Here is a 144,179-nt window from a genome sequence, read left to right as displayed (position 1 = left end):
GGAAGATCCCACATGCTGCGGAGCAACTAAGCCCGTGCGCCACAACTACTGAGCCCACGTGCCACAACTACTGAAGCCCACGTGCCTAGAGCCCGTGCTCCGCAACAAGAGAAGCCACCACAATGAGAAGCCCTTGCACTGCAACAAAGAGTAGCCCCCGCTCGCGGTAACTAGAGAAAACCCGCGTGCAGCAACGAAGACCTAACACAGCCAAAACAAATTTTTTTTTTTTTTTGCGGTACGCGGGCCTCTCACTGTTGTGGCCTCTCCCGTTGTGGAGCACAGGCTCCGGACACGCAGGCTCAGCGGCCATGGCTCACGGGCCCAGGCGCTCTGCGGCATGTGGGATCTTCCCGGACTGGGGCACGAACCCGTGTCCCCTGCATCGGCAGGCGGACTCTCAACCACTGCGCCACCAGGGAAGCCCCCCCAAAATTTTTTTAATTAAATAAATAAATTAATTTTAAAAAACTTTGCAGATTTGCATACAGTTTGTCTTGTTATTTAGCTTTAGCGTAGATTATATTAAACACTTGACTTTGTAAATCTCTATAGAGCTGATGCACAAAGGGTTCACAGTTGATCCGCCCGGGTCATTCCATCCAGTAGTCTTCCCATAGTAGCTGAAATTGCTGTGCTTTCAGCCCTACAGATCAAGCTAGAAAGACGGTGCTAAAGTACAAATTGTATTTGCTATTTAAGATAAGCATGAACAAGTTAGCTCAAATTATGGGACAGAATTAAAATATTGTGATAGCCATCTTGATTTCCATTTATTAGAAACACAGTATAATGGAGGTTAACCTGGGGCAGGTGGTAGACTAATGTTAAGCAGTCAGTAAATCTATTCAGAAGTAAATCTAGCTGAAAACCAGAATGTATTTATTGTGATCTGATTGAGTAGGGAGAAATTATACTGTAATTCACCACATTTCCTTTTTTGCATAGTGGAAAATAATCTCTAAAGTTGAAAAGAAGGGGTGCAGTTGAAGAATTAACATGTGTTGAATCCTAAGTGCCAGGCCCTGTTCTAAGCATTTATGTACATTATCTTATTTATATCTCATAAGAAACCTATGAAATAGGCATAGTTGTTTCCCTTTACAGAGGAAGATTCTAAGGCTACTCACTTCATATTTTCAAAGGGTGTTCCACAGATCACCTACACCAAAATCACCTAGCGCTTAACAGAAGTTTAAATTCCTGGACCTCAAATCAACTCCCCTGAATCATAATTTCTGGGACACTTTCAAGAGAACAAAAGAACTAAATTATACAGAAGGCATAAAAATTATGAAGGCTTTTTTGGTGGGTGGGTATTAAAGTCATCAGTTAATCTATCTCTGTTCATGATGAAGTTCCTTAGTGACCAGTATCTGTATCTGTAATTTCATTTCTGTATTATAAATGGTCAATTACTAATTTTTTAATCTGCAAATAAAGTGCCTAATAAAGAGGTAAGAGATCAGCATTCTAGATTTCAGTGTCTACCTAGTCTCTTCCTCAATTGACTGTCAGGAATAGCATCAAAAGCAACTGTTAGTGCCATTCTTATCACTGGTAGTTATTTAAAAAATATATCCTTCTTTTCTTTCTGTTTTGCTTTCCTTATTTCAGTCTCTCTTTAATACTTCCTTATTGTACAGGAATTTTTCTTCTTCCTTTACTGTGCCTTGGTTTTGTCACTAGTTTCTGCTGACTTGATGAGGCATTAAATAATACTCCATTCTCCTTTCCCAGTTCTGAACCAACTAAGATATACACAGAGAAGCAAGACAGATGGAGATTAAAACAAAAAAGCTAGATTGAAAACTAGCCAATCAAGCTTCCTAATACTTCTCACCGTCTAGACCTTGGAATGACCCACTTACCTGGAATCACTGCTTCAAATGTCAAGCCCAGAGAGTGGGAACAGAGACAAGTAGTAGCCACCCAGCCATGTTTCTAGAAGACAGTTTTAAGTTGGGTATGGTTATTAGTACATTTGTATTGAGACATATTTAGAATATATATGAGTATATATTGTCACCATGTAGCAGAGACTTCTGCTTTTTTTTTTTTTTTTTGCTGCCATGTAGCAGAGGGTTCTGGTTGGCAGAGTGTGACACAATCTGTGGCAATGATGACATTAGGGGTGGTAATAGCAACTATGAAACGGTCAATCAGCTTCAAGTGAAGCCTTCTAAAATGGTATACAGAGAGGAATAAGACTGTCCTGCACTCACAGAATTTATAATTTAGTAAATAAAGGATATGGGAACAACTTATTTTAGTAACAGAAATCAGAAGAGTGACAATAGCCAACATTTATCACATGCTTACTATATTCCAGGTGATCATAACACTCAGTTGATCCTTACCAGAGAATCAACTTTTGTAGGTACTAAAATAATTCTTTCTTTATAAACAGATAAACTGAGACTTGGGGTTGGGGGAGGAGTGGGTATTAAATAGTTTGCTCATGGACACAGGAATAGTAGGTCCTTAAGCTAAGATTTAAACTCAGGAAAAATAATGCAAAGTATTATGAATACAAAAACCAGTAGATCAGATCGGAAGAGAGACTTAACTGGGAAGATGCGTGTGCGGTTACTTTTCTCAACAGACCAGCCCCTTGCCTAGAACAGTGTAGCTCCTGTTGAAATTTTTGTGTGTGAATAACCATGATGAGCTTACCATGAGTTTGGGGGAAGGAAGTGGCAGGAGTCATATTTTGTGATTTGTGATTTGAGTCCGTGTTTTCCTCTCTTAGGCTCTTGGTTTGAAGAGAGAGACAGGAAGGAGAAGGGTTTAGCAGGCAAGCTTCAGAACAGACGGAAGCTAAATCTGACAGTGAGAGAAGTGCCAAGAAATCAGGTCCCAGAGATTATGGTGGATTCAGACAGATAGGCAGGGCAATTAGAATATGCAAGTAATTAGCCAGAGCTAATTAGTTAACAAGGGACTTCCAGCCTAAGCATTGACAACACAAAGTTGCAAAGCAGTTGAAACAGCTAAAGTAAGGCTTTAGATGCTGAAACTGTTCCCAAAGTAAAACATACCAACTGAAGCAGCGAACACAATTGTGAACAGGTCCAAAATACCAGAAGTGGGATATTTCTATTTTTCTTAAAGGTAGCAGAGAAAACTAAAGATCAAGGAGTCATAGATATAAGTTAACATTTACTCTGAAAGGAATGTGACTTGTATCTAAAAAGAGGTATTTCTTTAATATCACTTTCTGTATATTTTTTACTTTGTACAATGAGTAGCTAACTAATTTATAGTATTTGCTTAATAAAAGTTTATATATTTACATTAAACATTTACTTCTCCATTTTGCAGAGCTAACTTCTGGAGCTTAAAGGATTGTCATAGATTCCAGCTAGGAGACTGTGCTTCTGAATCCTGGTAGGGCAGCCCGACGCTATCTTATATGAGGAACCATAAGAAATGTCTGATGGATGGGAGATGGAAGGATGCAGAAGGTGACATTGGTTATTAATCTATCCAGTGTGAACCTCAAAGCAGGTTACAGAATTTCCTTTTTTGCTTAGAGGCCCCAGAGCCCTGGGAGAAAGCTTTGCATCTAAGAGCTAGGTCCTTGTGAAAATGAAATTAAGACAAAGGGCAGATGAAATCCCCCCCAGCCTCTGTAGAGGATGGGGGTTGGGATTAATGTGTCAGACAGGGAAACAATTCACCACATAGCAAAAGAGAGGTTCTTCTGGATCTCATCAGGAAGAGGATATTCTTTTCAGTCTATTTTTTTTTTTCTGTCATTCAGGTTCAGTGAATTTTATTTATCCTCAAGTTCACTGCTTCTATCCTGTCATCACTCTACAAGTGAGCCCATCCAGTGATTCGTTTATTTTGGTTATTGTGCTTTTCAATTTTCTATTTTCCATTTGGTTCTTTTTCTTAACTTACATTTCTTTGTTGCAATTTTCTGTCTTCTCATTTGTTTCGAGAGAAATCATAATTACTTGTTGAGGCATTTTTATGGTGCCTCTCTACAATCCATGTCAGATAATTCCAACATCTGATGCATCTTCGTGTCGGTGTTGTTTCATTTTGTCTTTTCTCATTTAGTTGTGATTTTTTTCCTGTCTCTTAGTATTAGAGGCGATTTTCTGTTGTATCCTGGATATTTGGGCTGTTGTGTTAGGAAATTCGAGGTCCTGTTTAAATCTTTTATTTTAGCAGGCAGTCACTCTGCTCAGGTTTAGCATGCAGGACCTGGTGTATTTGTAGCCTGTGGTTTCAATGACAATTTAATATTCAGAGCCTTTGCTGTACTATTTTGGTCTGCTTCTCTCCTCTGGTGCCACTAGGGTTTCCACTGATCCCTGTTGTTGCCACCTGTGGGGCTGAGAGACACTTCCCCAGTGCAAGCCACCTGGCTTCTAGGTGGGAAAAGGAAGTCTTCAGCCCACAGGGATGACAGGTTGTACCCCCGGGCCACTTGTTTTCAGAGGAGCTTCCACTCTGTCCCCCTTGCCAGTGTCACTTGGCCTGTCTGGTGTTGTTGGCAGGACTCTTGTTTGATACAGGGGAGGAATGAGTCTACCTGGGCCATCTCCTGCCACTAGGTTGGGATTTGGAAGACATGGAGTATGAGTTACCTCTTAGTGCTGGGTGGGGAGGATCATAAGATACCCAGCCACTGTGTTGTTTCTCCAGTCTTGGGTCCCTAGTCTATGGTTTCCTCTTTTGTCATTTCCAGGGTTTATAGTTGTTCTTGGTTAGAAAAGTCTATACCATTTTGTCTGGACCAAAAGCCCACCGGAAAGTCTATTTTAAAAGTCAGTGTTGGGCTTCCCTGGTGGCGCAGTGGTTGAGAGTACGCCTGCCGATGCAGGGGACACAGGTTCGTGCCCTGGTCTGGGAAGATCCCACATGCCGCGGAGCGACTGGGCCCATGAGCCATGGCCGCTGAGCCTGCGAGTCCGGAGCCTGTGCTCCGCAACAGGAGAGGCCACAACAGTGAGAGGCCCGCGTACCGCAAAAAAAAAAAAAAAAAATTCTCTAGCCAATCCTTGAGGGACTTAGAACATTCATTGAACAAATAGTATTGAGTACTTACTATGTGCCAGGAAATGCCCTGGAGATATGGAAATGAACAATATAGATTTGGTACCTTCCCTCATAGAGGGGACTGTTCAGTAGAGTGAGGAATTATTTCATAGTAAAAGTTATAATTGGAGGCCAAAAGGGTATCATTTATTTATTTTTAAAATAAATTTATTTATTTTATTTTTTGGCTGTGTTGGGTCTTTGTTGCTGTGCACGGGCTTTCTCTAGTTGCGGCAGGCGGGGGCTACTCTTCGTTGTGGTGCGCGGGCTTATTGCAGTGGCTTCTCTTGTTGCGGAGCACCGGCTCTAGACGCATGGGCTTCAGTAGTTGTGGCATGCGGGCTTAGTTGCTCTGCGGCATGTGGGATTTTCCCAGACCAGGGCTCAAACCCGTGTCCCCTGCATTGGCAGGAGGATTCTTAACCACTGTGCCACCAGGGAAGTCCAAAAGGGTATCATTTAGAAAGAACATTTATCACCTCTCTGTGTTCCACTGTGGGGTCAATAAAACAAAGACCACATTATGGCTGGAGATGCAAAGAAGTGTGCCAACTTCTGGATGATAGTGAAAATGGTAGCCCAGAAAACATTGCCAAGGACTAGAATCCTGCAATGTTTGCCAAAGAAGAACATGAGCTACATAGACTAGTCAAAGGAATGGACTTGGGAATCCCAGTCCTGATAGTAGGTAGAGGCTCAAGCCAATTCTCATCACCTCCCAGAACCACATTGGGCAGAGATGTAGAGGATGGTATGGTTATTCCAAGGGTTGTTTGGACAGTAATAGGAAACATGAACAGGAGGGCTGTGTTTCAACTAATAAGGCTAATAAGAAGCAGAATTGGGACTCAAATATTATCTATGATATTGATTCATAAAACAGTGTTTTTATCTAACAACTCGCTTTGCTATGGTGATGCTCCTATCTTCACAATAAAGCTGTGGGGCAGTTAGCCATAAAATAAACAGTTGATTCAGAGTGGTGTGGAGATGATCAAATTCTTTAGACTCTCAAATTTCTGCAAGGTTCCCTAAGGGCTTGAAACACAGGCATCCCTACTTAGCTGAACAGGTGACTTGGAAGGGGTTTTAATAATAATTATTGTATTATGAGGGAATTGTCTGGTTCAAGTTATAATATCTGTGTGTGTGAGAGAGCGTGTGTAATGTAATCACCATCTCATAGAAACACCTGGGAGGTTGTTTCAAGGGCTTGTGATTGATGCCTGTGGTCTACTAAACTGGAATAGTTTTCATGATAATTGGGAAAATCTGTTAGAGCACATCTATAAATGCGAAAGCAGTTCCAGCATCCTCAAATATTTGAACGTTTCTAAACTCAGTTAATTCAAAAGAGGCTCTAGACCCCGTTTTCTTCAATATTTTCTTCAGATTGATATTTAGATTATATTGAATACAATTTTCGTTGCATTTCAATAAGATTTGTGCCCTTTCTCAGCCTATGTACTTGTTCTAATGTATTTATCTTCATTTGGAAAAATTTTTATTATTGCTGCTTCTTTAATCATTATTCTATCCATTTTTCTACAAAGTATTTTCTTATTATTTACATATAACCATTCTACATGTAAATTTCTAGTACTAAAATTTTATCTGCAATATTAAAGCTGATTAATTTTCTAAACTCTAATCTTAAAGTTACTGAAATGAAACAAGTTTATTGAAAAATTAGAACAGGATAGAGTACATAATGTACCAAGTAGAATCCTCAGAGTAACATTTTGTTATGTACTTTTCCATGGCATCAACAAAGCATTCCTTTACTTGAGATTATGTGTAGTATTATCAGAAGTAAGTCAAGATAAGGTGCCCACTGTACCTCCATTTAAAAAAATTTTTGGCCATGCTGCGTGGCTTGTAGGATCTTAGTTCCCTGATCAGGGATCGAACCTGCACCCCCAGCAGTGAAAACATGGGAGTCCTAACCACTGGACCATCAGGGCATTCCCTGTACCCCCATTTTGAAGATGCAAGACTAAACGCATGGGAGGCAGCAAGAAAAGCAGAGACTAAGCCGCCTGGAGCCCCCTGCAGATGGTCGGTTGTAATAGACCCTGTGGCCCCTAGCTACCACTTTAAAAATTCTCTAACCTGGCTTCTTAATCAGGGCGAGAGGGCTCTGAAGGGTAAGAGAGAGGGGAGTCGATATTAGAAACCAGATTTGCTCAGAGGAACGAAAATGATTAGATGGAAAAGAATAAGTTGACTTGCTCAAAAAAACAAAAAAAGAAAGAAAGAAAAAATCATGGAGTATCACACTAACCTGATTTTTAAATCAAATTCTTTGGGGTTATTGTTTTTTGTTTGTTTGTTTTATTGAAGTATAGTTGATTTACAATGTCCTGTTAGTTTCAGATGTACAGCACAGTGATTCAGTTATACATATTTATGTACATATATATATGTATGTATTCTTTTTCAGATTCTTTTCCCTTATAGGTTATTACAAAATATTGAGTTTAGTTCCCTGTGCTGTACAGTAGGTCCTTGTTGGCTATCTATTTTATATATAGTAGTGTGTATATTTAATCAAATTCTTTGACTCATCCTTTGACCAACACCCAAGGACATTCCACTGAGTAAGAATAATAAAATACTTTTCATACTTTGGCATAACTGGGCAGTGGTAGAGTTTTTAACATAAAGCCCTAACACTGTGGCTTCCTTCAGCCCATGGGCTTTTAACCACCCACCCACCCACTCTTAGGCAACCAGGGGACTGATTATAGGATAAAAAGCATCAAAATGAAACCTCCACCTCATATTCTAAAATAATGATTCAAAGGGTCCCCAAATGAATAAGGAAAGGCATTAAGATGATTCCACCACACTATTTTTTGGCACATAGCAAGAGACACTCCCATGAAACCTGTACAGAAATGCTAGAAGAAAAACAGAATGGACTAGAGGATGTAAATGATAAAGAGTACACTTCAGAAGAACAAAATTTTACATAATTTTTTTGAGTCTCAAGGAGATTAAAGAAAATAAGGGCTCTACAAAACAAGAAAAGAATGTCAACCCTAATTCTATCTCTAATCCTCCATATAATCTTTAATAAAACAAGTAAACAAAAGTTTAAGGGGCTTCCCTGGTGGCGCAGTGGTTGAGAGTCTGTCTGCCGATGCAGGGCACATGGGTTCGTGCCCCGGTCCGGGAGGGTCCCACACGCCACGGAGCGGCTGGGCCCGTGGGCTATGGCCGCTGGACCTGCGCATCTGGAGCCTGTGCTCCGCAACAGGAGAGGCCACAACAGTGAGAGACCCGCATGCCGCAAAAAAAAGATAAATTAAAATAAAAGCAGTTTAAGAATTTTTTTCTTCATCTTTAAAATGTAAATGAAAATATATATTCAAGTTATGTAGGAAAGAACTGTCGATACACATTGAACCCACCTAAACAGAATTAAATTCAAATAACTCTGGTAATTATAGTTAGAAAGTGGAATATAAATCTTATAATCACTGAAAGAAAATTTTAGTGTATTATAATAATTTAACTAATAGTCTGGGACAGAATTCTCAGAGCATGCAAACAAAAATGTGAGGCTGGGGAAAACGGAAAGCAATATTAGAGCTTTATTTTACTTCTCTGTCATAAGGCACGCTCAATAGAAATGTTAATTCTGTGGTGTGATTTTTACCTTGTTTTTATTTTTAAATAAGAAAAAAACATTTTCATATTCTTAAAACTAAGTTCAGGTGGTGGAAGAGACAGGGGCTATTTAATTAGTCTCACGTGTTATGGAACCTTACTTATGGAAGAGATCTCTGAGACTACCTATGAAAATATATCTAATGACCTAACAAATTCTATTGTTTCACTTCAGACTCTGAGCAAAATGATGCCAGTCAGCTGAGCCAACTGTGTACATTCCTCACTCAACCCCAGACAGCTTAATAATAGTTCATTAAGCAGCTAATTAGACTTGCAGTACTTCCAGCCACAGACTCACAGACCCCGCCCAGTCGGCACACCTTTGCCATGCTCCTTTCTCCTGCCGCATCTCACTTTGTTTTGCTGCTCAGAAGTGGCCCAAGAGGGATTTTTATGTTCTAGGAAAAACAAGCAAACAATTTTTGTATTTTAAGCAGCCTGTCAGTGCACTGACCTTGATTTGTTTTGTTGACTATGCTTCAAAAGAGGTGCACAAGGGAACTTAGTGATTCTATGGCCTAAATCTGAAAGGAGAGACTGAAAATAGTTGTTGGGCAGGTGCCAAGAAGCAACACAGGCAGCACGTGTGCAGGACCATAGCTAGTGAGGTTCTTTTGTGAAGAACATCTTGCTCTCATGACCTGAAGGAACTCCCAAATACTTAGATTCAAAGTCCAGTTATTTGGTTCTTGAGATGATAGGGTACTGCTTGTAGAGAATCCTTGCACATGGAATTTTGTCCTGGTCCTGTTTTGGCAAAGTGCCAGTTGGTGAACCTCCAGGGCTTGCAAAATGGTCATTTAAAGTTAGATTTTTATTCTTCTTTTAAGAATTGTCACCATAATTGAGTTTATTATTTTCTAAATATATTATTTTATATATTTCAAGCAAACATTTCATATGTTTTCCAATTATCTTTTCTCATAAATCATAACCTTAAAGAAAAAAAATGAAACTGACATCAGAACCATTGGCAGGATTTCAGTTCATAAGTGCTGACATCTAGTGGTTGTTGCTATTCTTTGATAAAGTATTATCCAGGGAGTCTTTTCTGCAGCTTCTATCAGAATAAGTGATTTTAAAAGTACTTACTTCAAAATGTAGTTAATTTTATTTATCCTTATAAAACTCTATGCATTTCAAATAGTTTGGTTAAGAAAAATCAGTCTGAAACCTTGAAATTAAACAAACTTTCTTCCCCCTGCAAGTATGCCCTTCACAGGTGCGGTGCTTTCCCATCATAACATCCTGCTCTATGCAGTGATTTTCAGGAGGGGCATGGAGGAGAGGTGGAAAGTCCTAGGGTACAGGTAAGGAGTTTCCTACACCTCTTGAAACTTACTAGTTTTAACTTTGTTTTTAATATCTACTTATAAATGTGGATAGCATTGATGGATGGTCATGATGCTTAAATTCATTGGAATTTCCTGGAAGCTTAGATCTGGTATTATTTTGGTGATCAAAAATACCACTTAGAATGAAAACACACTTATTAGGCATGTGCCCAGACTAGCCCTAGGAATGCAACATGAATTATTGTGAAACTTAACGTTGAGAAATCCTAAGATCAGGAAAACAAATGTGTCATGAAATAACTGCAATTTAGTATGAGAGGCAGAACTTCTGACTGTGGTAAAGATTGAAAAGCACAAAGGAGGAAATTGGAGAGGTGAAGAAAAAACTTCACATAGAAGTGACCTCTAAACCAGGTTTTGAAGATTGTTTGTGAATTATCTAGGTGACAAAAAAGAGGAATTCTAAACAGCCACTTATTCATTAGCCATTCCATAAATATTTGTTGAGTACCTACCATATGGTAGGTGCTGCCTGGGGTACAACATGTGCAAAGGCTGGAGATATAAATGGTATTTTAGAGTATGTTATTGCCAAAGCAGAAAATAGCAGAAATTAGGGGAGCAGTAGGAAATGAAGTTGTGTAGTGGAGAAAAACAAATCTGAGTTCAAATCCCATATCCACCACACTTACTTAGTCTATAGACTTAAGCAAGTAACATGAGCTCACTAAATATCAGTTCTCCCATCTGTACAGTGCAAGAAAGACTGTTTCATAGGTTATTGGGAAAGTTAAATGAGCTAATAGATGTGAAAGTTCCTGGCATTGAATAAGGACTAAAATGTTAGTTATTGTATCTATCATCTTTAGCTGTGTAATAAACAACCATGAACATATTTTTGGCCTGCAATAATTAGCATTTATTTTCATGCTCATAGGTCTGCAGTTCAACTGCTAATCAGCTGATCTAAGCAGGGGTTGGCTGGGAAGCTCTGCTTCAGGTTGTGGGTCCAGCCCACATATCTCATTCTGGACTCAGGCTGCAGGGACCAAGGGTCTTAGAGTGATGGCAGAAGCACAAGCCCAACCATGCAAGCTCCTTTTAAGCCCCTGTTCATGTCACATTCCTAACATACCATTGGTCAAAGCAATCACATGGGCAAGTTGAAAGTCAAAGGGTGGGAAATCACCCTGTGCCTCCATGGAGCCATGACAAGGATGTGGCTGTATATTACTAAGGGGAGTAAGATTTGGCAGTGATTTATTTTGTTATATTTCTTTTATTGCAAAGGCCTTGTATATCATCCTAAGGAGTTTGGACTTCATCCTGTAGGCAATGGGAAAACACCTGATCAAACCTGTGACTTTAGAACAGGTTCTCCTGATGCCATGGAGAATAGATTTGAAGAGAAACACGACTAAAAGCAGAAATACCAGTTGCAATAATTTTTAAAAATTTTTTATTTTATTTATTTATTTTTATACAGCAGGTTCTTATTAGTTACCCATTTTATACATATTAGTGTATACATGACAATCCCCATCTCCCAATTCATCCCACCCCCACTTTCCCCCCTTGGTGTCCATACGTTTGTTCTCTACATCTGCGTCTCAGTTTCTGCCTTGCAAACCGGTTCATCTGTACCATTTTTCTAGAGTCCACATATATGTGTTAATAAACGATATTTGTTTTTCTCTTTCTGACTTATTTCACTCTGTATGACAGTCTCTAGGTCCATCCACATCTCTACAAATGACCCAATTTCATTCCTTTTTATGGCTGAGTAATATTTCATTGTATATATGTACCACATCTTCTTTATCCATTTGTCTGTCAATGGGCATTTAGGTTGCTTTCATGACCTGGCTATTGCAAATAGTGCTGCAGTGAACATTGGAGTGCATGTGTCTTTTTGAATTATGGTTTTCTCTGGGTATATGCCCAAGAGTGGGATTGCTGGGTCATGTGGTAGCTCTATTTTTAGTTTTTTAAGGAACCTCCATACAGTTCTCCATAGTGGCTGTATCAATTTACATTCCCACCAACAGTGCAAGAGGGTTCCCTTTTCTCTGCACCCTCTCCAGCATTTGTTGTTTGTAGATTTTGTGATGATGGCCATTCTGACCACTGTGAGGTGATACCTCACTGAAGTTTTGATTTGCATTTCTCTAATGATTAGTGATGTTGAGCATTTTTTCATGTGTTTGTTGGCCATCTGTATGTCTTCTTTGGAGAAATGTCTATTTAGGTCTACTGACCATTTTTTAATTGGGTTGTTTGTTTTTTTGATATTGAGCTACATGAGCTGTTTGTGTATTTTGGAGATTAATCCTTTGTCCATTGCTTCATTTGCAAATATTTTCTCCTATTCTGAGGGTTGTCTTTTCATCCTGTTTATGGTTTCCTTTGCTGTGCAAAAGCTTGTACGTTTCATTAGGTCCCATTTGTTTATTTTTGTTTTTATTCTCATTACTCTAGGAGGTGGGTCAAAAAAGATCTTGATGTGATTTATGTCAAAGAGTGTTCTGCCTGTGTTTTCCTCTAAGAGTCTTATAGTGTCTGGCCTTACATTTCGGTCTTTAATCCATTTTGAGTTTATTTTTGTGTATGGTGATAGGGAGTGTTCTAATTTCATTCTTTCACATGTAGCTGTCCAGTTTTCCCAGCACCACTTATTGAAGAGGCTGTCTTTGGTCCATTGTATGTTCTGACCTCTTTTGACATTGATTCGGTGACCATAGGTGTGTGGGCTTATCTCTGGGCTTTCTATCCTGTTCCATTGATCTATATTTCTATTTTTGTGCCAGTACCATACAGTCTTTAATTTTTTTTTTTTTTTTTTTTTTTTTTTGCGGTACGCGGACCTCTCACTGTTGTGGCCTCTCCCGTTGCGGAGCATGGGCTCCGGACACACAGGCTCAGTGGCCATGGCTCACGGGCCCAGCCGCTCCACGGCATGTGGGATCTTCCGGGACCAGGGATCAAACCCATGTCCCCTGCATCGGCAGGCAGACTCTCAACCACTGCGCCACCAGGGAAGCCCACCATGTGGTCTTGATTACTGTAGCCCTGTAGTATAATCTGAAGCCAGGGAGTCTGATTCCTCCAGCTCTGTTTTTTTTTTTTTTTTCTCAAGATTGCTTTTGCTATTCAAGGTCTTTTGTGTTTCCATACAAACTGTAAAATTTTTTGTTCTAGTTCTGTGAAAAATGCCATTGGTAATTTGATAGGGATTGCATTGAATCTGTAGATTGCTTTGGGTAGTATAGTCATTTTCACAATATTGATTTTTCTAATCCAAGAACATAGTATATCTCTCCATCTGTTTGTGTCCTCTTTGATTTCTTTCATCAGTATCTTATAGTTTTCTGTGTACAGGTCTTTTGCCTCCTTAGGTAGGTTTATTCCTAGGTATTTTATTCTTTTTGTTGCAGTGGCAAATGGGAGTGTTTCCTTAATTTCTCTTTCTGATCTTTCCTTGTTAGTGTATAGGAATGCAAGAGATTTCTGTGTATTAATTTTGTATCCTGCAACTTTGCTAAATTCATTGATAAGCTCTAGTAGTTTTCTGGTGGCCTCTGTAGGAATTTCTATATATAGTATCATGACATCTGCAAACAGTGACAGTTTTACTTCTTCTTTTCCAATTTGTATTCCTTTTATTTCTTTTTCTTCTCTGATTCACATGGCTAGGACTTCCAAAACTATGTTGAATAATAGTGGCTAGAGTGGGCATCCTTCTCTTATTCCTGATTTTAGAGGAAATACTTTCAGTTTTTCTCCATTGAGAGTAATGTTTGCTGTGCATCCGTCATATATGGCCTTTATTATGTTGAGGTAGGTTCCCTTTATGCCTACTTTCTGGAGAGTTTTTATCATAAATGGTGTTGAATTTTGTCAAAAGCTTTTTCTGCATCTATTGAGATGATCATATAGTTTTTATTCTTCAATTTGTTAATATGGTGTATCACGTTGATTGATTTGCATATATTGAAGAATCCTCGCATTCCTGGAATAAACCCCACTTGATCATGGTGTATGATCCTTTTAATGTACTGTTGGATTCTGTTTGCTAGTATTTTGTTGAGGATCAATATTGATCTGTAATTTTCTTTTTTTGTAGTATCTGGTTTCTTTTTGTCTGGTTTTGGTATCAGGGTGATGGTGGCCTCGTAGAATGAGTTTGAGAGTGTTCCTTCCTCTGCAATTTTTTGGAAGAGTTTGAGAAAGATGGGTGTTAGCTCTTCTCTAATGAAGCCATCTGGTCCTGGACTTTAGTTTGTTGGAAGATTTTTAACCACAGTTTCCATTTCAGTGCTTGTGATTGGTCTGTTCATATTTTCTATTTCTTCCTGGTTCAGTCTTGGTCTTGGAAGGTTGTACTTTTCTAAGAATTTGTCCATTTCTTCCAGGTTGTCCATTTTATTGGCATAGAGTTGCTTGTAGTAGTCTCTTATGATGCTTTATATTTCTGCGGTGTCCGTTGTAACTTCTCCTTTTTCATTTCTAATTTTATTGATTTGAGCACTCTCCCTCTTTTTCTTCATTGCGGTGCATTGGCTTCTCATTGCGGTGGCTTCTCTTGTTGTGGAGCATGGGCTGTAGGTGCGTGGGCTTCAGTAGTTGTGGCACGCAGGCTCAGTAGTTGTGGCTTGCAGGTTTAGTTGCTCCAGAGTATGTGGGATCTTCCTGGACCAGGGATCGAACCCATGTCCCCTGCATTGGCAGGCGGATTCTTAACCACTGCACCACCAGGGAAGCCCTGCAATAATTTCTTAATCTAGAGATGACAAAGGCCTGAGCTAGAAATGTGCCTTGGCCTGCATAGAGGCAAGAGACTCCACTGAATAAAGAGAAGAGAGTAATACGGTAAGTTAAATCCTGAGGCTGAATCCTAAAGAATTTATTAATTTTATTTTATTTGCTTCATTTTTTAATTAGAATTTTTAAAATTATTGAATAAATCTCACCAGAACAGTTCTTTAGGCCATGGAATTTTAGACTTGATAACTAGAAGTAATCTTAAATTGAATAAGATAATCTCTTTGTCAGATGGATGTAGAAAGTGAGGCTCAGTGGTGTTCTGGTGGCAGCTTATACTGATTTGTGAAAGCCAATTGCTAAATTTTCAGGAACTTTGTGAGCCAGTTGATTTACACAGTCCTTATTAAAAATTAAATTGCATAAACTTATAATGAAATAAATTATACTAAAAATAAAGGTAATTACGCTGCCTCCAGCCAAGATGGAGTAACAGGAAATGACCTGACTTGTCCACCTGAAAAAGAAGATTTTTAACTTAGACAAAATATATGAAACAACAATTTTCTAGACACTGGACATCTGGTAACAAAAGACAGCAATCCCTGAGAGATGAGAAACAAACAAAAAGAAGCCTGCAAGTGGCCCCAGCTTACTGCCTTGAGAAAGGTTCCAGGCAATGGAGCAAAGAGGGAGCACACAGCCAGAGCCTGGACTCGCTGAGTTGAGATAGAGCTGAGGGTCTAGTGAGACCAAGGCAGCTACAGTTCTCAGGACAACTTAGCAGAGGAGAGAGCTGCAGGGAGAGAGCATCTTAGAGCTTTGGACAGGGTCCCTCTGGAATATTCTGCAGAGTACTAACCAGTACCTGCATGTAACGAAATTACTTGATCCTGGCAAAACAACCATCTGAAAGGATTACCAAAAATAGTATTCTATGCTCACACATGATCTGAAATAGTACCTGTTCCTGCCAGCTGGAAAAACTCATAATTTGGATAAAATACTCAGAAAGGTCTTGCCTCAGTAGTGGGGAACATCTAACTCTAGACTAACTACTGCTCTGTCCTCACCTTAAAAACCCTAAAAATTGAGGCTCAAAAGGAACAAACTGTTTTTAAGTAACTTAACTACATCTCAGAAAAACTCAAGAAAATTTAGAGGAGTACAAAAACATGCAGCACTCAACAAAGTAAAATTCACAATACCTAATGCAAGATTACCAGGATTGCAAAGAAGCAGGAAAAAAGGAGTCATAAAAAGAAAAAGTAATCAATTAAAACCAACTCAGAACAGATGCAGAGGTCACAATTAACAGAAAGACTGTAAAACAATTATTTATTTTAGCTATATTCCATGTGGTCAACATCTAAGTAGAAACACTGAAGATAGAAAAAAAGACCCACATATAATTTCTAGAGATGAAACTACAAGGTTGGAGATGAAAAGATATACTAGAGTGGATTAACAGCTGATTAGACATTGCAGAAAATGGATGAACTTGAATACATAGCTATAGAAGCCATTACAATGAAACTCAAAGAGTAAAAGGAATTTTTTTTTTTTTTTTTGGTTGCACCACATGGCATGCTGGTGTGGGATCTTAGTTCCCTGAGCAAGGATTGAACCCGTTCCCCCTGCAGTGGAAGCATAGAGTCTTAACCACTGGACCACCAAGGAAATCCCAAGAATTTTTTTTAAAAATGAGTGTCACTAAACTTTGAGATAGAAACAACCCAAACATCCATCAGTAGGTAGATGGATAAACAAATTATCATATATTCATCAATGGAATATGCTCAGCAACTAAAAGGATACATTATTGATATATACAACATGGGTGAATCTCAAAATAATTAGTCTGTGAGAGAAGCAAGATAACAGTAGGGTACACACTGTATGATTCTACTCTTATAAAGTCCTAGAAGATCCAAATTATAGTGACAGAAAGCAGATCAGTGGTTGCCTGGGGAATAGAGTGAGGATGGGAGGGGCAAAAGGGAGGGATTACAAAAGGGCACAAGGGAAATTTTGGGGGTGGTGGATATTTTATTGATGGTTTCATGGGTGCATGCATATACCAAAAATTATCAAATTGTACACTTTAAGTAAGTGCTATTTATTTTATGCCAGTTAGACCTTAATTTAAAGAAAAAGTCTGACCCACAGTAGTAATTCAGTAAAATTCAGCTATTTTGAACACACACACACAGGTAAGAAATACTTAGAACTCATCATTTCCTAATTATTTTTCTACATTCTATTGCCATCTATGTTCTTGCGGTTACTGTTTACATCTATTATGTCTGTATGGTAGCAGTACTATGTGATGTGCCACTTTGCATCTCTTCACAACTCCACGTTCAGTGACATCATGCTGGTAGCTTGAAATAGGTCATGGTGGGAACATAGACATCACAGAAATTGGCAAATACTACAAATCATGGCCACTCATCTCCCACCATCCCCCATTCCAAGAACCTGTAGTTAGCTAGTTAGAGATACAGGTCTAAAACCAGGTGTCCTATTCCTAAGTCCAGTGATCCTTTCACCCAGCCATGCCACCCATCTTACCAGCATAACTAGAAACTGCTCAGAGACACACTGGGGAGGGGGGAGACTAAAGCAGAGACTGAAAGGGCCCTTTCCTTCTGCCTTCCAGCCAGAGGAAGACTTCAAGGCACAAGACATTTTCTTCATTGTTTCCTCTCATTTTCACTTCTTTGCTACCCCCGTTACTCTTTTTCCACCTTTTTTTCGTCTGATAAAGGAACAGATCTGCTCTCAGAGATCAGTGCTTAAAAAAAGGAATATATTCTTTGTGGTGGAATTTCAGCAGTCAATGGAAATGATTTTTTTTTCTAGCAAGGGTTCTTCCCAACACCTCTCTGATTATAACATATGAATATGCCAACTATATTTCTGCCCCCAAATGGGCCATATAACTTGAAGATGAAATTTATGCATTTCCATGGTTTATTTGAAATCTGGATTTTTTACCAGAAAATCCACAAATGCTGAATTCCTCAGTCTTTACCAGCCTGTGGGTACAAATGGCGTTAAATAAGAGATCAATCAAATTTCACATTACCGCCCCCACCTACTATCACTGGACTTCCAGGATCCCTCTGAATCTTAAGGAATGATTCACATCAGCTTAGGAAGCCCTCTCATATGCTCTGGGATTCTGGTCACCTGGTTAATGTGAAGGGAAGCCCCTGAAAGTGGTACCTGGCATTGTTGCCCACTTCCAATATAATATTGAATCTATTGAAGGTGCCATCTTTCATTGCTTTCAGAGCTGCCAAATCTGGAGGTGCTGAAGCCGCCCTGCATTTTCTGAAGCTATTGTTGGTGATGCCAAGTCATGTTGTGCTGTGAGAAGACAGGTGGATAATATCCCTGTTCCTCACTATGTCCAGCTGTGTTCCCTTAGCTCCTAGAGTGCCGTGTAATGTGTTCCTTGGAATTTTTTTTTTTTTTTTTTTGGTAACTTCTCTTTCTGGAGGACTCCAATAGGAATAAATGGAACAGAGCCAGGGGACAAGTATCCAAGACACAGAACATACTGTTTTCTCCATCTGTGGCCTCAGGTATGTGGTTGGCGGGAGTGTGCAGGTGTGGGAGACAGCAGAGGAGAAAAGTAGAAAAACAAAACAAAAGTCTGGTCCAGACATGGCTAAATGCTGATGTTGACACAGTACAGCCTCGTTACATCCCATAATGTGAATAACCTTCAATTTTTCCTATGGTGGTAAAAACTGGTCTCTTTTAAACTCTCTGACCCAATTCTCGCCATAGAGGTGAGATGTCTGGGCAGCACATACAGAGATGGTCTTTGGTTAACTAAGGAAATTGACGTGTTACATCAGATCATATTGCCCAGTAGCTTAGCTTTTGTTTTTTTAACCAATGATCCTTCTCGTCCTATCACTTAATCTGGTCTGTTTATTTTTGTGGGATAAAAATTGAGAAGGGTACATTTGAAAGGCAGGGAGAAATGCACAATAAAGAACCCTCTCCTGTTCCTTCTTTCAGATAATGTTAGCATTAACTAAGGTATAGATCCTGGCACGTGAAATCAATTTTATAGAGAAAAATGAGGGACTGAGGTGTTAGATGTCTTAAATTTACAAAGGCCCTTAAGGCAGAAATGAACTGAGAGCCTGTGTCCCTCAACTCCTAGATCAGCTGCCAACCCAATGTGTCGGCAGCTTATCACCATATATTATCTATTCAAATCATAAAGTCCCATCTACTGATAAATGTTATGGAGGAACATCTTTTTGTTATATTTTGATATTTGTTCATGACTGCAGCCCATGCAGTTGCTGAGGATTTTCATGTACAGAGCCTTTATATGATGGGTATTTGGGAAATCATGAAAGCCTTACAGAATGGTAGAGAATCTTTTGACAAATCATAAACCTCTAGGAATGCAGTTTTGTTAGATAGTGTGTTTTTACATCTCCTGTAATTCTCCAGAGGCAGATGACCTGCAAATACATGAAAATCAAAAACTCTGAAGGTTTAAAATCATACTTTAAGTTCTAAAGCTGCAGAAGCAATTGAATGATTTAGTTCAGGCAGGGGGTTTGTAGGGCTTGGTTCTAATATTAGACAAATCAGTTCCCTCATCTCTAGCTGACCTATTTGTTCATCCATCCAAGTCATTACGCTAATCTCTATAGCTCCTGTGTTCTGTACCATAATTAGCACATATGGGATCCATTTGTAGCAGACAGTGCCACCTCCTTGACAGTAAGTTTAATCTAAATTCATACATTTATGAAAAACTTCCTCCCCTAAGAGGAGTGGCAGATTGATTAATTGAAACAGGTAAGGTGTACCTTGGCAATAGCTGTCAGGCAAATGCAGAACTCTCTTCACTCCAGACGTGAGTACTGCTCTATAATGTGACACTGGAGACCTCTTCGCTACATGAGTGGGTATGTCCAGTACCTTATGGAGGTGGGAGGCAATGATTGCACAAAACTAGTTAACTGAATGGCTGTGCAGTGACCATTCCTACTCATCTGATCATATTCTATTAGCTCCTTTATATATCTTTTGAAATTATATATGAAAGCTGTGTTCTGCAAAAGTAGGAACTGTGAACTAGAGAAAATATGTAAATATGTTTATATAATTATATATACACATTTTATATATTCAGTATCATATATGTACATATATATAACATATATTTCATCTGTTTCCTATATCTAAATACACACACCTATCCACATACAGGTTTTCTCCATATAATATAGAAGGAAAGTTTTCTTCTCTCAAGTTATTGCTTAAACAGTTCTGTCATGAAGAAGAAAATCAAGGAGGGTAGTGATATTCCACTTGAGTTTGTCAGCAGTCTTTCTTATTAATTTACTCCTATAAACATTGCTGCTCATAGGGAATGGACACATCATATCCTTTTCCAAAGGACAAATTAATTTTAGCTGTCAGAAAAACCAAAACATAAATAGCATGGCCGTATCATTCCTTTGAAAAAAAGAATGGCACATCTTCTTTAGAAAGTTATTTATATTTCTCTGGTTTTCATTGATAGACCCTCATCCCACTACTTTCTTTAGACCAATTAACTCTAATCTTCTAACTTTTTTCCTGGCAGGAGTTGGCAAATTATGTCCTATGGATCAAATCTGGCTTGTGGTCTAAGAATTTTTTTTAACATTTTTGAATTGTTGCTTAAAATTTTTTTAAATGAAGGAGAATATGTGATGGAGAAGAATATGAGGTCTACAAAGGCCTAAAAATATTTACTATCTGGCCCTTTATAGAAACAGTTAGTTGACACCTATTCTAGGAGTTGGCTCCAAGGCCCTAATCATAGCATGTGCAGAATAAAAATCATTATGGTCCAGGCTTGACCCTTGATATTCCCAGTTATTAGACAAGACCTGAATGTCTTAGGCAGTGGTATAGTTTCCTGTATATCTCTGACAAGAAAATGCCTCTCTTATCTAGAAATTTATCCTGTAACCAACAAAGCACAAATTTGGAAAAAGTACACATGGAGCATTGAAGAATTTTGAGGACATCCATGTAGTCAGTCACATTATACCAAATCCATTGAGGAGGTCAATGAACTTATGTTAATACCACATTACATTTGCATCCATGATAATTATGCTGGTGATGTAGCAAAATAAAGTGGGTATATGGTCTTCTACTACTTCTGCTTGCTTATTTGCTAAACTCTTGAACTTCTAGTTAGAGTTTCTTCCCACTTAGTTGGCCAACACTGTCAGTCTCTGAGAAAAGAGCCTCTGATGTTAACCATCTTACCTCCTGTACTCTTGGTTTGTTTCTTTTAATAAGATTGTCCTTTATTTAAAATATGTAAAAAGAGATTATAAGGATTCTGTTCTTCCCTTAAGTAAGAGGTGATTTTCTTCTTGAATGGAAAAAACTTTTCTCTATATACTCTGCTTACTTGTCTATTTTTCCCAATTGTGTTGGCACCCCTTTATCTATTTTGGATAAAATCAAGACAAAATGTCCTCTCAACTAATATGCACATATACACACACACACATTTGTGGTTTTCTTCCTAAAGCAGATTCATAAAGTCATTTTTTGTCTTGACAGAAAAAGTTAAAATGAAATTCCTAAAATAAAGATGAGAATAATCAGTACTCATCATTTTTCCCCCTTCCCCAATTACCTCATTCTTCTTTTCATTCTGTTTTTTTTTTTAATCTTCTCTGGGTTAGAGCAAAATAATCGGTAGTGAGTTAAGGTATTTGCTTCTAAAATGTCAAGAGCATGAGGGCTCCAGAGGACCTACGTCACAGTTGTAATCAATCGCCTCCATTTAATGCTGTTCTCGCCTGTGAGCAGCGCGAATCTGTTAGCTGTTATCTGTCCACACAGGATTATTGCTTAAAACCATTGTCTCACTATTATTGGCATGCATTGAGTACTTGTGGACTTGAATCAAATTGAATTGAATTGAATCAGATCAAAGGGCAGGAAGACCTTATTCTCTGTGCACTGTTGTTGGCAGCTGCTTGCCTGCTGCTTCACTTGAAAGTGCTGTTTCTAGTTCTCAAGTCTGAATTCCTTCCCTTTCTATTTTATACAGCCTTAGCTTGTACCCCAATCCTTATTTTTGTTCTCAGATTTGACTTTTCCTTTCCCTGAGTGTGACTCCTGGATAACTGATTTTAAGACCTTTACCATGCCTCTGCCTGGGCTCTGTGGATGCCAGATTGGCCTCTGCAGTTGGCCTCTGAACTGTGCCTGTGCTTTCACTCCAGCCACTACTGCATGAAACACAATAAAATATGCTTTTCTATAAAAGCAAACTATACAAAGTAGAGGTGGTACAGCACTATTTACAATAGCCAGGACATGGAAGCAACCTAAGTGACCATCAACAGATGAATGGATAAAGATGTGGCATATATATACAATGGAATATTACTCAGCCATAAAAAGGAACGAAATTGAGTATTTGTAGTGAGGTGGATGGACCTAGAGTCTGTCATACAGAGTGAAGTAAGTCAGAAAGAGAAAAACAAATACTGTATGCTAACACATACACATGGAATCTAAAAAAAATGGTTCTGATGAACCTAGGGGCAGGACAGGAATAAAGACGCAGATGTAGAGAATGGACTTGAGGACACGGGGAGGGGGAAGGGTAAGCTGGGACGAAGTGAGAGGGTAGCATTGACATATATACACTACCAAATGTAAAATAGATAGCTAGTGGGAAGCAGCTGCATAGCACAGGGAGATCACAGCTTTGTGACCACTTAGAGGGGTGGGATAGGGAGGGTGGGAGGGAGACGCAAGAGGGAGGGGATATGGTGATATATGTATACATATAGCTGATGCACTTTGTTATACAGCAGAAACTAACACAACATTGTAAAGCAATTATACTCCAATAAAGATGTTAAAAAAATATACTTTTATGATACAGAAAACACAAAACAGAGGTGGTAAGGGCACGCACATCACTGTCCATGGTCCTGAATTACCACTGTGCTAAAACACCCCGGTGTTGTCTTCTCTGATCTACCTACACTCCATTTATCTTGCTCTTCAGTCTGGTTCACGGTCTTGGCCTCTGAATTCTGTTCTGCCAAGCATTGGACGTGAACACTATTTTAAGTTGCAAAGCACCTCCAGGAAGATGCCATGTGGAGGCCCTGAAATAGTGAACTTGGCCTGCATCTGCCACCTGAGTTTATTTTCATTTGATCAAAAGATGTTTAAAGCCAAAGACCATGGCTTGAAAGAAAATGTTAAGTGTGGGTACAAATCTTAGAACTTTTTTTCCAAGTTATTTTATTTTCTGATCCCTCTATTTTACTCAACTCTTTAAATATCTGTCAGTGCACACTGATAGGTTTATATACATAATTATCATTGTAGTTCTTTGCACAGGATTTTTATATTTTTTGATATTTCATTTTTGTCACAGGGATAGAGAAAAATCTTAGAGGATCTAGATTTTAAATAAGCTTGCCCAGGTAGTTGTGAAACTCTGATAAATGACCTTGTCATTAATGAAAGATGATTTCAAAGCCTAATTAAAACTGTTGAGAATGGTGAGTGGATCAGAATCCAGATATTTATGAAAATCTCTCCTTGGACTTCCCTGGTGGCACAGTGGTTAAGGATCCACCTGCCAATGCAGGGGACATAGGTTCAAGCCCTGGCCCAGGAAGATCCCACATGCCACGGAGCAACTAAGCCCATGCGCCACAACTACTGAGCCTGTGCTCTAGAGCTCACATGCCACAAGTACTTAGCCTGTGTGCCACAACTACTGAAGCCTGTGCACCTAGAGCCTGTGCTCCGCAACAAGAGAAGCCACTGCAGTGAGAAGCCCATGCACTGCAAGGAAGATTAGCCCCTGCTCACTGCAACCAGAGAAAGCCCGTGCACAGCAATGAAGACCCAACAGCCAAAAATTTAAAAATAAGATAAAAAATAAATAAATTTATTTAAAAATCTCTTCTTTAGAGAAAGATGATTACAAAGAGGAAGAAGTTATATGAGTAGAGAAAGTAAAGTTTTCATTTTACTTTGCATAGTAGCTATTTTAGGCAAACATATTTGGCCTTAAATTGATAATCACTGAAGCTGGATTATGGATACTTGGGGGTTACTTGTGAATATTCCCTCTACTTTTGTTTGTGTTTGGCAAACGTAACAAAAAGTTTTTTTAGATAGTTGGGAACAAAATAAGAGACCTATGAATAAAATTATACTACATCTATATAATAAAATACCAGATACATATTAAAATTATTTCTGAATGTTTTATGTAAGTATGCTTATAATATAACTGTGTCATAGTAACAGAGCTATTAGGGGCATGGGAAATTCTATCAAGTCCTTGTCAAATCCTGCTCTACCAGTTCATGTGTTTTTTCTGTTTTGTTTTTTTCAACTGGCAAGATTAATACTTAATACAACTTGGGATTTTTTTGATAAAAACATAAAAAATATAGAGACATTAAAATAAATGCATAAATTCCTGCATGTGGCCTTAGCTTTACTTCTCTCAATATAATGTCCCTCCTCAGAAGTAACACCTTTATCAGGTTCATGGGTATTACCCTTGAAGATTTTTTTAAAAAATGAATTAATATCAATGTGTAAATTTATAAATATATAGTTCTATTATACATATATGTGTTAACAAATTGTGTAATGTTTTTCTGTCAGTTGAATTTTAAACTTAATTGCATTTGAGAGATAATAATAGTCATTAAAAAGGAATTTAGGGACTTCCCTGGTGGTCCAGTGGTAAAGAATCCACCTTACAATGCAGGGGATGTGTGTTGGATCCCCGGTCAGGGAACTAAGATCCCATATGCCGCGGGGAAACTAAGCCCATGTGCCTCAACTAGAGAGCCCATGCGCCATGGAGCTCACGTGCCACGACTAGAGAGAGAAAATACTCATGCCACAACTAGAGAGAAGCCTGCGTGCCACAACGAAGAGCCCACACCACAATGAAAGATCCCGCATGCCACAACTAAGACCTGATGTAGCCCAAAAAAGTTTTTTTAAATAGATTTTTAAAAAAGAATAAAAAATAAAATGAAAAGGAATTTACTCATCTATTTAAAATACCTATTTCATCTTAGAACTGAGTCTGTTGTCTCATTATTCTAACGACAAGCTTCTGAGCCTTCCTGGTATAGAAGAAAAAAAAAAGGATGCAGTTTTAAAGATAAAAGAAAATATTTATCACCTATTATTACCACAGTCCATGTAAGTATGGCTAATTGTTAGCCTGAGCTTATAAAATACCTGGCAGTAATGATTTGGAAATACTTCTCTGGTTTTCCCAGAGTCATGGTACTGAGCCAAAATTAGACTTCCAATCATGGTGGATTCTGCTCTGGTCCATAACTACAGCCTAACATGCAGAGTCTGACAGCTTTGTTCTGGGTCATCCATGTGCTCATGACTGCCTGTCAGTTGTTCTCCATTACTTTTATTGAGCATACAATTACTGCAATTACAGCATCAAAGTGCTGGCAGGGATGTAAACAATTATCTGATTTGCTTAACGGGGGTGATAGCACAAAGCCACCCCGTATTATTGACATGTTAATGTCTTAAAACATTACCTGCTTCCTTAAATCCCAGATATTTTTCCCTCGTGCATTAGCTGTTTTCTTTGTGTGTGTGTGTGTCTGTGCGTGTGTGTGTGTGTGTTTTCCCAGCTCTATTGAGATGTGATTTTGTAAGTTTAAGGTGCACAGTGTATTGATTTGATACATTTATAAATTGCAAAATGATGACAATCTCCATCCTATCACATTGTTACCATTTATTTTTTTGTGGTGAGAACATTTAAGATCTACTCTCTTAGCAACATTCAAGTATATGATACAATATTATTACCTATAATCACCATGCTGTATATTACATCCCCAAACTTGTTAATCTTATAACTGGAAGTTTGTACCCTTTAACCAATATCTCCCCTTTTCCCCCACCCCCATCCCCTGATAACCACCACTCTACACTCTGTTTCTCTGAAGTTTGTCTTTTCTAGATTCCACATATAAGTGATATTATACATTATTTGTCTTTCTCAAAATCCAGATTTTTGCTTTCACGTAAGTAACATTACCTCAAACATCACTGAGGCATATCAGCCAAGGGTGTTATAAGACATTGACTTTTAAATACTTTATGATAGAATTTCTGTGTATATGAAATTGATAAAACCTGGGTAACTTTTCCTGAGGCTATGTAGCCTCTTACCAATGAGACTTGCTGCTGGGGTGATATCTTTTAATATTTTCTACTGAAAATCATGTGTCCCTTCCATATGCAGGAGCATATTTCCAGAATCAAATCTGTAGTGAGATTTTCATAAGAGGCAGTACGTCTTGTAGAAGAGTAGCTATTGTAGGGAGGAACAAGGAGAATATAGAGATAGAAAGACTTCAATGAAATCACTCAGTGAGGGAGCCAGACAGTAAAACAACCTAACACATGGTGATTAAAGTGTAATATATGTGTGTAGAATAAACAATGGGATCCTAGAGGGCAGACCCCTAACTCATCTAGGGAGTGTCATGAGCTGAGTCTTGAAGAAAAAGTAGGAATTAAGCAAGTAAAGGAGGCTGGAGGAACATTCCAAGGAAAGGTAACAGCACATCATCGATGTGATATGTGAGAAAGCACTATACATTTGGAGAACAAATATTTTGTCATGGTTGGAGTGAGGGGTTCATATAGCAGAATATCAAAAGAAGATGAAGCTGAAAATGGAGATTTAGAAGGGCCTTGCATGCCATTCCACTAGTCTGAACTGTGTTCTGAACGTGATAAAGACCACTTGACGGGGAATTCCAGGGCGGTCCAGTGGTTAAGACTCCCCACTTTCATTGCTGAGGGCCTGGGTTCAATCCCTGGTCAGGGAACTAAGATCCCACAAGCCATGCAGCACGGCCAAAAGAAAAAAGGAAAAAAAACAAACAAAACACCACTTTACAGACTTTAAGAAGGGGGATGATATGATCAAATATTTGAAAGACATATGTATAATAGAAGTATGGAAGATTGATTGCAGAGGGTGAGGCCTGACTCAAGTGAACCAAGTAGGATACTAGAGCAAAAAATAGTCTGCTGTGCATCAGACTCTTTCTGCAGAGTGATCCTGATTGTAACCTGGCTGCTGTCCAGATTCCCTTGGATTTGCCTGGTTCCCAAGCCTGGCTGTTTTTTTCCTAGTAACTCCTCTTCAGCTTAAATCAGTCATAAGTTTCTGATGCTTGCGATTAAGTCCTTTGATGGATACTAGCAAATTTGGAGGGTAGAATGGTGTAGGGCTGTAGAGAAAATGTTTTTATGTGTCTACCTAGCTAGGGCTTTCTGAACAAATGTTACTGGAACTTGGTTCTACCAAGCCCTTAAAGGTGACTTACGACTAATTAGATAAGGAGAGTTCTGTAGAGATTTACCTCAGAGAGGCATGTGTTTAGAGTTGCGGAGGGAGGGGGGAAAGCCAGGACCTTGAAGGCATCCCTGGGTTGTAAAGCTGAAGACAATGGTCTTTTCCACGAGAGGTTTATTTACATGAGAATCCAGGATCCTTTCCATCCTACCTCCAAGGAGACTTTCTGTGGGGAAGGGGACAGCTGCTTGATTCTTTTATATAAATGTCCTGATTCCTTTTTGTTGGTGGTGGGGAACGCTTTCCTGCAATACAACCCCTGTATTTGTAGAGTAATATCTGGCTTTTGTTGTATCAAGCCAGGGGAAAGAATAGGGACTTGGGGAACCACAGGGTGTTTACTTGGTTTAAAGTGAATAATAACGATCTGTCTCTAGTCCAGAATTCTCGTGTGTGTGTGTGTGTGTGTGTTCAGTATAATATTAACAAACAAGGAAAGAGAGAGGAAGAAATAGTAATATGTTCATGTATCTTGGAGACATCAGTGGACTGAAGGTAGCAGTTTTCAGGAGGTCACAGAGGAAGGACAAGGGGACTAAATTTGAAATGGTGGCAAAAGATAAGAAATGGATCAAAGTTGCATTAAGAAAAAAGTTGTGATTGTAGAGAACTGATGGAGAGAAACAGGAGGAAAGAACTAAGGGCTAAACACCTGGAGAACTCACATCCTCAGGGACAGGGTCTAATCCATTAGCCAGGGAGTTAGAATAGGAATGCTTACCTTCCAGAACCTCATTCATGCCAACAAGTATTTGTGCTCCTACACTTGCCAAGTACTGTGCTAGGTTCTGAGGATATAGCAATGAACAAAAATTATCAAAGGTCCTACCCTCAAGGAGCATAAAGTCCAGTGCAGGGAGACAAACAACTCTATGTGTTGGGTAGAAATAAATATACTGTAATGAGAAAAAATAAAACAAGATGAAGGAGCTAGAAGATGACAGGAGGGGTCAGATGGATATGTTTAAAGATAAGCTGAGGTATATTAAAATTTTTAAGAGTTTATCTGAGCAAAAATCCATTCAGATTGGGCAGCATCCAACCAGAAGTGGTTAGAAGTGCTCCACTAACAGGAGCTGGGGCAAGACTTTTATAGAGGAGGCATAGAAAAGAAGCAAGGAAATTAGATGATTGGCTATAGTTTAAGTGGTGGCCTTATTTGGGAAAGCCTAGTTGGCTCTTTGTGATTGGCTGTCCTTAGGTTTGTTTTTTGTTTGTTTGTGTTTGTTTTTTGCGGTACACGGGCCTCTCACTGTTGTGGCCTCTCCCGTTGCGGAGCACAGGCTCCGGACGCGCAGGCTCAGTGACCATGGCTCACGGGCCCAGCCGCTCCGCGGCATGTGGGATCTTCCCAGAATGGGGCACGAACCCGTGTCCCCTGCATCAGCAGGTGGACTCTCAACCACTGCGCCACCAGGGGAGCCCTTGTCCTTAGGTTTTGAGTTCTTAGAACTGAGGCATTTAAAGGCTTAGTATCTGGTTAGCTTACATAGACTGCCTCAGTCTAATGGCCTCGTTTAATTAATTTAACAGCATTAATTTATATAAGACAGTGGTCAAAAATACCTCTCTGTCATAGAGACAGAAAGTAGAACAGTGGTTGCCGGGTGTAGAGAAAGAGGGGAAGGGGGAATTATTGTTTCATGGGTACAGAGTTTCAGTTTTGTGAGATGAAAAATGTTCTGGAGATGAATGGATGGTGGTGATGGTTGCAAAACAACGTGAATGTACTTAATTCCACTGAATCATTTAAAAATGGTTGTAATGGTAAATTTTATGTACATTTTACTACAATTTTAAAAAATTACCTTGGCATATGTTATTTTGCACATATTCCAGTATATCTACAAGATAAACTCCAAGTTGAATTGCTAGGTCAAAGATACGTGCAAAGGTTTGTATTTTTTTTTTTTTTTTTTTTTTGCGGTACGTGGGCCTCTCACTGTTGTGGCCTCTCCTGTTGTGGAGCACAGGCTCCGGACGCTCAGGCCCAGCGGCCATGGCTCACGGGCCCAGCCGCTCTGCGGCATGTGGGATCTTCCCGGACCAGGGCACAAACCCGTGTCCCCTGCATCGGCAGGCGGACTCTCAACCACTGCGCCACCAGGGAAGCCCCAAAGGTTTGTATTTTGATAGATAGTACCAAACTGTACTCCAGATGAGTTATACTAATTAACATTACCTCAACGATACAGGAAAGATGTTCAATTTCCCATCAAACCCATTCCAAGCAGGTTATTCCACTGAAACCACACTTGTCAAGGACACAAATGACCTCAAACTGCCAAATTCAATAGTCGATTTTCAGTCTTATTACTCTAACTCTCAAGAGTGCTTTAAACACTTTTTTCACTTGGTTTCTGGTCTACCAAATACCACTGATTGCTCCTTCTTAGCCTGCTGTGCCAGATCTATCTACACTTCCCTATCTGTAAATGTTGGATGGCTTATTACCTCAAATTTCCCTATCTATGGTCATTCCCTAAGGGGTCTCATTCAGTTCCGTTGTTTTATTTTTTACTTATTTATTTTTAAAATTTACTTATTTTGCTGCGCCGGGTCTTAGTTGCGGCATGTGGGATCTTCACTGCTGCATGTGGGATCTTCATTGAGGCATGTGGGATCTTTTTAGTTGCAGCATGCAGGCCCTAGTTTCCTGACCAGGTATCAAACCCAGGCCCCCTGCATTGGGAGCGCAGAGTCTTAACCACTGGACCACCAGGTAAGTCCCAGTTCTGTTGTTATACTACAATCTAATGCTGATGAGATATGTAATATGAGAAATGTATTATATCTAATCCTGACCTCTTTCCTCAATGCCAGACTCATAATCCAGCCTTCAACTTGACATTTCCTCTTAGATGTCTAGTAAGCATAAAAGGACTCTTGATTTCTCCCTTCTCCAACCACCTCCTCCTCCAGTGTCCTCCATATCAATACATGGCCCAATAAGGACTTACAGTATAGCACAGAGAACTATACTCAATATTTTGTAGTAATGTATAAGGGAAAAGAATCTGAAATATATATATATATATATGTATGTATAACTGAATCACTTTGCTGTACACCTGAGACTAACACAACATTGTAAATCAACTACACTTCAATTTAAAAAATTGAGAATGAAAAAAAAATACATGGCAACTCCAGTCACCCAGGAACTCGGGACAAAATCCTGAGGCTCTAAATCTTAGACTCTTGTCTTCCCTCTTTCTCTCAAACTCCTCATTCTATCTACCAGCAAATTCTTGAAAACTATCATATCTCACCACCTTCAGTGAAGTAGTTATCTTAGTTCAAGCCACTACCATCCCTGTACTGAATTGTTCCAATAGCTTCCTAACTGACCGCCTAGTTTGCAATTTTATACTCCTACAGCTTGCTTTCTACTCAGTAGCTAGGGAAATATTTAAAAAATATACATTAGATTACATCACTCCATAGGTTCAGACCATTTGGTGATTCTTCAAACTATGGTCTCTTACCTCATTTCCTTGCACTTTCTCCCAAGCTCCCTGTATTTTAATTACCCTGGGCTTTGTGCTATTCCTTAAACACCCCAAGCTCTTTCCCATTTCATGACCTTTGTACTTCTGGTTCCTTCTGCTTTTTTCCCCTAGCACTTTTAGATAGCTAATATTATATTATTTATTTTTATTTTCATATATTAAGTTTTCTCTACTTGAATGTTAACCCATGAGGACAGGGATATTGTCTGTTTTACTTACAGCTATGTCCCCAGTACCTAGAACAGTGCCTGGAATGGAATAGATACACAATAAATATGTGTTCAGTGAATTAAAACGTGTGTGTCTTGGACTTCCCTGGTGGTCCAGTGGATAAGACTCCGTGCTTCCACTGTGGGGGACACGGGTGTGATCCCTGGTCGGGAAATTAAGATCCCACATGCCACGGGACGCAGCACGGCCAAAACAAAACAAAAAAACCCGCGTGTCTTAATCTGTTTTCTGCCAAGTATTTCACCTCTCCCCCATCTCCACCACCAGCTCTCACTTGCTATTTTCTTAAAGACAAGGACAACACCTTATATTTAATCAGTGTCTCCTTCAGCATGAAGCACAAGGCTCTGCCCTCTTTCCACCTGTTGAACACATGATGAAATAGTGATTTGGAGAAATAAAGAGGTGTCAGAAGGATGAAAGGCTTTCTTTTAGCCTTACAGTCTGATGCTATCTTCCAAAAATGTTTAAAGTTTAATCAACTCAATTATAAAAAGCTGTTCAGAAAAGAATAGCTAGTATAGTAGCTATTCTATAACTGTAATAGAATAGCTATAATAGAATAGTGCCAGCCTAGTGGCACTTCTGTGAGCATCATTGTAAGCGGTTCATAGCCATGTGGGTCCCTCAGTGAGAGTCAGACTCCTTCCCACCCTCAGTGCTCCTGAGAACAGCCCCTTCCAGAAATGAGGTGGTCAGAGCCATCTAATTCTCTAACAGGAAGCTGGGTCTGAGCACAGGAGTACAGATGATCCCCCCAACCCCTGGACAATTTCTCAGACATCAAGTCTAGAGCACCCACTTCCCCTTTCATCTGCCCCAATCCCCACCAAACCTCTCTCCACATGACCCAGGAAGTATAACTGGATCCATTGTGTTGAAATTCAGAGAAAGAAAGAGAAACTAAAGATTCTGTGATTAATCAGGAAGATGAAAAGAAATCATTCCTCACCAACTTAGTGCTCAGCTAAGAAAGTACCATTAAGCATCAAAGATTTGCTATACTCTACTTCTACATCTACATACCTCCATTCCCAGGTATGCACATTTTAGGTAGTTGTGAAGAAAAGATAGATCCATCATTTTTATTGTTTTTTGGCATGAATTTCCATATGAAGTGAAGCCCTGCCTTTGTGAATGCTATAGGTATACTAAGTCATAAATGTAATTTGAAGAACCAGTGCCCAAAATGTTGAAATGTAGGGGTTAAACTGGAGCTGTGGGATTAGGTAGGAAGCAGGTGGGGACACAGAAATCAATGGTTAATAAGGGAGATTTAAGGTTAAATAAGGACTTTGGAGCTGTGGTATGTGTCCAGGTGAAATAAAGCTGTAAGAAAACTGCTCTCTCTCGACAGCATGAAATCCACCACCTCCAAGGCTCAGAGTAAGGAGGCTGACCAAACATTCTCAACCCTGTCCCGAATGGCCAATTTGGGTCAAGAGAGTGGTGAGGAGGCACAGTCTTCCACATGGCTCTTACAGAGGGTAGAGGGGACAGCAAATTCTGCTAGATCAGCTCAGCTTACTTTAAAAACAACAACAACAACAAAAAACAAGTGATAAGATACTCAATTAATCAAGAATTCCTGGGGTGTGGTAGTGCTAAAACTGAAGAAGGATTCAGGAGATAAATGCAAGGCTGGAAGTACGAACAAAAGAAGCAAAAACTTTCCAAGAACATTTTGGAAGAATTGATGTCAAGGATGTGCCAAATAAGGATGCTATTTCCCAGACACAGACTTGTAGGATTGAATAAATAAGTCCACATCCTCTGTATTGGCCAAATTATTTTGCATCTCTCAGCTTCTACCTTTTGGGGAACTACATCTCCCATGTACATGGTTTTTAAGAGAGCAGCCTATTTAAATAGACTGACCCTGCACCTTGATCCAAGAATGAGCCATCAAGAAAAGCTGTAAGATATGATATAATGTGTCCCTCCATGAAAAGAAGAATGAAATAAGTGAAATAAGACAGATACTGTAATTACCCCCATTTTGCAAATGATGAAAATGGAGGTTTCCAGAGGCTAAGGAAGTTTTTTCAAGGCACGTGGTTAGTACAGATAGAGCCAGGAATTCTAATCGTAGCCTGTTTCCCTCTAAGACAAATCCTGGTTGCAGTAAGCACTCAATAAGTGCAGACAATTATTAAAACAGGACTGGAAAGGTTGTTTGAGAACAGATTGTGTCAGGCTTTTAATAGCATGCTTAGGAGGTTAGACTCTAAATTATGGAGAATGGGGACAGCTGCATAGATTCTGAGGGAGGAAGTGAAATGTTTCCAGTTGTTCTTTAAGAAGATAACTCTGAGAAAGAACAGAGAGAGTTCTAATGGTGCCTCCATCCCTTGGGGGTCCTTCAGCCATCCTCTTGTATTAATAAATTTTTTATTTGACATATGCTAGCTGAAGTCACATTCCTGTCACTTGCAACTGGAAAAGTCCTGATTAATAAATTTCATTTTGCTGATGAGGAAACTTGAAACCAGACAGTTGAAATGAATCACAGTTTTCTGGTTTCAGTGTCAGTACTAGGTCTCCAATCTGTAGCCCTAAACCACCCTACCCTGAGAAATTAGACCTTTTACTTTTTTTACTGCACTATTTGTCTTGAAGAAAAGGTGAACAAAATAGTTCTTCTTCAGGGGCAATTGAAAGTGATTTTTAAATATAATTGAAACCCACACCAACACGGATGTGGAAAACCAGCACTCAGAAAACAGGCATTTATTAAATATATCTAGCATAGGATTATCCCATACTCCAGACTCAGCCTTGATAAGGCTGTTCAGATTCTGCAATCTAATGATTTGGAGTTATGCAACAGAATATGCAACTTTTTTTTTTTTTTGAAGATGTTGGGGATAGGAGTTTATTAATTTATTTTTGCTGTGTTGGGTCAGTTTCTGTGCGAGGGCTTTCTCTAGGTGTGGCAAGCGGGGGCCACTCTTCATCGCGGTGCGCGGGCCTCTCACTATCGCGGCCTCTCTTGTTGCGGAGCACAGGCTCCGGATGCGCAGGCCCAGCGGCCATGGCTCACGGGCCCAGCCGCTCCGCGGCATGTGGGATCTTCCCGGACCGGGGCACGAACCCGTGTCCCCTGCATCGGCAGGCGGACTCTCAACCACTGCGCCACCGGGGAAGCCCAAAAGTCTTTTTCTTTATTGTACTTCCACCTTGCATATAAATACTGGTTTGCTTTGAATTTGGGACCAAGTTACTGATGATGGAGTAAACTCACCAACATTTTTTATTTAATCCAAATTGAATGCTTTAAAAAGGCAGTTATTGAAATGGGGAAAAAACTCAATACAAATAAAAATGGTTTCAAATATACACAAGTTCAGTGATACTGGTTTTCTTAGCGCTATTATGTTTTTGGTAGGAGACATTATCTTTCATGTTCTCTCCAGTGATCACTAAGATTGTTAAACTTACTACAAAATTAGGAAAATCCTTTCATAGTAATTTCATGAAATTACTGATTTCATTTCATTTATTACAAAAGTCAGATTTCTACAAATGCATTATTAGTGGTTTAAAATTTTTAAATTCTCAGTATGTCTCATTTTGGATGTTGTCTATCTCTATATATATCCTAATACCTCACTTTGGAAGACATAGCACTGCTCTTAATAGTAGCATGAACCATGAAATTTTTGCAACAGGTATATGAAAATTTGAAACATCAAAATTATTTTAGTCATAGCCAAAAGCCCCTCCCTTACACAATCCCAATTTAAATGATTTATGGAAATCCCATACTTTACATCTCTCCCATGAGCTAATACATTTTTTTTTTTTTTTTTTTTTTTGCGTTACACGGGCCTCTCACTGCCGCGACCTCTCCCGTTGCGGAGCACAGGCTCCAGACGCGCAGGCTCAGCGGCCATGGCTCACGGGCCCAGCCGCTCCGCGGCATGTGGGATCCTCCCAGACCGGGGCACGAACCCGTGTCCCCTGCATCAGCAGGCGGACTCTCAACCACTGCGCCACCAGGGAAGCCTGAGCTAATACATTTTTAATCCTAAACTTCATGTAGGCTTGCAATAATCTACTCCCGATACAGTTCTGGTGGCTTGCAATTCATATCCACAAGGAACAGCGGCTGTTGGCATATACTTCCTTCCCATGGCTGATATGCAGGGAGAACTGGTTTCTATAGTGCTTTGAATACATAGAGTTAGATATGGATTTTTAATATATATCCTCAATATTTGTAGTGTGTTATCTCAGGACACAAGAAAATAGAAAAACTGTATTTTACTGCAGTTAGATTTTTCCAGGGCTAATTCTTTCTCATTTATTAAGCATATATGTTGTCTGGAAAGGAGAACATTTTCCACCCTATCCACAGTTGACTCTGTTTCTATTTTCTGTGATTATGGCCATGAATATATTTGGATTTATTTCTACCATATTATTTTTGTGTTTTGTTTTTAGAATGGTGGTTCTTTTCTCTTGTCCCCCCCTGCTCTCTTCGTGCCTTTTATTGTTTTATTTATTTATTTTTTTGTCTTTTTTTTTTTTCCGTGCCTTTTATTGAATTGATTGTTTTCTTCTTTTAAATGGAGAAACTTAAGCTTGGGTATCTCCAATAAAACCAATTTTCAGGGAGAAGAAAATGCAGAAATAGAAAAAAGAAAGTTAAAACTGGGTCACAGAGATATCTGGATTCTTATAAGTGAAAAGCACTATATTTTTGATAATGGAATTTATGATACAAAATGCCCTTTTAAAGCTTTCATTTGATATTCTTGGTGTTGACTTCCACAGGGCAAGTGAGAATTTTCAGTTCTTCAACTATAACCTATGAGGAGCTATTTCACTTTTTTGTTGTTCTCATGGGCAGCTTCCTTCTTGGTGTGATAAACTGCCCTGTCCAATACGGTGGCCACTAGGCACATGTGACTACTTAAATTAATTAATTAGGCTAATTACATTTAAATAAATATTAAAAATCTAGTTACACTAGCCACATTTCAAGCACTCAGTAACCCCTTTTGCTTAGTGGCTACTATTCTGGACAGTGCAGACTATAGAACATTTCTGTCATTGTAGAAAGTTCTATTGGACAGGCAGTGATAAGCCTATAGTGGTACCACAGCTTCATACACCTTGGAGCAGAGCTATTTGAGAGAGTGCATCACATTGCAGGATTTAGAACTGACAACCCACAGCAGCATTCTGTAACATTCTTCCAGCTTCTTTTACTCCTTTGGTGAACAGTGACCAGCAATGGGGAGAGATGCCCACCATAGAGGTTATTGGGGACTCCTGCTCTGCACATAAACTCCAGGCTTGGTGCCCAGAGGACATCGGAAATGATTTATATGGAGCAACAGCTAAGGGGTGGCAGTGATAGCAGAGGCTGAGATGCTAACTTCTGTATAGCAGTGGGGATCTTGACTTTCTGAATGGTATGGGGAAGCCAAGAAAGGCAGGACCATTTCCAGTTGAAGCTAGGTTGCAAAGGGTTGGACATGGCCTGGCCCATAGTGTTTGGCATTCCTTCGAAGCTCTGATGTCTCCACCTTGTTGTTGGACTGGTTTAGGTCTCATCTGAACCAACTGGTTAGAACGTCTACCCTGAGCCTGTTGCATCACTGGCACAAATAACCGATAGCAGCAGGTTGGAACTGATTCAGGATGGCATTGGCAGGGAACACCCATGCCAGCCACCATCTGCCCCTGCACATCCCGGAAGGGCAGGTGAGATTCTCTTTCTCCTTCTGGGCTAGCTAATATATATCACCAACATACATGTGCCCATTCATTGCAGGAACAGCTTTGCCTCTTTGAGGAAGGAGAAGCTGGGAAAGACCAAGCTCTTTGGTTCTCTCTTAACTCCAGCATCATCTTGGCACTGGTTATGTCCAAGAAGACAAAATTCCTCTTTTCATTGTCAGTGGTGTTAGGTAGGCTCATATTCACCTGGATTGGATTAATTCTTTCATGTTTCAGCTGCTTCAAATTTGTTTTTATCCTGGCTTGTGCTCTACTTCTGTGTAGAGCTGACAAATATGATTTTTCCCCACTGATTTCCTTTTAATTAATTTCATCCACACTTGTTGGTATTGTCAAGTTTTTTTGCAACTCACGAAATCAGTCTTTGGATTTCCCACTGGGATCTGTCATCATCTTGACACTTCAGCATTGTTCCCAAATAAACTAAAATTTTCTTTTAGGATGTCATCATCCATATCTTTCCCAAAGTTTCAACTTTGTGTCAGGTGCCGTGGTGAGTACGGGAATACAAGGCACAAGATAAAGGGACGGCTTTGCCCTCACGAAATCGCCCAGCAGGGGAGACAAATAATTAAGCTACTGTTACGTTACTTGCAACGAAGGAAAAAGTGTATTCTGCGTTTGCATTTGTTTGACTTTATCATTCTTTAACATATGAAAATGTAATATTTCAACAGTTCATGTATCTGGAAAACAAATGTACCAAAACTGGGATGATTGACGATGGATTTAACGTGCAAATCCCCAATCGGCTATATAGGGGGGAGTGATAGAATTGAAGGGAGCTGCTCTCGTACAGCTTTGCGGTGCAGGAGAAGGGGCTCGTGGGAACACCCAATAAGTCCCTCCGCAGGCTTGCACACAGCTTCCCGCACACACCGCCCTACCCAGGCGTCTGCGTGGCAGGGGCGCGGAGCCACGGGCGCACCCAGCGTGGCTCCGCCCCGGGCGCGAGGCTCGGAACTACCGCTCCCAGAAGGCTGTGCGAGGCCGGGAGGGAAGAGGCGGTGGCGGCGGCAGGAAGGCCCCGAGCGGCGTCTCCGGCGGCGGGTGTCCACTCGGTGGTCTGTCCGACGGCCCCCGGACGGAGGACGCGGTCCTAAACGGCCCCCGTAGCCCCGGGCGCTAGCCCGGGCGAACCGCCGCCTCCGCCCGCGGGACGGGCGCGGGGCGGGATGTAGGGCGCTGGGCGCGGAGGCCGCGGGCGCGGCAGGGTTAGCGCCTAGGGCGCGCCGAGGATGGAGAGAGCGATGGAGCAGCTCAATCGCCTGACGCGCTCGCTGCGCCGCGCGCGCACCGTAGAGCTGCCGGACGGTGAGCTGGCCGCGGGCTAGGGGCGCCGGGGGCGGGGCTCGGGGCGCGGGGAGGCCCGGCGGGGAAAACTAACCAAAAGCTGAACAAACGCCCACATTTACTTTCCTTGGCAGGGGCCGGGCTGGGACCCGCTGCTACCCCTCGCCCGCCGCTCCCGCCCGGGGCAGGTGGGAGTTTGGGGGAGGGGTCCGGGCTCTGAGGGTCCTGCTGCTAGAAGAAGCAGGACAGACCCAAGTCTCTCCAGACTATCAATTAGGGGTTTTGGCGAAGGAGCAGAAATATCACCCGGAGGGCGGAGATCCGGATTCAGAAAACATCACAGTTGTGGGCCATTTTACAGTCGCTGCCTGCTGGGGCTAGAGAGATGCTCCCCAAGTAGTATTGTTTACTTTAAGCTGCTGAGGGGAATTAAGTAGTCTTTTCTTTTTCTAAATGTAGAGCACTGTTGTATTTTGACAATAAATAAAAAGGATGTCAAATATCAAACATGTACTTGAAGTACTGTGTGTGTTTACATATATATACACTTTCCTTTAATATGCATGTCTGCCTTCATTTATTCATCAGACGGAGGGGGCTGGGGCGCTTCTGCAGAGAGGAGTAAGGCATGAGCCCTGTCGTTTAGGAATTTTAGTTCAGTGGGCCAGGATTTCTTCAGAATAGGTAAAACACTAGTAATAAAAGATGAGAAAGAAAGCCGTTTTGTTTGCAGCCTCATGAATTCGGATGGTTTAGTGGTAGTGGGACAGGGCAGTGCTGTCTCTAAGAGGATTGATTCTGTATGCCCAACTGAGAGAAAGGGCAGGAGTTAAGTCTGGTGATTTTTTAAAAAAATGCATTGCATTAGTTTATCTTTTATCTTTTTTTAAAATTTCTTTGAATTGCTGCTGGAGAGGTGATCTGTAAGGTTAGTGAAGGGGAACTTGGGTGAGAGCCATAAAAGAAATGGGAGACTGGAGACCTGGGGATAATTTTTCTGAAAAAAATTTTCCCTAGTCTCTACTTATGATTCAGAACAGGATGATTTGTGGCGACCGTTTCTCAAAAGATAATTTTGTACTTGGTATCTTGCTAGTGTAAAGTAATAGACTGAAAATGATCCTGATTTTAGGAACAAGACTTCTGGCTTCAACGTTTTCTTTCTCTGTTTTCTTTCCACCTTCCACCTTTGAGTCCATTTCTTAAGTGCTGATCTCACTCATATTCCGCAAATTATTGGTATCCGTTGCTGCGTGTGTAGTAGTTTCATTTACATGGTATTTGTATTGCTCAGTTTAAATCCCGTTTTTTTTTTTTAACGTAAATGTGACTTAGAAGACTTTGATAATGTTTCCTGTTTTAAAAGTAATGTGTTTTCATTGTGGAAAATTTTGAAAAGAAAGAAAAATAAAATAATCGTCATTTCACACCCAGTGATCAACAATGTTAGTATTTTCTTTATTTCCTTCTATTATTATTTTTTCTTTCTCTACTGAAACTAAGATCATACTGCATATAGTCTTTTATTTTGCTTTTAGAAAACATATAACATTTTTTATATCTTTAAATATGCTTAATTATTTTGTAGGATTTAATGTAGGTTTATTTGGTAGGTTAATATGTAACAAATATTGAATCTAATTTTTGTTTTTATAATAGATTTTATGAGGAACAGCTTTGTACATTTTTAAATCTCAGTCTGCCTTTATAAATATTTCCTTAGGATTATTACATAGAAGAATATAGATCTAATTATATCAGCATTTTTAAGACTGAGTATCAACCTCTCAACTAACTCTTTGGAAAGAAAAGTTCCACCGACAGTCTGAAAGTCCCTGGAAACTAGAGTTATTAAAAATAAAACTTTTCCCCATGTTGCTTACATTTGTTTTTCTTTGATTATAGTGAGTTTGCTCATCCTGTCCTTTTAATTTATCTTTGTCCCAAAGTTCTGATGAATCTTTTTGAATTCTCTGAGATTGGCCCTTTCAAATGTGTGTGTGTGTGTGTGTGTTACATTCTAATTATAAAAATCTAGATTGTTGTGCTTTCATTTTAAGGGCTGAACAGAAGTTCTGATATCTGTCTAAATTTAGGAAATAATCAGATGTTTATCTTGCCTTGTTAGACTTCAGTGATTAATAAGCACTTGATTGGAGCTAATTATTAAGGTTGGAAAGTTTTTAATCAGCCCTCATTCTAAAATTAACTTTGTTGCATAGGATTAACTTGCAGATATTTTATTTATTGAATTGAATTCTGGGAAGACATATTCATGTTTCCTTGGGATGATGAAAACCTGAGTATTCCCACTAAGTAATGGAGTGCAGGTTGTTGAGTCATCTTAGGCAGGGCTAACAGGAATATTCTTGTGAGAGAGGAAGTGAAGGGAAAACAATTATTTTAGGGATATAGATTCTCTGTGGACTTTAAAAAGTTGGCTTATATTATTCACTTATGTGGAGAAAGTAATCTTTACTGCATTTACAGTAAATGTAATTTGTTTAATAAAATAATAGAACTGGAGCCCATTTGAGCATGTATTTGAATGATGATTAGGATAATTATCAATTTAAAAAAAAATCTCTCCCATTTTATGGTTTGATGAGACATTGAATATAGCATAGTGAATCTGAGCTTCCTGTTCTTTGAGGTTTTCCTTTTAGTTGCTGAGTTCTTAAATGTCATTAATAAAAATGGCCAACATATCTGATAAAGTGAGAGATTGATTAAACTTTTCTTATCACTCTGAAAACTTTTGTTATATACCTAGTTCTCAGGGTTTCTTCATGAGTGTGGAGAAGGAGGCACCTGACAGCAAATTTTATTCAGTACTTTCTTAGTATAGTATTTCCTGGATAGTTTCCTTCTAGCATCATAGTTGTGGTTATATTTGTGTCTTCATACCTTTTAGCGTATGTGAGCTATTTTTTTTAATAAGGTTAGATACTACTTAAAAAACAAGATCTACCTCTAAATTTTATCTAAATGAACACCCTATAAGTAAAACCCATGCGAACCTCGTGGTGCTCACTTAAAAGTATGTACTATCTTGATTTATAAGTTTAAATTTACAAATAAGGGTATTTCCTGTTTATGACTTTGTTTATTATGGAGTGACTTAATTGAAGTTGTCATGGTTTGGAAGTTCAGATTTTTATTGGGGCGTGTATTATATGAGAGAGAAAGAATGTTGCCATGCTGAGGGAGGCTTAGTGCAGTGCTTTTCAACTCCTTTTGGTGACTCACTGTTAGATAATGAGAATAATTTAGTGGTTGCAGTCAGCATTTTGAAAAAATTGAGATGGACGAGAATAAAACAAGTTAGACTGTATTGTACATGTTAAGAATAGTATTGTAGACCTTTTGGCTATTTATATAGTGTATACTGGGGGCAGTGGAAGATTTTTCTTGTGGGGGCTTTGGAATCAGCCAGCTTTGAATTCCAGTTTAGCCACTTAATGCCACCATCACATGGCTTATTACTTTACTTAGTGCTTCAGCTTTCTCATTTGTAAAATAGGGATAATACTAGTACCTACTTCATAAGGTGGCTGTGAAGATAAAAGAGATGATGCATATGCATGTGAAGTGTTTAGAACAGTGCCTTTAACATGTTGGCTGTTATTAGTAGGATTCTTTGGTTATTATTATTATAGTGAAAGAGTTGTTGCATCTGCATACTGTACTTGTGAATGTTGACTAGGACTAAATTGCTCTTCGTGTATACATTCAAAAATAGTAAAATAATGGGGCTTCCCTGGTGGCGCAGTGGTTGAGAGTCCGCCTGCCGATGCAGGGGACGCGGGTTCGTGCTCCGGTCTGGGAAGATCCCACATGCCGCGGAGCGGCTGGGCCTGTGAGCCATGGCCGCTGAGCCTGCGCGTCCGGAGCCTGTGCTCCGCAATGGGAGAGGCCACAACAGTGAGAGGCCCGCGTACCGCAAAAAAACAAAAAAAACCCCCCCAAAACTAAGGAATTAATATTGGTGTAATACTGTTAGCCACATTCCAGACTTTGATTAGAACTTCATGAGTTTTCCCACTAATGTCTTTTTTCTATTTTAGGATCCAATTTAGGATACCACGTTGTGTTTAGTTGTCATGTTTCCTTAACCTCTCCTGAACTGTGATATTTCTTCAGTTTTTCCTTGACTTTAATGGTCTTGATTAAGAGGACTGATCAGGTATTTTGTGAAATTCCCCTTAATTTGGGTTTGTCTGATGTTTTCCCATGAGTAGATTAAAGTTACAGATTTTTGGCAAGAATGCTACAAAAGTGATGTGCCCTTCTCAGTGGAAACTCAAGGGCTACAAGATATTGATATGTATTATTTCTGGTGATGTTACTCTTTATCAGATGATTAAGGTGATAATCTGCTGGGTTCTCCACTGTAAATTCACTGTGGGGGAAATACTTTGATACTATGCAAATATCCTTTTTCTCAAACTTTAACTCATAAATTTTAGTACTGCTATTAACTTTTTAAGGGCTAAATGGGACTTGTCAGGGTTACTTCTCTGTAAGTAACTTATTAAAAAACATAAAGCTCTAATATGCATTGAATTGAGGAATGACCATTAGTAATACATAAAAGTAAAGTCAGGGACTTCCCTGGCGGTCCGGTGGTTAAGACCTCGCCTTCCAAAGAAGCGAGTGCGGGTTTGATCCCTGGTGAGGGAGCTAGGATCCCACATGCCTCGTAGCCAGAAAAACCAAAACATAAAACAGAAGCAATATTGTAACAAATTCAATAAAGACTTTAAAAATGGTCCACATCAAAAAAAAAAAAAATTCAAACACTATCTGAAATTTATATAAGTATCACATGAGATCATAGATGTTATTTACTTTTAACTTCTTTTGGATCATATTTCTGTGAATTTATTCTATAAAAGATAATAAATGAAAATGTGAGGTAAGTAATAAGTAAAAATAAGACTTTAATGCCGTTTCATAAAAGCTTCTAAAAATTTCTTGTGTTATTGACAAGGAGCAAATACTATGTATATGTAATGTTTTAAAATAATTTTAGCATATTTATCTTTGATATTCATATATACTTAACATTCCTCCAAAGTACTTGTAAGTACGATGAAACAGTGTGCATTATTGCAAATCTTGCGATACCTCTGGTGTTTTTCACTATCTGTAATCTTCTTCCACCTCTTCTCCTAGCTTTTTATTTAGAGTTAAGAAAACTCTAAAGTAGTCCTAAGTATCACCCTTTGGAAAAAGTAGGAGATAAATTAATTCCTTTTCTTTTTTTTTTTAACACTTAGATAATGAAACTGCTGTTTATACATTAATGCCAATGGTTATGGCTGATCAACACAGGTGAGTGCCTATTTACAAATTTATATATTTTTTCCACAAATTTATATTTTTTAAGAATATAAATTTACTTAAATGTTGTGTACACACACAAACACACCATAGAGTTTGGACATAGGTTTTGTCCTGCGGCAAGTTATTTAACCTCTATTATAATTTTCTGTCTGTGAAATAAGAAACAAGATTTTCTAAGATCTGTATCAACTGTAAAATTCTATGATAAGAGATTTTCTAAATGCGTAGTCAGAACTTAAAACAAGTATTTGCTTGGTCACTGACAGTGAAAAAAACATTATGGGTCTTCCCTGGTGGCGCAGTGGTTGAGAGTCCGCCTGCCGATGCAGGGGACACGGGTTCGTGCCCCGGTCTGGGAGGATCCCACATGCCGCGGAGCGGCTGGGCCCGTGAGCCATGGCCGCTGAGCCTGCGCGTCCGGAGCCTGTGCTCCGCAACGGGAGAGGCCACAGCAGTGAGAGGCCCGCGAACCCCACCCATAAAAAAAAAACAATATTATGATGGTTTCTGTTAGAGGTCACTACTGATCTTTATAGCAAAAAGTTAGGGCTGATGGACAAGTTATTCCCTAATATTCTACTACTTTGATGTTCTTTCTGTTGATGTAGTGTTGACACTTTTTTTTTACAGGGCGCACGTGAGGTGTGGTTGTCTGGCTGTGTGATGAGATGTTTATACTTATAACAGACAGCTCTGCTGTGGTTAGCCATTGGGTAGTTTGGTATTATCAGGAGAAAGTAAAGAGACACTGTATTTTGAAACACGTTTAAAATATAAATGATTTTTTTGCTTTGAACTCCTGTCTGATATAATTAAAACATGTTTTTGTCTGATTTTTCTTATTTGACCAAAATTAATATAGATAGGCTCAACTTTCTGCAGGGGGAGCAGCCAGTCCTACTCTCTTTGCTTCTCAAGAATCTAGTGGGAGCTGAAGCCAACTTAGGTGTCCTCAGAGCAGGTGACATAGTCAGAGCGGCAGACGAGGAACCCTTCAGCACCAGTTTATAGGTGAGGGCAGTTGGTTTCTGGATGATGCTGCACTGGCTGCTGCTGTGCTACGCTTAGAGAGTAGTGCCTTGTTTTTTGGCTGATGTGGGACAAAACCTTTTGAATAATTGGTAAGAGTAACACTAAACAGCTATTAACTTGCGTTATGTTTTTAAAAACTTTTTTTTTTTAACCTTGACTCAATTTTCTTTTGGCATAGGTCTGTTTCTGAACTACTATCAAATTCAAAGTTTGATGTCAATTATGCATTTGGACGTGTGAAAAGAAGCTTGCTTCACATTGCAGCAAAGTAAGACTAAGACATTTTGGATTAAATTTTGGTCTAGAGTAATGATCAGTAAGCTTTGAATCAGTGTGTTCCATAGTAGTTATGGAGAGAGATGAGAACAGACAGCTGAGCGGTTCTTTGTTTTGTCGAGGGCATAGTGTGCTATGCTTACATTCTTTCACTAGATAGATTGTTAATCTTGGGATTGGACTCAAGTCTTATATCTGATGTTTTAGCTTGCTCTAGATCAGATTAGAGGAGGTTAGGCACGGGGATTATCTTTCCTGGATATACTTAAGAGGGTACATTCACCAAAATTTTACTTTTATCCCACCAATATAAGATTTTATATGCTAATTTCATGTGAAGTTGTTGGCTTTATATTTTTTATTTAGCTGTGGGAATGATTTTTATTCATAATTTTCCAGTGTGTAACTAATCAATTTGTTGATATCTCATCACCCTTTAGGATTTAGGTAGAGATTACTCTACCTAAATAAAATTGATTTTTCAATATAAATTTGGATTCTGGAAAGCCAAAAGTTAAGAGTACTATATGGTTTCTTTTATGTGCTAATACTTTATTTTGCTTTATATGAACTTCTCAAATACTTCATAGCTTTTGTAGTAGAATGTACCATCTTGAAAGTAGAGGATATTTACTATTTGTGACAGGAGTTAAATTGTAGGTCAATATGGACCCCCAAAATAATGTGTTTAATAGGGCTTTTTGTTTTTTAATTAAGCTATGTCAACTATGGCTGTTTGTTAAATGTGTCTGAACTGTTTTTAATATTGTTTTAGTTGTGGATCGGTGGAATGCTTGGTTCTGCTTTTAAAGAAAGGAGCAAATCCTAACTATCAAGATATTTCAGGCTGTACACCCCTTCATTTGGCAGCTAGAAATGGGTAAATATTTTTTCTTAAGTAGCTTAAGTGGTATTATCAGTTATGACTAAGAGTAGTCAAGGCACTCTACCTTCATTTGGGAATTTTTTTTTCTTTTGCCCAATATTTGCCTTGGGAAGAGGGTCTTGGATTATTTTGTTACACTTTTAAATAACTATAATTTTAATAATTTATTAAGTTTACTAATATTTTTTTCTTGAAGATATATTTGTCAAAGTTTATTTTTACTAGTATTATAATGACATTTTCTGAAAAACATAATTTTCACCTCTTTGTTTTAGTGTGCTTTTTCCTGGTAGTCTTTTGCCTTGTCGAACTCCATGGCTTATTTTCCGCATTGTTTAGTTAATTTTATTAATGCAATTAAAGGCAGAGTAAATACATTATACTTAGTTTTTTTTTTTTTAATAAATTTATTTATTTTTGGCTGCGTTGGGTCTTCGTTGCCGCATGCGGGCTTTCTCTAGTTGCGGCAAGTGGGGGCTACTCTTCGTTGCGGTGCGCGGGCTTCTCATTGCGGTGGCTTCTCTTGTTGAAGATCACGGGCTCTAGGCGTGCGGGCTTCAGTAGTTGTGGCTCGTGGGCTCTAGAGCGCAGGCTCAGTAGTTGTGGTGCACGGGCTTAGCTGCTCCGTGGCATGTGGGATCTTCCCGGACCAGGGCTCAAACCCGTGTGCCCTGCATTGGCAGGCGGATTCTTAACCACCGCGCCACCAGGGAAGTCCCTATACCTAGTTTTTTTTGTCAAGAATTTCAGATAGTCACGTCTCTGTGTCTGCCTCCACAATATTTTTCTGTTGGACTGAGAAACCAGACTAAAATAGTTGGAATTATGTTTAAAATGAAAATAAGTAGTTTTTGATTCAGGGCATGAGGAACTTTACATTTATAAATATTTTTTGAATGCTGGAAAACTTTTCTTTGAAAGACTATTCCTATGTGTCGCTTCTTTTGGTTACTCTTGGAAGTATTTTTGTTGACTGTTTTGAACAGGAATTCTAGGTAGTTGAGGTGGCTGCCTAAGTGAGATGGATATGGGGCTAAAATTGTCCACTGCCTCAGTCTGAGGCCAAATTTTTGTAGACAAGGATTAAAGTGGAACCAGAAAGACAAGAACCATAGTGGTGTCTCAGTTGGACAGAGGAGAAGCATAGCCCTTTGACCCTGTCTGGTCTGTCCCATTTCCTGACTTAGCACGTGAACCAGTTTAGTTGTCCACTGTTGCAAGAGGTAACGTGGTGATTAAACAATTGTTTTTCTAATAATTGGCCACATTAGGTATGTTGTAGGGTGTCACGCCCAAGGTCATAGACTAAATTATTCATTCCCTTGTTGGATTGATCTCAGGTCTAGACACATTATCCCAAATGTTGGTAGGATAGTGACAAAGCTCTCTGAAAAAGTTACACGTAGAAAAATATCTTAGTACAGTGTCTCAACAACTGTAAATGAAAGGACAGATTGGTGCACAGCAGGGATAAAATGTCTGCTGCTGTTGTAGTAGGAGACTTAGTCATTTAGGAGACCATTGCTTTTTTTTTTTTTTTCCCCAACTTTGTTGAGGTATAATTGGTAAATAAAATTATAATATATTTAAAGTGTGCATCATGATGATTTGATCTATACATTGTGAAAGGATTTCTGTCATCTAGTTAATTAACATATCCATCACCTCACATATTTATCTTCTTTTTTTTTTGGTGAGACATTGAATTTGGAGACCATTACATTTTAAAGATGAAGAAATATAACATATTATTACATAATTCATATGGTAAATCAGTGAAGAGAAAAGGAGTAAGAAGAGTCCATAACCCTAACATAACATCTAACTTGGATGCCTTTCTATTTCTATAAAGATTACTTTTGATATTCCATACTTAACTATTTTGGTTTTTATATATTGAATGAATGCCTCGTACAACTTAGAGGTGTTCAGTAAGTGTTTAAGTGACTTGATTACTTGTTGCTTCCTGTAGCTTTTGATGGTTTCAGAAATAGTCTTTGGCTCTAATTTCTCTATAAGTTCAAATTTGTCTAGACTGAAGCAGAAGTCATAGGTGAATTCTACCCCTTTTGCTGGTCTCTCTGGTTTATGGGGGTTTTTGTTTTGTCCCCTCATCTATCGTTGTCAGAGGGGTAGAGTATTTCTCTTGGCCTGCTTTAGTGTTTCTGTCTTCACCCATCAGTGCATTAATAGTAAATTGCCCTCCTTTCCAGTGGAAAACCCAGTAAGCTGCCTCCGAGCACGTGGATGACTGGTCCCTGTGTCATTTGGGTTACCATAAACTTCTTATAATTGTTGCAGTATCTGGGCAGGAAAATAGTTGTTTCCTGTACAGTAGGATCCAGCATGGCTCATGTGTGTATGAGAATATAAAAAGGGAAGACTTAAAAATTATTGTGTATCCTTACATTGCATATTGGTCAGATTTGAAACATTTTTTCTTTTTTCTTTTTTGAAAATTTTTTTGCCGCACCGCACCAGGATGTGGGATCTTAGTTCTTCAACCAGGAGTTGAACCCGCACCCACTGCAGTGGAAGTGTGGAGTCTTAACCACTGGACTGCCGGGGAAGTCCCAGGAACATTTTTTCTTTATTTTTTGGGCTAGATTATGAGCTCATAAGGGGCAGAACTCATGTGTTAGTTAACATTTTAGCTCCATTCTAAGCAAAATTGGTGTGCACTTAGTTGGTCTTTTTGATTTACTCAGGGTTCTGGAAAATAGCAATAATGATTATTAAGTAAGAAAAAAGATATAGTTCTCTCATATTGCCCTGTACCTTTTGCAGTTCATTTTTGGGAGGGGGATTATGGATTGCTGCTTTTCTTCAACAACCTCTACCCTGAACACTTCTTTGGAGCTTTTTCCCTGGTACAGTCCCACCTAAGTGTTTATTTTGACAATATGCCAGTGGTCCACGACAGGCTTCTGAATAGATTTTAGAAATCCAGCAATATGGGTGCAGACACACACACACATACAGACACACACAGACGCACACATAATTTAAACAATGCAATATTAATTTTAATAAGACTTTCTGGTCTGTTGCCTCACGTTATTGAAGATTTATTTTCTAAGGTTTTCATAACAATGTGTTCGATGAAGGAACTTTGTAAACTTTTGAACTTAAAAGTTTACTCAGAGCTTTATTTTCTTCCATTTCTTTGATTAGAAAGCTGATTTTAAATGACATTTAACCTCATTTTAGATATAAAAAATCAAAGCAAGGAAAGTAATTCATTCTCTTTTAAAAGGTTTATTCAGTTAATAAAAATTTTAGCTATTGATTATAAGGTTTAATAATTAGTAATCAGTTAGCTATGCTTAGTACTGAGTTGATTAAAGAAATATGATATAATCCATGGCACGAAGATATTTATTATCTGAGTAAATAGTTATATATACTACATGTATTATGTATATTCTCTGTATGATATATATATATATATATATATACATATATATATATATATATATATATAGCATACTTGCAAAGGGTTCCTGGACCCAGTTCCACCACTGTGTGTGTGTGTGTGTGTGTGTGTGTACATGCTTTCCCATACCAACAAGCAATTCTCGGATGCCAGCGGAGTGTCCTAGAAGTCAGCTCAATTCTGACACTACCTTCAGGTAGAAGCAGATTCTGTAGGTGAAGGGCTCAGTCCTATAAGACCACTCTCTACTTCAGATGCCATTTGCAAGCTCAGTCACAAGTGGTGCTTCTGACTGACTGTCTACAAATTGGAGGTTCCGACAACCCCCTCCAACTCAGAATTCCAGTTGAAAGTCCAGGTTGTTACCAGTACTTTTGACTGACTGGCTATAAATCAGAGGTTCCCACGATCCCTTTCTTGGGTTCAATTAATTTGCTAGAATGGCTCACAGAACTCAGGAAAATCTGTTTGTTTACTCACTAGATTACTGATTTATTATAAAAGGGTATTAAAGGACACAAATCAATAGCCAAATGAAGAGACAGATACACAGGGTGAGGTCCTGAACAAAGAAGGTCCCGGCATGGTCACATGGAGAAACATTTTGATTCCCATCCGGGAACCTCTCCCTGAAAGGGACAAAAAGCTCTCTTTTTGGGTCTTTATGCAGGCTTCATTACATAGTCATGATTGACTTAAATCATTGGCCACTAGCAGTTGATTCAACCTCCAGGTGCTCTCCCCTCCCTGGAAATCGGGGTGGGACTGAAAGTACCCTGTAGTCATGTGGTTGGTTCTCCTGGCAACCAACCCCCACCCTTGGGTGGGACCCAAAATTCACCTTCCCTGAAACGTTTTCAGGAAGTGAGGGCCATTGCCCTTAACTGCTTAGGAAATTCCAAGGGTTTGGGAGCTGTGACCCAAAAAGTGTGGATTAAGACCAAATATATGTTTTTTCTATAAATCACAGTATCTCAATACTCATATTAATACTATATATACTATATTGTGTAACATTATACATAATATGCTATTACACATACCCTATTTTATATTTTTTATGTATATATATATATATATATATAATTAACTAGATCATAAACTTTTTCATGCCATGGATTAAATCATATTTCCTTAATTCAATACTGAGCATAGTTAAGCATATACATAAAAAGCATATTTCATATATATATATACGTATATATAAATATACGTATATATATATATGGTGTGTGTATTACTTTGTTTCCAAAGCATGAATTTTCATTTAATTATTTAATGAAGGGGAAATTGAGATAAATACTGAAGAGTGACTAGGAATGGCTCAGGCTAGGAGGAAACATTGTGAGCAAAATGAAGTGGTAGGCAGTTCAAAAGGCGGCAAAGGACTTTTGTAGACATGTCTCCAAATAAGATACATAGGTGGCCAATATGAACATGAAAAGATGCTCAATACCCCTAATCAGGGAAATGCAAATTAAAACTACATTGAGATACCAACTCACGCTCATTAGTATGGCTATCAGAAAAACAGTGTTGACAGAATGACAAGTGTTAATGAGGATGTGGAGAAATTGGAAACCTTGTGCTCTGTTGGTGGGAAAGGAAAATGGTACAGATGCTCTGAAAACTAGTTTGGTGCTTCCTCAAAAAATAAAAAATAGGATTATCATATGGGAAATTCCTTGGCTGTACAGTGGTTGGGATTCCTCGCTTTCACTGCTGAAGGCCCAGGTTCAATCCCTTGGTCAGGGAGCTAGAATCACACAGGCTGCATGGCATGGCCAAAAAAAAAAAAAAAAAAAGAATTACCATATGATCCAACAGTCCCACTTCTGGGTATATAACACCCCAAAATTTGTCACAGGGTCTTGCAGAAATATTTGTATACTTGAGCTCATAGCAGTATGATTCATAATAGCTAAAACAAAAGGAACCTATGTGTCCATTGACAGATGAATGGATAAGCAAAATGTGGTATATACATACAATGGAATGTTATTCAGCCTTAAAAAGGAAAGAAATTCTGACATATGCTACAACATGGATGAACCTTGAGGACATTATACTAAGTGAAATAAGCCAATCACAGAAAGACAAACTGTATGATTCCACTTTTATGAAGTACTTAGATAAGCCCAAATCATAGATATAGAAAGTAGAATAGTGGTTGCCAGGGGCTAGCGGGAGAGGGAATGGGGAGTTATTGTTTAATGGATATAGAATTTCAGCTTTGCAAGGTGAAAAGAGTTCTTGAGATGGATGGTGGTGATGGTTGCACAACAATATGAATATACTTAATATCACTGAACTGTACACTTAAAAATGGTTAAGATGATAAATTTATGTTATGTGTATTTTCCCACAGTAAAGTAAATTGAAAAAGAAGTGAAGTAGGTAGGGGGATGAATAGATAGGCATTTTATTAATTTTGTGGTTTTTATAACTCATCTTAGTATTTTAAATATTTTGCAATTGAGAATGTAGGATACAACATTGAGACATCATTTTACGCTGTCCATTCCCCTTCCATTAGACTTATATTGTCTGACATTTCTAATGAAGATTACTATTCCAAATATTCTGTCAACTCTAGAAGTTTCTCAGCATTCTGAATGATGAATTTGTCCCAATGGCATGAAAACCTGATTGTACCTTTTCTTTATCCTATTATCTTTGAGTCATAGAAAAAATTTTGTGTTTTGTTTCTGATGTTACAGTACTTATTTAAATATTGTAGATGGAAGTTGATATTTGCCATTAATTAATGTTGAGTATAGTTACTGTTTCAGTAAAATACTTGTCATTTGTTTATTTTTCTAGTACCAGTTATCTGTGACTGTCTCTTTCTTTTCAGGCAGAAGAAATGCATGAGTAAATTATTAGAATACAATGCTGATGTCAACATTTGTAATAATGAAGGCCTTACAGCAGTAAGTACTAAGAATTTTTATCTGTGATTTTAAAAATACTTTTTAGAAAATAATATTGAAGGTGATAGTAATGCAAAGTGTAGTACAGGCATTTGTGCAGTTACCTCTTTGTGGTAATTGGGAAGATACAGAATGATTGAGACACAGTTCTCAGCTATATTTATCAAGAGAAGTTATGGTTCACCATGTTTCCCCTTTCCCCTTATTTTTTACCTTTATGACCTTTCATTTATTTTGAAGTCTTGATCCCCTAGCTTTTGTCACTGACTTTCAAGGGAGTTTGTAGGAGCATCTCCGCTAAGGTGTGTTATGAGTTCATTATAGGACAGCTGTTTTTCATTATGTCCTTTTAAATTCTTTTAATATGTACATGGTAGGAAAATTTGGATGGCTATGTTTTTATAACTTACCTTAGTTTTAAAAAGGAAAGGAAAAAAAAAAGGAAAGGAGATAAAAGGTAACTAAGGGAATGATCACTCACCTGTACTCCCTGCACTCAGAGATAATCACTGTTAATATTTTAGCCTGTATCCTTTCAGACTTGTTATTATCTTACTTAAACTAGTATTTTTATCCTTTTTGCCATGTCACTTTCTTTTCAAAAATATGATTATATTTTTTTGATCCACATAGATATTATAGGGAGGGTGGTGTGGGATATTTCTGAAGAGATTGTTGAAATCCAAAAATTTTAATCATACTGTCATTTAATGGAGCATATTTGATTTAGAAGTAGAGATAAAATAGAATTATGTGATTATTGAGAAATTGTTTTAATTAACTGGATAGTGGAAATCCTTTCACAATGTATATCAAATCATTGTGATGTATACTTTAAATGTCTTACAGTTTTGTCAATTATACCTCAATAAAGCTGAACTTTTTTTTTTTTAACCTTCCTTTGGTAGTTTTTGTAAATTTTGAATCCTTTAATTTGTGAATAAAGAAGAATATTGAGTATTTACATACCATGCTAGTTTTCAAAGCCTTTCTGATTAAAATTTTTTTTTTCAGTGGGCAGGGAGGGAGCTGGGGCATAAAAAACCAGCTTTCCTAAGATGTGAGTTATTCTGAGAATGACTTGTTAAAGATTAAGTTCAATCATGATTATTATATGGAATTCACAATTCTTGTGATAATCTACATTTTTGTTACATAGTAACAATATAACACCATTTACTCTGTAAAGAAAAACTGTATTCCAAATATCTACAGGATACTATAGTGATATGGTAGGTACCACAGAGGGTTATGGAACTGACATAGCTCTATCCTTAGGACATTCTCTAGTATAGGCAAGATAAGATGCTCAGTACTAACATAGTCTGTTTAATCGCATAAGTTTTTATCTGCTAATTTTCCCCCTTCACTCCTGAACTTTAAGGGAAGTGGAATATAAAACTTTTTAAAATAAAATTTTTATTAAAAAATTATTCATGCATGTATTTAAAGAGTCAAATGATTCTACAAGGCTTATTATATAAAAACAGTCTCAGCTCTTTTTCTGCCTGGGACCAATCTCAGTGTTCTGTCCTGTGGCCCTGATTGGTGTCGTGTGCCTCCTTCTCTTAGAAACAATTCTGGCCACCAAGCATGTTCCTGCCTAGTCCCAGATCACATGATGGAATTAGTTCAACAGCCAGGCACATTGACCCCATCAGCTGAAGGAAGCTAGCTAGGATGGTGGAAATGTGGTGCTGCAGAATTGAATAGTGGCCGCCAAGCATGTGGGGCAGTAAAGTCAAGGGCTTCTGAGATGGAAGAACCTTCAGTGGGGTGTCAGGGTCCCCAGGATTTTTCATACAAAAGGAGAGAACTGTTGACGGCATACTCTGTAGGCTGATCACCCTCACAAAGGACTCCTCATGTTTCTTCATTCATTTGTTCTTTGAACAGGATTTTCTTGGATACCTATTATGTGCTAGGCACTTTACCGGTATGGGGTTAGAGCAGTAATTTGACTGATCCAGTCCTTGTCTTCCCCAAACTTCCAAGGAAGTCAGGATAGGCAACAGGCAATGGTGACACACTGTAATGAATGTTAACATAGGTGATGGAGATGCTTTAGAAGTCAGAGCAGGGGACCCATCCTCACCAATGGCATTGGAGGAGGCATCCCAGGGAAGTATCACAAGAGCTGAGGCCAAAGGGACAAACAGAAGTTAGACTGGTGTAAGTGGTGATTGTGAGGTTGGGAGTGGTAGTGGGGTTCTAGCTCTGTGGAATAGGTTGGCAAAGCCTTGGAGATGCAAGAGAGCATGCTACATTGGAGCAGTGAGCTTTACTGGTGTTCAGATACCCCTGGGGGTTTATGAAGACTTCCAAAGGTCTGTAGCATGGATAGTTAAGGGAGTCACTTTCCAGGTCTTCAGCCTTTATATATGTGCTCCTTTCTTAAGCTGATCTACTCAAGAACACCTTGCCCTTCTCTTCTTCACCTTCAAAATCACTCTTCTATCACTTCTATGTTTTTATTTATTTTTATTATTTATTTATTTATTTATTTATTAACTTGAAGCATAGATGATTTACAGTACTCTTACCTGAGCCTTTTGTAGTACGGAAGTTTTAAATTTTGATGTTCAGTATATCAGTTTTTCCATTTATGGATTGTGTTTTTGGTATCAAGTTTAGGAACTCTTTGCCTAGCTGTACATCCTGAAGATTTTCTCCTATCTGTTTCAAAAAGTTTTATACTTTTACATTTTACATCTAAGCCTGTGATCTATTTTGAGCTAATATTTGTCTGTGATGCTTAAGTCAAGGCTTGTTTTTTTAACCTATGGAGTCTAGTTACTCTAGCACTGTTTGTTGAAAAGGCTATATACTTCCTGCGTGAAATTGGTTTTGTCTCTCTCTCAAGAATCTTTTGGGCATATTTGTATGGGGTTATTTCTGGGTCCTCAGTTCTGTTCCAGTGATCTGTCTGTCCCTTTGCCAATACCATGCTGTCTTGGTTACTCTAGCTATATAGTAAGTCTTAATATCAGGTAGAGTAATTCCTCTCACTTTATTTTTGTCAAGATTGTGTTAGCTACTCTGGTTCTTTGCCTATACATATACATTTTAGAATAAACTTGTCTTTGAGAAAAAACCTTGCTGAGATTTTTTATTGGAATTGCATTAAGCCTGTAGATCAATTTGGGGAGAATTGACATCTTTACTATGTTGAGTCTTCCAATCTATAAACACAGTATGTCTCTCCGTTTATTTAGGTCTTTGATTTCTTTCATCAGAATTTTGTATTATTCAGCTTACAGATCTTGTGCATGTTTTTTTTTTTTTTTTTTTTTTTTTTTTCGGTACGCGGGCATCTCACTGTTGTGGCCTCTCCCGTTGCGGAGCACAGGCTCTGGACGCGCAGGCTCAGCGGCCATGGCTCACGGGCCCAGCTGCTCTGCGGCATGTGGGATCTTCCTGGACCGGGGCACGAACCCGTGTCCCCTGCATCGGCAGGCGGACTCTCAACCACTGCGCCACCAGGGAAGCCCTTGTGCATGTTTTAATTGTATAGCTAGGTATTTTATTTTCTTTGGAGCAATTGTAAGTAACATTGTTTTTATTTTTTAATTTAAAAAAATTTTTATTTATTTATTTATTTTTGGCTGCATTGGGTCTTCGTTGCTGCGCATAGGCTTTCTCTTGTTGCGGTGAGCGGGTGCTACTCTTTGTTGCAGTGCACAGGCTTCTCATTGCAGTGGCTTCTCGTTGTGGAGCACGGGCTCTAGGCATGCGGGCTTCAGTAGTTGTGACATGCAGGCTCATTAGTTGTGGCACACAGGCTTAGTTGCTCCGTGGCATGTGGGATCTTCCAGCACCAGGGCTCAAACCTGCGTCCCCTGCATTGGCAGGTGGATTCTTAACCACTGCACCACCAGGGAAGTCCCACGACATTGTTTTTAATTTTTATTTCTGCATGTTCATTGATAGTACATGGAAATGCAGTTGCCTTTTATGTGTTGATCGTGTAGCCTGTGACCTTGCTGAACTCACTTATTAGTTCTAGGAGTTTTTGGTAGATTCCTTGGGATTTTCTACATAGACAGTCATGTCATCTGCAAATAGAGATAGTTTTATCTTTTCCTTTCCAATCTGTATGTCTTTTATTTCTGTTTCTTCCTTTATTGAACCTTAACATTTTTTTTTGTTTTCTAAATACGTGTTGTTAATTCATTACTAGACTTCCCTGAGCCTTGTAAATATCCTCATAACATGTGTGCAGTACCTTTCAGCTTCTTGAATAGTTTTGAAGGAGTCTGTTATGGAGACTGCTGTTCTCTAAGTGAGATTGGTTGAGTTCTAGGCCTGCTTTACAGCGTTATTTGGAGTATCTCTTCACCATCATCCCGGAGATTCCTTTGCCTTTCTCTTGTTTTATAGGCACACCTCAGAGATACTGCAGGTTCTGTTCCTGACCATGTCAATAAAATGAATACTGAGATAAAGCAAGTCATACAAATATTTTGGTTTCCTAGTGCATATAGAAGTTATATGTAACTTCAAGAAGTGCAGCTGAGTGTTACTACGTATTCTTGAGCCTTTGGGGAGTTCTGTGATTTGAATCTACCTTCTTGGTGCTCTATTACTGGTTTAGGATTCAGCTCTTTGTTCTGACAATTCAGACAAAAGCTTCCAGCTTCCAAAATGTGTTGCTCTTGTATTCTCTCCTTTTCTTTTTCTTAATAGGTCTGTCCTTTAAGAAAAAGTACTCTTTACTGTCATTTCAGTGATGTTCGGGGAAGAAGTAGGAGCTGATGCATGGGTTCAGAGTTACCATTTTAAAACAAAAGTTTCATGATATATTTTCTTAATGGAAAAGAAGTCAGGTGAAAAATGCATGGACAGCATAGTCCAAAGTTTTAACATTGATTATCTTTGTGCGGTAGACTTACAGGTGTTTTATATTTTTTTAATCCTCCCCATATATGTTATTTATATATGTTACATGCATTATGTGTAAAATATAGGAAGTAAAGAATATGACACCTACTGTCATATTAATTACTTTTTTAACTTACGTTTGTTTCTGGGGGAGGAAAAATATCCAGTACCTCTTCTCTAGAGATAAGCTACACATACAGTCCATGGTCATCTAAGAAGCAGAGTATTTGGTGATCCTAAGTTTAGGATTTTCAACTACTTTGAAACCATGAAATGCTTGATTTTGAAGTACATGGTGGTGTAACCTACATCCTGATGCATATTTTTTCCCCATATAAAAATATAGGAAAAAAGTGTATTGGCTTAAAATTTAATTTTAATCTTTAATGTACACGTCATGCTCACAGTTGAGAAATAATTGCATTATTTATCTGCTGCTTTTATATGAAACACTCTTGCACAAATGTTAAGTAACCTAAATGGCTGCACAGATACACTGGCTGGCTGTGAATGGGCGGACAGAACTACTCCATGACCTTGTACAGCACGTCAGTGACGTTGATGTTGAGGACGCGATGGGGCAGACAGCGCTGCATGTGGCCTGCCAGAACGGTCACAAGACGGTAAATAAAGCCTCGAGGACTTTAAGTTGCATGTGTTTAAACTTTGAATTCATGAAAAGTTTTCCACTGTGTATAATTGGAAACATGAAGCAAAATCTTACAACATTTTCTGTGTCATGTGATCTTCTGATTAATATATTCTATGTGGATAAAAGGAACAGAAAATAGTGTTTTTAAATGTTTAATGTATTTGTAATTTGGATTTCAATTTTATTTCTGATTCATAGACTCTAATAGCTGAATATTTTAAATTTTAAATGTATGTTCACATATAATAATTTTAAGTTTATAATGTTTATTCTGTCCTCAGTTTTATCAAATAACTTTTTCATATTTTTTACCATTTTCATATTTTTACCCTTAAGCCTCAAGTTTTGGAATTAGTGAAGAAAGTGAGCTCTGACATTGCTTAAATAGTTCAACTTGGATTATCATATTTTTCTACTCTCTTGGAATATGATTTAAGTGCTAGAGTCACAGCTGTTTTCTTCCTTACTTTTGATTTCTAAAATCATGCATTTGTTTTAGGCAGTACTTTCCTGTTATCCCTATGTATAAACATTTGGCTTTTAAAATTGCCAATAGTTTTCTCTCTCATTAGAAGACTGCTGCCTTATTTAAAGATTGTTAGCTTAAGATTTTAGATTGAACTTCTGCTTTTTGTAATTTCCTATCCTGGTTACTTTCATTTTTTTCCCACATTTAACATTACTGATAATAGAATATTATTTATTTACTAACTAAAAAACGAAAACCAATTGAAAACGAAAAAACACCACCAGCATCTACAAAGATACAGAAGTTTGCTTGTTTATATTTATTTTTTTGTATACACTCTGAGTCTTATCTTTTTGTTGGGAGAATTCCTAGTGGAATCTGGATTTCTGTCTCTGCAAACACTTTTTTCCTAACCTAGGTTCAGGATGTCAGATCCTACGTATTTAGATGCTTTATGTATGACCTCAATTCATAGAATATTGCACTTCTTTTAAGATAGTGAGCTCAAGGTTGACATTGTCTTATGTTTAATAAGCGTTGGATAAAAGGAAGGATATATGCTTTCTTTTTCTTTCCTGGCATTTCTTCTGAACACCAATGTTCGTTTTTATTCTTTTGTCTTTTATCATCTGAAAAGTAACCCATTTGTATTCAAGGAGTATTCCTTTTCATTACCTTTTACTTTCTCCATGTCAGTACTACTAAATTTAAGAAGTATTCTGTGTGGGAAAAAAAAATCATCTGAAATGTTCTAATCTTGACTGGCCCCAGTAAGCAACTGCTGCCTGTTAGAGAAGGAGTCCTGCTGGTAGCTCTTACAGGACAGAAAAGCACCCGCTTTAATATAAATACTCTCTGCCATTATCGAATGAGTGGCGTGTCATTTACTAAGATTGTAAACCTACCTGTTGCCCGAGAACTTGTGTAGTAAAAAACTGGAATTCAGATTAGGAATTATCTACAAAGGCTAATTTTAGCTGCCTTAAGCCAGTGAAAAAACAAGAATTACGCAAAAAACCTTGGTTCAAAACATGTGCATTACAGGGTGCATTAAAAATTTAGAATTGCCTTCTGAAGTTATTGAAGAGTAGTTAGTTTAAGTATAATACACTCCATATGGTTTACCACCTAAAGCAGACATGGTAAAGTAAGGGAGTATTCCTCATAGTCAAATGCCTTTGAAGAATTGTATTTTCAGAAGATTTATAGGGGGCCTGACTTCACTTGGTGATGGGCTTCCCAGGGTGAGATTTTGCAGGTATGGTACAGGAGGAAGAGTACAAAAAGTCATGCTGACTTGTGATTGATTGTATTAGTGAGTGAGATTCCTTTCCGTCTAGTTGGTCCATTATAGTTATCTGTGAGGATCGTATACAAAGGGAATGTTTAGCACTATTTTCCAATTCATTGTATGCACCTTTAATCCTTCAATAGGGCAAAAAGGAATCTTGAAAAATTAGGCCATCTCCTAGCCTCCAGGCTGAATTATACCTCTAAAAATCTGTGTTGACAGACCTACTAGATAATGGACTTGAGGATATGGGGAGGGGGAAGGGTAAGCTGTGACAAAGCGAAAGAGTGGCATGGACATAAATACACTACCAAAACGTAAGGTAGATAGCTAGTGGGAAGCAGCCGCATAGCACAGGGAGATCAGCTGGGTGCTTTGTGACCGCCTGGAGGGGTGGGATAGGGAGGGTGGGAGGGAGACGCAAAAGGGAGGGGATATGGGAACATATGTATATGTATAACTGATTAAATTTGTTAATAAAAAAAATCTGTGTTGATAGTTGTGCTATTATTACCTATGTGTCATAATTACTCATGTATTTCTGGGACATGTTCGGATCTCAGTGGATGAGAATATTCTTTTATCTTGAGTTGGATATGATTTAAGAACTCTGAGATATGTTATTACAGGGTAGATATTATTGATTTTGTTTTTAACCCTTTGTATATCTTTCCATAAGTTGAACACTGAGTCTAAAATGCTTTGTCAGATATCAGCAAATGAAAATGGCCTTTTCATTGTCTCAAAGTAGTCAGTTTTTGCATAAATTCATTAAAAGGTCTTCAAAACTTGTGTCCATGTAGACATATACCAGTGCACATAGGTTTCAAGATTTATATATATTGGTTATATATATATTTTATAGAATAAAATGTAAAACTTTAAAGGGGGAAAGAAACTCCCTTAAAAATATTCCCCAAAGCACATCAGCTCATTTCAAATTAAAGAGGATGATATGATAAAGAAATCTTCTGAAATTTACTTTCTAATCTCATTTTAAGGTAAATCTCAAGAATGCATGGGAAGATTTGGAACAACTGGCTAAGAGCTCTAAAGCTTTGTAGAATTTATAATTGAATACTGTATTCTTGCTTTGATGACAAATAATTTTTAGATTTACATGACTTTTTTACAGATAAAAGATTTGGAAGAAAGATTGATTTTGTCATAACTAAGAAATCAAGTAATTTTTGCCATGATTTCCTATAGATGCATCTGTTTAATTAGAGGTAAACCAAGATAAGGGTCTCTTCATCATCTTGTTGGAAGGAAGTGATTTGGGCAGTTGAAGAGTGCAGCGTGACCATTTTTGTCCCTGTAACATGATAGCACTATGATTTTAAATGACTTCTATTCCTATTTTAAAATGATCAGATGAAAGAAATGATCATAACAACTCCTTAATAATTTAATTTTTTATAAATTTTCTTAGGTCAGCTGTTACTAGCTATAAATACCAGAATTATGGTTTGTCTTTGGATATTGATTTAAAATAAAAAATAATTAGAGAATTTGGTTATTTATCTGGCTTATTATATAGTCTTTGGCAACTTTTTCTTCCCCTGCCTTTATCTACCTCTTAAGATATAATCTGCTGATTACACAATTAAGGAAAGTGTTGTGAATATTTTGGAAGATACTTAAGAGTAATGATAGTATTGGTACTGTTACTACCATTACTAATATTGATGATGTGATTCTGTAAGAACAGTACAAAGAGCACACTACCTGGACTCTTCATTCATTTGCTCTTATGCAGTAAGCTAGGCCCAATGTGTTGTTTGATTTTTAATCTCATTTTTAGAAAGTGTAGTAAAACCTAATATTATTCTACATAGGTATAATTGACTCCATCTTTTTTTTTTTTTTTTTTTTTTTTTTTGCGTTACATGGGCCTCTCACTGTTGTGGCCTCTCCCGTTGCGGAGCACAGGCTCCGGACGCGCAGGCTCAACGGCCATGGCTCACGGGCCCAGCCGCTCCGCGGCACGTGGGATCTTCCCAGACCGGGGCACGAACCCGCGTCCCCTGCATCGGCAGGCGGACTCTCAACCACTGCGCCACCAGGGAAGCCCGACTCCATCTTTTTTTTGGCCATAAATTGAACTTACTTTTTGGTAATTTTTTTCTTTGCCATTAGGTCTTTAAGATTTATTGATGTGTTGAATTGCCACAAATGGTTGATTACTGTTTTCCTGGAATAACTTGGATTTAGAAACTCTAGAGAACTGTCGAACGGTTCAATCTCAGTTTCTATTAGTTAAAGTACACAGCGGGATTAGTTTTTGGACTAATTTCAGTTCACTTAAGGAAATTTTATTTTTATCACAATAGACTTTATATTGCTAAATTTAGATAACTGAATATAATGGTTCACAAACAATATGAAATGATAGTTGAACCCTGCTTAGAGTTGATAGAACTGACTGCATTTTTTTTTTTTTTTTTTTTTTTACTGAAATTGTAGGCTTGTTAAGGAACAGTGCTCATCTACCTTCAGTCAGCTCTCTTGATATCTTTAGCCAGCTTCCAAGCTTTTCATCCAGAGAATTACAGGGCAGCCATGCAAACTTAATTGAAAGCTTTTGCAAAAACATTAACTGGATTCAGCCTTGAGCACGAAGGTAGATGTACTTAACATTTCAGGAGATGTTTTTAGGTTCAGAGTAATTTTATTTATTCTAATGTTAGAATTCTCCTTTCATCACTTCTGAGAAATGTGAACATAATAGGAAGTTCTATTACTGTGATTTTTTTTCTAACACAACTGGGTAATATTGATTTTTTGCTAGGTATTATGTAAGGGTTCAAAGTCTTGATAGGCTTAGGTGGACAGGTTTCTAGAGAAAACCTGTAAACACCAGTCACTGACTAGTGAGTTGGCCATTTTTCTTAGCACATAAGTTGTTTGTGCATTGCTGTCCTGTCATCAGAATTACTTTTAATAAGAGATGAAAGATGCTTTTTTTGTTGTTTGGCTATCATTGTTTTAGTAAATGAGAATACAACTTACGTTGTATGGTTTAATATTGGTTTTTACTTATGGTTTAATATTGATTATCTATTCCTTTCTACTTCGGTCAGTGTCATTCAGAGAGTTGACATTGATAAAGTAGAGCTGCCTTGGATTTCTTGCTTTGTAACTTATCAGTGAATTGGGTACAGGTGGTCTTGGTTAGTCACTGCCTTCAATTAAATGACTTTTGAGATTGACCCAAACATTAGCTTTGCACATTAGTTTTCCACTCAGGATGTTGTTTTATCATTTGAAAGGTCATGACGTCTGTTGAAAGTGTGTGGTTTCTTGAGGGTTTCTTGAAGGCCATGTGAAAATCGCCTTTCAATGCTTTTCTTTCAGTATTCCTTCCCAGCTCTTCCTTACTCTGTAAGGAGGAAGACCCCAATTGTAGATTATCTAGGAATAGGATAATAGTGGGGTTTTTTGTTTTTGTTTTTTAAGGGGGAGAGGGTTGGATAGGGAATTTGAAGGTCTGAATTATTTTAAAAACATATTTTGGTGATCTATATTACACACATAAAATGATTTTAGTTCAGTGTACTTCTTTTTTTTTTTTTTGCGGTACGCGGGCCTCTCACTGCTGTGGCCTCTCCCGCCGCGGAGCACAGGCTCCAGACGCGCAGGCCCAGCGGCCATGGCCCACGGGCCCAGCCGCTCCGTGGCATGCGGGATCCTCCCGGACTGGGGCACGAACCCGTGTCCCCTGCATCGGCAGGCGGACTCTCAACCACTGCGCCACCAGGGAAGCCCCAGTGTACTTCTTTTTTTTTTTTTTTTTTTTTGCGGTACGTGGGCCTCTCACTGTTGTGGCCTCTCCCATTGCGGAGCACAGGCTCTGGACGCGCAGGCTCAGCGGCCATGGCTCACGGGCCCAGCTGCTCCACGGCATGTGGGATCTTCCTGGACCGGGGCATGAACCCGTGTCCCCTGCATCGGCAGGCAGACTCTCTACCGCTGCGCCACCAAGGAAGCCCTCCCAGTGTACTTCTTAAAATTATGTTATATTAACTTGAAAGATATAGGTAATCAGCTCTCAGTCACAGATATTTGTTTGTATACTTTTACATGTTTACATTTACTAAATTGTAAGCTGCTGAGCTTAATTTTTGCAAGTAAATGAGAAGCCATAAAAGTTTGAAAACAGGGGAACTTATGACTGTTGTAAATTACAGTGATTTATTTTGGACTTCATGGCTTATAGTCTGTTAAACAGACACAATGCAGTTTTCACAGAAGTACTTGTGTGTAGGGGTTTAGGGGTGAGAAATTTGCTGAAACAAATTGAATCCAAATCTGTCATAAAGAATCCTATCAGTTTTTCTGGATAGCACTAGTCACCATCTAGCATACTACATATTTTATTTCTCATGTCCCTTTGTTTTCCTTTTCCACTAGAATGTAAGCTTCATGAAGGCAGATGTTTGTCCATTTTGTTCATTGCTGTGACTCTAGCATCTAGCACATACTACTAGCACATACCAACATTGAAATTTTTGTTAAAAAATGGAATGGGCTAGTCAAATGCAGTATCATTCCAAGCAGTTTTTTCTGCCATTTTCTTTCTGTTTGTAAATGTTTGTAATTTTTTTCTTTTGTACCTTTAAGTGAAGCGTATATTGATAGTGCTGATTCTTATAAAAGATTGTGTCTGTTTTGTTTATTGCTGAAAATTTCTGCTTTTGAGACTCCTTAGGGATTGTAGTGGTTGAATCCAGAATTTATTTTCATTGATTTTGTTTTGCCTTATGCTTCTGTATAATTTAAAATCTTCAAGTAGTAGTGTTTCTTCAAGGGCTTTTGTGTTTTTAATTTAATAAATAGTTTCCTCCACCTGAATTCTCCTAGTTTCAAAGTTATTTTGCCCTTCGTTTACATAGACTGGAAATTAAAAAAAAAATGAAACTTTTAAGTTATGTGACTTTCTTGCTTCTTTTATTATGCTGTTTAATCAATAATTGAATTCTGTGTTATCCTTACTCCTCCTGTTTCAGAGATTTTACAAAAAGAAATCTGCATACATTTTTTTTAAATCACAAAGATTGATGACTTTTCACTCATGTCAGTGCTGCAAGGCAGTTTTTTTTACTCTTTACATTCAAATCCCTTTACGTATTTTTTTTCTTCTTACTCTGAGGGAAATGGGTTTTTCTCCCTCTTTGACTTCAGGCAACATTTTATCTACAAGTGAGCTATTGAAAGCTTTTTAAAAATATGTGTTTCTTTTAATAGTTGTATATTTTGAGGATCTTAATTGAGATAATTTTGTTAAAACAGAAAAGCAGATTTATGAATGTAAAAGAAAATGCTGGAATGAGCTTTTCTACTTTATTAATCAAGTGTTTTTCTCTGTTAAGAACAGAATTTTTAATGTATTCATAGGATATTTCCAATTCTACATTGGAAGTCATTCACCTTACAATTTTGAGGGCATTTCACCTTTTAAATTTCAGTGTTGCTGTTGAAAAGTTTAATGTCAGTCTGAATTCTGTTTATCTCTGGAATCTTATATCCCCAGTATTATGAAATTTCACTTTGATGTGCCTTGTTGAAGGTCTTTTAATTTATTAGACTGGGCACTGGTGAGCTATTCAATCTGGCAACTTGTGTCCTTCAGTTCTGGGAAATTTTTTGGTATTATTTCTTGATTACTTCCTTTTGGTCTCCCACCTCCTTCATTTTCTTTATTCTCAATTTCTACAATGACTCCCTGGATTGATCTACTAGTTTTCTCATTTTTCCTGTTTTCTTTGTCTTTTTGTTTCTTGTAGAGTTTTTCACCATTGTATTTCTAACTTCTATTGAATTTTTATTTCTTCCATCATATTTTTGATGTCTTATTCTCTGAATATTTTTCCCCCAGCATCTTGTTTTTGTCCCATGGATAGTATTTTTTCTTTTCTCTCTGAGGGTATCAGTTAACTTTTCTAATTTTTGATGCTGTTTTTTGGTTCCCTTTATTGTCTTTATTTTTCTTACTTCCTTTTTCTGTTTGTTTTTCAGGTTAGAGGCCTGCTTCAGTTGTGTCTTAAACATTGTCTGTCAATTCATGTATAGTGGTGAGGCACTGAAATGGGGCTGAAAGCATTATGTATATGAGCTGGGTTTGTTGACTGGTCTCACTGTACGTCAAGGTTTTTTAATCTTGGCACTATTGATATTTGGGGCCTGAACATTCTTTGTTGTGGGGCCTGTATGTAGATTGTCGGATGTTTAAACATACCCTGGCCTCTACCCACTAGCTGCCAACTGGACCCTCCCTTCTCCACTAATGAAAATCAAAAAAGTCTCCCAGCGTTGCTGAATGTCCCCTTGTGGCCAACTGGGCTATTTCAGTGGTGTCTGTAATGCCAGTATCAGTCAGACTCTTCTCTGTTGCCACTTTCCAGATAGGAAACCTTCAGTCTCCTGCTTAAGCTTTTAAGCCTGGCTACTGGATTTCTGGGAGCCTAGTGGAGCATGGGGGCTGGAGGTTTTCACTTAATTAGTTGTTTTCAGCATGGCTGCTCATCCCTGCTCTTCCCTGTATTTCTTGTCTGCCAGTCCAGAGCCTCACTATTCACTTTGTCCAGATAATAAACCTCCCTACTTCCAAGACAGATAGGGAGGGATAGTGGCTAACTGTATGGGATGGGGAGGAAGGGTCCTGGGGGAAGGCCCAGCTGTTAGGTTTTCAACTCCTTCTCCTGTCTTAGCTCAATATAACTATCCCTGTCTTCCAAGATACCTGTTACTTCCAATTCCTGTGTTGTGTGTGTGTGTTCGGTAGTGAGAATTTGGTGGTTTCTTGTTGGAATCTGCATTTTCAGACACTTAGACTTCAGCTTTCTTTGATCTGCTAAGTCAGTTACTCTTCTTTCACTTGCTTGCCATTTCCCTAAAACTTCTGACTTATCTAGTACGTGTTGTATTCTTTGCTGTTCTTCCTTTGAGTTTGTAGTCTTAATATTTTGCTGACATTGTACTAGGTTTTAGAGCAGCAATAAAGATGAACATGTGTGTTCAATCCAGAAGTAATTATTAAACAGTCTAATTCCAAAAACATTTAAGTTTTTACATCTTGTCTTCCTTTTTGCAGGAGAAACTCAAATGAAGATCATAGGTGAATTAAAACCAGAAAAGATTCTCTTTTTTAAGGTTTTTCAGGCAAGCCTTGCCGTATTCCTAATCATCAGATATTTATTTTTAAAATTTTATATTAGCTTATTTTCCCTTAGTACACATCAAATGATTGCAGAAGTAGAGCTTAGCCGACAATCAGAGAAACTGAGTCAGTATTGGCGACTGTCAGTAGCAAAAGGACTTCTTAGCTTTTTAATATTTTGTACTTTAATAATTATGCTCTTTGAATTTTGAGAAAGTTAGAGCTCTGGTACCAACTTTTTGTTTTTAGAGGCAAAAAACTCTGGTTTTTAAATTCAGAAATCTAGAGCAGCACTGTCCAGTGCTGCCACATGTGGCTATTTAAACTTAATTATAATAATATAAAATTTAAAATTCTGTTCCTCAGCTGTACTAGCCACATTTCAAGTCCTTTGGTAACTACTACACATGTCAGTGATTTTCTAGAACCTTCCCAGGTTAACACAATTTACATTACATTGATAATTCCACATATACTGTGTAGTGCCTGAGACTCAGAGCTTACCAAAAAATGGAATTTGTTCAGCCGTCATAATTGGCATGTTCCTACTCTTTCTTCTTTAAAGCTTCAGGTTGTGGTAAGAACTTACCTTATATGGACTAAAATTGTGATAACTGTGTCTTTGTTTAACTTCTCTGGCTTTACTTTTGTTTCTTTTTCCCCCAGACAGTGCAATGCTTGCTAGACAGTGGTGCTGATATTAACAGGCCGAATGTATCAGGAGCCACTCCATTGTACTTTGCTTGCAGGTATGATCATTTATATTGCCAGATGCTCTTATTAAAGAATGTTGAATCTGCTATATTTCCAAACACAAACATTTGTGTGTATTTTCTAAAACTCTCCTCCTCTCCTGGAAATACTATGCTCCCTTTTAAGATGAAGTATATAGCATTATGGTTCTGTTACTTAACTGCATGATGAAAGGTGTTTTATATTGCCAGTGTTTTTATATATTGTAAGTGGGAGTTTTGATTTACTTGATTACTTAGATTTTAGAATTACTTAGTAATAAAAAAGACATACCAATAATCCAGTAACTTTCATAGTTTTCTTTATCAAGTATCAAGTTAGTTCCAGTGGGATAAGCTGTTAAAGTATGCCTTAGTTCAGAGCCATGTCTTTGCTTTCTCTGGATTTGTAACTTTAAAAAATTTCTTGAATCATTCTTGTTAAATATTGAGTTATGCATTAAGTTGTTTTTACACTCTGTCCTGGTTCATTTTCTTTTTTCTTTTTTTCTGGTTCATTTTCCTGAAGCATATGTTTTGTTCATTGGTTCATTCATGTAATAAGCATTTAGTTAGCATTCACTGTGTGCCATGCATTATTATAGGCATTAGTGATACAGTAATAAATAAATCCCAGTCCTTAAGGAGCTAACAGTGTAATAATTATACACATACCTTCCCCCCCCCATAATATGTTATGTAAATTTAGTTGCAATTAGGAGCAGTTCACAATACACTTGATTTTTCTTTTTGGTTTAGAATACAGGAATTGTAGTATTTATTTAGGCTCTATTTTAGATATAAAGCTCTCCAGAAAGCTCCTCTTTTCTTATCCTTTTTCCTGTTTTATGTCATTTTACTGGAGGTTTGTTTTATGTTTTATTTTTTATTTTTATTATTTTTTTTAGCCATACCATGTGGCTTGCGGGATTTTAGTTCCCCGACCAGGGGTCAAACCTGGGCCCTGGCATTGAGAAGTGCTGAGTCCTAACCACTGGACCACTGCCAGGGAATTCCCTGGAGCTTTGTTTAAGATGAAAGATCTGCTTTTCTTCTCGTTTAGCTTTTTTTTAGGGTCTCTGATGTTGCTTTGGTCTGACTGATTCAAATCATCATTGAACAGCCTTGAATTAGAATACAAGGACTTTTGGACCTCTAGACTTCTCCATCTTACCTGAATCCAGGCTTTTTCTTATGTTATACTTACAATTTGATTGCTTGGCTAGAACACAAATTCCTTTTTTAGTGTCCTGAATTTATGAATAATATCATTGTTTGATTCCCTGAAATCATATCCTATCTTGAGGGGTTATCTTTAGATCAGACCTTTCTTTGAAGCTTCAGATTTGAATGTCCATCTACCTGATATACATCATCACTTGGAAGTCTCATAGAATCTCAAATATTAGCATGTCCAAAAGCTTCTGATTTCCTTTTCAAACCTTTCCTCCAGTTTTTCTCATCTCAGTCATTGGAACCCTTATCTTCTCAGTTGTGTAAACCAGAAACTAGGTCATTATTTTTTATTTCTGTCTCTCTCTCTGACCCTCAACTTGGAATATATTAGTAAGTTCTGTAAATTCCACTTTCAGAATACATTCTGAATCTCATTACTGCTCTCCACCTTGCTAAACCACCTTAAAGTTGTTACTTCTTGTCTAGAATACTGCAGCAGTCTCTTAACTGGTCTTCCAGATTCCTCTGTTGTTTCCCTCCCTTCTGTTCTTTCCTCAGAAGCCAAAGTGACCTTCTAAAAAATGAATCGGTTGTTGTCACTTTGTGCTTAAACCTTGTACTTAAACTTTTCAGTGCCTCTTCGTTGCATTTCCAATAAAACTCTGCCTTCTTCCACGTGACCTGCATGGTCTGACCCTGCTTAGCTCACTGTGCTTCAGCCACATTGGTTCTCTTTGAGTTCCCCCAATACATCAGACTCTTCCAGCAGGCTTTTCTATGTGCTGTTTATTTTGCCTGAAACCTTCTTCCGTAGGCTTTTTATGTGGCTGACTCCATGTCAGTGCTTCACTGTTACTTTTTAGGAAAGAATTCCTGATCAATCTAGGTAGGCCTCTCCCCATGTTTCCTATCACAGTATCATGATCATTTCTTTCGTAGCACTTTGTATTTTATAGTGTTTATGTACTTGTTTATAGTGTGTCTCCCCTGCTAGACTGAAAGTCCAAAGAAAGCAAGAATTTTGTTTTATTCATCACTTTATATTCCATGTGTAGTACAGTGCTCTGTGCTTAGATGCTTAGTAAATGTTTTTGAATGAGTGAATCACTATAGTTACGTTTTTGAAAAATATATAAAATAATGCCATGTATACTGGTAAAATATAGGTATATATTAGTGCTCACATAACTGTGATATTTGTATAGTTAGTCTGAGCATAGGGTTATGGTAAAAGAATTTTTTAGAAGTACTTTCTGCTAGTATTGTATACCCATCATTAAGTTTTAATCTAGCAAACATTAGATCTCTTTGAACAAAGATGGCTAAGCAAATATGATTAAAATTGAAACTAGAATATAAATTCTTCATTGTTGCAGGATGATAAATATGGAACATAGAAAATGGTTCATTTTGTAGGCAGACTTCTAATTACATTCATGACATCCAGATATAGGTATACATTAAAAATTATAAATTATTCCCAATGTATTGTCTCTGATAAATGAAAGGGAAAGGAATGTGAGAAATAGAACAAGTTGTTCCTGCAGACAAGTTACAGGGCTCTAAGATAAAAAGCTGAACTTAATGTAAATTTTTATTGTTGAGGGATGTTACTAGATATGTCATATGTCTAATTCAGTGATTAACTGCTAAAACTGTTTTCTTTAAATAGAAAATCTATTGAAATATATAGGAGGCAGGGTTCAAATCCCATCCCCAAAGCTATGCAACTTTTGTCAAGTTTCTTGACCTCTGAAGCTTTGTTTCTTTGTAAAGTGGAAATGGTGATATCTGCCTCGTGGGGCTACAGTGATAATTAAATGAGGTGGCTTATATAAAGCATCCTGCAGAGGATTTTATACTTAGTAGTTTGTAGGTGCTCACTAAGCTCTAGTGAACTTTTCCACACCCAGTGAGCACAAAGTTGTATTGTCCTCTTTGAATTTCATTGCAATGCATGGTTTTCTAAGAAATTTGACTCTTATCCCATCATACAGGCAGGACTTTTCTTTTTTCCTTTGCATTCTATTCTAATTCTGAGCACTATTTAATAAAGTAATGCTTCTGTGAGTGAGGCATTTCAGATTGATTTTGACCTAAAATTATGACAGGAACTATTTCCCAGCCACTTTTCCTCTCTAGGTATTTTGTACAAGACATTCTAATTCACTAGCTTTCTTTCATGTGGACTATAGGCACACATATATTGACCTACCCCCCCACACACTCTTCAGGTGCCTTTGTTTTCAGGACTTTTATGTGGTATCTGCAAATGCTTCAGGTCCTTAAATGATTAGATTGGTTTTATATTCGTCATAATACTTCCCATTCACTTAACTGGGTTCCTCAAATAAAGGTTTGGATGTATAATGATTTTCAAATATTTTCTGTATCTGCAGATAATTTTTATTCTGTAAAGGAAAGCAAGGTTTAGCTAGGGTTATATAGATACAGTAAATTAGTGAGGTTTTTATGGAATTTTGGAGGTCTGTAATAAAGTGAGAAACAGGTAAGATTCTGAACATAGTTTGCAGCTACTGCTAAGCAACTCCTTTCAATTAGGAAACTCACAATCAAAGTAGCCACGTAAAACAGTCCGTAGATTCAAAATTGCAAACTTTTAGAGTAGAAAAGGACCATTAGAAAATGTGGCCTCTTTGTTTCATAAGCAGTTGCAAAAAATGTTGTTATATATATAGTACATAGGCACTGTTAGCCAAGTTTTCAAATTGTATCACTGCAAGAGCCTGAAGTTAGGAGACTTGAAAGTGCTTGAGAAATCAGTTCTAAGTGCTTTAGAAGCACTACAGGTTTCTTATTAGTTACATCTTTGCCAACTTCTTAGTTTCCAGAAAATACACTGGCATTTCCTTGAAGGGAGTATTGTCTCAATCAATATAAAAAATATAAGTTCAATTGTAAAGAATAATTATTCATTGAGCAAATTTTTGCAGTTATTTGAACTGAAAAATCTTTCATGTGACACTTTGAGCAGTCTGTAACAGGATAATCTTTATCTTTTGCAATATTACACATGGGGCACTTGAGCCCCTAATGAAGTATGCAGATTTTATATATTATTAGCAATCATTTCTTTTAAGTTACTTTTGAAATGAAGTGCCACCTGTTCACAGATGAGATTTTAATGTAGTTTTATTTTTAATTAATTAAATTAATTAATTATTTTTATTGCTATATGTGGTATAAAATTAATCCTAAATAAATTATGATTCAGGTCTTTTTGTTATTTTTGTGTAGCTTAGTACCTTATTTAATGCTTACTTGTCAGATGAATGGTATCTAAAATTAAAGCCCATCATATAACTCAACAAGTATATTGAGTACATGTTATAAGCCATGCTTGGTGTTATAGAACAAGGGTATTGTCAAGAAGTTTATAGTTTAGTTGGAAAGATTAAACACATCTAACACAGATAATGAATAACTGTAAAAGAAATGTCATTAAAGTTGATCAGAATAGCTTTGCAAATCTGGGTTTCTCAGAACCTTGGGTCCTCGCAAAGAAATCACTGACTCCTTAAATAAATTAAGCTCAAGTTAGTTTCTTTTCACTTAGGTATTATACGGAATAGAGCAGGGTTAATTATAAAGTAATTCCTATTAGCTGTAATATATAATGTGTTGGCCAGCATGCCCAGCTGACAAATGACAAATGATGCTTGATGAAGATTTTTCTTAATGTAGACTAGAAAAATTAGTTACTGTTGCTTTTGGAGGGATTGCTGACGTACTTGCTTTCTTGATTTTCTGCTTTTTCTGAAGTAAATTAGATATTGTTCTTAAGTTAGTTTTTGTCTATTGATATTTGTATTAAGGAAGGTAATCAGTATTACAGTAAAGTATCAAGAGAGTGATATACCTAATGTCTGCCACCAGCTTCCTAGTATGATCCTATTTTTTTAAATTAAGTCCAGTTATACTTTATGCAGCGTCATTTTGTGGAAAAGAAAGAATAGGTTTTTATTTGTTTGTTTTAAGTTTCTGAGGAATCTGTGTAGTCTTTGTGAAATAACATACCTTTTTAGGTAATGGTACTGTGGGAAGAGTATTGGTCTAGAAGACCAGAGATCTGAGTTCTAGTTTCACTTGTGCTTGAATAGTAATTTTTTTCACTACAAAATAAAATTCTTTTTTATAAATTAGTTTTTATTGGAGTATATTTGCTTTACAATGTTGTGTTAGTTTCTACTGTACAGCAAAATAAATCAGCTATACGTATACATATATCCCCTCTTTTTTGGATTTCCTTCCCATTTAGGTCACCACAGAGCACTGAGCTATACAGTAGGTTCTCATTAGTTATCTGTTTTATACACAGTATCAATAGTGTATTATGTCAGTCCCAATCTCCCAATTCATCCCACCTCCCTGCTTTCCCCCCTTGGTGTCCATACGTTTGTTCTCTATGTCTGTGTCTCTATTTCTGCTTTGCAAATAAGATTATCTATACCATTTTTCTAGATTCCACATATATGCGTTAATATACGATATTTGTTTTTCTTTCTGACTTACTTCACCCTGTATGTCAGTCTCTAGGTCCATCCACGTCTCTACAAATGACCCAATTTCATTCCTTTTTATGGCTGAGTAATATTCCATTGTATATATGTACCACATCTTCTTTATCCATTCTTCGGTTGATGGACATTTAGGTTGCTTCTGTGTCCTGGCTATTGTAAATAGTGGTGCAATGAACATTGGGGTGCATGTGTCTTCTTGAATTATGGTTTTCTCTAGGTATATGCCCAGTAGTGGGATTGCTGTGGTAGTTCTATTTTTAGTTTTTTAAGGAACCTCCATACTGTTCTCCATAGTGGCTGTATCAATTTACAAAATAAAATTCTTTGATGAGATACTCTTCCAAGCTGTATGACTTCCTTGGGCATTTTGTAAAATTAGCTTTAAACTTTAATGTCCCTGCATTATAAATTTATTATTTATTGTCTGTGTCTAGGATCAGATTAGCTCATTTAATAACGAAATGTAGAGTCTAGTGATTATTACCCCCAAAGCAGCTTCCTCCTAGCTTAAAGAGTGGTTGTTACACCTACTTGAAAGAGCAATTAGAGAGAATGGGGCATGTGGATGAGAGTTGTTCATTCTAGGTCAGATTGAATAGCTGTCAGCAGAAGCCAAACTGAGTGGGTTGATAAAATGAAGGTTGGCAGTTAGTATTTTTGGCTAATGAATCCCCCCCATTTACTCATTTTGATATTTGTCTTTTCTCCTTCCTTTGTTTTTATTTTTTTTACCACATATTAAAGTGTCATAAAATGTACTTTTGTTTTGAGTATTGAGGTTCTTTTGGACTAAGAAGTCTGGAGACTTGGATGTATGTGGTAGGAAGGTGGTCAGGCTAGAGTTGAGAAGGAAAAGATGGGAAGAAAAAAATAAAGCATAAGCCTCAGTACCAGCAACTTATCCCAAAATATTATGATTTATTGTAGGTAATGTGTCCCAAGTTCAATTCTAAGATTCAGTAGGCCAGTTTCTTATCTACATTGTAAAAGTATGACTTAACGTTGGGAAGTTTTTCTAACGGTTGAGGTTGTAGTTCAGATCTTCCTCTCAGTTTTTTAAGATTATTAATCCTCTGTTGATTGATACTAACTGTCCATAATTTATAGAGAAAGACTTAAAATTAAAAAGATTATATGTTTAAACTTTGTTTCTGTACAGTCATGGTCAGAGAGACACAGCACAGATTCTTCTGTTGCGAGGAGCCAAATATCTGCCAGATAAAAATGGAGTAAGCCCTCTGGATTTATGTGTGCAGGTACGCTGTTCATGTATATTCTTAGTCCCTTACTTGGTAAGAGAAACTGACAGACAAGATCACTTTTTTTCCTCAAATGAGAGGATGGGTGCAAAGATTTTTATTCTGTTAAGAATATGATCTTTAAAAGGAACTGTGATAGTATAAGAAAGATATATTGGTCTTTATCCCAGTTCCTAACACAAGAGCTTCTAAGACCCTTGGAATCTCCAGAGTGATAAGTATGTCTTTTTGTATATTAATGAGATGAGCGGTGGCTGAAAGGCCCTAGGTAGCTTCAGGAACAGGGCTGGTTGACAGGTGAGCCAACCATGTAATTAGAAGGCAATTTCCCCCCCCACCCCCGGGGAGGAGTCAGGGGCTAGAGACTGAGTTTAGTCATTCAGGCCTGTGTAATGGAACTTTCATAAAAACCCTAAACAGTGTGGTTCTCAGAGAGCTTCTGGGTTGGTGAACACATCAAAGTGCTGGGAGGGTGGCACGCCCAGTGAGGGCATGGAAGCTCTGTGCCCCTTCCCACATACTTTACCTTATGCATCTCTTCCATTTGCCTGTTCTGAGTTGTAGCCTTTATAATAAACAAGTAATGGTAAATAAAGTGTTTCCCTGAGTTCTGTGAGCTGTTCTAGCAAATTATCAAACCTGAGAAGGAGGTCGTGGGAGTTCCTTACTTACAGCTGGTTAGTCAGAAGTATGGGTGACCTGGACTTGTGACTGGCTTTTGAAGTGGGGGGCACTTTTGCGGGACTGAACCCTACTGTGTGGTCTGCCCTAACTCTAGGCAGTTAGCATGATAATTGAATTAAATTGTAGGACACCCAGTCGGTATCCACAGAGAATTGGAGAATTGGTTGGTGTGGAAATCCCACATATTTGGTGTCAGACTTATATATAGAAGAAATGTTTTCCTTTAGGAGTTTTGTTTTTAAACCTAGATAATTTTAAATCTTGTTTTTAGGGTGGATATGGAGAGACTTGTGAAGTATTAATTCAGTATCACCCTAGGCTTTTCCAGACAATTATTCAAATGACACAGAATGAAGATCTCCGAGAAAACATGGTAATGTAATTGTGCTGGTAGCTGGTAAATGAACAAGCTTTTTTTTTTTTTTAATTAAGTTATTTATTTTTGGGTGCATTGGGTCTTTGTTGCTGCGTTTGGGCTTTCTCTAGTTGTGGCGAGCGGGGGCTACTCTTTGGTGCGGGGCGCAGCCTTCTCATTGCGGTGGCTTCTCTTGTTGCGGACCACAAGCTCCAGGCATGTGGGCTTCAGTAGTTGTGGCATGCGGGCTCAGTAATTGTGGCTCGCGGGCTCTAGAGCTCAGGTTCAGTAATTGCGGCACACAGACTTAGTTGCTCCGTGGCATGTGGGATCTTCACGGACCAGGGCTTGAACCAGTGCCCTTGGCAGGAGGATTCTTAACCACTGCACCACCAGGGAAGCCCCCGAACAAGCTTTGTTCATGTTTGGTGTATATGGCATCTTACAAATGTGTTTATTGATTTTATTATTATAAATATTTAAGTAATTTGAATTGGCTTATCTGCATTATAGGTTAAGTATGAATTATATAAGAATTAATCAACTTTATGCTAATATTTGGCCCTATGAGTCTTCTGTCCTCTGTGCCTTTGATCGCTCCTTAAGATAATTAGAATATTTCCCATAGGTAGAGGAAAAGAATCTAAGGAGGAATATCATGTTACGATTAGTAATCACTAGTTTACTGAGCTCTGTATTTGTTAATAGTTCTACTCTTTGAATAATTACAGAGTTTTTTTCTTACATTTTTAGAAGTTTGGAATTAATTTTCCATAAATAAACTTGGTGATTTCTGTTCTCTCTATACTTTTTCACTGGGTGATTTTGAACAAACGTATGTCGTCTTATCTCTCTATAAGCTTTTGATTTTATGCAAGACCAAATAACTGTAAAGGACTTGGTTTCAGCTAATTGAGCTTTGGGATACTTACTAAACTAATAGGTACTTAATTTCTTGACAAAGTTTAGTGGATTATTATGTAATCACATTTTTTTATTTGTAAAAAATTTAGTTACGGCAAGTTCTGGAGCATTTATCTCAGCAAAGTGAAAACCAGTATTTAAAGATTCTAACAAGCCTTGCTGAAGTTGCCACAACAAATGGTCATAAGTTGCTTAGGTAAGTGTTTCACAATATAAGCAAATCAGTAGGCAGCAATATCTGTCAGCTTTGTCACATTTTAGGCTTTTCTGGGAATAGTTTATTTTGTTGGTTATTTTGTTGATGTCTTTTGTCTATGTTAAGATGTTCTAAACATTTGTTGAGTTATCACTGTTTGTTTTGTTTTAAAAGATCAGGGCAATCAGCTATTCCTGAGGAGACTTTAGCTTGTCTAAAGAGACTAAAAATAGAGACTTACTTAAGTGGATTTGGGCTTATGTGTCTAGAATTTTAGAAAATGATTGCTTAGACTAGTCGTGTAAGTAAAATGTTCATAAAAAAGAATCAAGAACGTAGTTTAGGAATCTTGATCAGTAATTTACAAAACTGGGTATAGGCGACTGTTCAACCTTGCAGTATTACATCCTCATGCTTCTTTATAAAGTTTTCTCCCTGAACTGTCCCTCTCAGTTCAGTTCTTTATTTTTTCCAATTCTGTGGTTTTAATGGCTCATCACTAAGTCCATGAAGTTAATGCCTTTATATATTTTCCTGCACCTCCGCTTGTTTGTATGTGGTTAGTCACCCCAGTTAGGAATAAACAGCCATTTAAAAATGGTTAATGTGTTATTTCTTAGCTTAAATTTGGCCCACTTCTGTTATGGATGCTTTCTTCCTTTGATTGGGTTTGCCAAAAAGTTTGTTTGGATTTTTCCGTAAGCTGGAAAAACCCAAATGAACTTTTTGACTAACCCATTAGTTTTCTTTTCATGTCAACTTTTAATACATTGACAGTATTAGAATAGGTCGTGGTCTTCTCTCACCTCTGTATGTGGAACTGGACTTTGTTCCTCCCAACTGTATGCTGCTTCTGTAAATCAGCTACACTGTCAAGTCCATTATGTTAGCCCTTTATTCCTGTCTTCCTTCATACTTTTCATATACTTCAGAGCAGAATCACACTCTGTACTGTTTGCTTAGAAGGCCCCTTACACTTCATGGTCCAAGATTACTTTCTTGTGTCTTTTTAGCTGTTAAGTCTTTCTTCAGCAGTCCTACTCAGTATGCCATTTGCTAATTTTTCTATTATTCTCTTTCTATTTTTGAGGCTACTTTAAACTTTGTCTATAAGATTCATTGAATTCCAGCTTTACATAATGTTCTCCTTTTATTAGTCATTTCTGTTAATCCATTTATATGATGAGGACTTTCTAAGACATACTGAGTTAAAGCATGGGCTCTGGAGTCAGCTAGACTCAGATTTAATCCAGACATCACCATTTACTGTGTGACCCCAGCAAGTAACTTTTTGGAGTTTCCTTTCATCATCCACCCATCTATCCAATACATATTTTTGAGTGCCTGCTCTCCACTAGGCCATCTGCTAGACAACAGTGAGTAAAACAGACAAGATCTCACCCTACATTTAATTTACAGTCTAGTCAGGATTTTATTTCCTTGTTGGAAAATGATAGTAAATATCTTAATGAATTGTTGTAAGAATGAAATGATAAGGTTCTGTAAGCATAGTGCCAACCATTGTGTCTGGCGTGTAAGTAGAGATGATGATGATGCTGGTGATCATCGTGGTTCTTTTTTAAATTCCTCATAATACCTTTAACCTGTTTTCCTACATTAGAAAACTTGTTTTTTTCTACTTAAATCTCTGCCCTATTTTCTGCTCTTCCTAATAATCAGAAAGCATTTATGTTTCTATGTTTTTATTTTAAGTTCACCTTTAATATGTACTTAAGCAGGTTCTAATAAGCTAAAGAACATTCAGATACATTATTTCCTTTAAACCTCACAGTGACTTTGTGATTTAGATATTATCTCCATTTTATATATAAGAAGATTGAAGTTCAGTGATTTGCTAGGCTAGAAGAACCAGGATTTCCATCCTTACTAATTGATAAAGAGCAGATCCTGGGCTCCAATTTAGCTCTTAAAAATGACAGGGATATTGGTGGAACAGGAGAAACAGGGTAGGAAAGAGGGATCCATGCCAGAACAAGTTTTAAAATTACCTTGCTAGATTTACTGCCTTACCATTTACAATGATACCTTTCAAATGTCTTATAGAGTATGTTATTATGGCCAATTTGGTCTGTAAACATCTCTTCGTTGGGATTGGTAACGAGTATTGGTTATTAGTATTGTGTTAGAATTTACTGTATTGGTACCATCTTGGAAAAACCTAGTCTTCCCGCTGCGTTTCTCCTTTACTCTCACACTACTACCACACCCACAACACTTTGGAAACCAGAGGTGGGAGTTTTTATTCCCCACACCAAGCAATTCTTCGACACCAGCCGGGTGTCCTACAGTTTACCTCAATTCTGCCTAGAGATGGCATCAGATCCCACAGGTTAAGGGCTCAGTCCTAGGAGACTGTCCCCCACCACAGATGCCACTTGGAATTAGTGGATCCCCAGATTACCCACAACTTTTGTTACTTGACTACAGATCAGAGGTTTTCATGACCTCCTTCCCTTTGGATTCAGTTATTTCCTAGAGCAGGTCACAGAATTCAGGGAAACACTTACTTTTGTTTACCAGTTTTTTAAAGAATATGATAAAGGATATTGATGAACAACCAGATGAATAGATACATAGGATGAGGTCTGGGAGGGTCCATAGTACAGGAGCTTCTGTCCCCATAGAGTTGGGGAATGTCACTCTCCCAGTTTGTGGATGTGTTCGTCAACTTGGAAGCTCCCTGAACCCCCCATATTTTTGTTTTTTATATGGAGGTTTCATCACATGGGTGTGTTGATCATTAACTCCATTTCCAGCCCCTACCCTTCTCTGGATAATGGGGGATAAGGCTGAAAATTCCAAGCCTCTAGTCATTGCTTGGTCTTTCTGGTGACCAGCCCCCAGCCAAAAGCCCCCTAAGAGTTGCCTCATTAGAATAAAAGCTACTGCTATCACCCAGGAAATTCCCAGGGATTTAGGAGCTCTGTGTCAGGAACCAGGGTCAGAGACCCAATATGAGAACAGAAGGTGCTCCCAGTGCACTTACCACTTCAGAAATTACAGGGGTTTTAGGAGCTCTGTGCCAGGAAAAGGGGTGGGGGCAGAAAACATATATATTTTTTCTGTTATCTCACAGCTACCAAAGTAGATTGTTAAGAGGACCTCAAATACAAATCATTCCCCTCTGCCAATTTAGTTTAATGGTACTTTTGCAGGTTGTCTTTCTTTTGTTCATTTGTCAATCATTTTATGTTTCTTAACCCACAATGTGATGTAATTTTGGCCACTTATTTTAATAGATATTTTAGTTAAGAAAATAATTCAAATACATATTAATTAGCAACGATTGAGGTGTTATTTAGCATACTTTGGGAAAAATGGATAGCCTTTTGTCTAAGTGCTTCTAGGAATATTTGCTGAAGATAATAAATATTTACTGAGGGCCCTTTTGCACATAGTGTTGTGTTTCACTAAATAAGTGAGTTATCTTGCTTCCTATATATTTATGATTGAAGGTAAAGATAGTTACCAATGTGCAAATGAAAAGAGAATTTACAGCTATTTGCTAAGTAAGACACTGAATGAAAGTATAATCTTATATTAACAAAGGTAAGTACACTGACAGGGCTTTGAATTAGGAAACTGATTTTTAAAGTTTTATTTTGGGACCTAGTGGCTTGGGAAGAAATTATCATTTTGTGATGAGCTGGAGCAGTTTGTGATGAAGTTTGGATTTTATGATCTTTTCGTATAATATGAAAGAGATATTTCACTGGTTGGAAAGTGAAAAATGACATTTTTTAGATCAGTGTCTTAACTTGGAAGAAGTTTAAACTGGGTAAAGTAATATTAATATAGTCTAATAATCTTATATTAGACTATATTAATAATTGATGATGTTCGGACTCCACTGTATAAGAGAATACTTCTTACCTTAAGATAACTCATGAAGTTCCCTAAATCAGGTACTTAAAACAAATATTTATATATATGGTAATTTCACAGAGGAAAATTAAATTCACATCTTTCTCAAAAAAGAATTTGAGAGTCATTGGAGTTAACTTTTCCAATAGCTGCAACACAATAAAAGAAGGAAATAGTTTCAACCAAACTGCATTTCTCTTTTGTCAGTCTCAACAATCTTATGATATAGAATTAAAAACAACTTTGTAAAGGCAAATATGTAAAAATCAGTGCGAGTTAAACTAATGATTCTATACACATTTGATTCAAAGTTAGTAAAACAAAGAAAAAGTTTTGCTAATGTGTTGTAGCTATCCCAGTCAAATACAGTATGGATAGCAATAGCTATTGTATTTTACTAACACTTGTAACTGATAGCTAATTTTTATGTATTGTTTTTAACAATTTAATAATTTTTAGAATGAGAAAATGACATGAATGTTGAATTAAAAATGTCAGTAAATTTTGGTTCAGTTGTCACCAGAATAGAAAATACTCTGATTTTTCATTTATCAAATCCGAATACTTAGAATAGGCATTTGCTGTTTCCACATAACTAATCATTATTGTTTTTCATGTTAGAGGATACCAAAAAATACCATAGAGGAAGATTTTAATGAACTGAGGAAGATAGAGTAAGCTTTGATGATTAAACTTATGCAAAGGCAGTCATATCATTCTGCCCAAATGTCATGCAACTCTTTACTCTGCTTTTGTGTAACCATTGTAATACAAGATAACTGACTTTGGAGGTTTCAAAATAAAACCACCCCTGGAAAACAACAAAGTTTTTTTTTAAGATCTATCATTAGATTTAATACACATTTACCCTAACTCCTACAGTTTCTCTGTGGAAGAGTAATGATTGATATTCATGATGATGATGAACAATCCCCAGGCACTGGGATTTTGAAGGGCTTTTTGATTAGTCAGAGAAAGTTTATATTATATTTAATATGGTTTAGTATTAATTGGATCAGTCTTTTTCATAGTAGGATGTATTTCCCTTATTTATATACAGTCATAAGACAACCCATTATATGGAGAACCACCCTGATACAGATAGTAACTTTAAGATTATTCAGTTTGTACATGTTCTGTATGTGAACAATTGGTTACTGTTCTGGGATGGGTTAGGGAAAATGGGGTTGTGGATAGAATAGTAGAGTTCAGCTTCTACAATTCAGTTGTGGGTTGGCCTAAGATCATAATCAACATTCCTACTGTTGGTTCTCAAATGTTCTCAGAGTTATAAAGAATTAGTTTAATTTATAAATATACTGTTCTGTACTGGTGGTTTTCTTCATATTTTATGCTTTGATCATTGGCTATATTCTAGTTACTTAAAAGTAAATAAATCATTCACATGCAATCCAAATAATGTACATTTGCTAACTTCCTGGTAAACAAAACATTCCATCCCATATCATGACAGGAAAGAAATTTTATTTGTTAAATTATGAAACAGATGGTAAATGTAATGAAAATGTTTTAAAATAAGTATTTTAAGATGTAATTTGTTTTATTCCATCTAATCTGTTCATATTTTAATTTTTATTTTCAGCATATCTAGTAATTATGATGCTCAAATGAAGAGCTTTTTAAGGATTGTGAGGATATTTTGTCACGTCTTTCGAATTGGTCCATCCTCTCCCAGTAATGGAATCGATATGGGCTACAATGGGAATAAAACTCCAAGAAGCCAGGTGTTCAAGGTCAGAAAAGTATATGATGTTGTTAGGAAGATAGATGTAAAAGAGATGAATTTGACAAAGCATATATTCATTAATTGGAAACCTCATAAACAAGATGTAAATTTGGTTTATACCAGTGATTGACACTTTGTAAACTAAGACCTTTTTCCTTTCATCTCTGTCTAATCAGCAGCAAGTCTCATTTGGGGAGCTTTCTATGTTTTTCTTACAAGTAAAATTTTAATTTCAGTAGTGTTTTATTCTAAGGGTAAAGGTATTTAATGTTTAAATATAATTAAATCTACTTTTTAAAATTGGATAATAGGTCCTAAATGCAGCCATCATGATTTTTAAAAAATAGTTCTTATTCAGAAAGAAAGAAGACATCCAGTTTTTATTTAGGATTTATTATCGTTTGCGTTGTGTCTGTGTCTGTGTTTGTTTTTTTAAAAATAAGTTTACTTTCATTTATTGGGTTTATTAACAATTCCTTGGGTAACTTCAAGGAAGAAACATTGAGGTATTTTCTTAATGTATTTTGTATTGCTTCAGCTGCTGCTTCTTTACAAGCACATTTATGAATGGAATCCTTGGAAGAAAGATTTCCAAGGCAGTGTAACCATGTCAAATTACAATTTTGTGAAGTAAGCAAAATGTACATGACTATAATTGCTATTGTTAATAAATGTACATGACTATAATTGCTATTAATGCTTTTTTATGGCATTATATTTTCAAATAACTCAGATTTTGGACAAATGTGTAATTTAATAATTGTTTTCATGTTTTTTTTTTTAAAAGGTAATTTATCTGGAGAGCTTTTCATAGTATAAAATTAGCTTTTGGGTTCATGAAAAATTATAAACAGTCTTTTGGGTATAAATATAGGTTGTCTATCCAAAAGGTGATATAAATGTTTTTATGTGCCACATCCTCAAAAACGAGTTGTGATTGACAGCTTTACTTATCTATAAAATTTGAAGTTATATAAAGTTAAATTAATGATGTATGCTAAATGATTCTATTCTTACATGGAAAGTTTTTGGCAGACACAAATAAATGGTTTGCAAGCATTTTGACACTAGTCAATTCTTTAATACCTGGAATAGGTATGATAACCTTTTAGAATAGGTATGTATCAGTTTCTGTGCATCTGTTCGTCTGCTTCAGGCTCTTTTTTTTTTTTACATTGGTGCTGGAGTGTTCAGCCACACATGTGCATGTTTCTCCCTCCCCCCCGCAGTCGTGCGCGCAAGTGTGTGTGTGTGTACGTGTCTTTTTTTTCCTTCTTTTTTACCCCTATTGTGCCATCTCCTGGAAGAAGGAAGTTATGCATCTTCTTGTAATTCAGATTTTAGCTTTTCAACGTACCACTTCCTTTAATACTAGTTAGAAGTGATAACTTCCTGTTTTTGTAAAATTTGAATTTGAATTATTGATCCTCGTTTTGTTAGTGCTGTTTTAAGTGAGTTTCACTGCTCAAACATTCATATTACAGGAAGTTGTTCTTAATGTGTTCTAATATGACTCATGCAGTTTGTTACTGAAACTTCCCCTGATTGATTTTTCTACTTGTCCTTCTACTCATCTGTAATGATGAATGAAAGTCAAATCAGGTATACATATGGTCACTATTGACAAATTGAGTATATATTATATTTATTATTGTCTTTTTTTTGGTTAAAATTTCAATTTGCCACCTGTTGCTAATGATATCAGAAAATACTTACGTGCTAAGTAACCTCTTTATAGGCGTTTAGTGCTTGATTTAAATGTTATTTTTCTATCTAGCCAGTCAGTACAGATAAAACAGTAGAAAATGATATTATTGCTTTTCTTTCGGCTTTTCTTTTATGGAATCCAGACTCTTTGTTTTCATTGTTATATATCAATGATATATATAATATATAAAGTTCTTTCCTTCTATTTCATTTGTTAGTATCTTTATTTCTCTTTTTAAGGTTTTTTTTTTTTCCTGTATCATTGACAACTGCCTTTGTCTCTGAGCACTTATTTTCTCTTAAATTTTGACCTTTCACTTTGGTAAAACATTTTTGTTGCAAACCCAGCCAGTTTTTTAAAACATTGTTGCTCTTAAGGAACTGATTAATCTCTTTCTAATTTTATGAATTAAATGTGGACTCTTTGGAGGATGGCAAAATGATCTGCCCTCCCACTTACAAGGATAAAAATAGAAACTACACTGTCATCCATGTATTTAAGGTCTTCTTTTCATTTTGGGATGATTGAAGTTGTAAAAATCTGAACCATCTGGTGAGTTGCTGCAATTTTAGATTGGAAATACCATTTTAATTTTTACCACATTTTGTCTATGGTAGCAATTGATCCCTACTTTCTATTTCATTAACTAGTTACTATGTCACTTTATTGTTGGGGTTAGCTAATGGGTTTTCCATTAAGAATGAGTGGGTTTATAGGCCATGTGTTTGTAGTAGGTTTGTTTAACATCCTGTTATTAGTTTCCTGATTTATCTTAGAAGCCCTTTAAGTTAATCTTAACACTTAGCCCTTCTTTCAGTGTTAAGAGATTTTTATCTAGAGCTTTGGGAACTTTGGAACATCTGAAGGAGAAAGTAGTTCTGGTTATAGAAGTAGGGTGAGCATGGGGAAGAGAGTTTAGGCTTCTTGAATCTTGATATGCTCTTTTTTTGTGAGTAGTAAGCTGTGACTATTAACAGTTTCATAGAATTATAGTTGGAAATTTGGAAGCCAAGAAAGATTGAGAAACTTTTAACTTTAAGATCTTATCTTTTGGATCGCGGCATTTGACATTATCGAGTTGAGAACAGTCCGATTAACAGAGAATTTCAAGTTGCTGTTAATAAGTTTAAGTTAGTAATGCTGTCCTGTCAAATTTGTATCTCATTTGACACATGGATCTTGAAATTTTTTAAATTATATATTATAATTATAGCTTTGACTTGTTAACTTGAAATGTTTTGAAAATCATGTATGCTTGTCCAATCGTTGTTATAGGTAGAATATAATTCTGTGGTGAAGATCACTCAATAATATGAAATGAAGTAATACTTTCATAGTGCCAAGAAGCCTAATATTTTCCATAGTCATTGACTCATTTTTCTGTAACAGTTATGTACGGTACTTTGTATTGATGTTTTTTAATCATTATTATGTATGAGTATAAAAAGTCTCATAGATATGGTTTGCAATGGTTAATTTTTAAAATTTATTTTAACCCTTTCTGTCTGTGGCTGCTACTACAGTTAGAAATTAAAGTTATTTTCACAGTATTCTTTTTGTTATTGAGGAATGAATTTTCGGAACAAGTCTTCAAAGGGACAACTCCCTAGGTAAAAATGCTTTAAGGTTGGGATTTAGTTTTAGTGCATGTGTGAATGAAGAAATAAACAGTGGGAAAAAGAGAAAACTAAAGAAAAGCCCAAGATGATTTACGACTTCTTTTTTTCCCTCATTCTCTTTTAATCTTTGCTGTGCTACTTTATTGAAAACTCTTTCTAGCTTTTCTCGGTATCTTTATTGTCACTAACATTTTTACACAGATCTGGCTTTTTTTGGATATTATTTCTGGAATTTTCAGAATTCACCTTTCATTTTTGCAGGTTGTCAGTATTTGAGAATAGGATGATTGTAGTTAAGGCTCAGTGCTCTCATCCACGTGAGGAGCAGGTATCACTTCCAGCCTTAGCCTTCATCTCTGTCTAGTGTGGGGATTTTCTGGGCTTTAGTCCTTCTCGCTTAGAGGCCAATTATTCCTTTTTTCCTTTTGTTTCAAGCAGTTTTTCATCACCGCCTGTTCTTTCTTTTCTGGAAGTTCATTTTTTGATGTGAAGCTAAATAGTTTTGCTGACATAAGAAGTTCTTTTCATCTTTTATAGCAGGGTTTAATGTTTTTCTCATGAAGAGAGACTGTAGACCCAAACTTGGATCATGATTAAAATTAAGACATTTTCAGTGAAGGTACCATGTCAGTGTTGATGGCAGCTGGTGCTTCTTGCCCTTCTTTTAAGCAGTTCAGGGACCCTTTAAGAAGTTAGGCATCCAACTGCTGTGACTAACCATGGAAAAGCCTTCTTTGTGTAGGAGAAGGGTGCTCATTTCAACCTCAGAAAGGGTTTCTCAGAAATTAGTTTCTCACTTTGCTTACCTGTTTACCTAGGCTGTACTAACTAAATATTTGTTGAATGAGTAAACTGTTTTTTTGTTGATGGTGGTAGGGTTTTTTCCTTCTTGCTTTTTGGTTTAATTTTTAAGTGAAGACTTAGGGGTGATTTAATTGTTTGCAAATTCAATAAGTAGATTATTCTCAAATAGAGAGTGTCTGGAAATCTGAAGAAAGGCTGACGATAACAGCAGGGGGATTTATTAGATAATAATTGTAAAGAATTGCTTGGCAGAACAGGTTATTTAAACATTTCCTAAAGTTCCAAATATGGTTGTATAATCTCTTTACATAGTGGTCTTTAAAAGTAAGATTGTTTCTTTTAGTTGAAATATTTAGGGTGGGTCTTTCAGAAGCACGTCTAGTTTGTAGTGTTCTGTGATCATATAACAATCAAAAGGTAAGATTAACTTTTTATTCATTTGTAGAAAGACAATTTATCACTCTCAATAGGAATACTTAGAATAGTGTAGGAATGGAAGACCATTAAACCACTATCCCCCCTGCTCCCTTGTGCCTTCACTGTTCATCTTTATTTGGGATTAAAAAATGTTCTAGCAGGTCTTTCTTCCCCCCAGCTTTACTGAGCTGTAACTGTTACATAGGGTTGAGTAACTTTAAGATATACAGTGTGATGATTTGATACAAGTATATTTTGCAAAATGTTTAGTACAGTAAGGTTAGGTAACACATCCTTCACCTCACATAATTACCACTTTGTTGCTGTTGCTGTGGTGAGAACATTAAAGCTTTACTCTCATAGCACCTTTCAAGTGTACAATACAGTATTGATAACTATAGTGACAATGCTGTACATTAGATGCCCAGTAGCATGTCTTTTAATAGTAGTTGGGCATTTATATTTCTCCTTGTGTTAAAAACTGCTGTTTACTAGAGATGATATATATATTTCAGTTTTCTCTAGTACTTAGTCCTGTTATAGCATTTGTGATCACATAATATTTTAAAGATAAAATTTCATTTGCTGTTAATTTACAAAAGACATTTCATTATTCTCAAAAGGAATATTTTAAATAGTATAGAAATAAGAAACTGTTTACTCCTATGTGTTCCTTTTTTATTAAGCTGTTAATCTTTACTTTGAATTATGGATTTGCTAGCCAATATTTGATAGTTTCTAATTATTAGAGATGGATTGTGTGTGGTTGGGTATGCGTGTATATGTGTGTGTGTGTATGTGTGCATGTAAATATCACGTCATATTTTAAAGTTTCTCATCATAAATTTTCAAAATCTCAGAGATTCCATGTAAAGCAAAGAGTGCAGTAAACTAAGTTTATTAAGCTCTTTATGAATTCTCATTTTTTTAAATTGAAAAACAACATAATTAAAAATAGTTGACACATTAATACAGTAAAGTTTAGGGGGATTGTATTCATAAAAGTAATGTATGGCTTAAAACTAAATATTTGAAAAATTTTAAAAGAAGAAATATTGCTTATACATTTTTTTGTTAGAGTTTAATTTTCCTTTTTTATTCTAAGGAATAAATAAATGCAAATTAAGTTTTTGCTATAAATGAAGAAATTGTCATTTATATGAGGTTTATGTTTTTGTTACTTACCTTTAGGCATTGCTGACACATAAACTTGGGAAAATAAAAGTATCTAGAGTAAATATTCTCTTCTATAATATTTGTCTGAGTGGGTTTTTTATCCTGCAGTTTAAGAATGATGTTTTAAAAAAACACTTTTCTTTTTTTCTTAGCCTCTTGAATTGCTTTGGCACTCATTAGATGAATGGCTAGTTTTAATAGCTACAGAATTAATGAAAAACAAAAAGGACTCAACGGATATCACTTCTATTTTACTGAAACAAAAAGGCCAAGATCAAGATGGTACTTCCATTCCTGCATTTGAACCTCCAGGACCTGGGAGCTATGAAAATCTATCCACTGGCACAGGGGAATCTAAACCAGATGCTCTTGGAGGGAAACAGGAAGCCAGTGCAGACTGCCAGGATGTTATTTCTATGACAGCTAACCGGCTAAGTGCTGTCATTCAAGCTTTTTACATGTGCTGTTCTTGTCAGATGCCTCCAGGGTAAGAAGGTTTCTGCTTGTTTTGTGTGCTGATCTCTGCCTATCAATAACCAATGTTGTGGCTGGAGCAGCCCTTGTGGTTCTTATTATGATTGCAAGACACCCTTCAGCAATAACCATCAGGAAACTTTGAAAAAAAAAAAAGGTTTATTACTTACAGGACGTGGAAATTACATGACACACCTGGGGCCACACAGCAAGGTTGCCAGTAGAAAGAAAGCTCGAGGGCCTGGGGTTCTCTTTTTATTGGAGTTGAAGGTAGAGGCCTAGGGTTTTGAAAGCTCACTCTTTATTGGTGAATTTAAAACATGAGAGCGGGAATTTGAAGCATGAGAAGAGAAAACACAAGTGGCTCAAATGGTCAGTTATTGAAATCAACCAAGATCTCTAAAACAAAGGAGCTTGGAGATGGAGGGGTGGGTCTTTATCTAGTTGTGGGCCTGGCATTATGTTTATTCGAGATAGCCATCTTTGAAGCGGATGCCTCTTTGAAGTGGATAAAGTGGAGGCAATCTGCTAGATTTTCCTGGTTTGCAGTCTGAATGTATCTGGTGATTTTTCTGAGTGGCCCATATAGCAACAGGCACAAAGATTGTCCATATATGAGCTGTTGTTGTTGTTTCTCTGAATTTTACATCAAGTTGTCCTACTTTATATTGTATGGATTTGGAAAAGGAGCAGTTTTAGTTCTCAGTGATTCCAAGTGAGAAGGGTGGGAGAAAAATTGGAAACATTAATTTGGAGAATTGTAGCTAGATATTGGAGGAAGTGAAAATTCAGCATCCAGTCCAGTTTACAGGTAGAAAAAGAAAACCTCAAAGACAGTTAACAGGACTAGAATCTGATATCCACAAGAGTGCTTCCTTATAGTATAATTTTTCAGTGTGATACAAGACATGTTTACTAAGAGAACCAAATTTATCATTAGTTCCTCTGTAATAGAAAGCCAAAAGTGGATAAACCTATATTTAGTAATTAATGTTTCAATATCTTACCTTATTTGTAAATGACCTAGATATTCAGTAAATTTTCCATCATTTAATTTAACTTAGCAAAACTCTGAAGTTTTTAAGTTACCAAAGAGATTTGGGAAACTCTTTTTAAGTAGACATACCATAAAACATAGTTATTGCTGAAAAGTTCACCTAAACTCTTACTCCACTTACATCTGGTTAAATCACTTGTTCTTAACAATTATGTTTAGATTATTCATGAAAGTCTCATTAGGCATTAGACAAAATTGGCTGTCATCCCAAGCTATTTTTCTTGCTAACAAATTGTGTAACCTAGATAATATGAACTTATTTGAATTGTAAACCCAAGTAGAATAAAAGCTGCATGTCTGTATTATATCTAATGTTGATAAATCTGAGATATGCCTTTTTAAATTAAACCAACAAGTTTAAACTATCTTTTATTTACAGAAGATTATCCCAGATCACATGAACTTGAAAAATGTTAGGGTTAATTTCTTTATTACTGAGTTTTAGGAATACTTAATTCATAGTATTTATTTTTAAGCCAATTAAATACAGCTCTTTTATAAATTAATTTTGGCAATACCATCCAGAGGTAGAGAGAAAAAAAAATCACTTGCATATAACATACATCTGTATAGACATACGTAAACATGCAGCCAGACACAGAGACCCTATAGCTTCCATTCTAAAATTTTAGCTGTGGATCAGGTACAACAATATACAACTTACTAGTTTACAGACTACCTCTGAGTCCAAATTGTGTCTGGCAGATGCAACAAGTTAAGGTTACCTGCTCCGGTGGTTAAAGCTTTTTACAAATATTTGTGGAGGAGACTTTTACGATTTGTATTTGTCTTTGACAAGTTATCTTAAGGAGGGTGTGGACTAGATTTTGGGTAAGAGGTTTTACAACGGTTTATATTTTAAAAGGCCTCTTTCCCTTTTTCTTTTTCCTTCAGGCTCAGGTGATTGTGGGCAGAGTTTTAGTTACCTCCTAGGGTATTTGTATTTCAAAAACATGGTAAGACTTACATCTTAAGGGACAGAGAAAGAATGTAAGTTTCCTCCTAGGATTTTTAGTGCCTTTTGGATGGTTTTGGCAGTCCCAATAAAATGTAGTAGGGCCAACCTGTAATTAGGGGGAGTGTCCTGTAAAAATAATTCCCTGGACTCAGGGTCAAATGGGGCTTCTCCAGGGTTGGAAATGAAGAGGGGGTCACTTGGGTCACTATGGTCATGGAAATGATAAACCCATTGGACCATGCCAGTTTTGCACAGCAGGAGATGGGCCTCATCGTAATGTTTTCCATTCACAGTGAGCCTTAGCAGTATGGAAGAGTCGGCATGGTGCCAGGCATTAGATATCCAAGTGAGGAGAGGAGGTGCCCTGGTATGAATATTGGTGGCTCTGGGTGCTTTTGCCGTCTCATATCCGTTTTTTTCCCTCACTTAGAGGCCTTGCTAACCCTGTCACCTTTTGCCTTGGTGGCAGGGATGCCTTGTGAGGCGTTTATCTTAGTTCTGCCCTGTTCAGGGGAAAGCAGAAAGGGGCTCAGCATCTGTGATCTCTTGGAGGAAACAAGCTTGTAGTCCAGATGGATCTTTAAGAAAGTTATGGATTTTAGGGTCTTTAGAGATACTGACCAGTTGATGCATTTTGGTGGTCGCAACAATTTAAAGCTCATTCTAAACAAACAAGAAAACCTGCAGTAGTCCGCTCCCTTCTCCTCTTCCTGTTGCATAAGATCTTTGAGAAGGGTTTGAATATCAGTTAAGGAGTGGTTTTTGAACTCAGTTTCTACTTCGTTTTTTTCCTGTTACCTTAATCTTATGTGTTGTTACTGGAAAATTTTAGATGACGTCATTGTGAGCCCCTTTGTAGGTGGCTGCTTTCCTTTCCAGGGGTCCCAAGAGAATACTCCAGGATTGTGGTCGGTCTCTATTAGCACCAGATACTCAGGCTCTTTGGGAAAAGCCCCCAGGCTTTTGGAATGTATTGGGTTGGCCAAAAAGTTCATTCGGTTTTAAGTACAAATAAAAGACACATTTTTCATTTTCACCAAGAACGTTATTGAACAACGTATTCATTAACCGAACGAAGTTTTTGGCCAACCCAATAATATCAAATTCTTGGCACGTTAGTATGCATAGCATTGAATAATGCCCAGGAAGCGGCCAAGGAGTTTTGCATTTATCAAAGAGCCGGTGTACCTCCTCAGTGTTCTTAGGAAGCACTGGCGCTTCATTTTTTAGTAGCGTTATACCAGGGATTGGACCCAATATCCCATTGGGTTAGTGGACAAAGAGTGACAGTAGTGAGTGAAGTGGTGACACAGACCATAGGCCTCTGGTGTATTTTCCCTCAGGTGGGGCCATTGGTTTCCATTGTGAGGCTATTTTACTCTGCTAGGTTAGGACACTTAGTCTAGGCACAACATACTGACACCGTGGTTACAGACCTACGGGAATCTTCTCGTGCCTTTAGCCCAGAGCCTTTCCTTGGTTGCTGTCCAATTCACTCTCCTTAGCTCTCCTTGGCCTTGAGGCGAAGAGGATCCTCACACACATTAATAGTCATTCAAGGCCTTTATAATTAGTGGTCTCATCGTCTCATTAGACCATATATGGCTTGATCATACTGCTCTGAGGAGATTGTTGGCAGCTGTGACCTTTCGGGTTGGATGTCTCAGGCAACACATGACAGGGGCAGTACGCAAAAGCACGTTGCTGCAAGGCAGATCCCCAGCAAGTGGTGCTCCTTTCCCAGATGATGTTACTTACCTGAGTTAGGTGGTAGTAAGCAAGCTGCAGCTAAAGGGCATTCCTCTTGGTTTACTGCAGGACGGTCATGCAATCCTGCTGAGTACGCCAATTGTTTTGTGTGCCAGTCTCCGCCTATCAGTAACCAATGTCGTGGCCGGACTGGCCCTTGTGGTTCTTCGTATGATTACAGGATGTCCTTCAGCAATAACCATTGAAAACTTTGGGGGAAAAAAGTTTTTTTACTTATAGGACCTGGAAATTACATGGCACACCTGGGGGCCACACAGCGAGGTCATCAAGGGGGAGTTGGGGGGGAGAGAGAGAAAGAGGGAAAGAGCACACACAAGCCTGGGGTCGAGGGCAGGGGTCTGGGGTTTCGAGGGCTCACTATTGGTGAATTTAAACCTAAGAGTGGGAGTATAAAGTATGAGAAGAGAAAAAAACAAGTAGCCCAAATGGTCAGTTATCAAAATTAACCAAGATCTCTGAAACAAAGGAGCCTCCGTGGGAGGCATCCTGGCTCTTTATCTAGTTGTGGGCCTGGCATTGTGTTTATTCGAGATAGCCATCTTTGAAGTGGATACTTCACCAATCAAACCTTAAGTCAGGCACTTGCATTACAGAGTAGAGAAAACCCAGTCATCTGGGCTTACGATACGATTTATTTCCTTTTCTGATAGATGAAGAAAAGCTATAATTTTTTTTTATAATTGCAGAAATAACAAATAATACTTTGCTCTTTTTGGTTGTTTTCTGATCTTTAGGATACTCATTGAACTGATCTGGAATTAGTACAGAATATTTGAGTTTTAAGCATCATTTATGTTATTAACACGTAGGATGGTGAATGTCACTTTCTATAGGATCATTTAACTATGTATTGGAAACATATAGACAGAGATGCTTAAAATTTCAGGGTTTTTAAAAAGTCACTTGTTTATATCATCTGTTAATGAAAAGTTATTTTATATATATATCTGAGTGTGTATATATATATTTATTTGTTTGTTTATTTATTTCATATTATAAATTGACTAGGCATGCCTCAGATTCCATAAAGACAATCCAAACCCCATTTTTTGTGTGTGTAGAAGCCAGTCCAATTCAACGCATAGTCACGTTTGCCATATCACCATCTTTGGTCTGTGTGTTCTGATTGTTTTTTACCCCCACAGAATGACTTCACCCCGTTTCATTGAATTTGTCTGCAAACATGATGAAGTTTTAAAATGCTTTGTTAACAGGTAAAGCTTTCTTGGTTTCATGGATTACCTTTGTAGCCTTTTCTTTCTTTTCTTACAGTTTTTATCTCAACAGAAAAAATGTTACTTCTGTTACTATTCAAAAAATGCTCAGTGACAAGTACAAGTATAGGAGGTGTGGATTAATATGTATTTTTATTCTGTTTCAATATCTGTATATCTAAATTTGCATGTCACTTAATGCTACTCATCCTTCCCATCCATGTAAACAATGTGTTTTTCTTTTAGGAATCCCAAGATTATATTTGACCACTTTCACTTCCTCCTTGAATGTCCTGAACTGATGTCAAGATTCATGCATATCATAAAAGCACAGGTAGTGCTTTTTTTAATCTTGTTTTTAGAATGTCTAATGCATACTGTTCAGCTAATTTGAATACTGTTCAGTAATTATTATACTTGAGACCATCTGCTGTAAGTGGAGTGACATTACCTTATTCTTTACTTTAGTATATGGAGTTACATTAGTATGTTACTTTTGTATGAGGAGTAACTTTAAGAAATGTGCATTGAGTGCCTACTATGTGCAAAGACAACATGTTGCCACATTGCTGAAATGGAACACTAGTCCTATAAGGCTGATGGTCCTTGGGGATTTTATACCCAAATACATTTGGGAAATATAACACATGCCCTGTTGGAGATTAATAAAGCATATCAGCAGCTTGCTAAAGGCTTTGAGAAGCCCTTTGGTAAAAATAATGATTTAGCTTTATTAGTCTTCCAAACTTAATTGACCTGAGAGCTTTCCCCGATGAGGGTTCATTCCGTATATCTCATGTTTCATGAAACATGCTTGGGAAAAGCTTGTTTTGCTACTTAGCAGCTATGTGGCTTGGGGCATATTTCTAACATCCTTGAGCCTTGGGTTCTTCATCTATAAAACAGAGATAATGACACCAACCTCATAAAACCTCCATGGTGAAGACTAAGTTTTAAATAGTGACTTGTATATATGTTCAATAAGTGGTAGTTGTTTTGGAGATAGAAAGGATATGTTCTGTCTCCAAGGGGATCTTAATTCAGTCTAGCAGGGGAGATAATAAATGTACCCGTAAAATACAGTAATTACATTATGACCTGATTCTTTAGGAGTTTAAGGGAGGAAGAGCTTGCTTTTGGCTGCTGTAGTCAAGGGAGATTTCAAAGAGGAGGTGGATTTTAATCTAAAAAGCATGCAAAATTTTGAAAGGAGTAAATGGGGAAGATGAACATTCTAGCCAAGATATGGGTCAGGACATATAGATGGAAAAGTGTATTAAAATACAGTGGGTTAAAGCAGAAATTTTGTGTAGGTGAGGAATGAGATGTAATTCTGGGAAGGTAGATTAGGGTTATACTGTATGGAACCTTGATTGCCAGATTGCAGACTCTCCATTTGCTAGGCTGTCAGAAGCCACTAATAATTTTAGGAGAATGACATGATCCTGCAAAGTTTTAGGAAATAATTTGTCTGAAATGTAGGCTAGACTGGAGGTAATGGTTTGGTTAGTAGTCATAAGATAAAGGCTATAGGTATTTTAAATTGTGTTCAGGGACACTGATCCTTTTTAGAAATTAAAGAAAGCTAAGAACGGATCTTTATAAAATTATACACATGTATATAGGTCTCCTTTGGCATCTGTTTAATAATGATGATGTAAAAGACAAGGTAGCAGTAATAACTTGCATTTATTGAATGCTAACTTTATGTCAGGTTCCATACATTTTTTCATATAGATTATTTTATTTTTGTAACAATCATGTGAGATAGGTACTCTTACTGAAGCTGGGGAGGTTAAGCAACTTGTTTAAGTCATTCAGCTACTAAGTGGGGGCACCAGAATTTAAAAGTCCATCTGGTTCTTAAGTTCATTTTCTTAATCTACACTAAATTACTCCATTCTAGGGTAAATGAGATTATAGGTGAAAGAAGCTTTTAGTTTTTGAAAGAGGTAGTTTGCTATATTTAATACTATCTCTGCTTTTCACTTCCTTTTCCCTCTTCCCTTCCTGTATTCACTCAAAAAGCATCTGCGTTAGCTATCCACCTTTTTGACCCACAGAGGGGGTTTTGTTGCCTGACCAGTGCGGGTGTCCACATGCATAGTGGTGGCCCAGTCAGGAGCTTGGACGTGCTAAGGAGGATGTTTGTGTAGAAGAGGAGCTCAGCACGGAGTATGTGAGTTGGCACGGTATATGGAGGATGTCCAGTGTGCAGGGTGGTGACAGTTGCTCAGAGTAATTTGACAAAGCTTGAGTGGGGTATAGGGTATCTATGCAGTGAATGGTCCATGTCAGTGACAGAAGATTGATTATATATGAGGTGGGGCAGTTGATTGAATAAGTCAGTATAGTAAAGATAATGTGCCTCACTGTTAGAGAAAGTTAAAAAATGGAGGAAAATGATGAATCATGTACTATTGGATTGGAATTGGAGATATCATTGTGAACTTATAGTTTCCTATGTGGTTAGATAGATACAGCAAACCTGGCATCCATTTCTTGGTCATTGAATACCATTCTCAATGAACGAGGGCCTGTTGGAGAAATGGCTAATTCAGAGAAAGTACAAGATGAGCCTGGATCATCTTATTGTGCCAGAATGTTGTGCAGAGAATTATGAGGTTATGTCAAAACGATTCAGAACCAACTTGAATGGATACTACTGGCCAAATCTGGAACAATTTGAACATCAAAATAAATAATGATGGCAAAATATTGCAAATAAAATCGGAACCCATAAGTCTATAGTGAAATAATTAATGAATAAATGGAAAGTTTGATGAAGGGTGGGATATTTTTCTAGTCTCAAAGTATCTCCTCTTAGAATACTAACTAATTACAAAGATTAAAAAGGAACTTTACAGTGGAGAAGCTTGGCAGTGATCACAGCAGACATACCAGTGTGCCAGCTGATAGGATGCACTGAGAATACGGTATCACTTCTTTGATATTCCTGTCAAAGATTCATACCCTGAATTTAATCATGGGAAATCATCAGACTAACTCTAACTGAGAGACATTCTACAATATAACTGACATGCAATCTTTAAATGTAGGTCATGAAAATTAAGAAAACACTGAACAGCTGTGCTAGAATGAAAGAGACAGGACAACTGAACGCAGTTCATGAGTCATTATGCTACACAGGATATTATATGGATCCTGGCAAAACTTGAAATGGGGTCTGAAGATTAGATATAGTAATATATCAGTGTGAATTTCCTGATTTTGATGATTGTGAACTGCTTGTGTAGGAGAATTCTCTTGTTTGTAGGAAATACACACTGAAGTATTTAGGGGTGACTGGACATCATATTAGCAATTTACTTTCACCTTAGGGGAAAAAAAACCCACCATTGTACTATTCATGTTAGCAGTTTACTTTCACCTTAGGGGAAAAAAACCCTACCATTGTACTATACTAAGAAATTTTCTGTAACTTGGAGGCTATTAAAAAAAAAAAGTAAAAACAGAAACAACTACCTCTGTTAAGGGATTGACTTCTTCTTCTGTTGGTGGTTTTCAGGTGGCCTGCTAGTTAAAGGGAGAGACATTTTGTATTGCTGTACAAATACTATTAAGAAGAGCCTCTGTAATCAGTCCTGTTTTGTGAATTATTTTATGGAAATGCAGGTACTCAGAAAGTTTACATACAGAAATATGCTCTTTGGCTTTGTAGGTATATGGATGTGTGTGTGGATGTTTTGATCTTAACAGATAACTTACTAGCTTTTGAAGGTAGCATTTTGTACCTTTTAATGTTACATTTGAATTACTTAAAAAAAATTGCCACTTGTATTTATTTTCAAATGGTCCACATTTTCTATATGAAGGATAGAATTTAATATTTAATATCTTATAATGGCAAATAAGTTTACTGTCATTTAAAATACTTATTCGCAATAATTTTAACGTTGTGAGTGATAAGAGCAACATCTATTAGCGTGCTGGGAGTTGAGTATTTGCACAAATTACTTAACCTCTTGGTGCTGAATTTTTCTCTTCTATGAAACGGAGATAATAAAAGTCCCTTTTTCTCAGAGTGTTGTGAGGATTAAATGTGAAAATACATGTAAAGTGCTTAAAACAGTACCTGGCTTATAGATGCTTTAATAAACATTAGTTAATTTATGATTATAATTATTATTATTTTGATCTGTATTTGCATTATTTCATTTAATCGTCAGAATTAGCCCTTGAAGTGGTATTATTTTCCCCATTTTACAGGTAGGAAAACTAAAGTTCTGAGAGGATTTGTAATTCCCCTAAGATCACAAACCTAGTAGTGGCAGGTCCAGGATTTCAAACCATGTTTATCAAACTTCAAAGCCCATATTTAAATACATTAATTCTGTGTAATATTTTTTCTCTCCTCTTTTACCTAAGTTTTAGGAATAATCAGCATTAAAATTTCAAGCACTTAACATTCTAGCCTGTTTAAAATGAAATATTTTATTTATATGACCAGTAATGAATATAACAACAGCAGTGTTTTATTCAAAATGTGGAAAACTGCTAGAAGTATGGACAAAATTATACATTTAACTTTGGAAAAGGGAACATTTACTCTTTTCTTATTGAAAGAACAGATATTAAAAGGCAAAAATTAATCTTGTACCAGTTATTTTCATAAAAATATTTTTATTAAGAATTAATAAAAAGATGTTTAAGTCTTTTGAAGAAAACAGATGTTCAGTTTAACTCAGATGAAGACATTTACTGGTATCCTAAAAATTGCATGAGAGAGAAAGAACCTCTTTGTGGTTTTGGACATGGATCGTATTTATCTCTTGAAACTCTTGGCTTTTGTGGTATTGCACCACCCTGGTTCTCCTTTGACTTTTCTAGCTGTGTGTATCATTTGCTAATAAGCAAATTCTCAGTCCTGACCTGTGATCATAAACTTCTCTGTTCTTGGTGTTTGTCCCTGTATCTTTAATCTCTTGAACAAGGGACATTACCTTGTCTCCAATTTCAGCTGTGTTCATGACTCTCTTTCTAATGTCTCAGCTGCAGCACGTTCTAGTATTTATTTCTAAGCTCTTAGTAGTTATATCCTAAGTAACCTTAAATTCAGAATATATAAAACCTCATTCGTTGTCTTCCACCAGTGCCTTCTAGGAGTGGGGTAGACGGTGGTGGTGCTGGGGTTCCCCCTCTAAGCTGTTGCTGATTTTAAGTTCTGCCCCTAGAGATCTTCTTTTACTTTTCTTCTTTATTCAGAGGAGTAATGCCTTTCAGATTTACTTCATTGTTCTTCTTTCCTACCATGACCAGGACCGTATCAATCTATACGTATTATTTCAACTGCTGCCTAGATGGCCTCCCTTTATCCTGGTTCTACTTTCATTTTAATGAGTGCATTTACCATGCTATTCCTCTGACCAAGTATCTTCAGTGGCCACTGTGTCTTTTACTTGATTCGAAGGATCCATAATTATGTCCTTGATTTACTTACAAAAACTTCCTTCTTTCAATATGTGTAGGGTTATGCCGGTGCCTTCACTGCATCTTCCGCGGAGACACGGTTTCTCCTTCTGAGCCTTTTTCCTTGTCTCCCTTAGCCTGGTGTGCTTTCTTTTCCTCCTGCTTGAGCAAGACCTACCCATCTTTAAGTCCTGGTTCAGACCAGGACCTCATGAAGCCTTTGTACTCCACTTATCTGCACAATCTCTGAATTCTTAGTGCACTGTGGTCTGTATTTCACTGTTTAGAACTTGATACCATTATGTGTTATATTGTTCCAATGTTATTCTCATCTCTTTAAGTGTATTAAACAGTTTTCAGCAATGAAATTTTTACAGCTCTTATGTTACCTGAGTATTGGCACATCCTAGGTACTCAATAATACTTTCTGATGAATAAAATTACAAATCACTTACAGTTTGCATATCTGGCAAAAGAACAAAAGGTAGAGACTTCCTTTACTGTTCACGAGATTCGTATTCTTCAGTTTTTAGGGTGGAGGAAGGGAAGAAAAAGGATAACAAATTCCTTTCTAGTTGCTGCATATATTCAAAGGATAGAAATTAAAATAAGGCATAAAGATTATTTTCATAGAAAATTAAATGAACATGCAACATAATTTTTCTGGATGTGGAAATTCATTCTTACAAGCCTTCTTGGGTTTAAAAGAAATTGAGAGTGTGTTCAGTTGTATGTCTGATATTGAATTCTTTTAATTTATCAAGTCTTTTCTGTTGAAAATATAGGGAATTAAAAGAAATATGCTCTCTAGGTAGTCAAAGTGTTTCAGCTCAGATCTGCCTTTTTGTGAATAGTGGATGAAATGTCAGAACCTTATCTAGAACTACTTATTATAAATAAAGGTCTAAGAATGATTATTTGTAGAAAGAGCACTTAGCATGCTAGTTAAGTAAATCTGACAGTTAAGTGACTGAAATACTGCTAACATATTTCACTGTTATTTGTTGCGGTAGCCATTTAAAGATCGCTGTGAATGGTTCTATGAACATTTGCATTCAGGACAGCCAGATTCAGACATGGTGCACAGGCCAGTGAATGAAAATGATATCCTGCTAGTTCACAGAGGTATGTTTAACAAAGTGATGTGTGTGTGAGGCACAAAATACTAGTTATTGTAAATTTTAATATGTAAAATTAACCAATGCTACATATTTAGATTCTATTTTTAGGAGTAGCTGTGAAGTTGTGTCAAAAGCAAATTGTGCAAAGCTAAAGCAAGGAATCGCTGTACGGTTCCATGGGGAAGAAGGCATGGTGGGTATAAAAATAAGTGTTGTTAAGATCACTGTCTCTAAAAGATTGAAATGCCCTTCAATAAAGTTTAATATTTAATTAATAATGGAAGAAATTTAATATAATTTTAATATTATTATTTAGAAAAAAGTTTCACCATATATTTCTGTTGATACTTAATCTTATTTTCTTGAACTCAGGGTCAAGGTGTTGTGCGTGAGTGGTTTGATATTCTGTCTAATGAGATAGTCAATCCTGATTATGCATTGTTTACCCAGTCAGCTGATGGTAAGTTGTACAGTCTAGATGACTTTTTCTGTGACTTGTCACATTTTCAGACTACTTCAGTGCATTTTATCCTTTGATTCCTGTAGTAGCCCTGTGAGCTAGAGTGGTTGGATATTCCCTTTTCATAGAAGAGGAAATTGAAATTCAGGATTTTTGTTTATGTTAGCAGTTAATGAGTGGTAGGATCTTGAGTGGAACCTGACTCAGCCTAGCATTCTTTCCTCTGAACGGTTGGTTCTCAAATGCTTGTCTCAAGGACCAGTGCTGGCCTCAAGGAAGTTTTCATCAGTTCTTTTTATAAAATAAAACTAAATTTATTCAATTTACGGATCGTCCTTTAGTCTACCTTTCTTGAGTTAAAATTTCCTTTTATAAAATCATGCTAGTAGATGAACTTAAAAAAAATACAAGTCCGTGTTGGAAAAGTTAAATTTTGCTAACCCTATTTGAGTTTCCAACTCTTAAAAGTTATTGGTCATTAAAAACAAAGTCTAGAAATCATGGTGTGTTAAATCTTAACTTATAATCTGTTTGTTTATAGTAACTTTGTTTTCAGCCCTTTTAAAAGACTAAGACTTGGTAACTAAAAAGCTCTTATTTAACCATGTAATGCAAATAAAAAACTCTCTTTATTGAAATGATGTTTGCTACCTACTGAATTGTAATTTGATACTGTAGGCTAAATGGCAATGGTTACCACCTCATTTGTATAAGATATACCTGAGAGTTCTTTAACTTAATAAAGACTTACATCCAAGTGAAGGTGGGATTTCAGTTTTTAAATGCTTTGTTCAGTTGCTTTTATTTCCTGAAAAATTTTTCTTTCCCAGTGTTTAAATTCTTCTATAAGGAGAGAGTGTCTTATTAATTGTAATTTCCTATTGTATCCAACCAAACCAGCAGCAAATCTCCATTGAATAAGAAGGATGACTGTATGAGAGGCAAGTGGGGGTGGGCTGCAGTGATGCTAGAGAACTGCAGATATTCACCTATGTGATGGCTCCTCAGACACATTCGGTGTACTTGAAATTATTTAGGAATATGGGACTTCCTACTTTAATTCTGTAACCTTTGATTATTTGCTCTGAGATGAACTTAGTGTCTTTGTGATTTTACGACAAGTATGATGAGGCCCTAGTTTAGTTATTTAGGCCTAATCTTTGCAGCAAGATTTAGCATTAAAACATTGTATTTTAGATTTATTTCTTTTCTTTATAGTCCCTTATTCTGAGTTGTTTATTTAGTTTCATATCTGAAAAACAGATTTGGTGTGGAATCATTAGTTGAGGTGCTCATTCTACAAATTTATGGCAAGTAATATGATGAGCACATAGACCATAGTTGCTGATTCGTCCTTTTTGTAAGCCATGTATGTCTTCTCTTTGGGGCTGTAATATTAATAAAATATAGATGAAATATTTTCATGTTCTTATGTTTAGTTGACAAGAAGAAAATTACACTTAGGGTTCCTAAATGTGGGGAGTGTTTGAATAGACCTAATGTATGTAGTAATTTCTTTAAAACTTGCTTTCTAATTAAATTAAGATGCTTACTGTAGAGCAATAGTAGTGTAGTAGAGTGGCTAAGAGTTTGGCCTTTGGCACATTCCACTGAATGTGAATCCTAGCTCTGTCCCTTTTTCTGCTATGATCTTGTGCCAATAAATGTAGTATTTCTGGACCTTGATTTCCTTATTTGAATATGGTGATAACCTATGTTTTGCAATATAGTGGGAAATCAGCTGATGTGGAAAAATGCTTAGCCCAGTGCCTGGCACATAGAAATCAGAAATAAATATTAGATGCTATTATTTTTTTTTTTTTAAATATTTTTTTTAATTAATTTATTTTGTTTATTCTTTTTTTTTTTTTTTTTGGCCGTGTTGGGTCTTCATTGCTGCACGTGGGCTTTCTGTAGTTGAGGCGAGCAGGGGCTACTCTTCATTGTGGTGCACAGGCTTCACACTGCGGTGGCTTCTCTTGTTGCGGAGCATGGGCTCTAGGTGCGTGGGCTTCAGTAGTTGTGGCACATGGGCTCAGTAGTTGTGGTTCGTGGGCTCTAAAGCACAGGCTCAGTACTTTTGGTGCACGGGCTTAGTTGCTCCACGGCATGTGGGATCTTCCCGGACCAGGGCTCGAACCCGTGTCCCCTGCGTTGGCAGGCGGATTCTTAACCATTGCACCACCAGGGAAGCCCGATGCTATTATTATTATTCTGTGAAAATGATATTTTCTTACTGAATAGGGTTTTTCTGAGATGATGAAATGTCACAGTTTTATTGGTTTTGAACTTAAAACATGACATAAACTTTATATTCTATCTTAATTCACTTTCGAGCTAAAAATTATTCATTTCCTGAAGACTTTTTCCCCCGTGTGTTTCCTTTTTTTCTTTTGATTTCTCTGTATCTATTCTTTGTAATAACCCAAATTTCCCAGAAAGTACTTAGAGAAGGAATTATACACAGACCTAGGGGAGGAAATAGGTAAAAGTATTTCTGATTATTCTCAGAATATTGTATTTTTGGAATAATAGTTACGTTTGTCTTTGAAGTCTTTCTTCATCTCACAAAACTTGGTTTTGACTTTTTTTTTTTTTTTGGCTGTGCTGGGTCTTCATTGTGGCATGCGGGCTCTCTAGTTGTGGTGCGTGGGCTCCAGAGCGCGCAGGCTCAGTAGTTGTGGTGGGCAGGCTCTCCAGTTGTGGCACGTGAGCTTAGTTACCCGCAGCATGTGGGATCTTAGTTACCCCACCAGGGATCGAACCCGCGTCCCCTGCATTGGAAGGCGGATTCTTAACCACTGGACCACCGGGAAGTCCCTGCTTTGACTTTCAATACCCAATCTTATATCATGACTGGGAATGATTCTCAAAAGGTACTTAACAGTGGGTGACTAGCTTCATGTGGCCCTTTTAAGTCATTCAGCCATAAGCTTCCAAATGTGTACCTTGTATCTAAGTAAACTTACTGGTCATGGCATAGTCCAGTGCCAGCACTGATAAATCAAAGACCAGCAAAGCACAAAGAGTTAAAATATGTATGCTCAATGGCCAAACATTTCACTTTCCAATACTTTCACTTTTCCTTTGTTTATTTATTTTTGATGCTATTTCATTAGATGTATCAGTCTTTCTTTTTGCCCAGGTGCCTAGAAGAGAAGTAAATAGCATGAGCTCAGTAAATATTTGTTGAATGAATGAGAGGTAGTGATCACACAGAAAAAATAAGGAAGGTTATTTAAAGTTGAGATCTTGGTATTAGGTTTTTCCATTGCACTACATTTTTTTTTTGAGACTTTTTGTGGTAAAATATACATAACATAAAATTTACCATTTAACCATTTAAAAGTGTACGCTTCAGTGGCATTAAGTACATTCACCACTATCTTATTTCCAGACTTCTTTTTCATGTAACTGGAATTAGCCTGCATTGCACTAGAGTTTGGCAATAGTCAATAACTATTGCTAATGCTGTTTTTACTTTTATACCTCAGTGGTACTTATTCAAACTTGATTATTTGTCATGAGGAAAACAGTTGTACATTTAAAAATTTTAGTTATTCTCTTCAATTCCTTTAGAAGCAAAATGTAGTGAATACCTGCTACGCTGGGCATGTATAGGTGAATGAGACAATGTCTGCCCTAATTCATAGCCTAAGGTTATTTCCACACTGCCTGGGAAAACGTGTGTGTGTGTGTGTGTGTGTGTGTGTGTGTGTGTATGTATTTCTAGGCTCTCTCTGACACCCCTTCCAACTACTTTCAGTGAAAAGTATTCTAAAATTTTCTCTCTGCACAAAGACTTATTCTGATAAGTATGTGTGAATTAATGATTAGTATTTCCAATTCCACTATTAAATATTCCACAAAGAACATTCTTTGCTGAAGAACGTTTATACATAATGTAACCTTAGCTTTGCTGAAGTTGTATGTGAACTGATTTACCTGCATTGAAATGATCTCTCTTATGCATGGTCTTAAAAATAAATTATTTTGTCTTTATTTTAATAGGAACAACTTTTCAACCTAATAGCAACTCCTATGTAAATCCTGATCACTTGAACTATTTCCGGTTTGCTGGACAGATCTTGGGATTAGCTCTGAACCATAGGCAGCTGGTGAACATTTACTTCACGAGATCGTTCTACAAGCACATTCTTGGTATGGCTCCATTGTTATTTCCTTAGGCATTTATTTAAAGTGTTTTTCTTATAGGCTTTAGCGAAAATTAGTAGATAAATGGTGGCATTTTGGGTGAATAATTTATATTTTGATTGGAGACAGTCTGTGTATGTAAGGCATTGGGGCCTGAGGGAGAGAAAAAATAACCTACATTTTTGATGAAAAAAAGTTTTTTTTTTCCATTTTAGTGTGTGTATGTTTATGCTAAAAATGCATTTTAATATGAACATACTTAAGAGAATTGGCACTTTTTAAAGTTTATAATAAGTTCCTGAATAGCTGTTTCAAAGAAAGTTTACACTGTAGAAATGTAAGCTTAAATTTACAGACTTCCAAATTCAGGAATTAACATTCATTTAAATCATGCTGTGAATTGGATTATATTTTGCAGTTTTACAGAGTATCTGTAGAGGGCAGTATTTCACCATTAAACAGATAAGGAAAGGCAGAAACATTTAGAATATAACTGCTGTATGTTTGCATTTTTAGGTATTCCTGTGAATTACCAAGATGTGGCATCCATTGATCCAGAATATGCCAAAAATTTGCAGTGGATTTTAGATAATGATATTAGTGATTTGGGTCTAGAACTAACTTTTTCTGTTGAGACTGATGTGTTTGGAGCAATGGAAGAGGTGCCTTTGAAACCTGGGGGTGGAAGTATTCTTGTAACACAAAATAACAAAGTAAGTATTTGAATTTTTACCTTAGCCATTGTTTGTAACTTAGCCCTGATAGTTTGCTAATTACTCTAAAGTCTCCTGGCACTAGCCAGGAAAACTTTTACTGTTAGACTTTTGTAACATTTATAACAGATAAAATATTTAAATTAACTAAACCATCAAATACCAGACTTCGAATTATAAAGGATCATTTCATTGTTGTGTTAGATGTGCTGAGGCAGTTCCTGAAGCAGCCTAGAGCATAGTTCAGTTGGTTGTGTAAGTTGGGCATCTGCATATCAAAACATTTGATTAGAAATATAAACTTACATCAATATCATATTTGCACTAGATCACTATTTCATGTTTTAGAAGTACGATATTAAGAGTTCCAATAGAGAGAAGAAATCCCAGTGTTTAAACTTTGTACACACTTTTGGGATGCAGTAAATTCTCCAGGACCTCTGAACTTGATCTTTTTTTCACTTTATAACTTGATTATTTTTATTTATTATTATATCTCCTGTTTGTACATATTTTTAAAAAACTTGGTGCATGTTTTAAATTACACTGTTGAAAGTTATATTACTTTAATATATAATACAGCTTTATTTTATGTTTTGATAGATTATGTAGGAAATTGGGAGTCAGCAAATCTGGTTTTGGAATTCCAGTTCTATCACTTACAGTAGCAACTTCTGGTAAAACAGGACTAAAACCTTTTTCCTTTCCTTTCATTGGATTATAATTCCAAGACAGCTTCAGAATCAGCTAACTTAAAAAATAATGTCCACTGAATGATTTCGTAGACTAGAGATATAGTAAAATATAGTTTTTTTTTTTTTTTTAAAGCCAAAAGACTTGGCCGTGTTTTAACCTCTTTGAGCCTCAGTTTTCTATTCTGTGTGCTTGGGATAATAATACCTCCCATACAGAATTGGTACCAGCATTTTTCAAACTGAAAAACACAACACAAAAGTTAGTTTTTATTGGATAGTTTTCTATAAAAATAGGTTCCTAGGTTTCACATGTCTATAGGAATGAAGACCTAAATTAAGCTATGTAATTTTACCTTTTGAAACTTAGATACTGTACATATTAAAAAAAAAAAGAACTTTAGTTTTTGAATATAAAATCAGGACCTGAGTTTTTGTACATTTATACTTAGTAAAGTTTTAGTCTACCCTCTCATTTTACACATGAGGACACTGAAGCCTGAAGAGTTAATGGTAAAGCTGGGGCCAAAACCCAGGTCTCCTAGTTTCAAGTCTAAGGTTCTTCATCCTGTTAGTAAAAGTGATCACACTGAGGTAGATCTTACTTGATTTAATATAATGAGTCACATTAAACTCTAGAAGATTAAAATAGTAAAATGCTTAAAATAATTTTTTGAATCTATATGAACTTGCCAGTGAATGGAAATTTTAAAAAAATCTTCTAATTATTAGATTGTCCACTTCATAGTGCATTTATTATTTTATTTTACAATGGATACCTCCTCTCAATTAGGGGTAATGAAGTCATAAAATCTTCATTATAAGCAAGTGATTGCTTTTCATGAGAGAATCTCATACATGATTCCTATCTGTGAATACACTCTCTGGTGATTAGATTTGTCAGTCCTCTCAGATATATGAAAAGTGGAAAGGGTCATTAACAATTGCATGGTAGATAGCTATATTTATACTTGTATCTCCTAACAGCCTCTCTTCCATATGACATGATTTTTTGTTTAGATTTTTTAAATATGTATTTTATTCTTTTGCATTTGTGTTTTTGTATTAAAATCTAGAAAGAAGATATTTAATAAATAATAACAAATAAGAATACACTTACATTGAGGCTTGATCGTGAGTCTAGCCTGAGGCTGGAATATTGCTGTAACATTAAAGAGCTTGGAAGTTTTGTTTCTAAGTTTAGCACATTTTAATTTAACTATATTATAGACATTGTTTTGTTAATGACAGGCTAACTTTGATGATGAGGTTCAGTAATATAGAGGTAAAAGCAGGATCTCAATCACTGATATGTTAATTCTCAGCTTTTGTTTTTCGGATACAAACATTTCTCACAATAAAATGAGCCTCTCATTTTTCTAATATTACTAGTAAGGGTCAAGTGTAATTGTATATCAAATTGTTGATGCTTAAGCATTTAATGTTTGTGCAATAAGCAACCTGATTTTTTAAAATTAAAAATCTTTAAAAACATACTAACATCTTAAATTGATCACTTGATTTAGAATTGTTAAATTATTCAGTTTACAAATACAATTTTCAAACCGTGTTCTTTAGAGGTGTTATTGTTATATTTTAACATACATTTCTGTCATGAACTTTTTCTGTTACTCTAGAGTCAGCCTTTTACTTACTTAACTTTAGGTATAAAGTTATAATTGTCACATTTGGCGTCAACTTCAGAATTTCTAAGCATATTGAAGCTTAAGTGACTTGCCAAGCGTGTTAGTAAGAAAAAGTCGATGTAAGCTAATCTCCACATGGGGGAGTCATTTATTCCTAAGTTTTATTGAAAGGCTTTGGTAATTATAGACTGAAACTAAATAGATAAAATACCTTTGTTTAAAAAGAAGTATATTAATAAATACAAGTAATGTAGGCAGAAAAGTATATATTAGTTCCATAGTTGAAATAAAATTCTCTTTTAAATTTAATTTTATATCTGTCAATGATTTGTTTTAAAATCTAGAGGAAAAAATAAGATCACTTGGTTTCACTTTAGAAAATGGCTGAATTACCAGGAGCTGAACATTTACATTTAAATAGTATTTTCAGCATTTTTAAAAGTTTTGCTTTAACTTTTCACTTTGACTTTTAAATTCTTGACCAAACGATAAAATTGTGGAACCATAAAACCTTAAGTTAGGAGTAACATATTTTTGCTAGACCTTCAGTTCTAGCTCTTGGTACTGAAGAGTAAGCTCAGTGGCTTTTAAGTGTTAACAACACTTTTACCATACTAATCGTAAAGTTCATTAAGTCTGGGAGAGAACAAAATGGGGTGAGATGGGACAGGATATCAGGGAATGGAGGAGGTGGCATGGAAGTTGAGTTACAGAGGAGAAGCATTAAGTGGTCAGGTAGGAGTGAGGAAGGGGAGAAGGAAATGTTCTGGGCTTATAGAAGGGCACAGAGATGGCAGAGCATGGTATGTTTGGGGAACCACAGGTAGGTCAGAGTTGTAGATCTTAGCGTAGATTGCAGAGTAAATGAGTGGGAAAAGATGAGGTGGGAGAGGTAGACAGGGACCAAATTCTGAAAGACTTTGCATCCACAATTAGAAATTTGAAAATTATTCTGAAGGCTTAGGGATGGTTGCAGATACTGTAGAGGGCACTGACATGACTGAATTTATGTTTTTTAAGAAAAACAACACCAATCTGAGCTTGGAGTGTGAAGAATGGGTTGAAATGGGGCAATATTGGAGTCAGGGCAACTGATAGGTGATTGTGGTGTTGCTCTGGGGAGCATGCATGAGTGATTTTATAAGACAGTGGCAGTGAAGATGGAGAAAATGAGTCATCTTTTGAGGATGTAGAATTTATACAACATGGTAATTAGCTGTTTGGGAAGGTGAAAAAGAAGAAGGACTCCAGGATGAGCCACTTTGGTGGATGGGCTCTAGAATGATGGGTGGGGTTGTCATTCTCCTAGTCATCAACCTCATCACATCAGTTGTATTCTCTAGTGATGATAATAGCCACTGCCTATTGAGTACTTTGTATATATTTCATTTATTCGAGTTGTGTTCTTTATGCATTTCTCATTTACTATAACAGCCTTTTGAGATAGTTATTTGTATTCATTCAGTGTGGGAACAGCTTTAATAATAAAAGCGTCTTACATTTATTAGGTATTTATAATGTGCTAGGCACTGTTAAAAGTGCTTTATGTGTATTAACTTACACTTAAACAATCCTATGAGGTATAGATACCCCTTTCTACAGGTGAGGAAACTGAAGCATAGAGAGGTTAAGTAGCTTTCCTCCAAATCACAAGACTAATAAGTGGTGGTTTTGAATCCAGACAGTCTATAAATTTCAAGCCTGAGCTTGTAACTATGACACTATATTTCTTTAGAATATAGACAGTTAAATAACTGTCTAAGGGCTCAAAATTGGTAACTGGTAGACCCTCAGTTTAAATCGAGGTCTCTATGGTTGTGTAACTGCTGGGCCTCTCATTTACTAAGGCAGTGAATATGAACAAGGTAGCAAATACAAATTTAGTGTGTTTTCCAAATTTATGGTTAGCAAAGGGCAAGGATGGGGAGGGAGGGATAAATGAGGAGTTTGGGATTAACAGATACATACTACTATATATAAAATAAACAACAAGGACCTACTGTATAGCACAGGGAACTATACTCAATACTTGTAATACCCTATAATGGAAAAGAGTATGAAAAAGAATATATATATATATATATATATATATATATATATATATACATATATATATAACTGAATCACTTTGCTGTACATCTGAAACTAACAAAACATTGTAAATCAACTATACTTCAATTAAAAAATTTAGTATGTTTTCCTCCATTTCATTTTTATTTGGTTAATACCTTATATTGTATTGCTAGTTTAATTTGATTTATTTCACATACAAGCACATTTGATACCCATCCAAGTACAAAGTACAAGCTTGTCTATATAGATTATTGACTTAAAGTGGATTCCTATGTGTATCTTCAGGAAAGTATACTATGAGAGATCTTTTGTGTGTGTGGTACGTGGGCCTCTCACTGTTGTGGCCTCTCCTGTTGCGGGGCACAGGCTACGGACGTGCAGGCCCAGTGGCCATGGCTCACGGGCCTAGCCACTCCGTAGCATGTGGGATCTTCCCGGACCAGGGCACGAACCCGTGTCCCCTCCATCGGCAGGCGGACTCTCTACTACTGCGCCACCAGGGAAGCCCCGAGAGATCTTTTTATTACTCTGAAAACTTTTAAAACAGTTTAGGTCTAATGTTCTCCATATTGAGTGTATGTATGTATTTTTAGATTGGGTTTTAAATTATCTTTAGTATCTTTTTGTCATTGAAGGAGAACATACTTTTCTCTGCATTTTAGTCGATATATTCTAAAAATTCACTTTAAAAATCACCAAATCCTTGTAATGGTAACCTGAAGAGTCACTATTTTCAATGACTGAATTTGTTCTAAGGAAACTGATATAATAGGATTTTTATCAGGATTTTTATCAGATGTAATAGGATTTTTATCTTTATAACTAATTAGTGACCTTAAAAATAAGAATATATTGGTAAAGGATAAATTATTGGAAAATGTTACATTGTAAAAATGTGCCTCTCTTTTTTCTTATATCTACTAATTCCTGCAGAAGAAATCTGGTATCCTTTGAGTTTTCAGTGGAGAAATTTTCAATGAAAACTCTTACATACCAGAGCAATAATAATCAAGTGGATAAGCCCAAGAAAGAAGCTTTTATTACTAAAGGATTTATATTCAAACAGTGAATTGAATTATGCCAGTCATAATGCCATTTTAAACTGTTAATTTAAAAGTAAAAATAACTTTCAAACAGTTTTACAAGTATGTCCAAGTTTATCAGCTTACTTGGGATAAGAACATTTTGCTTTCACTATTAAAAGTTAACTATTAGTTAAGTAAACATGGTTTATATATATATATATATATATCTTTCAAGAAATCGTGAAAAAAATTTTCAAGAAGAAAAATAGCTTCAAAAAAAAGGTGTCAATTTTCAGCGTTACTACCACTCCTCGTAAGAAGACATAATTTAGATTCAAAGCCTGAAAGGAAGTTAAATTTTAAGGAAGATTTCCAAGGGGTGATATTATTCATTGCACACATTCAGAAGACTAGGAGATAATTAAAACAAAATGTTTCTATAACTAGGCATGCAATTTAACTGGAATGTAATATCTGAAAGTTGAATCTCAATCTTAGTGTTTTTATTTTTCCCTTGGCACTTATTCTTTGCTTACCTATCTTGTATCAGTTATGAGGCTCAGAGGTTGAGCTAGGAAAAAGTTGCTAAGGCTCTTTTTTATTTTGTTATCTCTATGCTGAGGCTTTGTAAGTTGAAAGCTTTCTATAAACATAACTATTTCACCAGAAAAGGTACTAACTCAGATTCTTTAGTATAGTTATTTCTCCAGTTTACTTCTGTGGCATGTGGTATTATCTTATGCCCTCAAAGAATTAACAGTACAACTCAGGTGGGAGCACATATGCATCTGTTGGGGATAAAAATACCCCCCACACCCAAGTTATATCATCTCTTTAAATACCTTAGAATGAAGTGGGATTTTAGGTTTCCTTTATATTTAATGTTTATTTGAGCAACTCTTTATGCCCGTGTTTTGTGGACTGATTGTCATCTACATGTTGACTGTTTCCTTAGAGCATTTAAGGTATTTGATGTAGTTACTCAAGGGCATGAAGTGTGTGGATCAGTCACTTCGATGCCTTAGTAGGTGGTGGGAATGCAACCAGTGTATTTCTGTACAGTATGAACCGTCAGAATCTTAGTGTATGATAATGGTGGATGTTCATAGTAATAATTGTGTCATCAAGAACATGTTAAGGTGTGTTATTCTCTCTGAGGATGTGTTCTTTAAGGAGGCAGGGAAACATTTTAGAAGCAGCTGGATTCAGATTTTTTTCCTCTTAAACACAGTTGTCTTTCAACTTTACCAAACAACTCAGGAGACTTTGTGATGGCTAGGGTTTATTTTACTGAGAAATAATTTAGACCAAGATTTGTCCATATTTAAATTAACTTAATGTGGAGACTGGTATCTGGAGGAGCTGATTTTTCACAAATTGATATCCAATAACTGTGGGCCAGAGCTACAAAAATAAACGTGGGAAATAATATTGGAGGGGACATTAGTATATTTGTGAAATTAATTTTTAAAAATAGAATGTATGAGGAAATAATAGGAATTAATTGATAGAAAAGAGTGTGTACTATTCTGATAAATATGGAATACAATGGCAAATCAAAATAAAGTGTACTTGAGCAGTTCATGCTTCATAATTTGAGGTCTTGAATGATTATTAGTGAATAGTACCTTAAGATTATAAAAGCAAAACGTCTTGAGAGAAATATATAATTTTAATGAATGAATGGAGCAGAAAAATTTTAGTATGTTCATTAAGCAGTTTAGTTAGAACAGACATCAGTTAAAAGATAATCATGTGTTAATGCTGAAATCATTGCTGGTTATTACTTGGAAGTGTGTTATATATATTATTTTTCTAGACTGGATCCTGAAAATTTAGTTTGTGTTTCTGTTTGGTTGTTTGGCACACATTTCTATTTCCCTCTCTCTAGTAACTACCTGGATGTAACTTGTAGAAACTGATTAATTCCTATACAATGGAGAAAAACCTTTGGGCAGTTGGGAGTGGGATTTGGGGTGGGAGTAGATTGAATAGCAGAGACAGTAGCTTTCCTCGTGCCAGATTGCAGAAGGAGCCATGCAGGGTTTGGGGAGGGCTGTGAGTAATCCATTGTGACAATTCTGTGGGTCTGAGATGTATGGAGAGTTCATAGCCGGAATCATGTATAACTTGCTGGCTCAGTGCCTGACGTTTTTTTGGCGGGGGGAACAGAGCATCAGATTAGTGCCAAAAAAAAAATATATATATATATTAAAGGAAGGGGCCTAAAACAGGTTTTCTCCCTCTGTGTTTAGAGCATTCGTTCCTGGGAGGTGAGAACTATATACAGCATATTGCTTTTAACTCTCAAAGTTTCACTTAGATGTAATTTAAAATATATGAATAATAACAGTGGTAGGGTTTATATACAGAGAGTGATGATAATTCATTTTGTTTGAGCCAAAATACATTTTTTATTGCTAGTTAAATTTTAAGAGACACTGTTCTTGATGATAAAGATGTGTATTTTAAAAGAAAATGTGTGAAAATAGGTTACCTTAACTCAATCAAATAGGCTACACTTAAATAAATCTTTTTATCAGGTTCTAAGTGTGTTTTAAATGAATTTGTAGAATGTATGCATTCATCACATTATTTGTTGAACACTTACAAAGTGACAGCCTCTTTTCTAAGAGCTGAGGATATATACTGGTAAACAAAACAGAGCCCCTGCTTGCAGAGAGATTACAGTCTAATAAGAGATTTCAGTCAGAGAAACCAGGAAGTATACAGACATGGAGGCCTGAGCAAGCTTGTGTTTGGGGGATAGAGTGAGGGAGCAAAGGGGAAAGTGGAAGGAAATGAGATGAGAGAGCAAGGCAGAGGCTAGGTCATTTAGGTCCTTATGGACTAGGAAAGGAGTTTGGACTTCACTCCAAGTGTCATAGGAAGTCATTGTAGGGTTTTGAGAAGGAGGGTTATGTGATCTGAATTATATATAAAAAATCTATACGTATTTTTAAAAAGTCACTCTGGTGTGGTGAAGAAGCAGTAACAGAGGCAAACAGAGGCAGCAGTGGTATCAGATGTTGCAGTAATACAGGTGAGAGATGATGACGGCTTGGACCAAGGTGCTAAAAGTGGAGGTGGTGAGACAAGGTCTGACTGAGAATGTATTTTCAGGTAGATCTGATAGCACTTGCTGATAGAGGGTGTGAGAGAAACCTGGGTGATTGATTCTTAGGATTTTGGCCTAAACAGGTTAGTGAATGGTAGATTACTGGTTTGCTGAGATGTATGAATATTTCTGCCAAATTAATTCTAAACCTTTATCTCTTAAATGAGAAATGATTATACCAATAGTGTCTTAATTACGTGAAATTAAAAAGAAATCATCACAGAAACTTTTTTTTTTTTAATAGGCGGAGTATGTCCAGCTTGTCACTGAACTTCGAATGACAAGAGCCATTCAGCCTCAGATTAATGCTTTTTTACAGGGCTTTCATATGTTCATTCCACCTTCCCTCATACAACTTTTTGATGAATATGAATTGGTAAGGAAAAACATCAGTTCTTTTTTTTTTAATTTTTATTTATTTATTTTTGGCTGTGTTGGGTCTCTGTTGCTGCACGCGGGCTCTCTCTAGTTGCGGCAAGTGGGGGCTACTCTTTGTTGTGGTGCTCGGGCTTCTCATTGCGGTGGCTTCTCTTTGTTATAGAGTGTGGACTCTAGGCGCGCAGGTTTCAGTAGTTGTGGCACACGGGCTCAATAGTTGTGGCTCACGGGCTCTAGAGCGCAGGCTCAGTAGTTGTGGCGCACAGGCTTAGTTGCTCCGTGGCATGTGGGATCTTCCCGGACCAGGGCTTGAACCTGTGTCCCCTGCATTGGCAGGTGGATTCTTAACCACTGCACTACCAGGGAAGTCCCAAACATCAGTTCTTTTGTTGTTATGCAACACAACAACACAAAACTCCAATTGATGTAGTTTAGAAATAATTTTGGAGCACAATGATGAATGGAATAGTGTAGAAGACATTATGGTTTAATGTTGATTTTTAGGGAGGAATAAGATTTGTGATTGTGCTTCTCTTAAGGTTAATAACCAGATTAGCAATTTCTTAATGTGGAATGGAGTGAGATTGTGATAAAGAAAAATGGAATGTATTTCCAAAGTATTCTACATGGGAGATGTTGAAGGCCAGTCTTCCCAAAAGCAATATTCACATTATTTCTAAATTTTTTGTTTGGCTGTATGAGGTAAAGGATACTGATAGTAACTTCTTGTACCTTTTATTTTTTCCAAAAAGAAAAATTGATTGAGGGATTTTCTTGTTGTATTTCTGTTATCTTCTCCAGCTTCTTATTTCATCATGTATATAATTTTATAATTTTCCATTTTAACCATGTATGGAGTCCACTGTCTTTGCTGGTAGTCTCTAATGAATGTTTTGTTTTGCTTCTTTAATTTGCTTGCCCTTCACTGTGATCTAACAGGATTTCTGATTTTATATGATTTATGTCTGCATTTTCCCCCATTTCCTTTTTTCTCTTTTATTTTTGGTAATAAATTATTTGTAAGCTCTTTGAGTTGTCTAACTCCTTAATAAAACCACACAATATTTTAAATAGAGTACGGCTGCTTTCTTAGTTTGGAATAATAAATTTTAGATTTGGAATAAAAAATTTTATAATTTGGAATAATAAATTTTAGATCAGTGGAAAAGTATCCTTTGGCTTTTATTCTGTCTCATAAAATTAGTTTCACCCTATGCCTTTCATTTTAATATATGAATAAGTACATTGGTGTGTACCAGTTAATTTTACATATACCAGTCTTTTCAATTTATCACTCATAGTATGTCTTAGTATAGTAGTGGACAAAATTTGCTAAATAATGTTGAAGTCCATGGTGACTTAGTTTCACTAAATGTCAGTTTTGAGGTTTTTTTGTTGTGTTTTTACGGTTAAGATGAATGGTTTTATTTAGCATAGACTTGTCTAGTTTTTGTATAACCATAAAAGTTACTATTTTTAGTATTTAAAAATGGAGGAGTACTTATGAATTGTTACGCAGAAAATTACATTATTTTCTGGACCTATGTATAAAAAACAAATAGCAACAACACAAATAACTGACAAAAACCTTGCCTCATAATTTACTGATACTGAGTTTAATGAAACTTTTTATTGAACTACAATATACATGAGAAAAGTACATGCATCGTAAATGTGTAGCTTGATGAATTTTCACAAACTGTATACACCCATGAAACAGCGCCCAGATCAAGAAACTGAGAAATCCTAACACCCCAGATCCCTCTCATGTCCTCTTCCAGTCACTCTGACCCCTCATGGGTATCCACTCTCCTGGCTTCTAATAATATAGACTAGGTTACCTGTTTCTGAACTTAATGTAAATAGAATAATCATCTAGAATATATTGGACTTCTTTAGCACAGCTTTTTGTTTGTGAGAATCATATGTATTATTGCAAGCAGTTGTAATGTGTTCATTTTCATTGCTCTGTAGTACTTCATTGTGTTAATATACTTTTTTTTTTTTTTTTGTCTTTTCTACTCTTGATGAACATTTGGTGGGTAGTTTTCAGTTTCAGGCTATTCTGTAGATTATATATCTTGGAGTGGAATTGCTGGGATTTAGGGGGTGCATTTATTCCATTACGGTAGATACTAGCAAGTAGTTTTCCAAAGCAGTATGTCAGTTTACACTCCCACTTACAGGTTATGAGAGTTCTGGGTATTCTGCATCCTAAACAGCATTTAATATTTTTGTCTTTTTTATTTTTACCATTTGGGTGGAATAGTAGTGGTATTTCCTGGTGATTTTAATTTGTATTTCCCTGGTATCGAGTGTGGGATTGAGTGTGTTTTATATGTTTATTGGCCATTTGTATACTCTGTTTTTGAAGTGTTTATTCAAGTAATTTGTCCATTTTTCTGTTGTGTTTTCTGTTTTTTTTAAACACTGATTTGTAGGAATCTTTATATATTCTTTATAGGAGTCTTTGTTAGATATATGTATTATGAAGATCTCCTACTCTGGTGTCTTTTAACTAATAAAAGTTTTTAGTGTTAACGCAGTTCAGTTTATCACTTGTTTTTTCTCTTCCCTTTTTTTTTTTAAATGAATGGAGCTTTTTGTGTCCTGTTTAAGAAATTGTTTCTTATTCCAAGGTCATGAAAGTGTTTTCCTGTATTTTCTTCTGAAAACTTTATTCCTTTGTCTTTTACATTTAGGTTTGCTACTGGTAAGTTTTTAATTGTGGTTCTTACATTAGAAGTTAGGTCAGGATTCCTAGTCTGTCTTCTACCCTGGCTTTACTAAGTTGAGCTGATTCAGATGGTGGGATTGTTTTGGAATAGCAGTGTTGTTGGCATGACGCTTACTTATGCAGTGATGATAATTATTATTATTAAACACTTAGTATTTGCCAGGTACTTCATGTGTATTAACTTTTAAAACCTTCACATCAGACCCCTGAGGTAACTTATTATTCCCATTTTACAGATTAGGAAAACTAGGCCAAAGAAGGTATGGGACTTGCTCATGTTCACAGAGTATGTGTTACATCCAGACTGTGAACCCATGGTCTCTGACCACAGCCCAGTCTCTCTTCATCAGTATTGCCTCTCAGTGGCATGAACTATATAAGTAGGACTTGGTTTTAGAACCTTTGGTGTGACTTTGTGTCTTTCGTAGGAAAGGGCTCTGCTACACTGGGATAGAAAACTTTTTTAAAAAGTTGGTGCAAACATCTAAGCTAGATGTTCATCAGAGTTAAAGGATACTGGTTAGATTCTAGAGTTTTAGTGAAAAGAAGGTATCCAGTAGCATCAGTGTCCTTAACTGGATGTGTATTCATCCATTTGTGGACAGAACGCAGTCTCAAGTCAAGGGATGATCATCAGGTTGAAAAATGGTGACAACATTTTGTGATTACTATATCTATAACATTTTTACAGTTGAGGGGTTCCTCAAATGTCTGAGGGACTGTCCTGCCATACTGTGCTGCTTATGAGTTTATCCATGGTGGTAACAGGATATTAAAACACTGAGTCATGTAAATTCTAGGTAAGCTAAGAGCTGTGAACACCTGCATGACTCAGTTTCTGACTATTAGTTTATGGGTTATATATGTTGTACCTAATTCCAACAGACCCAATTCAGTTATTTTGTCATTTCCCTGGTGGTCCAGTGGTTAAGATTTTGCCTTCCAATGCAGGGGGTGCAGCTAAGATCCCACATGCCTCAGGGCCAAAAAACCAAAACAGAAACAGTATTGTAACAGATTGAACAAAGACTTTAAAGATGGTCCACATCAAAAAAATCTTAAAATAAATAGGGGCTTCCCTGGTGGCACAGTAGTTAAGAGTCTGCCTGCCAATACAGGGGACACGGGTTCGAGCCCTGGTCTGGGAAAATCCCACATGCCGCGGAGCAGCTAAGCCCGCGAGCCCAGAGCCCGTGTTCCGCAACAAGAGAAGCCACCGCAATGAGAAGCCCGTGCACTGCAATGAAGAATAGCCCCCGCTCGCCGCAACTAGAGGAAAGCTCGCACGTAGCAACAAAGCCCCAACACAGCCAAAAATAAATAAATATATAACTTTAAAATATATATATATTAAAAAATAATAAATAAATTATTGATTGGGATTTTAAATCTTTTTGTTATATGCATATGGAGTTTGTATTGTGGACTTCCCATTTCAACTGTTTTCAGCCAGTTTAATAACTTTTTTTTTTTTTTTTGCGGTACGCGGGCCCCTCACTGTTGTGGCCTCTCCCGTTGCAGAGCACAGGCTCCGGACGCGCAGGCTCAGCGGCCATGGCTCACGGGCCCAGCCGCTCCACGGCATGTGGGATCTTCCCAGACTGGGGCACGAACCTGTGTCCCCTGCATCGGCAGGCAGACTCCCAACCACTGCGCCACCAGGGAAGCCCATAGTTTAATAACTTTTTTTGCCCAGGTGTTAAATGGGATAGTAAAGATCTTTTGTCCTCTTCACAAAGTTATAACATATGATGTTCATGAAATGCTTCAAATTTCTTGAGAGAATATTGTCTCACTCATTTTTATTCACAATTATTAACAATGAAAGCATACTTAATATTATTAAAAGCTTATCTTCAGCCTAGAAGGGAAGAGGATTAAACTCATGGGTTGTAAGAAACATGTAACAGTCGTCCATATTCCTTTTGGCAGATCTGTGTCAGGGTACTGCCAGGGAACAGAATTTCCCCAGATGGTTCAAATAAAGAAACTTTAATGAAGGAACTTAAAGAGGCATGGGCAGGTTAAGAAGAAACAAGATATGGTTGAGGCATCCAGAGAATAGCAACAGTGGAAAGCCTTATCACCCCTAGAATTGAAGACAAGTGGAGGAATTACTGTGAGGAGCCTGGTGAGAGCCTGAACCACCAGGGGCCACCAGGTGGCAGCTCTAGTTGAGGAGACATAGCTACTGCAAAGATGTACTGAAGCAGGGAGGGAGCAGAAAATACTCTTACCTGCAGACTCCTGCCTGTTTCCCAGTGATGGAGCCCAACCTGAAACCAACAGGCAAGAGAGCCAGTCTGCAGGGATCAGCCTCTTGGGGCACAGAATGGGCAAAGGAAGATGGAAAATGTATTTGGGGGTGATAAAATGCACCCTACCAGAATGCCTTCATCTAGTTAAAGTATTTTATAATACTATGGCAAGGAGGACTGAAACACACCCTAGACAGGCAGTTCTCAAACTTTTTGGTCTTAGGACCCCTTAAAAGAAAAGAGTTTATGTGGTTTATAGTAATTGATACTTAACTGTATTTGAAATTCAAACAGAAATGTAAAATTTTTTATTAATTCACATAAAAATAACAATTCATTACATATTAACATAAATAAAACATTTAAGAAATTAAAACTGCATTTTCCAGAATAAAACAAAAATAGTGGGAGAAGTGGCATTGTTTTACATCTTTGCAAGTTTCTTTAACGTCTGGCTTAATAGGAGAAACTGGGTTCTCATATCTGCTTCTGCTTATAATCTGTTGTGATATGTTGCTTGGTTGAACTATATGGAGAAAATCCAGCCTCAGATACGTTGGAAAAGGGAGAACCTTGCAGACTCCTTAAATAGATCCCAGAAACACCCAAGAGTTCTGAGACACCACCTTACATTGGCCTTCATTAGTATTTTTCAGAGCATACTCTATACTAGGCAGGTATATATTATGAGGAGTTGCTGTAGGAGAAGTGATTTTGAACCACATGGTATCTATCTCTGCAGTAACAAAGTCTGCTGTTCTGGCTTGTTGGTGTTAAGCTTAGGCTAGTTATTACCTCACTTTACTGTGTAAACACATCCAACTGAAATACGGGCTGATTCAGAGATTTGGACAAGCCTTTTTCATGTTCTCTTTTCTCTTGGGGAACATGATGGTAAATACTTTTGCCATTATTAATTTCATTCTTAGTTATTGGATTGATATTTTGTTTGTTTGATGATCTTCCTGGAAAAAAAGAAGGATACCAAAAGTCATTAGTAGGAAAATTGCATTTTTTTTTCACCTTGGAGAAATTTGACTTGAAAGTTGGATTGGAATTATTCCAGAATAGAGTTCTTCAAAGGATTAAATCTGTTTTGGTTTTTTAAAAATAATAACTATTTTTATTATAATAACTCCTTTTTTTTCTAGTGATTAGGGTTTCTTGATCTTTTCCTTTGCTTAACCCAGATTTATTTAGGTCTTTGTTTTCATTTTCATACTGAGAGTACAGTATTTTTATAGAATTTAACAAATTCATAAAATACATATAAACCAAAGATAATAATGTTCACAAAATTATTGCACATATAAACTGTTGTGGCATATGTATTTCTATATAAAGGTGAACTCTTATCTCATGTTTTAATTAAATTGTATCAGTGTAGAGACATTTCCACATCTCACAATATTTGAGATTATTAGTATCAGGGGTTCTCTCTCAGGTAGTACTTGTTATTGATGATTTACAGACACTGTTACAAAAATAAATCAGTTTTACATGGGATTAGTTTCTAATTAAGGCAAATTTACTATTTAAATGTAATCACTTTTTTTTCCAGAGAAGATTAATGAAATATTTTTCTTCTTCCCCAAAGGAGCTACTGCTTTCTGGCATGCCAGAAATAGATGTGAGTGATTGGATAAAAAATACTGAATACACAAGTGGCTATGAAAGAGAAGATCCAGTTATTCAGGTAAAGTCTCTCTAGAGTTTAGAATGAAGTTAAGTTTTGGTATTTAATCTTGTAAGCTTTTCAGCACCATTGGATGAAAACCTACATTAATTAAGAAAGTAAAGTTTTTCCCTAAATCTTCTCATGGGAATCGCATATGAACGCTTTGTATGAAATCTTTTTTTGATAAATGAGTTTCATGGAATAAAATATGCTTTATGAATATTGCATATTTCTCTGGTACTAAGAAGCCTGCAGTTGCTCTGAAATATGAGCTAAGTTTTTTATTGTTGTTTTTAGTGGTTCTGGGAAGTTGTGGAAGATATTACTCCAGAGGAGAGAGTTCTTCTGTTGCAGTTTGTTACTGGCAGGTAAGAAGTGTTTTTATGATAATGTGGAAAGAATTTAATAGATTCCATTTCTAATGGCTTAGACATATACAACTCAAAATGAATTATTACTCTGAATTATCAATTTCTCACCTCCTTTTCCATTTTTTTAGATATTAAACAAAGGTTTATTTAGGCATTAAAGTTAAAACATACAGTAGTGCTCAATAAATGTTTATTTAAGGTATAAAAGATAAACTGTTCCAATCAGGACTATCAGCATGTATATTATATTTTATAACTTGGTAGTCTTTTCATTCTGCAGATAAGTCAGCGATAGTAGCCAACACTTGTTGCTGGGACAACACACACACACACACGCACACAATACATAATAATACCCATACACAGCAGTTTTTCTTCAATTCTTATCAAACTTTAAAGTCTTAAGATTTGTGGCCTGAAAAATAATTTGTGATACCACACTTTGAAAAGTCTACTTTTGGAACCAATTAAATATCATAGATATTAGAAAACTAGATGATTTAAACCTCTTTTAACTTACAGTTCTGAAAGATGTAGAAGAAAAGGTCTGATTTTCATTCTTTTTTTTTTAATTAATTAATTTTTTATTTATTCATTTTTGGCTGCATTGGGTCTTCATTGCTGCGCACGGGCTTTCTCTAGTTGTGGTGAGCGGGGGCTACTCTTTGTTGCGGTGCGCGGGCTTCTCATCGCGGTGGCTTCTCTTATTGTGGACCGCAGGCTCTAGGCATGTGGGCTCAGTAGTTGTGGCTCGCGGGCTCTAGAACACAGGCTCAGTACATGTGGCTCACGGGCCTAGTTGCTCCGCGGCATGTGGGATCTTCCTGGACCAGGGCTTGAACCCGTTTCCCCTGCATTGGCAGGTGGATTCTTAACCACTGCACCACCAGGGAATTCCTGATTTTCATTCTTGATAAGTTAGAATTTCATCTGTGTCCTTCTATTTATGAAAATATAGTTCAGTCATTCCATTATAAATGTACATGGTTCTTCTAAGAAAGTTGGAACACAGAAAATTAGAAGAAATAGAAAAACCATCACCTGCCAGCAATAAGCACTGTAAATAATTTGATGTATTTATTTTTTTCCTACCTGTTTTAAAAACATAGTGTGAATATATATCTTATATATATGTAATTTAAAGTCAACTGTTTTATTTTTAAAGTAGTTCGTAACTATTATAGAAAATTTTGAAAATGGAGACTATAGATAGAAGAAAATGAAAATCCCATTAAGTAATTACACTATTTAGAGATAACACTATTAATATTTTGCTGTATTTTCTTAGTTTTAAGGTATATAATTAGAAAAATATATACTATATACCTAATTTCAAAGAATAAATAAAACATGAATTATTCACAGATTATACACTAAAGATGAAAGAAAATCTTGTCAGGTTTTTTTTTTTTTTGGCTACTTAGTGCCAGAAATACCTAGAGATTTGAGTAATTTAATAAAAACCGTTAAGGGCTTTCCTGGTGGCACAGTGGTTGAGAGTCCGCCTGCCGATGCAGGGAGCACGGGTTCGTGCCCTGGTCCGGGAAGATCCCACATGCCGCGGAGCGGCTGGGCCTGTGAGCCATGGCCGCTGAGCCTGCGTGTCTGGAGCCTGTGCTCCGCAACGGGAGAGGCCACAGCAGTGAGAGGCCCGTGTACCGCAAAACAAAAACAAACAAACAAAAAAAGCGTTAAACAAAAATTATTTTTTCTATGTAGGAAGGTTAGACAATTCAAATTTTTAAAAAATCACCTTTAATATTAGTCTCTGAATATAATCACTTAAAATTTTGGTTATTTTTCCAGAATTTTTCTCACATATATAAATTTTTATTTTTAAAAAACATTGTTCCTATTTTATAACTTTTGAATTTAGCAATATATCATTAAAAATTGTTTCATTTATAGATCTGGTTTTTTAAATGGCCGTCTATTCTTCAGTCTGTGGACCTCCCTTAATTGATATTGTCCTTTATTGCTCCATTTTCCTGTTTATGAATAATGCTGAACAAATAAGAAATTCTTGTGCTTTATACACTTGCAGCCCAGTTTGATTAGTTATAAATATAGGATAAATGTAATATATAGGATATATAGGATAAAAATACAGGATAAATTCTTAGAAGGGAAATTTTTAGATACAAACGTATATAAATTTTTATAACCCTGAGACATTGTTCATTTAACCTTCAGAAAAATATCAGGATTCACCTCAGCCGATTTCTTTTATTCTATCAATACAGGATATAATCATTTTTATTTTCATAGTTTCATATATGTATACTTTGTATGGTGTGGATTTCCTTTATTTTTTGCACATTATTCTACCATCATTTTCAAAAATTTGGTTTTAAATGTTCTTTATATATAGGGACATTAACTCTGCAAATATCTTTCCCAGTTTATCATTTGCCTTTTAATTATATTAAGTTAAACATACAGATTTCCCTGTCATTTAGATTATAAATTTAATTTATAAAATTATATAATGAAAGTGCTAAATTAGGTTGCAAGTTGATTATCAGTACTTTCCTTGTTTTTTTAAATAAATTCTTCCCTACTCCCGAGATTTTGTATATATATGTTTATCTACCTTTTTTTCTGTAACTTTTTTGTAGTTTCTGTTTTTACATACCAATTTTTAAGCCATCTGGACTTTATTTTGGTTTATGTTATAAGGCAGGGCTCTTTGATTATTTTTCTAAGCAGTTTATATTTAAACACCATTTAATAAATTATTATATTTTCCTTCATGATTCAGTTGGTATGAGTCTTTAAGATGTAGGAAACAATTATTCAAGTTCTTTAGTACTAAAAATGTCTGTTAGATTGCTGCTCTTGTAGAATAAAAAACACTTCGATTAGTAATCCACAGTACGTCTCCCGTGTCAATAGTGCAGTCATGGTTAGCAATGCTGAAAAGAACTGCACTGTTTACTATTTAATTGGTCGAGAAGTGTAGCTGCGAATCCATTTAAACTGATGAAGGATGTGGGTAAAGAGTAGAAGCCAAGAGGGAGGAGATATGGGGATATATGTATATGTATAGCTGATCCACTTTGTTATAAAGCAGAAGGTAACACACAATTGTAAAGCAATTATAAAGAGGTTTAATAAAAGAGTAGAACCCAAGGAAGCTGAGGGGAAACTACATGGAGCTAAGCTTTACCTTCAGGTTGAAGAATCCACTTTTCGGCACTTAGTCTACATGGAGTCCTTGTTTTGAATTCAAACTAAGTCTTAAGCTCTTTTATTGTTTGTTTTGTTTTGTTTTGTTTTTTTTGCGGTACGCTGGCCTCTCCCGTTGAGGAGCACAGGCTCCAGACGCGCAGGCTCAGTGGCCATGGCTCACGGGCCCAGCTGCTCCGCAGCATGTGGGATCCTCCCGGACTGGGGCATGAACCCGTGTCCCCTGCATCGGCAGGCAGACTCTCAACCACTGCGCCACCAGGGAAGCCCTTAAGTTCTTTTAAACCTTAACTTTCCTTTTACACTAGACCCAGTTATCAATAGGTATAGCATTTGCCATTCTAGACTTAGAGTGTGTTTTTTTTTTTTCCACTTTTTGGAAAATTCTGTCATTTATATTTAGATTGTAAAATGTCTTTCTCTGTGTCCATAGTATAATTTAAAAGAATCTTACTAAAGAGTCAAATGTGTTCCAGTTGTAGAAGCAAGAATCTGTATCAGCAGTAACTTTAAAATATTTTTATGGTGGTGACAATATTTTGTTTATCTACAAGGCTGTCTTAAATGTCTTACTCTTGTTTCATTATCTCTTAAGAATAATAAAAGTCAGACTTGATTATTTCTTTGTGTATAAAATAGAAATATTTCATTTTTATTAACTGTAATTTTACATTGTATATGTCAGGTGTCATAATACTCAACCAAAGACCATTTATTTTTCTCATACATGCTTAAGCTTGATGAGCCATAATCTTAGCTAAGATCCACTGGTTTTTCAAGTATGGGGCCCAGTCATTATAGTTTAGAGGAAGAGGAGTAAGGTTTCAGAGATTGTTTGTGAATATCAGTTTACAGAATAATTTCAATTTAGATATGAAAATTGGGGGATCATCTGATTTTTTAAGCTTATTTTTCAAAATTTATTTATATGGAAGACATTAGATTGATCATTCTGTTATTGAAATACTGTGCTATAATTTGTGTAAGAATCAGTCTCAAGGCTCATCTTCTGACCTTGTCCTGCTGAAGTGGAATACTTGTTTTTAAAGTCTGCCTCTGTAGGAAATTGAAAACAGCTTGCCTTTTATTCCTTTTCGGTCACCTTTGCTAATTTTTTAGGCAAAGGGTAAATATGCAGAAAGTAATGTTTCAGTTTACAGACATATTCAGGTCTTTAGATATTCTCTTTCCCTAAGTAGGAATTGCTCATGTGTTAGTGTTTTGTTAGCAAGATGCAGGCATCCTTTTAACATTCACTTGGATTTCTAAAGTAAGATTAGGCATTTCATCAATAAAGTGTTTAATAGCAACCAAACTACTTCTCAGCTAGAAAAGAAAAATGCTGGGAAGAGATCTATTTATATTGGATTGTTTTTTTTTCCCTGTGAATGTAAACATATCATCTGTGATTTCAGACAGAAAATCCTGGTGCATTATTCGACAGTTTTTTTTTTAGTGTGTGTGGTAAAACATACTTAATATTAAACATTTTAATCATTTTTAAGTGTACAGTTCTGTGTACAGTCACATATTTGTTTAGCCATTACCACCATTCATCTCCTGAGCTTTTTATCTTTCTCAGTTGAAATTGTACCTATTAAACACTAACTTTCCATTTCCCCTACCCCCAGCCTCTGGCAACCACCATTCTACTTTCTGTCTCTATGAATTTTATAATTTTTTATATAGATTTATTTATTTTTATTTATTTATTTTTGGCTGTGTTGGGTCTTCATTGCTGCTCGCGAGCTTTCTCTAGTTGCGTTTAGCGGGGGCTACTCTTCGTTGTGGTGCGCGTGCTTCTCATTGTGGTGGCTTCTCTTGCTGTGGAGCACGGGCTCTAGGCACACGGGTTTTAGGCACACGGGCTTCAGTAGTTGTGGCATGTGGGCCCAGTAGTTGTGGCTCGCGGGCTCTAGAGCGCAGGCTCAGTAGCCTCAGTAGTTGTGGCGCACAGGCTTAGTTGCTCCGCGGCATGTGGGATCCTCCCAGACCAGGGCTCGAACCCGGGTCCCCTGCATTGGCAGGTGGATTCTTAACCACTGCGCCACCAGGGAAGTCCCTCTATGAATTTGATTATTTTAGGTCCCTTATGTAAGTGGAATCATACATTATTTGTCTTTTTGTGACTGGCTTATTTCACCTAGCATAATGTCCTCGAGATTCATCCATATTGTAGCATATGTCCTTTTAAAGGCTGAATGGTATTCCATTGTATGTGTTTACCAGTTTGCTTATCCTTTCATCCATGGACAGTTATTTGGGTTGAGTCCACTATTTGGCTATTGTGAGTAATGCTGCTATGAACATGGATGTACAAATATCTGTTTGAGTCTCTACTTTCTATTCTTTTGGATATTTACTGTAATTCTATGGTTAATTTTTTGAGAAACTGCGATAATGTTTTCCACAGTGGCTGCACAATTTTACATTTCCACCAGCAATTGCATAAGGGTTTCAATTTCTGCATGTCCTGTCCAATACTTGTTATTTTCTAGTGATCTTTTTTTTTTAATAGTTATCTTAATGCCTATGAGGTGGTTATCTCAATGAGGTTTTGATTTGCATTTCCCTATTGACAAGTGATGTTGATTGAGCATCTTTTCGAATGCTTATAAGCCATCTGTGTATCTTCTTAGGAGAAATGTCTATTTGAGTCCTGTCCCTATTTTTTAAATTTTAAAAATTGTCCCTATTTTTTGTTGTTGTTAAGTTGTAGGAGTTCTATATATTTTCTTGATATTAATTCCTTGTCATATTTATGATTTCAAAATATTTTCTCCTGTGGCTCACATTTTCACTCAGTTCATGGTGTCCTTTGGCACACAAGTTTTTAATTTTGATGACGTCTAATTTATTTTTCTTTTGTTGCCTGTGCCTTTGGTGTCATATCCAAGAAATCATTACCAAATCCAGTGTCATGAAGTTTTTCCCCTGTATTTTCTTCTAAGACTTTTATAGTTTTAGCTCTTCATTTAGGTCTTTTATTCATTTTGAGTTAACTTTTTGTATATGGTGTTAGGTACGGGTCCAACTTCATTTTTTTGTAGTGGATATCCAGTTTTCTCAACACTATTTGTTGAAAAGACTGTCCTTTTTCCATTGGAGGTTCTTAGCACTCTTGTCAAAAATCATTTGGCCATATATTTAAGGGTTTGAGTTTCTCTATTCCATTGGTCTATGTATCTGTTTTTATGCCAGTGCCACAATGTTTTGATGACTGCAGTTTTGTAGTTTAAGTTTGGAAATTAGGAACTGTGAGACTTCTGAGTTTGTTCACCTTCCTGTGGTCTCACTATGTTAGAGGACATTTAAAAAGAATACAACCAATGTTCTAAATCTCTGGAAAGAGAAGTGTAAAGAATTTTCTAATTTTCCCACCGTGTAAAACAATACAAAACAAAAACCCTTTGACTCTAGATATTTTTCACAGACAGGGAAATCATTTGGATAACATGTAAGAGCCTCTGTTGCTTGAATTAATCAAGTAAGCCATTTATTTATTCAGCAAATATTTAATGAACATCTACTAGATACTAGTCATTTTGCTAGTTTGAAATATACCTGTTACCAAGATTTTCCTTGCATGATTACAACTTACTAAGATATGAACTCTTAGTTCCAGGGTCCCACATGGTGGATTTGCTAATATCATGGGTGGAAGTGGATTGCAGAACTTTACAATTGCTGCTGTGCCATATACTCCAAATCTTCTACCGACTTCAAGCACATGGTATGTTAAGTTGGTTTATTTAAATGCATTGCAAATTGTTCTGATTAATTTTAATTAATTTTAATTAATTAATGATCAAAGGTCTAACTATTGTATTGCTGCACTGAGAGGAAAATCTCAACAGTGATCTCTATTCAACATTTTGTAATCACTGATAAATAAGTAGCTACATAGTTTCTTGCCTTCCCCTTTTTTGGTAGGGAAAATGTTTGAGGAAACTACCTACCTATACTCTAATTGAATATGTATAGTTCAAGTATCACTAAAGTTACACTGTCATAAGTATCACTGAGTTACACCATCATTTCAAACTAAATTGCCCTATTGCTTATTTATTTTAGGCTGAAGGGAACTTATTTTCTTCTACTACATTTGCATGCTAAAGGAAACTGCAATGCAGCAGGGTTTTTTTTTTTTTTTTTTTCTTTTTAAATACTACTTCAGGGTTTTCCAATTTGATTGCAAATTTAAGAGGGTGGTTTTATGTTAATTTTGAGTAGTGTTTTCACTGCTAGACAAAACAATAAAAAATTTCAGAGATTTCTTAGTTAATAGTGGTATATTTTTCTTTTAAAGTATCAACATGCTCAAGTTACCTGAATACCCAAGTAAAGAAATACTCAAGGACAGGCTTCTTGTGGCACTACATTGTGGAAGCTATGGTTACACAATGGCATAATGAAGTCTGGAAAATTCATCTGACTGCTGATGCGCAATGCAGAGTCTCAGAAGTAATTTAGGAAACCGTCAACAGAAAAGCAGCCTAAATGCAGCCCATAGGCAGGGCTGATGTTTAAAATTCATAAAGGATCAGGTTTCCTTTCTTCCCCTTCTCTTTTCCCTTTTATGTTTTCTCAGTTTGTGATACAATTAGAAAATATAAATCACAGTAGTCTTCATTTAAAAAATGCTAATTGAAAATAGTAGAAACTGTCCTTTTTCATATTTCTTTAATCTTATCCAAGAGTGTGTTAAGGCAGAATCTTATTCTACATTCCATGTCCGCTATGTAACTGTTCTGTTAAAAAGGTGTTGTCTCTTTTATTTTTCTATATAGTAAATTATATTAGGACATCCAGCTTGGTATGTCCTATTGCATGTAAAGTGCCATTTATATTTTGGAAAACTATTGTATAGAATGGATTAATTTACATTGTGTATAAAGCCACAAATATGTATTTTCCCATATTGAATCTATATTGCAGTGATGTTTTCTAGCCTTTCAGTATTTTAATATGTAAAGTTTAGACTGATGTGACTAATAAACAGCTGATGAAATGACGTCTAATTTATATATTAAAGCTTATGCTATATTGTATGAATTATTTGCATCTTTCAGTGGTCAGTTTTTCACATACATGTATTGTCTCAAAGTTTTTCTTATGCCTTATTTTAATTTATATCTTAGATAAAATTAAAATACAATATTTTACTGGATTTCTTTTTGTTACTATTGTTTTATCTGTGAGCTCTAATGATACATTTGAAAACGTAATGTGATGTGCAGATTACAGTTTAAGTTTGTAATTTTTCTGTAAATTTTCTTTTTATTATTAGAATGTTGAGTTCAAGTGATGTATACGTAATACAAAGCAGTGGGTTTTTAAATTTTAGGGTGTCTTTGAAAAGACACAGTTGAGTAGTTACAGCATACCTTTTAGGGGAAGTAGGAACACTCAGACATTTAAAAATACTAATAGGGGAATTTGTAATGTTTAGGACCTTGCCTTTGGAAACTAAAAATAGATTATCCAGTGGCATCATTATTGGTAAAATGACTCTTATATACATATTTTCTCATATGAGCAGCCACTGTATTTGTCACTGACAAATGTAGACAATGTATATGTCAATATAGGCAAATATGTATTGTATATACATGTATATAGGCATATATGTTGAAAGCTTTGCTAAGTCATAAAATTTCTTTAATACATGTTTTTTGGTCCTCTTTTGTTATTGTGGGTTTTTTTTTAATATTAAGAAAACATCTCTCAACACATTACATTAAAAACTAAGAAATCTTTTAAAATTACTATTAGCCCTAAAATTAGGATTCAGATGCATTATTTACAACAAATGAAGCTAATAATTTTTAAAATGTTGGTTTTTGAAATTTAATTGTACAAGAGGTCATTGCCTTCTAACTTCAGATAGGTAACTGATTTATTTAATATTACATTGCTTATAATTTTAGTATTTACAAGCATTTCTGTTTATAATCATACATTGGCTTTGTCATTATTGGTCCTTTTGCAGGTATTTATGGAGAGGAGATAATAAAACATTAAAAATCTCATGGTGTATATACATGAATTTGAATATTTTTTATATAGAGCTAGCAATTTTAGGGTTTATTCTTTTATATTATCTTTAGTTTCTAAACTATAAGAATTTAGCTAATATAAAAAGATTTTATATGGATTAAAAATCCTATTTAAACTAGAGGCAGCAAGTCTTTTTAATTCTATTCCCACAATTTCTTCTGTAAGTAGATGGATATGTTGAATGCAAATATAAAAAATGATTCGAGATTTTCTTCTCCTTTGGGTAAAAGAAGATTACAGTAATAGGAAAATAACTCTTACAACATGTGGTAGTTTCATATAAGGAAGAAAACAGAAATACAGCACTTTACAGGAATGAAACTAGAAGGCAAGGGAGCATATTGTAGCAAACTGATTAATGAAAACACCTGGGCAAGAGTAGATTAAGTTATTCAAATAGTTTGTGGGGATAGTGACCACGTAGTTAATAAAACCCATCTTCTAATTCATCCAAAAACAAAATGTAATCTAATGAAATCCTAGTTTTTCAACAAGAAAACACAGCTGGTTGTGGTGACGTCTTTGTTGGCTTTGGTGGGGCAATGGTAGCTTTAAACATAGGTCACATGTTGGAGGCTCAACAGATGAGTCCCACTCACACATGTGTTTTGTTTGTTACACCAATTCTAAATTTTTCGTGAGTTGTCAACATTTTAAAAATCTGGAGATTTCATGCAGAAGTCCAGATTTTTGGCTTTTGAGAAATCAGTTTAACATTGGGCAGAGATTCCTAGAAGGCATTATTAGTAGACTGGAATTGAGTAGAAGCTGCTTCTTGCAATGACTGAACATGCTCTCCAGTTTGCCATTTTCTTACCCCAGCCTGCTTCACTAATTTATTTTCCTGGCCGTTGACAGCATCGGAGTTTGCTTTAAAAAAAAAATCTGTGTTGATTAGAAATGTTCCCCCGGAGTGTAAAGTGCTACAAATTCTTTGGAAGGCGATTTGGCAATATCAGATTTTTAAAATGTACACCATAGTCTTTGAATCAACAATTCTACTTACAAGAATTTATCTATGGAGATACTTATTCCTGTACATAACATATTTGTACAAGAATGTTCACTAAAGACTTGTTTGTTATAGAGAAAAACAATTTAAATATCGGTAAGGGGTTGCTAATTGTGTTATATAAATACAATAGAAAATTAGTATTTACAAAGAATGCAGTGGATATATACATACTGATTTGTAAATGTTTCTAAGGTACATTAAGTAAAATAAAGTGTATAGAAGTGTTATTAGTGTGTAAATACAGTATACATAGGGTTATATGCAAGAAAAGTTTGTGGCCCAGAGACTTGCAATATCTGGGAAAACGTAAGATGGGATTAAGGCTTTTTCACTGTGTAACCTTTTTTTCCTGTTTGTCTAAATTACAACCCTGTGTTATTTTCTATATGATATATATAAAATGTCCAGAATCCTAAATCAAGAGAAGACTCAGTAATAGGTTTTATTGAATCTATAAAATGCCATAGCAGTAGTGATAAGTAATGTTTTCATAATCACAAAGCTTATTTTATAATATGATTAATTCAAAATGGGTATCCTAATTAAACTCTTGGTAACATAGTCAAAGAAAGGAATGCTCCTTTGCCCACAAAGCTGTTTCCATATTGCCTGATAATTAACACTGTTTATAGCTCTCTCAAATTCTATTATTTATTTGAATTTACACTTCCCCCCAATTTTCCTTTTTTTTTTTTTTTTTTTTTTTTTGCAGTATGCGGGCCTCTCACTGTGTGGCCTCTCCCGTTGCGGAGCACAGGCTCCGGACGCGCAGGCTCAGCGGCCATGGCTCACGGGCCCAGCCGCTCTGCAGCACGTGGGATCTTCCCAGACCGGGGTACGAACCCGTGTCCCCTGCATCGACAGGCGGACTCTCAACCACTGCGCCACCAGGGAAGCCCTTCCTTTTTTTAAAATAACAAAAAGTGGTACTTATTTAACATGGGAAAATCTGGAAATCATGGATTCATGTACTGACTTGAAAAAAGCAATAAATTATACTACCCAACAATTGTATTTCCTTCTAATCTTTCTCAATGCATTTTTTCAATAGTTGTGTTCATAAAGAACATAGCATTTAGTATCTTCTTTATTCAGCATTATATATTAAACATATCCTATGTTATTACAGCTTGTTTGTAAACTTTTTAAATGATGGCATGATATTCTGTTATACAGATGTTTCATAATTCACTTGATCATATCTCTAAAATTTTTAACACTTAGATTTCTAATATTTTTTGCTTTTATAAAAGGTGGCCTCTTTCAACACTAGTTATAGTCTCAGAGTAGTAACATTTTCTGGGTTATTTGTTGAAATGTTCATCAATTGCTCCATAGTTGTGGAATTACTGTTTGAAGGCTCAGGAAGGGGCTGTTGGAACAGAGAACCCTTAAGCAGGACTGATAGGATTGTTCCAACAGCATGATTAGGGCTACGTACCCTCCCAGAATGTAAAAGGGTTAGAAGGAGGTAGAAAGCTGTGACAAAGGTAGATTAGTTTTAATAATTGCTTACTTCCAGTCTTCTTCCCAAGAATAGGGAAGGAAGTTCATCTTCTATGTGACACAAGCCCCAGTCTCAGGACCCAGAACTCAAGCATTTAATGTTATGTTATATAGTTCAGCTACATCAAGGGTCACTTATGTGCTTATGGGTTAAACTAAAAACAGCCTCCATTTATAAAGTTTCCCCAAAATGGACTTACAGTCTTTTGGAGTGCAACGTTTTTGTCAACTGGAGAAAGTGTAATAGCTGTCTTTATGAGTGGGCATTTAGCTAATATTAAAATTTTGGTTATTTTCACCACAATTTAGACATATCTATGTATATCTATAGTCACAGTTGTTCTTTTGTGTGAAACATGTTCCCCCGTTTTCTACATATTTCACAGTTGTTAGGCAACAAACTTACTTTTAAGGTTAACAATAGTAACAGGAATCCCAATTTTATAGTTTGGTTTAAGATATTTTAATGTGGACAAGATTTCTGTTAGAATGTCCTTTGTGAAATTCTTAGGTCTTGGATTATGGTTACTTGTCTATTGGTCCGGTGCAAATTGGCACAAATTAATTTAAAATCGGTCCTTTCATTTTAAAGATGAGAAAATTTGAGACCGAAGAGGTGATGACTTCCTTAACGTTTCATGACTACTTAACCAAGCTAGAATTTAGAACCTAGATTTTCTGATTTTTAGTCCACTAGGTTTTCTTTTACTCCATGCTGTCTCTTTATGACATAACCACATTTATAAAAAGACTTTTAGAAAAACACCTGCAGCCTACTACATGTAAGACAAACCTGTTGGGAAACTATAACTTAATAAGCTGATAGTTAAGAGTGATTAATTGGACTATATTTCTTTTCTCCCACTATGCCACAATAAACTAGGGTGGGTATTTTACCATCTCAGGATGAAAAAGAACAGATGTCAGATTGTAGATCATGGGTAGTCATTAACTTTTATTATCTTTATAAAAATGTTCAATTTCAAGCATACTTGGTGCTTGGAAAGACATTGTGCCTCTAATGTTGCAAAACCATAAACAGAATATAATGACTATAATGGTATACTTTTGTGAGTGCATCGAGTCTAGCTGAGTGAAATGCAGGGGAAGTAGTCCTAGGTGGGTGCTGGTTATACAGTTAGTGTAGAAAACTTTTCAAATCAATTCAACAAATTCCCTTTAATGCCTTCTATGTATTCAATACTGGTTTAGGGACTGTGACCAGGCCCTCCCCTCAAAGGAAATAAAATTCAGTTGGGCAGATGGAAGGCCTACTTGACCAGGTTTTAAAACTGCTGTGTAGCATATGATTAAGTGTAAAAACCAGCTACAGAAAAGTATTGGTGTGGGGGATGAAGGGTTTAATATAGACTGAGTGTCCAAGGCAGCTTTAAGCATCTGGCCTAATTGAATTATTAAATTGCCCTCTAGATTTGGAGACAAATAAATTGATTAGACTGTTGATTGAGCAACTAACTGAAAAGCTTAAACATGATAAACTTAGAAAAAAAACTAATGTGTGCTAGTCACTGAGTTGTTATAAAATTTTAATTAGTGTATTATTAGCTTGCTCAGTTCTATGTTCTGGTTATTCCTTGAGAATTCTGATCTGGTGGCTTTCATGATTTGGAGGCTGTTGTGTCCACAAGGCTCTACATTTTTCTGAGAAGAGTGGCAATATCTGATTCTTTTTGATAAACTTATTAAAAAAATAGGGAAGAGTGCTTGAAGTGATGTCTATACAGTATTCAAGTAAAATTAATATTCTCAGTCAAATTCTAAAATAGTATGAAGGTTCCCCAGAAAATTAGAAATAGAACCACCATATGATCCAGCAGTTCCACTTCTGGATATTTATCTGAAGAAAATGAAAACACTCGAAAAGAAATCTGTACCCCCATGTTCATTGCAGCATTATTTACAATAGCCAAGATATGGAAGCAATCTAAGTGTCCATAGATGGATAAATGGATAAGGAAAATGTGGTACATATATACAGTGGAATATTCTTCAGCCATAAAAACAAATGAGGTCTTGCCATTTGTGACAACATGGATGGACCTTGAGGGCATTATGCTAAGTGAAGTAAGTCAGAAAGATGAACACCGTATGATCTCAATTATATGTGGAGTCTTGAAAAACAAAAAAACAAGTTCTCAGAACAGATTGGTGGTTGCAAGAGGCAGGAGGGTGGAGGGTGGGCAAAAGGGGTGAAGAGGGTCAAAAGGTATAAACTTCTAAAGTAAATAAGTCATGGGGATGTAAAGTACATCATGGTGACTATAGTTCATAATATTGCATTGCTTATTTGAAAGTTGCTAAAAGAATTGATCTTAAAAGTAATTGCAAGAAAAATATTTGTATGGTGACATGTTAACTAGACTTACTGTGGTGATCATTTTGCAATATATACAAATATTGAATCAATATGTTTTACATCTGAAACATATAATGTTATATGTCAATCATATCTCAATTTTTAAAAAGATATCTCTGGATTGGAAAAATAAGAATTAAAAAACAAGATGAAACTTAAACACCTAAATGTAAAGTTTTATATCTTGATTCCAAAAAAAAGGTGAAAAATATAGGGAGCATGTGGCTTGAGAGTAATTAATGAGGGGGAAACTACCCTGAGGGTTTTCGGTGACCACTAAGTAGCTTCATAAAAGCCAACAATGTGACACGAATGAATGCTAAATAGTCAGCGAAGTATCTAGCTGCATTAATAACCATCTTTGTTTCTTGCCAAAGAGAGATAGTAGTCATACTGTTTTTTTCTTCTCAGGCTACATATGGAGTGTACAGGGTTTCTCAACCTTGGTACTATTGACATTTTTGACTGGATACTTCTTTGTTATAGGGGCTGTCTTGGGCACCGTAGGATGTTTAGCAGCATCCCTGGCCTCTACCCACTAGATGTCAGTAGTATCTGCCCCCGAGTCATGACAATCAAAAATGCCTGCACACATTGCCACCTGTCCCCTGGGAGACAAATTTGCCTCTAGTTGAGAGCCACTGAGTTACAGGTGTCTCGGCAGACAGCTACTCTCACTTCCAAGGGACACTTCGATGTCCTGGCATCTGACTCTAAGGTTGGCTCCTTTAGAGTGGGGCTGCTTTTGATTCTGCCAGGCATCTGGGTGCACCACCAACCCAGAACCGTTCTAAACCCTATTCCTATCCTGATGTTTCTTTGGTACCACTCCAGTGATGTGCATTTGGGCTAGAAACCCAAATGAAGGTCTGTTTTGTGGTTATGAATTCTTAGGAGAGACTTTTATCCTCCTCTCCTAGCACTAGGGATTGAGAAATTAGTCTTTCTTATTATCTCTGACATAGGGGGCAGTGGATCTGCGGGTCACTGAGGTCTCCCACTCTCCACCTTGCTCAGGCCCTGCACTTTGACTTGTGTCTCCATCCCCACGACCCTATGAAATCAGAGAGCCAGGTCCTCAGGATCAGTGAATATTGTCAGACTTCACCGTTCAGCTTGCCTCTCTAGGACCACATTTTCTTGTAATTGTAGGCACCTCAGTATTCCTTCCTTTTCTTTTTTAAATTAAAAAAATATATATTTTTGGCTGTGTTGGGTCTTCATTGCCATGCGCGGGCTTTCTCTAGCTGTGGCAAGCGGGGGCTACTCTTCGTTGCGGTGCATGGGCTTCTCATTGCGGTGGCTTCTCTTGTCGCGGAGCACGGGCTCTAGGTGTGCGGGCTTCAGTAGTTGTGGCACGTGGGCTCAGTAGTTGTGGCTTGCGGGCTTAGTTGCTTCGCGGCATGTGGGATCTTCCCGGACCAGCGCTTGAACCCATGTCCCCTGCATTGGCAGGCGGATTCTTAACCACTGAACCACCAGGGAAGCCCCTCTTTACTTTCTTGCCAGCTTGTTAGCATGTTTTTAAAAGTTTTTTCCTTTTAGTTTTATGCATGAATTTTAGGTGTTTTTCAGTGAGAGGATCAGTTAGACTGACTATTTAGGCTGTACTATGGCCTGACGTGGAAATACTCATTATTGTTTTTAGTCAGAAAAATTAATGAAATTTCTCAGAATTCAGAAGTCTTCCCAAATTCATCATTATTGCCACACAATAATCAGAGCACAAGTTGGAGAATCAGTTTGCCTAGGCTGGAATCTTAATTTTAACGTTTACTAGCTGTGTGGTCACAGGTAAGTTAATCAACCTCTCGTTGCTTCAGTTTTCTCCTCAGAAGAACAGTAGCTATTTCATAGGGTTATGATGAGAATTTAATAAATATACATAAAGCATTTAGAATAGTGGAAAACATTAAGTGCTTGATACATTATACATTAGTGTTCTTTTTTTTTTTTTTTTGGCCGTGCCACATGTCTTGCAGGATCTCAGTTCTCCGACCAGGGACTGAACCCAGGCCCACAGCAGTGAAAACCCAGAATCCTAATCACTAGGCCACCAGGGAACTCCCTAGCTCTTACTATTCCCATTATTATCATTCTTTCATATACCTTCTAGCCAATCTACTTTTTCATTGACCTTTGGTTGCACTGACTACGTGTCAATATTTTTCTTAAAGCTCTCCTCCAGCTGTTAATAAGTGGAAGTCACTCTCAAAGAACACTTGTCCCATCACTTAGGGAGAATTGGATAATTTTCAGCACTGCCCTCTACCAGACCCCACACATTTAGTGCCGCCTCCACATCTGCTGTCTCCTTATCTGAAGTGTGGAAGAGTTCTCTGTAGGGACAGAGCTGACAGTGCTGCCCTACTCAGGAATAGGACCTCACCACTGCTATCCCTCCCTAACCCAGCTACCCTAGACTAACACTAGAACAAAAGCTCCAATAACAAGATTTCCAGCATTGGGAAGACCTCAAAACTTGAAGTCATCAGATCTAGGTTTGAGTCTCAGTCCTGTGAGTTACTAATGATGTAAATGATGCTACCATCTCTACTGACCTCTCAGTGTTGTTGTGATAACTAAACAAGATAAAGTACTTAAAGATCTTGGTAACAGTAAAGCCCTGAATTGGTACGGGCATGATTAAGAGGTTGGGAACCCTTGTTTAAAGGATAGGAGGTCATTAAAAACAACAAGGCAAAGGTTTATTTACATCTTGAGGAATGGAGCACACTGTTGGTAGGTGCTTGTGAGGATAGTGGGTTATATGACATGAAGCCTAGTGGATGTAATATCATTAAACATGAATTGACATCACCACACACAGGAGGGTACTCCTCCACCAGACCGAAAGCAGTGCTCATTAACCTACGAACAAGAGGCTAGAGTTTGTGTGTCAACGCAGAGTTCGGCTGTATGTACTTATTCCTCTAAGTACTCGTGACATGCTATGTCAAGAGTTCAGCAGCTGAGTTTCACATAGGGCAGTGTGATTCATCAGGATTATTAGGATCCTCCAGGAATAACTTCCCTGAGTTGATTGCCTTTGACAGATCAGTTTGCTTAGATTAAAAAGCAATTGCTGCTGTCTAGTCAAATTTTAGCACTTTGGCTAGAAGAAGCTGAACTCTAACTCTGTCCAGTCTATAGAAACACCTTGATGTGAAAATTACATCGAATGTAGTGAAGAGAAAACGGAGTTAGCAGTACTCCGGGGTATGGTTTTGTAATAACATGAAGGAGTGTAAGTGCCAAACAAAAGTGACCCTAGGCATATGTGGGGGGGGAAGGGTATTTTGCTTTTAACAGCAACTATATCTGTGCCCAATGTACTGGGAAGGCGGTGATGGCTGTGTGAGGTACCACTCCGCTCCACATTCATTCAACACTGACCACCGTTAGAACTGGAGTAGGAAGGACTCATCTTCTGGCTGAACAATGGAAAGTATTTGGGGATACAGGCAGGTGTCTCACACTTCCCCCTTTCTGAATGGACCCAGGAATTTAATAGAAGAAACAATACTATCAAGGAGAATGAAATAGCAGTATGATAAGATTTAAATCATCTTTTAAAAAAATGAGTGGAATATCTCATTGAAGTGAAATTTAAGCCTAATGCCTGACATTACATTCCCAGCCTGCGTGAGCCGTAGATAAAAAAAAAGGGGGCTGAGATGTCCGTAAGCTGACATCCAACCTATCTCTGGTGGATGGGCAAAATAGGGTGACACGAGTATGAGTAAGAGGAAAGTCTCATACCATCGCTTTTATCATAGCTTCCTTTTATAGTTAGGCTCCTTGATCTCGTTGAATGTGGAGGCTGCCTGAGAGAAGGAAGAGATGAGAAGCCTCGCTTGATGGGCTCCTATCTACTTTCTTAGGAGTCTAAGTCCCCTGAGAGTATAATCCGCACACGGACCTAGGCTACAGAAAGCCTTGGTTATACGGTTTTAATTTTAGTGAATTTGTAGTGAATTTTTGTCAACAAAGAGCATCCTTACCATGTCCATCTCTTAGTATATGTGTCGAGCTGTGTGCCCATCATGATGACCGAGTTTAGACCATTTTCCTCACTCCAAAGGAAGCCAGGCATCCATGAGCAGTGTGTTGAGCACAGCACTGAGTACCAGGAATGAATGCCAGGGGAGAACGCCATCTACACGGAGGACAGCAAAGATCATCACAGTGCCAGCCTCCGGGAAGAGAAGTCCAAACACCTCTGCCCACTGCATCTTGGTATCAGAGTCACCAAGGAAAACACAACACTGTCAAGTGCTGCACGGAGCAAAGCTTTTACTCACACAGAATAGATGGAGCAGCGAGATGAGGTCGAACAGGAAACGCCGGGCACTTCTGGCTAGCGCTGCCCCCACAGCAGCTGACACGCGGCAGTCGGCCTTCACACACCCGTCTCGGCCCACAGAAGAACCTCAACCCCTCCTCTGTGGGTCTGAAATACTGAAAGCAGGGGGTGCACCTGAGGGCCACTGAGCAGAACAAAGGACCACTCACTGAGTCTGAAACAGCCTGGCCCACAGGCAGACAGCACGGGCAGCACCAGGGAGGCGGCGAGGCGGTGGCCACGTGGTGGAGGACAATGAACAAGTAGAAGAGCAGGTCTGAGAAGCGCGACACACACTGGTCCACCGCCCGCCGCAGGGGTTAGCTCCGGCCCTGCCCCTCCACGCGCCGCTCGGCCTCATCCAGCTCTGGATGCGCAGGCGCCCTGCGAGGAGCCGCTCGGGGGCCCAGTGCGTCTGCGTGCGAGCGCGGGGCCCAAAGCTCCCGGGAGCCGCGCGGGAAGCCCAGGGCTGAGGGACCCTCTCCTCGCTGCTGCTGCTGCTGCTGCTTCTGCTTCTCCTTCTGCGGAGGGCTGTAGTGGATGCGCAGGGGGGCTGCTCAGCAGCTCCTCGGCCTCCAGCCCTCTAGGGGGAGAGCTCGGCGCGTCGCGGGCCTCTGAGGGGCCTAGGAACGCGGCCTCCGCTTCGCTCACCTACAGCTGGTCCTGTGCACCTTTCGCCCTCGAGGGGCTCCCGCGAGGAGGCGCGCTGCAGCCCACGCCCTGGTGCCGCGTGAAGGTGGGCAGCCAGCCCGCCAGCCGGTCCACTGGCGCCCTTCCCAGTAGCCCCAGCAGCTGCCCGGTGCTCAGCACTCGCTGCGTCAGGTGGCCGTCGCCCGCGCCACCTTGTCCTCCGGGCCCACCGCCGGCTCCGCCTCCCGGCTCAGGCCGGCTCCCATGGGCAGCTGCCCTGGCCGCTCCTAACGCTGTGCCTCAGCACCTTCTGGGCCATGGCCACCCACGCCTGGTAGTCCACCTGGAAGGCGCTCTGTGTCGATGGCCTGGGGTTCTCGGTCTGGGCTTTCTCCTCCAGACTCGAAAAGGTAGCTCGCCCAGGAGTGGATGACTGTGGCGTGGTCCAGCCACGGCCGCCACCACTATCTCTGTGGCAGGGAAGAGCCCCCTGGAGACTGTCGGGCCCTGGCTCCTGGCTGGGGTCCAGAGGATCTGCAGGGGCCACGGCCAGCCCGGCCCTGCCTGCGCTTCTCGTGCTTTGGCACAGATGTGCTCCATCGTGGGGAAGCCCCGGGACTGGAAGGTGCAGACAGCAATGAGTACCAGCGTCGTGTAGGCCCCTCCAGCTACCTTCAGCAGCTTTCGCCACAGGCTGTAGTAGACCTGGAAGAAGGTGAGCAGAGCAGGAAGAGGAACAAGTAGACGAGCAGATGAGCCTGGATGAACATGATGCCTCAGACCCCCTTCGACATGATCGAGTACTAGGACCGGCCTCCCATCCCCCAACATCTCCTTCCACAAGCACATCGGCACTGGGGCCAGCAGGGCAGAGGGGCAAAAACTCGCTTGATCTTGATTTTCAATATGAATACAGACTGTGAAACTGGGGCCTCACAATCCTCCTGACCTTTTGAGTTCTAAGTAAGAGGTGTCAGAAAAGTTACCAGAGCTACATAACTGACTTGTGGTGACGAAGCATTCATAGCGATGCTGCTTTTCCGTCCTTTGCCCTTGGCTCTTCCTATCATTGTGAAACACAGTTTACCAAGCATTGGATTGTTCATCCACTAACTGGGAACGTGAGCTGGGATTTCTCCGTCTTGAGACAGGTGAGTTTCACCCTACTGATGATGTGTTGTTGCCATGGTAATCCTGGTTAGTGTAAGAGGAACTGCCCAGTCATTTTAAATAATCACAATTCTGGAATTCACTTAAAGTTCAAAGAAGTGTACTGAGCTTCACACTTATGAAGTCGATTTTGCTAATGCAATTTGAATGGAAAGTTTAACTAACTTTCTACAGTCATGTTTAGACGCTCAGAATTTTGTTTCTGGAAGGATTTTGGAGATTATCTGGCTCAAGGATTACACAGCAGCCGCTCAGTGCCAGTCAATTATTGCTAGACTGGACTGAGGGCCTAGTGATGCTGGATCTTCCAATTAAAAAAAAAAAAAAGGAAATCTGGAAATTTATGGGAAATCCCCAAATTTTTAAATGGCAGCAATGAATTAAAAACTTTAAAAACTGTTGAGATCAGGGGCCCTGCTGTTTTAGTTTATTTGTATCCTGCTTTGTCTTCAGCATGCTGTGGATTGGTGATAGACGTAGCTAAAGAATATAATTGAAGGAGTTCTAGGAGATTATATCTTAACACTGACACAGACAAGAAAAAAATTATTAGCTTTAGCTTTTTTGTATAAATATTGGCAATTTGGAACCAGATAGGTATTAAGAAGCTATGTCAGTGAACTTTCTTCCCTCTTTAAGCTTTCACACTTGATTAGCCAGTTATTTATAAAGTTGTATCTTTAAAGACACTTTATGTTAGCCCTGGGAGTTGTCCCTTTTACTCAGCTGGAACTTGACAAAATGCCTTAAAATCAAGCATTTATTCTCCTACTCAGCTCAAGTTTTAAGGACTGGTATGTTCTGGAAGTGAGGCTCTTGTAAAGAAGCATCCTGGGCACTTTGACATTCAAGGTGAACGGCCTGGGATACATGCCCATGGAAAATCCAGCACCATTATTCAAAGCAATATATTTAAAGCTCTCAATATATTTAAAGCTATACTTCGAAGTGACTAAAAATGCATTTAAAAAATTGAGAATGGGTCTTTTTTTTTTTTTTTTGGAGCTAGAGATAGAATATCCCTTGTGATCTTTTTCTTCTTGGTTGATCTTGGGATTTGATTTCTCTGTTCAGAAAAAGAGCTGGGTTGAGCATTTTGCTCTCGGAAGTGTTTTGAGCTCTTTACAGATGACTGCCATGGTCCTTAGTTTCCTGATTCCTTTCTTACTTGAGATTTCCTTCCCGGGGAAACTTTGTCTCATAGCAAAAGAATGAAGCCCTCTGGCCACATCCTGTCATTCTGGTGTGTGGCCAGTCTTTTACAAATCTCAGGAAAAGGCAAGGTGAAGTAGGCTCCTAACCCTTCTCTTTTCTACCTATAAACATTTAGAACTAGAAGCCTTTGAACCAACGCACCTGGGTGTCTAAATATGTTTTGCCAAGTAAGGCAGTCTTTTTAAAATGGGACTATTTAATGGTAAAAATGGAAATCTTGAACAATTAGCCCAGGAGAATGCCTGGTGCTGGAAAAATTTTTTAAAATGTGGTGTAAGACTCTCTTGCTGAAAGACTGCAGTGCTTTTCCTCCCTTGTGTGTGACTTCTGTTTTGTACCCCATTTAGGCAATATAGATATTTTTCCCCCCTTAATGAACAAGCAATTGAAGTATACATTTTATGTGCCAGTAAGGTGACTATGAGATGCTTCTGAAAATTAGTGCATTTTATATGTGAAGCAACTCTTTGGCAGCTGGACTTAGATTAAAATTGAGAATGTCCTAAGCTAGCTTTCAGGATCTTAATTCCATGTGGAACCCCACCAAAACTTTTGGCATTAAATGGAGCATGGTATTAATGTTTGAAATGTACATCACACTGGATGAGTTGGCTGCCCTTTCTGATAAAAAGTGAGTCCAGAGGCTAGACACCTGGTGGTGGTGTTCATGCAAAATATATTGTCAAATTGCAGCCTATAGAAAAGTAATGATCGTTGTTCTCTTTTGCTGCCATTACTCCCAGGAGGATATTATTTTCTGCTCACTGGTCAAAATTATGTTAAATGAAAATAATAATAATAATAATAATAGATAAGCTTCACAGGGTTTCAAACCTACCATTACCAGTTGGTTGTTCTTAGGGAATGTGACTTATCTCTACTTTGTGGTGCTGCAGTTTCTTTCTTTTTCACGCGCATAGGTAAGATCCGCTCAAAGGATAAAGGAGGAGGATGTATGTTTTTCAAATGCTGACTTCCATTTTACCACCTGCTTTTTTTTTTTTTTTTTTTGTGCGGTACGCGGGCCTCTCACTGTTGTGGCCTCTCCCGCTGCGGAGCACAGGCTCCGGACGCGCAGGCTCAGCAGCCATGGCTCACGGGCCCAGCCGCTCCGCGGCGTATGGGATCCTCCCAGACCGGGGCACGAACCCGTATCCCCTGCATCGGCAGGCGGACTCTCAACCACTGCGCCACCAGGGAGGCCCTTACCACCTGCTTTTATTTGTAAAAAAGAACATGTCGTATTTCTTCCTCTTCTGAATGTAATTTATTCCATTTCATTGTGCTTTCCAGTTCTGGTTGATATTTATTTCTTATTTTGAAGATATTCTTTATAATTATCATCAGATTCTTAGTTTTACTTTTGCAAACCTTAACATCCGTGATTTCAGATTATTATTTCTTTACCCATTATAAATAGCCTTTATGTATTTAATGGAGCTTCAAGATACTTAAATTGATGAAGATAGTATGTGTAACAGTGGTTTCAGTCTACCATGATAATTCTGTTTGAAATATTCTGAATTTGAACTTAAAGAGGGTAGATGTGATTTGATCTGAATATCTTATCTATTCAGGCCAAATCTATAGGTTAGAGTAGGAAAGAGGTGCTGGTATCCATTCATCTCTCCTCTGTCTGGAAAACGTTTCCCCCTTTCTTTTGTACATTTGTTAAATCCTGCTTATCTTTCAAGCATCTTAGGATAGGTAGCATTC

At 37.2% G+C, this 144,179-nt stretch overlaps 1 protein-coding gene across 5 annotated transcripts; it reads left to right on the top strand.

Annotated features, from left to right (window-relative positions):
- Positions 1-37,987: 37,987 nt before the first annotated feature.
- Positions 37,988-129,814, top strand: HACE1 (HECT domain and ankyrin repeat containing E3 ubiquitin protein ligase 1; the record flags this gene model as incomplete). 5 transcript variants are annotated; one of them, XM_079716776.1, is made up of 24 exons in its annotated part: positions 37,988-38,063; positions 43,325-43,379; positions 44,602-44,691; positions 45,475-45,579; positions 51,879-51,954; positions 57,327-57,458; positions 67,073-67,155; positions 74,014-74,110; positions 75,069-75,170; positions 76,166-76,272; positions 81,761-81,911; positions 87,781-88,115; positions 93,033-93,101; positions 93,348-93,435; positions 99,545-99,656; positions 99,748-99,845; positions 100,025-100,112; positions 104,124-104,273; positions 104,784-104,980; positions 113,779-113,910; positions 120,505-120,603; positions 120,883-120,953; positions 127,765-127,878; positions 128,455-129,814. In XM_079716776.1, the coding sequence occupies 24 exons, from the start codon at positions 37,988-37,990 to the stop codon at positions 128,555-128,557; spliced, it is 2,730 nt and encodes a 909-aa protein (XP_079572902.1). In that variant the 3' UTR covers positions 128,558-129,814. The 5 variants fall into 5 exon arrangements, with proteins under 5 accessions (XP_079572902.1, XP_079572903.1, XP_079572904.1 ...); XM_079716777.1 differs by lacking the exon at positions 57,327-57,458; XM_079716778.1 differs by lacking the exons at positions 51,879-51,954; positions 57,327-57,458; positions 67,073-67,155.
- Between the last annotated feature and the right edge of the window lie 14,365 nt (positions 129,815-144,179).

This window comes from Hyperoodon ampullatus (assembly GCF_949752795.1).
Source record: "Hyperoodon ampullatus genome assembly, chromosome: 12".
NCBI lineage: Eukaryota > Metazoa > Chordata > Mammalia > Artiodactyla > Ziphiidae > Hyperoodon > Hyperoodon ampullatus.
This window is presented reverse-complemented; position numbering and strand designations above follow the sequence as displayed.